Source organism: Cupressus sempervirens, chromosome 8 (assembly GCF_028749045.1).
Source record: "Cupressus sempervirens isolate cs-2001-9-10 chromosome 8, ASM2874904v1, whole genome shotgun sequence".
Lineage (NCBI taxonomy): Eukaryota > Viridiplantae > Streptophyta > Pinopsida > Cupressales > Cupressaceae > Cupressus > Cupressus sempervirens.
The window spans coordinates 132,857,066-133,001,244 of record NC_143125.1 but is presented as its reverse complement, the minus strand read 5'-3'; positions in this window follow the sequence as shown (position 1 = coordinate 133,001,244).

Sequence of the window (144,179 nt, the reverse complement as noted above, 5' to 3'; positions counted from 1 at the left end):
TATATTTTCATATAATTTTAATTTCTATCTCTTTAATCCTAACAAGTGGTATTAGAGCCTAGTTGTTTTAGTTATCCTCTATAGAAAGGTTTTACAGTTGAGTGGGAGGAATGAAAGATGATGCTAAGTTGAAGGTTGAGAATTTTAATTAGCAAAACTTTTAGTTATGGAAAATGTAAATGGAGGACTATCTTTATAATAAAGATTTATGATGACCCTTGCAAGGAAAAATTCAAGAAACTACCAGCTATGATAGATGAGGAATGAGGTTTTTTGGATAGAAATAAAGTTAGAATTATTCATTTATGCTTGGCACAATTGGTGGCATTTAATATTATGAAAGCTAAGGCAATGCAAGAGTTGATGCAAAACTTATCAAAATTGTATTAAAAGCGCTTCATTTCAAACAAGGTATTTATTATGAAGTGTTTATTTAATATGAAAATGATGGAACATGGATTTGATTGTTGATAATTTAAATGAGTTTAACACAATTATCAATAAATTATATTTTGTAAATGTTAATTTTGATGAAGAAATTAGGGATCTCCTAATTTTTTGTTCTTTTCTTGAAAGCTATCATTTCTTGGTAATGGCTATGAGTAGATCCATTTCTGGATCTAATAGCCTAAAATTTATTGATTTGATTGGTGTTATCTTGAGTGAGAAAATTCATATGAAAAGCTTAGGTGGATCTACATTAGGTTTTGTTTTGTACACACAAAGTAGAGGTAGAATGAATGATAGAGGAAATAATTATTGATAGAAGAAATAATTATAGATATAATGGGAAATCAAGAAAAAAAAGGGAAAGAGGTCTCAATCTAGAGGACCAAGAGATTATTAGTATTGTGGGAAACCAGGGTATAATAGAAAATATTGTTGGCCTCAAAAGAACAATGAAGGAGATAAACAAGAAGGGAACAAGGAGGAAAATTTGGTAAGTTAAAAATTCGAAGATGATACTTTTCTTCTTTCCTTAGAAAATGTTGATGATTCATGGGTTTTAGACTTAGGGGCTTCATTTCATGCTACTCTCCATAAAAGGTTATTTTATTGATTATGTCTAAGGGGATTTTGGGCTAGTTTATTTGGGAGATAGTGAACCTTGTTAGATATTTGGAAAGGGGAAAATTAAGATTAAACTACAAAATTGAACCATGGACTGTACTACAAGAGGTAAGATATGCTCCAAGGCTGAGTAGCAATTTAATTTCAGTAGTGCAATTGGGCTATGAGGGTTTCACAATTATTTTTAATGATTAAAATTAGTAGGTTTCAAAAGGTTCCTTTGTAGTAGAAAAATATGTGAAATTAGGCACCTTATATCTTTGTATAGGTCATAATGTTCCTTCTATTTTAATTATTTAAGAAAAAACAGAATGTTTAGGAATAGTTGATGTAATTTAGTGGGGAGAACAAATAGTTGATGTAGATTTTGAAATAACACTATGGAACAACAAACTTGGGCACATGGGTTAGAAAGGTATGAAATTACTTCATTAAAATAATTTTTTACTAGGTCTTAAATGTGTCAATATGAATTTCTGTAAAAGTTGTTTGTATTAAAAACAAAAGAGAGTTAGTTTTGTAAAAGTGAGAAGGAAAAGAAAAAAAAAAAAGTTAGATCTTGTGCATACAGACGTATGGGGACCAGCTTAGGTATCTTCCCTTAGTAGCTCTCATTATTATTTTATATTTATTAATGATGTAAGTAGAAAAGTATGGGTTTATTTCCTAAGATAGAAATTTGATCTATTTGTAACTTTTAAGAAATGGAAAATCTTGGTTGAAAATGAGCTTGTTAAAAGGATAAAATGTCTGAGATATGATAATGGTGGTCATGATGACAACAATCAATTTGAAGATTATTGTTCTACAAATGGTATTCATAAGCAAACCAATATACCAAGGACCCCACAAGAAAATGGAGTGGACGAATGCATAAACATGACAACAATGGTGCATGCAAGGAGCATAAGGTTACATGTTGGGCTACCCTTAAATATGTGGGTAGAGGCTATCAATACTATTGTATATTTTATCAATAGAGGTCCGTCTAGTCCTTTGGGTTGTGGTATTCTATAGGAAGAATGAACTAGTTAGAAGGCGAGTTATTCTTTTCTTAGAACCTTTAGTTGTGAAGGATTTGCACATATAGATTCTTAAAATAGAACCAAGATGGAAGTTAAGCCAAAGAAATGTATATTTTTTGGATATAGAATTAATGAATTTGGTTATAGGCTTTGGGATTTTGAAAATCATAAAATTGTAAGAAGCATGGATGTCATATTCAATGAGAAAGTGTTGCACAAAGATCTATTGCAACAACATGAGAAGAAAGAAAATGATTATGTAGTACTAGATGATACTCAAAAGGATGATGTTCTAACATCCTCTCATGCTCCACAAAAACAACAACAACAACAAATAAAAAACACCCAAGTAAATTTTAGAAGCCAACAAGGCTAATTAGACCTCCAAAAACACTTTCTCCATCTTTGTATTCTATTTTATTAATAGATGTTGGTGAACCTAAATGTTATGAAAAATCTATATAGGTAGATATAAAGCTTCAATGAGAGTCTATAAAATGGACTTCTTACTAAAAAATTAGACTTCATATTTATGTAAGTTGCCTACAAGTAAAAGGGCTCTATAGAATAAATAAGTTTATAGATTAAAAGAAGAGGATGGAGGTAAGAAAATATTTAAAGCTAGGTTAATTGTAAATGGAATTGAATAGAAAAAGGAATAGATTTTGATGAGATATTTTCTTCTGTTGTTAAAATGACTTTTATTCACACTATTTTAAGTATTGTGGCTACTAAAGATTAGCATTTTGAGTAGCTTGATGTTAATTTTTTTTGCAATTTGGACGAAGAAATATACATGGAACAACCATATGGATTTGAGGTCAAAGGTGAATGTAGTGTGTAGATTGAAGAAAAGTTTATATGGATTGAATTAAGAAGAAAAAATTATATGGATTGAATCAAGAATCTTGAGAATGGTATCTTAAATTTGACAATTTTATGCATGAGCATGGATATATTAGGTGTCATTCAAACCATTGTGTTTAGTTTAAGGGGTTAGGTGATGACATATACATTATTTTAAAAATATGTTTATATATGTTGATGATATACTTGTAGCTGGGTCTAAAATAGATCACATTAAGGGGTTAAACCAATAGTGAGCACATTCATTTTCTATGAAAGCGTTGGGGTAGAAAAACAAATCCTTGGTATAAAATTTTGCAGAGATAGAAAATATATGAAATTGACATTATCTTAGGCTGATTATATTGAGAAGGTGTTGCAATATTTATTTATGGAAAATGCAAAAGTTGTCAACCCATTTTTGCTTGGTCATTTGAAATTGACTAAGGACATGTGTCAAAATACATAAGAAGAGGAGGATAATATGTCCAAGGTACCTTATGCTTTAGCTATATGAAGTTTAATGTATGCTATGGTATGCTCTAGGCTAGATATTGCACATGCAATGAGAGTTTTTAGTAGGTATGTTAGTCATCCTAGAATTGAACATTGGGACACAATCAAATGGATCTCAAATCTATTTGAGAGGAACATCTAGTAAATATTTACATTTTGGGGGCTTTAATACTAATTTTCAAGGCTATGTTGACCTATATTTGGTAGGGGATCTAGATACTAGAAGGAGTACTATAGGATATGCATTTACTATTGGTAGGACAAAAATTAGTTAGATTTCTTAGTTATAGAAGGTGAATGCTTTATCCACTACAGAGACATAGTATGCTGCTTCTACAAAGGTAGCTAAGGAGATGATATGGCTTCAATTCTTTATAGAAGAGTTGGAGAATCTACAAATGGACAATTAATTATTTATAGATAGAAAAAATGCCATTCATCTTGCAAAAAAATTATCTTTAAATTCAAGGAAAAAGCACATACAGTTTAAGTACCATTTCATTCAGTCAGTTTTGTATGATGAACAATTGAAGCTGGAGAAGATATATGTAGTTGATAATCCAACATATATGTTTACAAAGGTAGTGACACAAGAGAAGCTAAACTTCTCTTAAATTTTGATTGGTCTTCTAGACTAAGAGAATACAAGAAAATAAAAGTCTAGGGTGATTTACATTCCATGGAGCTACATGTTTAGTGGTGCTAAGATCAGTCTTTAAGTGGGATATTGTAATTATGTGTAGCCTGATTAGACTTAAAGGTTACAATTTTTTGACTTTATTCAGTGTGGTTTCCCGATAGATTTAACTACCGGGGTTTAGGAGTAGTAATGCCTCTAAGAAAGGGTCAAGAGGTAGTGCCCTTTGTTGGTCAACCAACTTTATTATTGTAAAAGGCATCGATTGCTTTTTTTTTTTCTTTTCTTTGATGACTTATTCCAGCCCAAATTTTGTAAGTGGAAATAATATTGTATAAAATGGCTTAGGGTTAGGGATTTCATAATGTATTATGGGATTTTAACTTTTTATACCAATATTGAGTTGTACGAGATTAAAAATCATAATTAGGTTGTAATCACTGGATAATAAGAATATTGTACTTTCTATTGGTGGACCTAGCCTAGGGATTGGGAGAACCACATTAAATATTTTTGTCTTTTATTCTTTTATGTGTGGATTATTATTTTCTCATATTGTTTATATTTGCATGTAATTGTAATTTCTCTCTCTTTAATCTTAATAAAAAACTATATGAAAATAAAACATATATAACTAGTAGTGCATTAAAAAAAAAAAAAGGGTTTGAATTATATATATTTGATTGGTAAATGATAGAAACCTGGATTAATTATTATTATATATCAAGTGATGGTAGATTCAAACCCAAGACTCCCACATGTGAGGCTCACAAGTCACTATATTATTGTAGACTTTTTCCTTGTTTTGACTTATATATTTTCTTTTATAACAATTCAAATTCAAATTCACCTGAAATTGATAGTTTTCATCTCCCACCATATTTTTCACAACAAAATTACTCCAAAAAAAAAAAATTTATATGTTCTAGAAGATAACTCTCTCCTCTAGTGCACCATATGTTTTTCAATTTTTTTGATATAATTAACTTTTTTGTTTTTCTTGAAATTTATATCTTCTCATCTATTAAAATACATACTTGTAGTGTTTTTTAATTACAATATATAATGTATAAATTTGATGTAGGAACATCTTAGGCTTTCTTGCAACCTTTTTGTTGGAGGAGTTCTGGTTTGTGGTTGTAGACTTGGTCACCAAAGAAGTGCTCGATCACTCTTGGACATAGTTTATGCTCTGGGAGCTCAAAATTCTCTATAGAGGTTGACATGCTCTAGGAGCTTAGTGTGCACAGTGGTGCTTGGAAATGTCTTGGTGTTTAGCAAGGTCTTGAAGCTCAACATGGTCTATGGTGGTCAATTTGCACTATGATCTTAATAGTGCTTATGGTTTTACTAGTGTATCATCTTAAAATGGAATCACTTCCATGTTAAGAGTGTTTAGTCCTCTGAGTAAGTGGTCTGGGGTCATGTCAAGTGCCTTGAATGGTTCTTTGCATGGATCTATGGATCTACCTATTTTCCCCATGTTCTACTTCTCTCTCTCTCTCTCTCTCTCTCTCTCTCTCTCTCTCTCTCTCTCTCTCTCTCTCTCTCTCTCTCTCTCTCTCTCTCTCTCTCTCTCCCCATTTCTAGCCTATTTTTGATAACCTGCTTTGTGAAACTAAAGATTTTGACTTCTGGGTCAAGGATGACCGGGTGGGTCAAGGTCAACCTTAACCCCATCCAAGGTCAAGGATGACCTCAACCCTAACCTAGGATAGGGTCGACCTTGTCTCTGACCCCAAGTTCATTTTTCAATTTTTGGAAGTTTTGGGACATCGGGCTTTGGAAACTTTCTTTTCCCTCTTCTAGGTTGACTATTTTGGATTTCAAAATGGTAGACTCTTAAATTACATTTAAGTTTGGTCTATTCCTAGGGGTTAAGGTTAAATGAGATTTAATTCTCCCATGTCAGCCTTGTCTAGGAGTTAGTGCCCTAAATCTCTATATAAGGAAGCCTTCTTCCCTCATTTTGACATCCACTTATTATGAATTTTACACATACAAGAGATACTGAAAAAATGATTATTCCATGAAGTGAAGTTATACTATCATTCAAGCATTCAAGAATTCAAGTGTTCAAGCATCCAATTCATTAAGGAGATCCATTGTTAGCTATTGAAGGATTCAGTCTCTACGGAGCCCTTTTGTTGAAGATTTCTCCATCCACACTCAGTTAAGCCTCCTTCTATGCAAAGATAAATTCAAGATTGGTGTTGAAGATCTAATGCTATTGATTTGAGACATCCTATATACATTTCCACATTCATTTGGAGCATTTGTACTTGTAGATTAGAGGATTTGAATCCTCCACAAGGATTTCAATGTAAGCAAGGTGAATTATTTCATTTACTTTTTTAATTTATAAATAATTACAATTTCAATTCAATTTGAAGGATAATTCCAAATTGGGGTTTGACCAAGGAAAAACCTCCCATTGAACAAAAAAAACCAGTTTTCTTGCAAATACAAGTGTGGAATAGCGAATTGAAGAGAAAATTTGGATACCCTTTTTGTCAAACTTGCGAGATCTGTGAACAAAAATTTCACTAGGGTAGTGCAGGTCAAGGTCAACTTTTTAGGGTACAATTATGCCCTGAGGTTAGATTGTGCCCCACCATTAGGGTCAAGGTTAGTATTTTTTTAAAAATCTATTTCAAGATTTAAGCATATACTCCTCCATAATAAAAAGATTATATAACCCCCTCTCTTCCTAGTTTCCATCACATGATCCATTTCTCCATTGATCACTTTCTTGTACTAAATCGATATGGATCATCACATTGAAAATTAGGGTTAAGAGAGAAAACCCTATTTTCAACTAGTGCTCAACAGGGTTTTGCTAACACTCAGCTTGGTCTTGGTTCCTGTTGGTGCTGATTTGTTTGTGAGATGACTTTTGACATTAATTAATGTACATGTATTTAATTTGTGTTGTAGCTAACTTGTAGCTCAATATATATTTAATGTGAGGGATTTAATTTAGTTTTTAATGAACTAGACGAACTTGTGGCTTAGTTGGGCACAAGTAAGGGGTTTTGTAGAGTCTTTAGGTAGCTTAAGAGGAGGTGATCCATCTTGGAGAAGAGGATGCAAATTTTGAAGAGTTAGGGCTACAGCTAGAGAACTAGAGGATTTCTTGGTGGACTTGAGTTTACAAGTGTGGATTCTTCTTGGTGTTATTATCTAGTTGTGAATCTAGACTACCTGAGATTGAGATTAAGATTGTAAGTTGGATCTTGTGCAATTTTGTAGAACTGATATTGTAACAGTTGTTTGTATTTGGCCCTGACCAAGAAGGCCTTATAATTGAGTATATTGCATGTAATTAGTTGTTTTATGAATAAAGAAGTTGTGATTTGGTATCACATCTTGCATTATTGTTACTTGTTTTTATGTTTCCATTGTGTGGTTATTTGCTGGGGATTTTCCATCTCCTTTGGGGGTTCTCCTACCTTGCACTACATTAGGTGGTATCAAAGTAAAGGTTTTTCATGAGCATGCTAACAAATCACTAAAGTTGAGGCAGTTTGCACCAAGATCTTGGGTTGGAGAAGGTTGATCTTGTGGAGCAAATATATCTTCTAGATTGGTGAATCTTTTTCTTAGGGTTTGCAAATTTTTTAGAATATGCCTCCAAGAAGATTAGACTGTAGCAAAATTGATTATCTTAGTGATGTTGTGGAAGAACAGATCTCATAAATCATTAGAGTAGAATTCAAATATGAGATTGCATTGATGAAAAGTGACATGATTGCTGAAATTGTAAGTGATTTAGGTGGTGTACCTAGACATGTGGGTACTGAGTGTAGTTATGAGGAAGTTTTTGAAGACTTTGAAGTTACTAGATCTAGTGGTGAGGATAGAACTAATCATGTGGAGAAGGGCAAGTCAATTTTCTAGATCTAGATCTTAGTCAAAGTTGAAGCATAAGATGAAGGTTTCTAATTTCTCAGGTACTTTGACTCCCAAAGACTTGATTGATTGGACTGGAGAATTAGAAGACTACTTTAAGCTTGAGTATATTGAGGATACACTCATAGTGAGGCTAGCACAAACTAAGTTGAAAGGACATGCTTCTCTTTGGTGTAAATAATTGCAAAGAGACAAAGAAGAAGAAGGTGAAATGAAGATCTCTAGATGGAGACTGATGGTGACTAAACTAAAGGCTAAGTTTGTTCCTACTAATTATGAACTTGAGTTGTTTAAGAGATTGCAAAATTTTAAGTAGAAAGCTATGACTATGAAATATTATAACGAGGAGTTCTAAAAGTTGACTATTTGGTCAGGTCATAGAGAATTTTCAAAGGAAAAGGTAGCTCAATATATTAGTGGTTTGAGATTCAATATTTAGGATAGGTTGGTATGCTGAATATTTATTCAGTTGAGGATTCTTATTAGTATTCTCTAAAAGAAGAAGATAAGTTGAAAAGGAAAAGTCAAGGTAATGCTAGAGGGAAGGAGAATTAGGATAGCTCAGTACAAGCTAAACCAAGTGTAGAAGGTGAACCAAAACCTACTGATCAGAAAAGGAGGATAGGTAGAGGTGATTTTAGAGGTAATTGTTTCAAACATGGGAATGAAAGGCATACATCTTTTGAATGTCTACATGGTAGGACAACTATTGTTGTGAATGAGGTTTCAGTCTAGGATAGTCAACCTAAGAAAGGAGAGAGTTTGCTAGCTCAGTGAGTACTGGTTGGTTAGAGGACACTAGATTCTTGTCAAAGGATTAGTTTGTTAAGGATTTGTTGTAAGTTTGGTGGTAAAGTATATAAGGTGATTGTGGATGGTGGTAGTATTGATAACCTTGTTGCTACAGAGATGGTTTAGAAACTTGGTTTGAAGAGAGTGAGACATCCTTATCCTTATAGGATTGGTTAGTTACAAGGTGAGCATGATTTGGAAGAGAGGGAACAATGCCTTGTTGATTTCTAGATTGGATAAGTGTTGTGTGATAATGTGGACATGAATAGTTGTCATGTTTCTTGGTAGACCTTGGTAGTATGGTGATAGGTTTGTGCATGATTATGTCAAGAATGTGTTTAATGTTGAGCAAGGGAGTAGAAAATTTTCCCTAATTCCTTTGCAGAATGAAGATCTTGGTAGAAGAAACCTAAGTATTGGTAGAGAAGTTTAGATGGTAGATTCTAAGAAGGTTGGAGATCAACTTGGAAAGAAGACTTGTAGCACACAAAGGATGGATGTGAAGAAGAAGAAGAAGAAGAAGAAGGGAAAGAGTATACAAGTTGAAAAATTGGAGGATATGTATGTGAAGAACCAATTTGGGATTTATGTGTTGAATCCCAAAAGATTTTCTTTAACCTACTAGAACATCTTTTTGAACTTGGGGTGTCTAATGTAGGAGAATCTTAGGCTTTCTTGCAATCCCACATGTTGGAGGAGTTTTGGTTTGTGGTTGTGGACTTGGTCAACAAAGATGTGGTGCTCAGTCACTATGCTCTAGGAGCTCAACATGCTCTATGGAGCTCAGATGCATAGTGGTACTCAACAAGGTCTTGGTGTTCAACAAGGTCTTAGATCTTGGCATGGTCTATCATGCTTGGTTTCCACTAAGAGCTTGATAGTGCTTATGGTTTCACTAGTGCTTGACATGGTTTTGTTGACACTTGGATTGGTCTTGGTTCTTGTTGGTGCCAAGTTTTCTATGAGCCAACTCTTGGCATTTAATTTATGTATGGGCATTTAATTTGTGTTGTAGCTGACTTGTGGCTCAACATATATTTAATGTGATGGATTTAATTTAGTTTGAAGTAAATTGGGCAAACTTGTGGCTTATTTGGGTATAAGTAGGGGATCTTGTAGAGTCTTTAGGCAGATTAGGAGGTGATCCATCTTGGAGAAGAGGATGCAAATTTTGAAGAGCTAGGGTAGTGGCTAGAGAATTGGAGGATTGCTTGGTGGACCTAAGGGTACAATTGTGGATTCTTCTTGGAATTCTTATCTAGTTATGAATATGAACTAATTGAGATTGGGATTGAGATTGTAAGTTTGATCTTGCAAAACTAATATTGTAATTATTGTTTGTATTTGGTCCTAACCTGGAAGGCCTTACAGTTGAGTATATTGCATGTAATCAGTTGTTTTATGAATAGAGAAGTTGTGATTTGGTATTAATTCTTGCATTATTGTTGCTTGTTGTTGTGTTACTACTGTGTGGTTATTTGCTAGCAGTTTGGACATCTCCTTTGGAGATTCTCTTGCCTTGCACTGCATCAAAATTAAATACTATAAATTTTCTATATGATCATATTCTTGACTTTGAGCTCTAAAATATGGTATTTTTTATATTATTAAAAAAAATCACTAAAAGAGTAAATATTTATTGAAAGATAACCTTTCTAAAATAGTTTTTTTAATAAAGACATAAATTGTTATAAACCATGCTTTAAATAGACATTTTGAGTGGGAAAAGTTGGAAAACTTATATAACTTAAATATAAAATGAATCTATCTAGATCATATGTTCTACCAAAGTTTATATTTAGAAATACTCAAATTTAGTCATTTTGACAAGTCATCCTAAAAGGTGATGCAACTTTGTGCTTTTACCCATTTACGAGCCTTGCAATATGCTGTTTTGTTTTACACATATTCCATCTTAAAACCTTTGCTAGTTAATTGCATATAATGTATGAACCAACATTTAATTTTAAATCCGATCAACCCTATTAGAGTCATAACTTGCTATAAGCTAGCCTAACATAGCCAAGATTGAATGAATTTTATGTACTAGAATAAGTTGATAAAATATGCATGCCTTAGTACAAAGACATTGAAGAATTTTATGTCTTTGAGACTAAGAGACATACCTATCAATATTGTACAATTGAATTCTCTTTAAAGGTGCCAGGAATTGCTCTCAAAATTACATTTAAGAACCCATTAAAGGAGAATAGACTTACTCTTTAATAAAAAATTTGCAAGTACTGATGAGCCTATAAAAGGCCATTATTTTGAGAACCTTTTATCTTGTTTTTAGACAATTATCTTGTAGAGACATTTTATGACTCTATGGTTTAAGAAAAGGAACTTATGTTTTTATGAATATATTATCTATGTTAGAAATAGATAATATGGAGGGGTGGGGGGGGGTTGTGAATCAATATATTCATTCTTTTTTCTGACAACTAGATATTATTAATTACTTTACCACATGCATATGAAAGTAAACCAATAATGCTGAACAATATAAAAACCATACACAAAGAGATATCATAACACCACATTTTGTTAACTAGGGAAACCCTAGATAAGGGAAAACCCTGGTAGGGATGAAACCTACTAGATGATTCAATATATAATGAATTTGGTTAAAGATATTGACCCTATTAGGAGTCTATGAAGAATGTATAGTGTCTTAAGTCCCTGTTCGAAGACTAGACCTTGTTAGAAGCCTAAACCCTATTAGGAGTTGGTGGATAATATAAAAATGTGTGCAAGAAGACCCACTACCCTAACATGCAACTAGACAATAAGATCTTCAAGAAAATAAGTATACAATAAGATCTTCAAGAAAATAAGTATACATACAATACTGAGATACGTGTTGTGCTTTGCAAATCTTCTAACTGAAAATTCTTCATACAAGAGAAACTGGGAACATATCAATCCACATCATATCTCGCATAACAATGCTTCGCATCATATGACATAATATTGTATTCACTTGTTACTCTCATTTCACAAGATCATATCAAGCTCATGATCACTGAATATATCTTTCTCACTCTTCAATTCATTATAACTTTGCAATGAAGTTCTTTACTTATACCAAACACATTGGTAAGTTGTTTCTTAGTCAGCTCATGTAAAATTCTTAAAGTCATCTCATTAAAAGATAGTAATTCAAAATAATAAATCAAGACATTTAACACATTCTATTGTTATAATCTGTTCTGTATTATGTCATCACTGCATTACAAATTCCTTCATAACTTGGACTTGGTTGATTGTATAGACATAGTCACTGGTATACATCATTAATATAATATCATGCATCCCTGGTTAACTATGCAAGAGAATATTCCTCTATCATCAAATCTGTCATGCTGCTGTGATGCTATCTAATACTTAGACGATTTTCCTTCACCAATGAACATGATTAATCTGCAAAACAAATATGTTGCCATACATGACAACCATGTTACTTACCTTATTTGATTGATTGGACATATTGCCAATAATCTCCCCTTTGGCATTGATGGCAACATTTTGGGAAAATTGGCAAAGTCCCAAACATGCTATCATACCAAACAAAACAAATAACCATAACATAATAAAAACATTGTATTCATGATTTAAGAAGATTACATCCCTTATAACTCTAATTACAAATTATTTCTCCCTCTTACAAATTACAGTAAAAGCTTACTAATATATATATTTTTCCTTATTTTTCCTTTTACAATTAATTACAATTTTCCATATATCTCCCCCATTGACATCAATGACAAAGGTGTCACAAAAAAAAAGAGTCTGTCAAAATCTGGTAACTACATCAAAACTTGGAAAAATTGTCATTGAAGTTGGTCTACAATTGTGCAAGGTGTTTCTTCCAACTATCTTTCAGTGTATCAAATACATTGATTGGTGCACATAAGGCATATGTAGCTAACTCTTCTGCATTCAAATCTATTGCCACAAATTTTTCATCTAAGGACTTTTCTGCTAAGCATTCCTCCAACTAATTTTCTAGCAATGTTACCTATGGAGATAAATAATCTCTTAAAAGAGTAAATATTTTTAGAGCTTTCTCCTTTTCTACTTGTAAATCCCTGATGCTATCATTAATAGCTTGTGTTGTGTGCTCAATGTTTACTAACTTTTGATTCTATCTCAGAAAGTTGTTAGTGAGCATTTGAAGCTCAGTTACCTTCTCTTTGATTTTTTGATCAAAACTTTGAAGATTTATGTATGCTAAGTTGCACTTAGCATAAACTCATTTTCCTTCTTCAATACTCTATCTTAATGCCTTAATGTATTCATTCAAAGTTTCTATATCATTCCTTATATTTGTACACATGGTATTAAGGACTTTACCATCATTCTCTATTTATGCTTGAATTGTAGCCATATTAGTGAGTATTGTGAACTCATCATCAAAAGCTTTACACAAGATTGCTACACATTGTTGAATGTCTATAGGTGTTTCAACAAGGCTTACTATATTTTGCATTCTGTCTAGTACTAAAATCAAAGTCTTTTCAATGAACTTAACTAATTTCTTCTTCTCAAATAATTTTCTTAAAGAAAATATGAGATTTTGTGCTTCATCTTCTTCATCGAACTAAGTTCTTGTTGCTATGATGACTACTGCTTGAGTAGGTGGTGTAGATGGTCTTACTACTACTAGTGTCGAGGGTACATTTGAAGTAGATGCTTCATTGCTAGGTTCAACTTTCTTTAAAGAAGGTGCATCTTCTTCCTTTGGCCCCTGATCTTCTACTTCATTAGATGAGCTATTATAATCCACAATATTGCCAAAAATACTGGCACCGAAATCCTTAAATGGATCCTTAGTTTTGTCAATTGTCACATTGGTGTTATCTACTTGCATAGATTTATTACCAATGGTGATATGTGGCGAATGACTAGAAATAAGTGTTCTAGTTGGTTGATCAAAACTATGGGGTGGATTATCTATAGTAGGATTTCCTTCCTTTGTCTATGCACACTCCTTAGGTGTCTGGCTTGCCTTCTCTGACTACATAGTTTCCTTAGGTATCTAGCTTACCTTCTCTAGCTACATACCTTCCTTATAGCCTTTTGTGTTTCCTTATTAACTTTATAATTTCCTCCCATGAGGAGAATGGATCTCTTTTTATTCCTTAACAAAGGTGCTATACCTTTCAAAATAATTTTTATTTCTTCCTCATTATTTATACAACATAAATTTTGTACCATATTAATTCTTATTTTCTTATCTTCTTCTACAACTCTGCTCTTTCTATTTAGAAATCTATTGTACAAATCTTCAGGTATCTGACCTCTTATGCTGTTGAACATTTTATCTTTTAGGATCATATTCTTAACTACTACATTTTCTAGCTATCTCCTATCCATATTATTATACACATAATAGCACTAATTCAACTATACAAAATTATTGTCATTAATTATTTGTATGTTAAGATTCTCTACCTTTGGATTTCATGCTTTTTGCTCAACTAAGGTTTTCACTTCCTAATCTACTGGTTCAACTCGTATGTCACCAGTTTCTTCTTTAGAATTAGAAGAACTAATCTACAAGGTTCTTCTTTTCTTGTTTGGATCACTTGTAGTCGGCTTTACTCTCTTCTTAGGAGGAGTTTTGGTCCTTTTAGAATTTTTAGACTTCCTTGTAGCTGATGCTTCTTTAGTCTTCACTGAATTCCTTGGAGATTGCTACTACACAACTGCTACATAAGGCATAGTAGGTGTTTGTGCACTTTTCTGGGCAATTGTGACCTCTTCAGTAGGTCTTGCCACTGCAATGGGTGTAGGGGTCAAAAGTTTAGATTGACCACTAGCCTTCATTTCCATGGCTATCCCTTTCACCTCATCAAATTATTTTCTTGTCATTCTTGATTCTTTCAAAGTAGAATCAATCTCTTTTTCCACCTTTTTCTTGGAGTCTTGCGTTATTTGGCTGGTTTTGACTTCTCACATTTTCTCAGAATCTATTGCCCATCTAGGAAATTTAGAATCAACTTTAGAATGAAGGATTATCTATGCATACCCTTCAATTAATTCCTCACTTATCTCATATCCCACAGGTTCAATGAACTTTACTTGAGGAACTACAACTTCCATGCAAGTGAAATCTATTTCAACTATCAAACACAATTCATCATTTTATTTCTCTAATAGCACAAGAGGTATCCTATACCTTTTCTTCATTTTAGCTTGTAAATACTTCATTATTCTATCAATATCACTATCTCTAACTATTTTGGGTCTTGACCTCTATGCTCAAGTGATTAACTATATTGCACACTCCAATTTGTGATTCTAGGGAACTTCTTAGTAGCATAGAAAAATGTATGTGTCAATAAGGATTCAAACCTAAAGACTGTACTTGTTGATTTCTTGATTCTAGATATGTTATCCAACAACTGTGTTCAAATAATGTCACACATATTAACCTCTTCACCTCTTACTGCCAAGTAAGTTGCATGAAGAAATCTTGCAGGGATTGAATCTATCCTAGATCCATGATTGTACTTATATCCCAAAATCTTACAAATGAGTCTTTCTCCATCATCTTGAATGGTTTTGACTTTCATGTTTCTACCATCAAAATATGTATTGAGATTTGTCTAGACTAGCTTGTGCACATTCTTAATATTCACTAGATTGTATCCTTCATTACTCAAACTTGTGACCCTATGAATTAGGTCATTGTCAATACATATGATGGAATCTCCCAACCATAGAAAATAATCATGTACTCTACTCAAGATTATCCTTGTCCATTCATTATTGTCAAAATCTATATAGAACATATTCTTAACTAGGTTAAGTCATTCTAGGTATCTATGTTCAGGTTTCAATGACAAGTCATTGCTATACATTTTCTCCAATTCCTTATGAATCTTTGAATTACCTATGCTTTCAATCTTGCAATGAATATATCCTCGATGTGAAGAACATTTTCTAGAACTTGTGAAAATGCTCCAATAGGGTCACCGATAAAAGAAACAAATGGATGTTTCTTGAAATTGTATCTAGCTCTATTGCTTACATTAAAGACTTCTTGTCCTATCATTTCTAAAATATTATGTTCAACAAGTCAAAAAATACCTCAATTTTGTGTATTAGGGTTTTTGACAACTTTGTGTAATTGCAAGCCTCTTAAATTCTTCAAATTTTTCTTTAATCTTGCACTCATACTTCACAAAAAAAAATGATGTATGAAAATCGAATTGTGTCCTTTAAATCTTTTGCAATCTATACTTCACATTAAATGCATGTCTGCCACTAGTTCAGTGTATTGTCTCTGTACAATAGACATGCTATTCTTCTTACATATCCTTATCCTAATCTTATTGGGCAATGTGCACTTCATTGTAGACTTCTCTCAATGTCTACTGCATACTATCAACTAAAATACCTTTGATACTTACTCTAACATCAATTATCAATAACTGATACTCTGCTTCACTGAGAATGCTTAATTTGGTAAGAGGAGTCACAAATAATAAGTGACTTCATTGACTTGTCAGGTACATCTTCTATAACTGTATGAGAGCTTCCTGGTTACTTTTCCTTTATAAATGATTCCTTTAATTCATTTGTCTACTCCTTCATATCATTTCTTCTATTATTCCTTTTGTAATTCTAATTCCTATTTAGGTCTCTTTTGTCCATTCTACAAAACTTTGTCATGTGTCCAAAGTTATTGCACAACTAAAATATAGGTACATTTCTTTTCTATTCATTCAGCTAGTCATCAGGTGCTCTGTAATTCCTTGCAATGTGTCCAAGATTGTTGCATCTATAGCATACAATTTGTCTTCTTTCTCCACTTTCATTAATGTGAGATCTTCTTCTATTTCTTGCATGGTTAGTGTTCCTATATATCCTACTATTTGCATAACTACTATCAAATTTAGGTTTCTTAAAATCTATTGCATACTGACCATATGCATGATAATTATGGCAATAAAACTTTGAAATAGGTTTGAAGGACTTATCTTTTCAATTAACCTTAGTGTCTTCGGGTTCACCACACTAGGCATAAGATTCCTTTCTTTGGTTTTCCATATCATGATTAGATTCTTTATCCTTCTTAGAATGAGTGACATTTTCTTTGTCATTAGATGTATCATCTATCTTGCTTAGATATTTATTGACTTCAGGAGTATCAGAATCTTTTGTTTCAATAGATTTCTTGGTGGATTGACCAAGAAAGAATCCAAGTCTAGTCTTGCATTAATTGGATCTTTGTGTACATATTTTTTCTTCATTGTCATCTTTGCTGGTATATAATTTCCCAGGTTTTTTTTTGATTTATACCATCTCACCTTTCACAACAGTGGTATATTTTTCTAATTTTGCATACTCTATCTTAATAGATTCCAATTTAGATGTTACCTTGCTTAACTAAGATCTTAGATCTGCATTTTTAGCTTTAATTTAAGAGTCATTCTTTCCTCCATTTTTCTTAAGACTCAAGTTCAACTATCTTTAACTCACGTTTTAGGATCTCATTTTCTTTCTTCAGATCTTCAATATCATCATCACTAGTTTGTTTCCTAGATTCTTTTTTCTTCAGGTCATCTATTTTGTCCTTTAATTCACCAATGCAGGCTCTTTCATCCTTGTATCTATCTTTGAGACCATATCTTTCAATATCCATAGGGATCTTATTCAAGCTATTAAGCCTTTTCTAAATAACTAGGCTCTGATACCAATTTTTAGAAATAGATAATACTGAGGGGGGTGGGCTTGGTGAATAATTATTTTCAATCTTTTTGCCCACAACTAAAAATTATTAATTACTTTACCGCATGTATAAGAAAGTAAACCAATAGTGTTGAATAGTATTAAAAACCATACGTAAAGAGAGATCATAACACCATATTTTGTTAACTAGGGAAACCTTGGTGGGGATTAAATCCACTAGATGATTCATTATATAAAGAATCCAGTTAAGGATATTGACCCTAATAGGAGTCTATGAAGAATGTATAGTGTTTCTAGTCCCTATTAAGACGCTAGGCTTTGTTAGAAGCCTCAAGCCTATTAGTAGTTGCTTCAACCCTATTAGGAGTTGGTGGATCATAAACAAATGTGTGCAAGAAGAGAAACTACCCTAACATGCAACTATACAATAAGATCTTCAAGAAAATAAGTATACATACAATATTGAGATACTTGTTGTGCTTCACAAATATTTTGAGTAACAATTCTTCATACAAGAGCAACTATGCACATATCAATCTGCATCATATCTTGCATAAAAATGCTTCACATCATATGTCATAATATCGGATTCACTTGTTACTCTCATTTCATAAGATCATATCAAGTTCACAATCACTGATTATATCTTTCTCACTCTTCACATCATTCTAACTTCACAAATGAAATTCTTTACTTGTACCAAACATATTTGTAAGTTCTTCCTTAGTTAGATCACATAATATTCTTAGAGTTGGCTCATTAAGAAATGGTAATTCAAAATAAAAAACCAAGTCATTTAATACATTCTGCTAATATGCTTTGTTTTGCACTGTGTCATCACTGCATTACAAATTCCATCATAACTTGGACTCGGTTGATTGTATGGACACACACAATGGTATATGTCATCAGTATGATGCCATGCATCCCTAGTTAACTATACAAGAGAATATTCCAAGGGAATATTTTTCTATCATCAAATCTGTCATGCTGTTGTGATGCTATTTGATACTTAGACAATTTTCCTTCACCAATGAACATGATTAATTTGCAAATGAAATATGTTTCCATAAATGACAACCATGTTACTTACCTTATTTGATTGATTGGACATATTGCCAATAATCTATATGTTAGAACATAAGATTGAAGTATAGATAGTTTAGATATGCTATGTTTTCTTGAATCTATGGACTTCTATGGTATAATGAAGGAATATTACATGATGATAAATGTTTCTTCATTCATGTTATCTTTGGGTAGATTGTAGCCATAGGATTTGCAAAGAGTGATAGTTTGAACATTATACCTTTTCTAAAATTGGTGATGAAATAAATAAATAAATAAATAAATAAATAAATAAATAAATAAATAAATAAATAAATATATATATATATATATATATATATATATAGAAGTCATTGCATTCAATTTTTTGTAGTTACTTGCCATGCATATTCAAAGTAAACATTTCAATGCCAAGTCAAAGCCAACTAGATTGATGAATCAACACAATAAGAAAATTATTATGAGATTTCTATTATGGTAGCACATGAATATAGCTCCCTCAACCTACTATATTCTTGGAGGAGTTAAATCATAGTTAATGATATTTTTGTTGAAAACTTTATGAATCTATAATTGATCCTCATTGATGGAGTGATCATAGAACTAGGAAGTTGTTGTGTCTTTCCTTTAAATAATGCCCACTCTAGCTTTGAAAGAAGTTTTTCTGGAAAAAAGATAGAATAGATTTATTGTTCATAACAATAGTGTGTAATTTTGTTTTTAATTAGATGTAATCTCATACTATGAATGAATAGAATACAAAGTTCAAGTTTTCATCTTCTATCTTGATTGTCTTTTCTATTCACTCATCCAAGTGAGCCCACTTGGTGAGTGACCTACTTTGTTAGAATATATTTCATTTCCTTATTTGTTTCTTAGCAAAGTAGACTTCTACTATTCCTACAACCATTGATAACATAATCATTGAACTGTTCCTGTAGCATAGGTGCATAGATAGATTTACTATTTGCAACATTACTTTAAGCTTTAAGATAAGATGTTGTTTCAATTCCTAGCTTAGTTTCCTTCAACATTCCTTTTCCATTTTAGTTGTAATGACTTAAAGAGGAATTAGAGCATATACTTTGTAGCCACCCTCTCAAGCTTATGCTCCCAGGTTGACAAAATAAAATGAAGTCAATATGTTATTCTTAGGAAAACACATGATTCTTTCTAATCATGGAGTTAATGTGAAAGGATGTCCAGTCCTTTCTTACAGAGGTATTTAGATAACCAACCAAGTACCATGAATGATAGATGAATAAACCAATGATCATTGAAAATAATCCAATAAGGATGAGATGAAGGGTGTAATCCATGAAACCATGGATTTTTAGGATTCCATACAAATTTGAGGATCGTATCAATAATACAATTAAAGAAAGAAGAGATAAGCTAAGTTTGGAAAATATAAACCTAGTTAGCTCATGGTGGGAAATTGTGAAATGTCTTGTTTATCAAGTCAAGCTATGGGTGATCAAGCATAGAGTGTCCATGTAAATCCATGACCATTGTAGGTCTAGTGGAAAATGACACTTCTATGATCACTAGAGGTTAGGATAACTACTATTTGGATGGATTGACTAATAGTAAGGATTCGAAGATCTAGTTGGCTATGTGTTTGACACTCCAACAACATGATGTTTAGGTGATAGGACAAGATGGTGTTCTTTTACCTTATGTTAGAGTAATATGATATTGCTGTAGGCACCCAAAAATTGGCAAAGACTTGAATTACACAATTCCAATAAATCAATGCAAATTAAGGAGGAAAGCAGAAGAACACAATAGACTTTCAAATCAAAATCACATCTAGTCATTGATTATATATGAAATTGACAAGACCTAAATCAACTTTAAAAGAGGAGAAAAAAAATTCAAATTCATAAAATGAAATTTAGAAAGGGAGGAAGAAAAAGAAAAGTTTTGAAAATAAATAAACATTTATTCAATTGTCCTCACAAAAGAGAAATTCTCCCTTTTTCATTTAAAAGATTTAGATATATCCCCATTTATCCTCAAAACCAAGTCTGTTAGATTCTTCCTCCTAGTCTCTTATGAGATATTTTTAGTTTCACTTTCATCCACTAGTCAAAGGTGAAAATCTTGATTCTTACCCAACACCTTCCAAAATCCTATAAATAGGAGGAAAATCCAAGAGCTGAAGGACCCATGATTTAGGCATCTGCACTATAGGCACACTCTGAGTTATCATTTTAGCATTATCATTCTAGAAAATTCATAGCATTTTAGCATTGTTTTTATGTCATTTAGCATAATTTATTACATGTTAGCTCATTGTATGTACATTATCATAGCATTCTAAGAGTTGTTATCCTTATATAATCTATATTATAGTCATAGATCTTGCATGCATTCTTGTAGATCTGCATTCTAAGCATACTCCCATTTTAGAACTATCACTGAGATGCTGGTCTAAGAGCTTTCTTAGCAGTTGTAGTTAGGGAAACATGAGACATTAATAGAATTTAAATTTTGATAATGATTTCTTGGGTTTAGTCTAGTTCATTGTTAGTCTATCTGCATTCTACATTGAAGTTTCATGAATATGCAATTATAACATGTACAAATTGGTGCCCATTGTGGGGCTTGAGCTCAAAGCCTCTCTATTTTCAAATCTTTTAGTCTAATCTTTCATTTTTACTATAGATCTATATTTCTTGCTATATCCTTGTGCAAATTTGATCAATTACAGGTTTTCTAACATTTTAGAAACTTCATATTAGCGAGAGTAAAGTCCCAAAGTCTTCCTCAAACACACAAGGGCCAGATCTGAATCTTCTAATGCTTTTGAGCCCTTTTTTAATGCTTTTGAGAGATATTCTAACAATTTTGAACTCTGTTTTAACTCATTTAATCATTCTGAAGCACTTTTAAATAATTTTGTAATGCTTTTAAAACTTTCTGTAGCACTTCTAAAGAGTTCTATAATGCATCTAATCATTCCTAAAGTGTATATAAAGTATTTTACAATGCTTTTTCTTTCATTATAGTGCATTTGATAGATAAAATAATGCATAGAAAGCTTTTTGTAAGGCATATGATTATTCCTATAATGCATCTGGTAAAAATTATAAGTTCTCGAATCTAATTTCTAGATCCGAATACCAGTTTCTTATAGGTCCCTTTCGAGCCAATGAAAGCTCTTAGATTGTAGACAATGTTAACTTCATAATGGTTTTTGACACTTGAGTGCCAATACACTTAACTACTTTCTATATTGAAGTTGAGTACACCATGTATGCTGAGCCACAACAAACGCCGAGTCAGGAAAGACTTTAGGTGCTGAGTGATCTTCATGTGCCAAGTAGTTTTCTAATGTCGAGTGAAGATTAGGTGCCGAATGAAGAACAGATGCCGAGTGACTTTAAGAACCGAGCATAATAAAGGGCCAAGTGATATTCAAGTGCCGAGTCATAGATGATGCTGAGTATTACCGAAATGAAACAAGTGCCAAGTAAGCTAGTTTTGTTTAGATGCCGAGTAATCCAGGAAACAATATGTGCCAAGTATCAACAATGCTTCAGGAGCCAAGTAACTTAGAATATCAGCATAAGAGTTTGTAATTGCATAAACTATGATGCAAATAGTTTTTGTAGCCAACATAAGGTAAATCACAAAGGATTAAATGATAAGATCAAATATTTTATCTTTCCTATGCAATCTACATGCAACCAATAAGAAAAATGATGAAGGCATGCAACCAATGGAAGAAGTGCAAAATAATAAGCAAAAAATAGAGATTGAATATGGATCGTAGATCCATACCTAACCCTAAATCCTCAAATGTCTTTATAAGGAAGAAAAATTTTTATTGTAAAACATATGAGTGGATATACAAGGGTGTATGAGGAAATCTACTTTCAGAACAAGGGTTATCAGATCACAAAGGATCAAGATCAGAGAAAGCAAAACAAGTACTTGCATTCATCAATCAAGGATTATAATCTATTAGGTTCATTGTACCTAATAATTTCTAGCAATTGTATTAGAATGAAAATCCTATGGTGATAGGTTAGCTTAACAACCATTTATTAGATCCTTTAAATAGGTGATTAAATCCTTTAATAGGGTGACACTTCATGTAAAGTGTTTGCAAATCCTCTAACCAGGTCACTATTAATATAGTGTAAAGCCTTTAACAGGGCAGACCATCAGAAGTGGTTGAACAATATTGCTGCAGTAATTTTTGTGGGTATCATCCCCACCCAGTTTTACCTTCTTATTCCTGGAGGGTTTCTGGGTTACCAAATTCTAGTGTTATGTGTTGTTGATGCATGTCTTAATTTCATGTTTACTTGATGTATTTACATGCATGCAATTTACTTTCAATTAAAAGTTTTATTGGTTAAAGTGTGATACTTATGATTCACCCCCCCTCGTCTCATAAGTATTATTCCTATTTGAATATTCCAACAATTGGTATTAGAGCATGTAGGTTCTCACAAGGAAAAGTTTGACATCTTGGAGAAAAAGATCTAAAGATGGAAGTTTTCAAACTTGGAAAGATCATTGAAAACCAGGCGATTGATGTGCATCTCGCTCTACAAAAAGTAGAGGAAGCAAGAGTGGAATTAAGAAAATCCTTAAAGAGAAGAAAGGAGATAGCCATAGCTGAAAATGATATACACTACAAAGAGGTTGATACCACACAAGTGTTGGCCAATGGAGATACTAAAGAATTTGATGTAGCAATAGCAGAACTGATGGAGAAAAAAAAGTTCAAGCAGAGGAGGTAAGATCTCTCAAGATGGAACATGAATCACAGGCCATAATATTATGTGAAATCACTAAACAAAAGAAAAGAGCAGTTGAGGATAAAGTCATGATGGAAAATGACAAAAGAAATCTTGCAAATAGACTTGAAGAAAAATGTATTGAATTGACAAGGATCTCAAACATGTAGATGGATACACTTGCCCAAATGATGAACCTTCATCATGAACTCAATGTGAAAGATATTGAGATCTCTACTTTGAAGATGCAAAATGAACAAATGCAGAATGAATTGAATAGAGAAAAAGAGGTAGTAGAGAATCTCAACAAGTCAAGTGAAGCCATCAAGTATTTTGAACAATTGATGAAAATCTCAAGATCCACCCATGATACATCAGGACTTGGATACAACAACATTGAACTTGGAGAATCATCAAAGGGTGCTGAACAAAGAAGTGACAAAGGTAACAATTCAAAATCCACTTGTCATTACTATAATAAGAAGGGGCATACTACTAATGTTTGCAGAAGTAGAAGATTCATTCAATCAAACACACCCAAGAGTAAGAGTTTCTATCACAGGTGCAACATGCAAGGACATATGACACAAGATTGCAGATCCAATGTCTCAAGGACTCAGAGATTTGATGGACATTGCTACAATTGTAAAAAGTATGGACATAGAGCATTTGAATGTAGATCAAAGCCTATATGGACATCAAATCAACCAACAAAATTAAAAGGGAATGAAAGTCATTATCATTGGGAATACAACACCAGGCATAGATGTCACTATTGTTAAGAATATGGACATATACCCTAGAACTTCATAAGAACACATTTCAAAAGAAACTACAAGAGATGGTTGAACCAAACCACATGTTTTAGTTGTTTGAAAATTGGTCATACCAGCAGAAACTGTCCTACAAGGTTAAAGGCGCCCAAGACTGATGAAAATAAGGGCAAAGAAAAGATTGATGTCGAAAAGATAAGAGGGAAAATGAATAAAACTTGGAAAAAGAAAGATGAGTGCAACACATCAAGTGGAGGGATCACTTCACCCAATAGGTCAAGTGATCACACTTCATCAAATTAAACATGAGAAGTATACAGGACTAATATAAAAAGCTATATCACACATCAGTCTCAAGACAAAGAAGCTATGCAAAGTATAAATCTACATAAAACAAGATGTCAAGACAAAATCTGAATGATATTGCCAAGCTATCTTTGATACCAAGTAAAACTCCAACACATGCCGAGCTCCTAACAACGACCGAGCTGATAACTGATGCTGAGTTGGTCAACTCTAATGGAAGCCAAGTAAAATGGAGATGAGGTGCAAGCTGAGTTAGGTTAAAAATTTTTAGAAACTGAGTTGGCAGTTGAGCATTTAATGCGATGAAAATAGGGTATATTATCACGATTTCAATCAGTTTTCCTCATCGCGATTAAAGAGAAAAGAAGAGGAAAAAGAGAAGAGCGACTTCATAGCAAGAATCTAGTACTTCAAGCAGATTGTAACCTCACTCAAAATGTTTTTCATCAATCTTGAGGTATTTTCATTTGTGCTGAGCTACGCAGTTTTATATTTCATAAAATGAAAACCCTAGTTTGCATAAATGGTGTCAAGTTCCAAGAAAATTGAGGACAAAGAGTCATTTGAAATTTATTTAGTGTCAAATGAGGTCAAGTAACCCGACTTTCATCCCATACCTGAAGTTACATACAAAAATGACCCAGGTGGAGCTCTCTCCCAAATTCCCCCAAAAGTTGTAATGGTTCAAGACCTAAGGAAATGCTACAATTATAAGATAGGTGCCCTAGGAGATATGGAAATAAGGAAAGCCTATGAGAAATTGTGTGTAGATGGAGTCTTGAAAGATGAATTCAAAATTGTAGAAAGAAAGGGTTTGACCCGAGTTTTGAGCTTTCCCACCGTATTTAAGACAGAATAGGTTAGACTTGTGCTGAGCAGAATTTTGGTGGTAATCTGTGGTTAGAAGATATTCCCATCAAACTAACCAAAGAAATCATACATAGAGTAACAGGGTACCCAACCCTAGATTGGTTCAAAACCTTGAGAAGTGAATCGAAGGAGGTTATTGAAAAGAACACTGGTGCCCAGTGGAACAAAAGAGGAATGACAATTCACACCATATAGGATCCTCTTGTTGAATTTGCTATTAGAGTCATTGCCCATAAGTTCTACCAATCCAGTAGAATCAACAGTGTACCATGTATTGCAGTAGATGTAGGCTACAAATTGTTGAAAAAGGATCATACTTATGATCTTCCGGAACTACAACTACAATAGATTAATGAAAACCTAGCTGCCATAAGAAGGACAAAGGGTACTCAATGCAAATTTAGAGCAATTCTAGTTTGTGTATTCTTTTATGTTCAGAATGAGTTTCCCTCTTTTGGCAAAGTGACATGGAGGAATGATAGAACAATCATTGCCCAAATCAATGAATATATAGAACAAATGGGAGAAAATTTTGATACCCTGATGACAAGCTATTTTGAAGATTTCAAGAAATCCATGAAACAAAGGGTGAGAATACTAGTGTCTTTGGTAGAAGAACATGTTAATGATATATGTTTCTTGGTTGATATTGACTTTACATACATCCAAGAAGCAATTCCAAGAGTGAGATGGCTAAGGCCATTTGGATATGAAATTAATGTTGATGAGGCATCTGCAGCAATAACTGCATTATTGGCAGAAGAAACAGATAAAAGTGCTACACATTTTGGCACTTATGATGTAGTAAGGTCTAAAATAAACATGGAATTAAAGACTGCTTCCACATTAAAGAAGAAAGACAAATTGTTAAAGAAGATTAAGAAGAAATTTGGCAAAAAAATTGAGGCTGAAGTAGAAGAAGAAGAAGATGACAATGATGATGAAGATGAGCAAGAAAAATGCCCAATGGAATTAACTCAAGGCCTAGGTGAAGACAAGGAAGAAGGTGTAGAAGATAAAGAAGCCAAGGAAGCATCAACTAAAGCTAACTCAAAGAAAAGAAAGGCAATAGAACAACCTCTAGCTCAGAAGAAACCAAAGAAATCTACCATGCCATCACCTCAAAAGCCTACAACATGAGCTGCAACAAGGGCCTCCACTCGAAAGGCTAAAGAGGAAGTTACAAAGAAGAAACAAATCAAGGAAACATAGGAAGAGCCAAGGAAAAGAAGAAGATATGTGGATTAACTTGATACTAATGAAGAAGATCAATTTGAAAAGGTAAGCCATTCTTCAATTGATATTTTATGTAAAAATATTGGAAATGGTGATTTAAGTAACTTAAATAAAGTTGATTTTAATAAGTTTACCAAAGAAGAACAAAATAGGATAGAAGAAATAGTTTATGGAATGATGGCACAATTCAAGTACACTCCACTTGAACTAGATGGACAATTGCCAAAAGAATTGTCTAAAATTGTAGAAGATAGATGGCATTTTTGTTTGAAAATGGAAAAAGAGATGAGGGAATCAACCCTAGCAAGCGTATTACCGAATTTGACTAGGGAACAAGTAAAGAATGCAGTCAAAAGGCATAATAATAGGTTTACACCTAAATATAGGGCATTCGTCATACTCCAAAATAGGATGGAAGAAATTGTTCAAAGAATACTGAAATCATGGAAAAAATTGTACAAGAAGATTGAAGATTTTCTTGAAGAAGAATACAAGGAAGAAGCTACTGCTCTACCAGAAGAGAGGAGAAAAAGGAGAGAAGAGAAGATAGTAGTAAAGAAGGGAGAAGAAGAAAAGAAGGTAGAAGAAGAAAACAAGGTAGAAGAAGATAAGAAGGAAGAAGGAAATAAAGATGGAGAGGAGGAACAGACGCAAAAACAAGATATAACGACAACAGCTGAGCAAGAGCAGCAACTAGATCATAGTGTGCAAGACACACAAATGCCACCCTCTAGCCCTCCTCATGTATCCATCACACCTACAGAGACTGTAACTATTATTGATGTTCCTGACACTTCTGGTCAAAATATCAATCCATTAACTACAAAAGATCTCAAAAAAAATCCTTCACCAATCTACACAAAAAGCAATATTATGTGCAGATCCAGTATTGGTCAGTATGGATGAATTGCAAAAACTAGTAGCAAGCATAGTTAGAGATAAGATGAATCCACAAGAACCACTTTCCATCATCTCTATGGCTACTAGTGGTCAACTTCAGATGCCAATAGTTATTTCAATAGGCATAGTTGATACTACAATACAGAAGTCAAGTGCAACTGTAGAAAAACAAGCAGAACACATAGAACAAATAGGACAGACTATTACATCTGATCCTACAACACAAACACAAGGTGCACTTCCTAAGATTACCATAATTGATCAAGATAGAAGACAACAGGAGGAGGAAACAGTGGAAACCCCTAAAGAGCAAGAGGCAATACAAACATTAATAAATTTGCCTACCTCGGGAACTCCTTCACACTAGCCATTGCAAATATCTATACCAACATCTAGTACTACAAAGGTTGAAAGGGTACTTCACTATGGAGACCCTAAATTAGATGAGGAGATAGTCATACCAAGTTATGACTCAAAAACTATAACCATTGATCAAATAAATGAGGTGCAGGAAGCACTGAATATGAGAAAGAGATGAATAGGAGAAAGAGACAAGAGATACTCAAGAAGGAGTATAAACCAAAGCAAACACTACATGAGATTAAGGACATCTTTATGGATGCCTTCAATTTGCAATCCCCAGATGAGTCAAAGCATATCATGAAGTAATTGATAGATATTATTGACCAGGTGACAAATGAAGACCAAGAGACAAATGCAAAACTTATGGAATGGTGTGAAAGAAAATTTTAGGGAAAAGTAAATGAGAAAATATCAAGTCAAATTTCCCTTTCCCAGGTTGAATTGGCAAAGCTAATTGACAAAGTGAAAAAGGTTCTTGAGAATATATTCTCATTGTACAAAAAGTTGTGTTACTTTTCATACTTCACACAGGAGACAAGCCAAAAGACAATGAACTTGGAAAGAAATTTAAATATTTCTAGCATGTAGCTACCTAAAGATCTAGCTCAAAGTGAGAAGCATTTTACCCACATGCTTCACACTCAAAAGGAAATAGTTGTGTTAACAGCAGAAGAAGCCAATATCAAGGCAAAATTAATACAACTCTAGTCCTCCATTACCCCAAATTTAGAAATACTCCATAAAGAGCAAGTCTATGCTAAAGCTGTTCTCAAGAAAGACCCTAATCTTTCTACATCAAATGGACTTATTCATCTTGCTGTAGAGACTACCATCTAGCATAAGTCACTAGAAATTGCCTTAAACAATTGGGATGCAGCCCTCAAGATGATTATGGAGGTAAACAACACATTTTTGGCTAAATATGGTCTTAACCCTTAAACATTCTTTGACATAAGTGTCAAAAAAAAGGGGGAGAAGAAAAGAGACATAATAGGGGGAGATACAAATATTATGAGATGAATTAATGGGGGAGAAAAGATAAAAGGAGGAACATATACAGATAATGGCACATAATGGCACAATCAACTCAGGGGGAGTTACAATTTTTTTTTTGAGGTATATATTGTAAGTTACAAATTTTGATCAAGTTTTCTTTAAACTCTGTATATACCAAACAGATTAGTAAATGTACTCATAAGGTCAATTAAGTGTTTTTGTCACTCATGTCAAAGGGGGAGATTGTTAACTTCATAATAGGGGGAGATACAGATATTATGAGATGAATTAATGGGGGAGAAAAGATAAAAGGAGGAGCATATATAGATAATGGCATATAATGGCACAATCAACTCAGGGGGAGTTACAATTTTTTTTTTTTAAGGTATATATTGTAAGTTACAAATTTTGATCAAGTCTTCTTTAAACTCTATATATACCAAAAAAATTAGTAAATGTACTCATAAGGTCAATTAAGTGTTTTTGTCACTCATATCAAAGGGGGAGATTGTTAACTTCATAATGGTTTTTGACACTTGAGTGCCAATACACTTAACTACTTTCTATATTGAAGCTGAGTACACCATGTATGCTGAGCCACAACAAATGTCGAGTCAGGAAAGACTTCAGGTGCCGAGTGATCTTCATGTGTCAAGTAGTTTTTAGATGTCGAGTGAAGATTAGGTGCCGAGTGAAGAACAGATGCTGAGTGACTTTAAGTACCGAGCAGAATAAAGGGCCAAGTGATATTCAAGTGCCAAGTCATAGATGATGCTAAGTATTACAAAAATGAAACAAGTGTCAAGTAAGCCAATTTTGTTTAGATGCCGAGTTATCCAGGAAACAACATGTGCCGAGAGTCAACAATGCTTCAGGAGCCGAGTAACATAGAATATCAGCATAAGAGTTTGTAATTGCACAAACTATGATGCAAATAGTTTTTGTAGCTGACATAAGGTAAATCACGAAGGATTAAATGATAAGATCAAATCTTTTATCTTTCCTATGCAATCTACATGCAGCCAATAAGAAAAATGATGAAGGCATGCAACCAATGGAAGAAGTGCAAAACAATAAGCAGAAAATAGAGATTGAATATGGATCGTAGATCCATACCTAACCCTAAATACTCAAATGTCTTTATAAGGAAGAAATTTTTTTATTGTAAAACATATGAGTGGATATACAAGGATGTATGAGGAAATCTACTTTCAGAACAAGGGTTATCAGATCACAAAGGATCAAGATTAGAGAAAGCAAAACAAGTACCTACATTCATCAATCAAGGATTGTAATCTATCAGGTTAATTGTACCTAATACTTTCTAGCAATTGTATTAGAATGAAAATTGTATGGTGATAAGTTGGATTAATAGCTATTTCATAGATCCTTTAAATAGGTGATTAAATCCTTTAACAGGGTGACACTTCATGGAAAGTGTTTGCAAATCCTCTAACCAGGTCACTATTAATACAATGTAAAGCCTTTAACAAGGCAGGCCTTTAATAGGGCAGACCATCAGAAGTGGTTGAACAATATTGCTGTAGTAATTTTTGTGGGTATCATCCCCACCCCAGTTTTACCTTCTTATTCCTGGAGGGTTTCTGGGTTACCAAATTCTAGTGTTATGTGTTGTTGATGCATATCTTAATTTCATGTTTATCTGATGTATTTACATGCATGCAATTTACTTTTAGTTAAAATTTTTATTGGTTAAAGTGTGATACTTCTGATTCACCCCCCCTCTAATAAGTATTATTCCTATTTGAATATTCCAATAGACAATGCGTGACAGGAATGAAGACCCCCATAAATGCACCCAACCTTTGCTAGCTCCAAATGAAGCAAGTGGACCTCGATTCTTGTTAATTTATTGTATGACATTTCTAAGTTCTAAACATGGCTTAATAGAATTATTCAATCCTACTAATCTAAAATAGAAGTAGGCCTATGCTCGCAATTCCTTCAATTTGATTAGAAAGCCCGACCTTCTATAAAGATCAGTCACAATTGAATGAGGAAAAGAATCCATACATAGCTTAACTAGGATCTCCCCTGTCTGCAGTAGTATAAGGGCTAGTGATGAAAACATTGTGTCTATTGTGTTTGAGAAGTTGAAATAGTAGGGATATGCTCTCACTCTTCTTGAGTGATCAGATTCCTAAACCTATTTATGATTTCCATTTCCTACTTTCCACTAGGTAGGATTATCTAGCCATAGAAAGGCTACATCCTAAGTTGCCTTAGTAGGGCCAATGAGAGGGATTGCCTCCCAATCTTATATTCCCAATTGAATGCAAGCCACCTGTGTTTAGAATATAGCCTTCCTCCAGTAGTCCTATAAGGGATTGTGCCAAACCTCCTTAGCATTGGTGGGAAGCTCTCCATCACAAGAGAGGTAAATCCAGACATAATTGGTTAAACACTAAAACCCACTATTCACTAGCTTTAGATGACCTTGTTAGGAAGCTCTTTCCTTTCACTTTATAGGTTTGTGTGATTTTATGTTTTACTTTGATTTATATTACTATTATTCTTGGATGTGTCTTAAAAATTTAATAAGAAACACTAGTGCGGATCACTATCCTTCTGAAAGATGCAACTTCAAATTAACATTGAGAAACTAAGTCCAAAACAAGAAGATTTCTGAACAACCCTAAAGTAGCACATATATTGCATAAAACCATGCTTTTGAATATTCGTATGACACTTTTCATCTCTATTATAATGCATATTCCTATAAAAAAACACATCTAAGCCTTTAAATAGTGCATTTACCAAGCCAAATAGTGCATCCGAGCCTTTAAAGAATGCATTTGCCAAGCCAAAAAATGCATCTGAATCATTAAATAATGCACATGAAAATTAGAATAGTACATTTGAGCATTTAAAAAGTGCACATGACTTGTTAAGTAACACATTTGATCAATGTTATGATGCATCTAAGAAAATACATAAGACAAAGGCCATCTGCATGCATGATAATTGCACACAAATGACAAATTTGGATACCTTTTTCCTCACTAGTATTTTACAAGTCCGAGAAATTCCATAATTGACCAAAAACATCTTTTTGAAAAAAGTAGCGCTACAAATGTCATTATGAACCAAACAATTTTTATTGCTTCATTTTGCACATCAAGCTAGAAATGTTTAGAGACACATATCCATCCCCTACTTGACTTTGCTAAAATAAACTCATCTCATCAACATTGTGAAACACCTTGTCTGACTTAGCTTGTTACTCCAAACAAATTGTGATCAACAGAAACCCTCACATTTCAAAAATGCATAAGAACTAAAGGAATCTAACTCACATTTCATGCCACAACACAAAACCAATATAGCTACAAAACTAAGATTTTTTCCTATACGAGTGAGTTCTAGAATAGCCAACAGAACCATCAAATGCAATAAACCTCTAAATCTCCTTGAATCTACTACACTAACATATCATTCACCAAACATAGTTACTCACAAATCACCCTTGTTCAACCAAAATTTGGAATCCTTTGCCACATGGGATGACAAGAGTATTGAAACTAAAATTGAAGATTTTCAACAAAATCCTAATCTTGTCAACATCATGGACAAGATACTCAAGAAATACAAGGAGTGTTATATACTAATAGTAGCACAACAAGGTGTTAAATTCCCATCTGATTTTGATGTGACCAATTTGAGATGAGAAAAAGAAGAGTCACCCCTAGATGTAATCACAAAAAAATTACAAGACCTACAAATAGAAATGGAAAGGATGAAGTGAGGAAAGACACAATTCATAGAATTCAAACTTGAAAAGGTGTGTCCTCTCCCTTTCAGTAAGAACATTACCTTATGTCTTTCCCACAAAATGTACAGATACCAAAATATGGAAAATAGTTTGGCAAATTAGATCCATAAGATCACCTTAGACAATTCTATACCCTAAGTATGGAATTTTTCCATGACATGACATACCTGATGTGTCTGTTTCCTAGGAGCCTTATAGGGAAAGCCATGGAGTGGTTCTCTAAGCTATCCTCCAATATCAAAACCTTTGACCAATTAGCTTCCATGTTCATCTCCCAATATCCCTACAATATCGAAAGGGAAGTTACAATGATCGACTTATGCAACATGAAACAACTTCACGATGAGTCATTTAAGACCTTCCTATAATGGTGGAGATACACATTCACAAAGTATCATAGAGACATACCAGGCAAAGAGAGGACTGACATCTTCATTACTAGTCTCTCCAAATTGATGAATTACTGGCTCCAAATCCAAGGGCCTAAAGATTTCAAAACTTCCTTAGAAAATTCCACTAAGGTAGAAGAGACCTTACTATATAATGACATCATTAAACTATCAAAAGGTGGTAAGGGCTTTTCAAACAACTCCACATAGACTCATAATTCCTCTAATTGGGAAATTGATAAAAAAAAGTCATGGTGGAGAAACAACAACAAGAACACCATTAATGATGGGATGGTCAAAGCTAACCATGTAAAACCTCAAACTATATTAAGTTAGTCATATCCCATTGTCAACAATACCGACTCCAACACACCCCAACAAGAAAATGCCTGCCCATTCTATTGACATAATGCAGAAACTCCATCGATGTCCAATTAAAAAGTTGCTTATAATCAAGCTCCTCCTCCTCACAAATATCAATCTTTCGATATACCCAAGGAATATAATCCTATTACAATGTCTTACAAAAGTATCTTACAAACCCTCTTGGCTAATGAGCTCATTGTACTTCCCAAGGCCAAACCCTATGAACTTGAAGTCAAGCTAAAGTGGTGGAATGACAAGCACATTTGTGCCTACCATCAAAACAGGGGACACCTAACAAACAATTGTTTTTCCCTTAAGGGGGCAATAAAAAATTTAATCAATGATGGAACCATCGAAGTAAATAATCTTTCCAATAATGAAGACCATACGACCTTCGAGAACCCTTTCATGAGCCATGAAAAGGGGGAATCCTCCAAAGCTAATTAGACTAAGGTTTATTACACACATCATTATGAAAAAACCATTGTTATCATCATTAAGGACAAAAATATGAAATGGTCATCAAATGATATCACCCAAGGAAAGGCCTTTAAAGTTGTTCTACTAGGTTCTATGAAAAATCTTGATCATGCAACTATGAGTTTCTCATTCCTCAAGTACAACCTGGTCAACCGATTACTGAAGAATCCAACCCATATCTCCATTTTTGAACTATTATAGATCTCCTCAGATAATAAAGAAATACTCACCAAAGCCTTAGTGCCAAATGATCTAGATGTGAGTAGATTTTAGAACATGGTGAACAATCTAGTTACCCTCACTATGTATCTTTTTCAGTTGAAGATGACATGTTTGTCATCCAGCCAGAAAACTCTCCTTTGCATATTGAAGTCTTTATGCATAGAAACTGAGTTAAGAGAGCATTGGTTGATGGTGGGGCAAGCCTTAATATTTGCACGCTCAATTTAGTAAAAGCCCTAGGGTAGTTGGAGGATGCTATTGACCCAAGAAAGAAAATCACCATCAAAGCATATGGTGATGAGGAGAGATCCTCCAAAGGCATGGTTATTCTACCAATCAGAGTAGGACCAGTTGTGAAATAAAATGTTTGTTAGGTCTTAGATCTACAATTAACTCATAACATCCTATTGGGATGATTGTGGATTCATGACATGCAAGCCATTCCCTATACTTACCATCATTTTCTTAAATTTCCTTATATGGATCACGAGGTGACCATATCCAGAGATCAACATTTTGCCCAATATTGTAATTCCCTTATCCCTCATAACAGGGAAGAAACTAGCACATCGATAGTTGACATCAACCAATCCACATCTACAAACACTTCATTCTCTTCCAGTCAAAATGAAAACAACTTATGAAGGGTAAAGAGAAAGTTGGTTGTTCAAGCCCTTCCCATTTGTCACCATCATCATCCAAAGACACTAAACAGTCACACTATGAAGAAATGGATAGATTGATGAAAGAATTTGATAGAAAGTGTAAATTGCAATGGAAAGGAGTGGACAAATATCCAGTCTCCTTATTTGATCCTCCACTTTCTCTAAAATCTCATGGGAAACCATCATCCATCACTAAGCCTTATCATGCACATTTTATCAAAGTAAGTGGAGCACCTTCAAGTTTAGCAGAAGAAATTAGTCAAAGAAATGTTGACATCTCCCCCCACCTACATGGAAAAGGTTTTGATCTCATCAAAAGGATGAGATATATAGGAGATGGTCCCTTAGGGAAAGGGGCAAGCATCATCAAACCTCTTATAGCAGAATTTAGGTCCAATAGGTCCAAAATAGGGGTAGGGTATGGTGAACAAGACAAGACACAAACCTCTTTTGAAGATTTTCCTAAGCATGGTGATTCCTCCTCTTCCACCTTGGTATGGGTACCTAAACAAAGGGGTGGTAATAACCAGAAAACAAATGACTTCATAAATGTAAATCTATCCCTCTTAGGTTCATATCTCACAGAAGAACCACCCATAAATACCTCAAATAATGAAGATGATGATGATTCCACTAAATGAGAATTTGAATCATTATCTAAGGAGCCTCTTCACAAAAAGAATGTGATACTGTTCACATATCCACCTTTGATAGTTTGGCTACACAAGGAATGATCTCTTGTTTGGGGCCCACTTCACTAAGAGTCAGAACACAAGAGAGTATCTTAGAATGTGATGAACATTTTGAAGGGTTTTAGTTTCAAACCCTATTTCCTGACTTCTTTCCAATAGAAGTTGAAGATGACTACTACGATTATCTCGCAAGCTCTACTTTTCCTGATACTATAGAAGAAGCTCATGTGATAGATCTAATGGATATAAGGTATGAGCCATCTAATGAAATCATGTCTTTAAACCTCACTAAACCCTTTCCATAATATGAATCACTCTCCCTAATACATCCCAAACTCATAAACTGGGATACAACCAAGCCTCACCATATTCCTCATTTTGACACTAACCATCACATTTTCATCTACCTTAACGTGATTGAACCATCTTGTCAATGAAGAAAAAAAGAGACACATATAGTTGGGTCTAATATTATTCACCTCAGTCACATTAGAATAGGTCAAGCATTTCATAGCCTTAATGATCAGTACTAAGTTGTAGCTGATCTCAAGAAAAAAATAGAAACAAATAGAAGTGATGCATCTCAAGGTGAAAACCCAACTATGGCATCCATGGATGGGGTGATTAATACCTTACCTCAACACTCTGAGGAAAGATCTTCCATCTTGATTAAATCAATAGAACCAATCAACATCAACACTGAACAAGAACTGAGTGTCATTGATTTAGCATAGTCCTTAAGCATGGAGGAAAGAGATGCATTTATTTTCTTTTTTGAAGAAAGAAAGATAAAATTTACATGATCTTATGCAAACATTCCCAGATAGACCCAACATTAATACTCCATCATTTCAACATTTTTCTAGAGGTCAAGCCAGTAAAACAAAAGCTTAGAAAGATGCATCCCCATACAGCTCTACTAGTCAAAGAAGAGTTAGAGAAGTTAATCAACACCAATTTCATCTGGCCCTTGGCGTATGTGTCATGGATATCCAACATTGTTCCCATATCAAAGAAGAATGGTAGCATACAAATTTGCATTGGTTTCTGGGATTTAAACAAAGCATGTCTCAAAGATGATTTCCCTCTTCCCAACATTGACACCATTGTAGACTTGACAACATGCCATTCCATGTTTTCACTCATGCACATGTTTTCTGGGTATAATCAGATCAGGATAGCACCAAAAGAACAAGAGAAAACAATCTTTACTTGTTCCTGGGGCATGTTCTATTGGAATGTGATGCCCTTTGGGCTAAAGAATGCTATGGCCACCTATCAGAGGGCCATGCCCAATATCTTTCACGATATGATGCACATATTTATGGAAGATTATGTGGATGATGTCCTTGCCAAATCCCATACTCGAGAAGAACATCTCCCCATACCAACCAAGATATTCACTCACCTAGAAGTGTTCAAAGTTAGGCTCAATCCCAAGAAATGTTCATTTGGCATCAAATTAGGCAAGCTTCTAGGATACATTGTCTCAGCCAAAGGGATATAAGCTGACCCTGAAAAGGTCCAAGAAATAATCAACACACAACCTCCAAAAAATTTGAGTTAGTTATACTCTCTTCAAGGTAGGCTTCAATTAGTTCATTGGTTCATTTCTCAGTTGGCAAAAAAGTGTGTACCTAACACCCAATTACCACACAAAGACATAATTTTTTAGTGGAATGATTACTGTCAAAAAGATTTTGGCTTACTCAAAACCTAATTGATGAATCCACCCATGTTGGTACCTCCAATATCACATAAACCTTTATTACTGTATATTTCTCTAACAGATAAATCAAGTGGAGCCCTCCTAGCACAAGAAAATGACCAAGGAAAGGAATGGGCCATCTATTACATCAATCATACCTTGGTCGATCAATTATGAGCTCAATTAATATTTTATTGAAAAGGAAATCCTAGCCATAGTTTTTGCTTCCCAAAACCAATGTCATTATCTTCTAACACACAAAGTCAAGCTCATCTCCAAAATTGACCCCCTCAAATATCTTCTTAGCAAAACAACATTAACAGGTAGATTGACCAAATGGGTGATGATCCTAAGTGAATTTGACATTGAGTACATTGATAGGAAAGATATAAAAGCATAGGCCATTTCCAATCAATTGATAGATGTACCTATAGAGAGTTCAAATCCTATCCTAGCTGATTTTCTAGACATGCACATTCTTCAGACAGAGCTAGTAACATGGAAATTATATTTTGATGGTTCCTACACACATGATGGATTAGGCACCAGTATTTTTTTCATTACACCACCAGGTGTTACCATCCCTAAGTCTTACAAACTACTTTTCCCTTGCACCAACAACATGGAAGAATATGAAGCTTTGGTCTTGGGTCTCAAACTAGATTTAGATGCTCCCAATTCCCTTATCATTTTCCACTTAGATGATCCCAATTCCCTTTGGTATAAACCCATCATCATTTACCTCCATGATAACACCATTCCTTCTAACCTCTCATGTAACCAAAAACAAAACTTTATACGACAAACCTCATGCTACACTTTGGTGGCTGATACGTTGTATAGGAAGGGTCTTGATGATACTTTGTTTAGATGTCTTGAAAAGGATGACTATAGAGTCACTCTATAGGTAGTCCATGCAAGGATTTGAAAGTCACACTCTAGTAGGTTTACACTAGCAAAGAAGATTCTTAGGATGGGTTATTTTTGGCCAACCATGGAAAAGGATTCTATCGACTATGTTAAAACTTGCAAAAAATGCCAAATCCATGGTAACCTTGTTCATGCACCATCATAAGAGCTCAACCCTTTGGCCACACCATGGCCCTTTTATCAATGGGGCTTTGATTTGATTGGAGCCATCCACCCACCTTCCTCTAGTAGGCATAAATGGATTATCACTACCACAGAATACTTTACCAAGTGGGTAGAAGTGGCGCCACTTGCTAACTCTACAAGACAACAAATATCTTCCTTCATTCTAAACCATATCATTTGTCAGTTTGGCATACCCCATGCCATTCTCATGAAAAATGCCTTGTACTTTAAAAATCAAATAATTTATTAGCTATGTGAAAAATTTCACATTATACATTACTCCTTGTCAATTTATTATCCCCAAGGCAATGACTAAGAAAAGGCAAACAAAAAAACTATTATCAACATCCTCAAAAGAACAATCAATGATATTGGTAGAAATTGGCATTTATAGTTGAACCACACCCTCTAGGCCTATAGGACAAGTGTTAGGACACCTATAGGAATGACTACCTTCTCCTTGGTTTATGGCTATAAAGCCATTCTTCCTTTAGAAGTTGAGATCCCATCCTTGAGAGTTACTCTTCGGGACATCCTATCAAATGAGGATTACAATGTGACGCATCTAGAGTAGCCAGAGTTGTTAGAAGAATGTCAACATGCAAAACATGAACATCTCAAAGTGTATTGGAATAGGTTATCAAGACATTACAACAAAAAGGTCAAACCCCATGCTTTTCAGATTGGTGAGCTAGTGCTTTGAGAAAACCCTATGAACCAAGCGGTTAGAGAAAAGAAAAGAAAGTTGGAAGCCAATTGGATGGTGCTTACATTATCATAGAGTCCTTTGGGACTGGTACTTACAAACTTTCAGATTGTGATGGCACAAACTTAGCATAACCCATCAATAACATCCATCTCAAAAGATTTTATGTCTAAAGCCTTGAGAAACACATCAAAAATACCAAAAAGTAAATAAAAACCACCAGAAAATGCCAATTTAAAATAAAAATAAAAATTGGTACAATAGAAGTGAGAAGCCACCCTTTGGTTTGAAAAGGAGTGACTTCCCTAAAGAACACAAGTCCTTCAATGCTGAAAAACATCAAGAGAGTACTTGACCAACTGTCTCTGTAACAAATCTTGCTTGTTTGAGGCCTATGTAGCACAATTGAGTTAATTTCACACCTACCCAATTGAGAAACACTTTTGAGTTACAATTCAGTGGTTCTTTGGCCTCAAACGTAGTTCACCATAACAGAGATAGCTAGTTTAACAACACCAATGGGAAGAACAATAGATTAGGAGAAACATTGGAGTTAGACTATGTATTGAGATACCATAGACATGAATTGTAGGAAAATCAATGCACATCTTAGCTACCCACCTTGATCAACAATCCCCAATATTTATTTTAGCCCTCAGTCAACCCACTTAATGTCCTAAACTTCTTTCATTGCCTCCCACATCCCAAATATAGCTATCCATGCCCACTTTTCACCTTTTTGCCTGCTCTTGGTCTCCTTGCCTCTTTAGGTACCTCACATGGTCCTGGTTACCATCGTATTCCAACAAATCTCACTCACATCCTCATTCCACTCCAAAAAATTCAAAAATTATCCAAAATTATCAAAAGAATTCAAAAATCATCACAATTATCAAAAAAATTAAAAAATTGTCCAAAATTATCAAAAAAATTCAAAAATCATCAAAAAAATTCAAAAATATCAAAAATATTCAAAAATAGTCCAAAATTATCAAAAAAATTCAAAAATCATCAAAAAAAATTAAAAATTTCAAAAATTAAAAATCATCAAAAATTGTCCCAAATTACCAAAAAATTCAAAATTCATCAAAATTATCAAAAAAATTCAAAAATTGTCCAAAATTATCAAAAAAATCAAAAATCATAAAAAATTATCAAAAAAATTGAAAAATAATCCAAAATTATCAAAATAATTAAAAAATCATCGATTATTTTAAAAAAAACTTGTCCAAAATTATCAAAAAAATTCAAAAATCATAAAAAATTATCAAAAAAATTCAAAAATCATTAAAAATAATTTTAAAAATTTAAAAATCATAAAAAAATCTCATTTTTTTTTCCAAAATTGTCAAAAATTACCGAAAACATTTAAAAGGGGTCAATAATTGCCAAACATAGTCACGAAAGCTCAAAAAATAAACAACACCTCAAAATTCCTATCAAACATAGCTCACTTTTGCTCAAATAGGCTATACAACAAGACATAAAATATTTTAATACAAAATGCCTCACTGGTATTAAGAAGAAGCGTAGTAATGTCCTGAAACATTTTGCTAGACTTTGGAAAATATGACACAACATGAATAGCGCAAGAGGTGTACACTTTTCCTTCCTCTTGTCAACAATAGCAATTCCCAATGGATCATTAGTTTTATTTATGTTGCAGTGGTCACGATTGGTCTTGCCCCCTTCAACAAATATATCAATGCTATCTCGGAAGTCTAGATATCCATTTGACTCTTTCATCCTCACCTAACCGAGGGCACATAATAAGTAAGCGTAAGCATGTGAACTTGCCAACCCCCCCCTCTACACCTTTTTCAGGTCCCCTCAAGCACCTTTTTCAGCCCCCTCAAGTGCCTTTTTAAGCCCATATGCCTTTTTTAGGCCCCTCAAGTTGTCTTTTAGGCCCAAGCACCTTTTTCAAGCCCACTCAAGAGCCTTTTTAGGCCCAAGCAACTTTTTCATGCCCCTCAAGTGCCTTTTCAGGCCCAAATGCCTTTTTTGGGCCCCCAAATGCCTTTTTCACATCCATCAAGCACCTTTTTTAGGCCCCCAAATGCCTTTTCATGAGCCTTGAGAGTATTTGTCTTAGCACACACCTAGGAAAACATCCCAATGTTGGCCTTGTAATTGTCTGTAAAGGCTATTAATATATGTAGAATTATGCCTTACATATTAGGACTCTCCAAATGTTATGCAAATTTGTACTTATCTTTCATTACGAGCCCACATGGACATTCAATTCCCTGCATATAAGTAAAGGTTTTCCTTCCTCTACATACCCACACTACATCCATGGCAGTTGGAAACCTCCCACTAGGTAATTGTGCATTTTACATATGTGTGAATTCCCTATCCATGAACTACATCTCTCATCGGTCCTCATTTATGAACACCTAATGATAATGTCCCATATAATAAGTGACTTCTTGGTGTACCTTTCCTATCTAGTGCATTTCCATGAACACATTCTCCACCAGCTTGTTTACTCCTGGTGCAGTGATCACTTGTTGAGCCACATCCCGCTCCTACTGCATTTGATCAGTCACCATTTGCCAGCACTGCACATTTTCTTTTGCCTCACCCAAATGCTACTGCAACTATCTAACCTTTCCCTCACTTAATGCTAACCACTCCTACAACTTCAATGATAGGGAGTTTGCTTTTGCAATCACCTCCCTAAATGACACAGACTATGATTGCAACAACACTAGCTCATTTTGAGCACTTTCTAAACCCACTTGTGCCATCTTTGGAGATTCCTACAATCTCTAAGCTCGTGATCACTCTACCCACATTCCCATGTCATTTCCCTCCACTTGCAACTGCTCCAAATGTAGTTCCACTTCTAGTGATTGCACCTATGCCTTCTCTACATCCACCACTACCTGTAGTCATCTTGCCTCCATTTTTGCTCCATCTTCCCATGCCTTCTCCATCAATTCTAGTAAAAAGATGACTTCTTGTTCTGCATTCTCTACTCAAACTCTTTCTACGGCTAACATTCTCCATAATTCTTCCACATCACTTGATGCTTGATCTCCACCCCCCATTTCTAGCTAGGGCTCTTCCACATTTACACTACCCGCTTTCCCTTTCATGACCCTTGTCCCAGAATCCTGAGGCTAAGAAACCAATGGAATCCACTACTAACCCCATCAATGCCTCCTACATCCTTTAGAGCTTCTCCCATGGAATTTTCAAGAGATTTAATCTCCCCCATCTCCTCCTCTGCCCTTGACATACTCTTTGTCATCCCCAACAAACTATTTTCCACCTGCATCATTGGGTCACCATCCAATACCACCTGTAATGCCTATTGCACTTTTGTCCTTGACAATATCATTAATGCCAACAAGGGCATTTCTTCTACCCTTCTCCCCACCTTTTTAGGTTGTGCTAACCCTTTTCTTGCATGACTTGCTTCACTTGGCTCTGGAATTAACACTTGTAGTTCTAACTGATACATCAGTTCCTCAGAAGTTCACCAAACACACTTTGCTCTTCACCCTTGCCTCATCCACATTCTCTGTCTAGCTTTACCCTCTTGATGTGACTGATTTGATCAGCCCAACATACATCCACTTGAATGCTTCTTGCAATTTCTCAATATATCCACTAACAATGTTCTACTCTCCAACTCGCCTTGTTCCATTCCCATGATATTTGCTTACTTATAGCCATTACTCACTTGAGACTTGTTCTTTATTAGTCTTACCACATATCTTCTCTCTACATCCTACCACACTAGTACTCATTACACTTGACCCTTGGCTCTAGCACTTAGATACCTTGATTCCCATTGATGCACATCGCTAGATAGAATCTACTACTAAGTTACCAGTGACACATCCCATGCTTTCTTATCCGACTAGTACAACAATTACTCCCAAGCATAACTAAAAAAACTTGACACTATTACAAACAACTGGTAGCCCTCCTGGTCTGCAAATAATGGTTTTTTTTCACTATTATATACTTCTAGTGCCTTGATGATGTGCTTTACTAGAGGTGTTGGGATGAAGTCATTATATTTTATTGGCTTTTCATTTGAAATGTGACTATTTGTGTGCCTATTTTTATTCTTTTGTGGATATAACTTTATTTTCTAATAATTGTCATATTTTTCATGTACATTGTTCATGTTTGCTAGTACTCCTCAACATGACATAGTATTCATATCATCATAGCTAAGCTAGTGGTGATTGTACTTAGTCACTTTTTATTAAATGCTCTATGATGACAATTAATTTTGCATCTCTTTACAAAGTGACAATTAGTTGCATTCATTTAGTTTTCATTTTCATCTTGAGTTCTTTAAAAAATGGTTGGCACATAAATTAGGATTACACAACGAAGCCTTCATGACATCATTCATGTAAGGCCCACACTAGTACACTATTATAGATCTTGATGAAATAAACATAATTAAGAGTTAGTTAGGATATGACCAACATTTTCATTATTAACAATGATTTATGAGATCCTATTATAGACTGATGTAGATTTTGATTATTATAAGGTTGATACCATATCTAACAACATTAGGTTGATAAGATAAGACCTCATGAAAAAAAGACTTTATATGTTCAAGCTGAGAACTTGGTCATGAGATTCAAGGTGAGATCTATGAGGCAATTAGGAAAGATAAATTAACATTCACTCTAGTGAGAACAACAATGAATGTAGTACAACAAGACATACAATTACATTCAAAAACTAGTTTTAAATTATTATGACATAATTTTGGGAACATTCTAATAGTCTAAGGAATTAACCCTAGAAACTCACACACAAACCCCTCGTAATGTGATAAAGGGATACTACTAGGAATGTTGCTATGTTTAACTTGATTGAAAGGTACTAGTTAACTAGTCTGTACATTAGTGATTTTCACTTACGATATATATGTAAGATCCATTTTATATGTTTACATAATTTACCGAAGAGGACTGTAGAGTTTCATTGTTATTTTAGAAAGAGTTGTGATAATATTCAAAATGATGATGAGTTATGTCAAGAAAGATAACTGTTGATACACATATTTGATATTTCAATGTTTTGAATATTTTATGAGAATGATTAGATGAAAGTTAATTGTATATGTTATGTGAATTATGTGATATTGGATTATTTTGCACTTATATGTATGCATTTTTATATTATTTCATTGGGCTATTGATGTTTAAGTTGAGTGTGCAGGAAAAATTGAACCATGGAAATTATTTGGGGAAACAAGGTTCAAACCTATGTGAACACGGTAAAAGCCAAGGTGAATCTTTGGAAGATTCAAAGCCTCATTGTAATGTGTTTATTTCATAATGTGATTGTGCATGGGTGTTATAAGTTTAAAGACCATGGTTAATTAGCAACATGTCATCGTGATGTGTAAGTATTTAATGTGTGTGTGTCATTTTACACTTGTGTTGTTTCTATGAAAATGAAATGTCATGTAGGATTTTGGACATGAAGTCACTTAACCTAAATCTAATCCCCATTATGAGATTAAGTTAACCCACTTGGGAGAGTGTTAGGATGAGTCACCTTCATGATGGAATTCAAATTATAAGTTGATAGGAACTTTAGAGAGCCTAAAATTGATTCCCAAGGGTTAGTTGTGTCAAAATAAGTCACCCACATGGTAATAGTATGGGTTGGGGGTCTAAATATAATCATAAGTTGGTCTAGAGGACCTAGGAGACCCTCAAAACTAGTCATTTTCAAACCAATTCGAAAATTAGAGTGTCACATGACTTCTTTCCTCATTCCACCACTTGGTTAAGTTCCTATTGGTAGAAAGGTACAAGGGTGTAAGAGGGGTAGGTGGGGATGGAAGTGGAGGTCTCTTTAGTGAGCTTATGCCAAACTTAGGGGTTGTTCACCCACTCTCTAATTGTAGAGACAGATAGGGTTTTTGAAGGAAAAGCTTGGAAGCCAAGGAAGGAAAGATCTTCATCACCATTTCATAACCATAGCTTGAAAGGAGGTTAGTGCTTCATGCCATGTCTCTTTCTTTTCATGAAAGTTGAAGATGGAAGTTGTAAGAGTGTCTCTTGTAGGATCTATGTGTTTGCATATGGTGCATGTTGTAAATGTTTGTGTACGTGAGTGAGCATGTTGAATCTATTTGCATTTGACTTTGTTTTCTTGGATTGTGGTTGTGGATTGAATGTTGTGTTGGGTATGGAGGCTTCACTCACCCTTGGGAGGGAAGAGAAGCCTTAGGGTAAAGGGGTTAGTTGGGCTCAACATTGAAGTTGAGAAATCCTTCTCTTGGAGAGGGGATAGTTTTCATGGAGTATGGGCTCCATTGAAGCCATACACATTTCTATTGTTCTATGGGAGGTATAAGTGAGGATATGTGAAGAGGAGTAAGTGTTGATAGCCTTTTTGAAGCATGTGTTCTTGATATCCTTGTGGTGGTAGGCTTCTTGGAAGCCCTTGAAATATTGCAATTGCAAGATTTGTTGATTCACAAGGATATGACATTCTCCTCCTTGAAGAGCCCACCTTCACCCAATGTTTACGATTCCATTTGTGAATCATTGTGCAAGCTTTGGTTGGGGGATTGTAAATTTATTGTTAAATAGTGGTATTCATGTTGGTTCTTGTTATTGTGATGTTGTTTGAATGTATCCCAGTTGAGCCTTGTTTCCCCTAGCGCAGGGGTGGCCTCTTTGAGGCCTAGGTTGGGAGGTGAGCCTCCATGGTTCATCACTTTTAGTTCTCATTTGTAGGTCCTAATTGAATGATTTTGAAAACTTGGAGCTCTTTTGTCTTCCCATGTGCATAGGAGATGAAGACATACTTTGTTGTATTTGAGCTAAGGTTGTCAACAAACTCCATTTTGTTGTGGGCATTTAAATGTATTGCAATAGTAGTGTTATTGCTTCTCATTGAAAAGGAGAATTGGTGGAACATCTATGTTTAGTGAATATTATTTTCATTTTGTTGTCATACTATCAATATTTCACCACCTTTTGTGTATTATAAGAATTATTGGAAGAAGAATGTATTGTGTGTAGGTAGATAAGTTATCTTGGTTCTTGAAGTTATTGAGCTCCTATGCTTCTATGTGGTTTGCAAGATTGAACTTAATTATCATGGAAGAATAGCCATATTAGGAGAATTAGTTTCATGGAATGATACCAAAATTTTAACTCTCTTGAATAATATGTGTATATGCATCATTGAATGGATCCTTGCATGCGAATACAATGTTACATCTTAAGCAAATGGTTTACCAAATTTCATTATTCACAAGATAAGAATAATCATTTTGTTCATATAAGACTTCTGTTATGTTTTCTATATGTGCTTTTGTATGGAGGTATTATCCAAATGAATCAATAAGTTCATTAATATAGATTATCATAACATATCTAGTAACCCCTATTCTATCATTGTAATAACTTATTATGAGTACCCTAGACTATAGAAAAAGAAAAAGAAAAAGATGGTATTGGATGTATAAGATGTAAAATATAACTGAATGTAGGTGCACATTTTATTCTCTGGAATTTGTATGAGAACAAAAATTTAGAACTCTTCATATTACATACCAATATAATAATAAGAGAATATACTAAGATAGCTTCAAAAGATAAAATAAAAATAAAAATAGAAATAAAAATCTATAATTATTTGTATATCCAGCTAACAAGGATGTCATAACATAATTGAATAGCCAAAGAAAATCTCCCTCAGTACAAATCACCATCATATCAAATTAGTAGTCAGAAAGTAATTAAGAGGCAATACCCAAATAAGGGTCTACAAATAAGTTGGATGAGACACATAACAATAAAATAATAAACCAAAAAAAACAATAAAACCATCATGTTGCTGCACTTTTTGAAGCTAGGCACCTATACTTGTTGGAGAACAAAAAAATTTACATGGGGAAGAGAGAGGGGAAGTGCCCCACCTTCCCATCTCCCCCATTCACGGCTCCAAAGATCATAAGCGCTTAATTTTTTTAAAAAAGCTGCCCACCCTAGGAGAAAATCTTGGTCACCTGGAGGGAAGTACGTATCTTGGGCACATATTTAAGGTGAGAAAAGTGTTATTTTTTTTTGGTTGTTTTAAAAATGAAGTCATGTCAAGGGTTGTGCAGGTTGCTAGTTGCTAAGGGAAAGATGGGAGTAGGAGTCTAGGGGTAGTTAAGAAATGATGGGTGTTTATTTAATTTTTTTTTTTGATGAATAGTCCTTTTCAATTAATAAAATTTACTAAGATTACAATTCACAAAAAAGGGGTTGGGGGATACAGGATCACCCCACGAATGAGTTCAAACGGCCAAAGCCAGAATAAATAACATGGCCTCAGCCAGAAACTATAAACTATTCATAAAAAAAAAACACTTTTAACAACCTCAGGCTACCAAGGTAGTACTAGCAGAGGGAGGAGGATCATCTTTATCAGGAAATCCCCACACATCAGTGGGATTGTGAGGCAGACAGGGAACAATCTAGTCGTCAGCAGCATCAGCAAGGTCTGGGGTAGTCGCAGTCTCCGCATCCTTCTTGTCTGGCTGTGGAGGAGAAATTGCCAAGGCCAGCTGAGGAAACTTGCCAAAGTGCGCCTGTCCAGGGGGAGGAGCTAGAGACCAGCCAAAAGCCCACCCAGCGGGGAGCCAGGGACCACCCAGAACCACCACGTGGTAGGGAAGTGGAGCGGTGCCTCCAACTACCATGACCACCACTAGGAGAGCGGTGGCAGGGACCCTGGGAGCGTGGTGTGTGTGAATGGTGGTCAGAGGATTGGCGTCAAGAATGGCGATTGTGAGACAAGGAGGCATCAACCGAGGCATCCGAAGGCACTCTGGAAATGGTGCGAGGAGCATTGCCCCAATGATTTAACAATTCCTGTAAGTGTGCAACCTCCAAGGCAACTTTATTAGCTTGCACCTGTATCTACATAATGACATTGTTACAAATGTATGCCTTAGTGTACATTGCAGTGTTAACATCCAAAAAACTATGAGTGAATAAAATTGCATTGCTATCTTTCCATAGAGAAAACAAAATTTCCATCCTGAAAGTATGCCAAATCTGGGAGAACTTCTGAGGAAATATGGGGGAATCACCCAGTAGGATCATGTGCCATGAAAAAGGATCGAGCCTAAAAGGCTTGAAAAAATCATGAATCCACTGCCAATGATTATGAGCACACTTGCAAAACCAAAAAAATGCAAAAAGGACTCAGGTTGGCCACAGAAGGGGCATCTGGGATCAAGAACCTCAATGTGCTTGAGCCAAGGCCCCAGGGGAAGACCTTGGAAGGCAGGGCACCAAGAAAAGTGTGCAATCTTAGGTTTTGTAATGTTACTCCAAATGGTTTCGAACCGTTTTCTCCATTGAGAAAGTGAAGAATGCAAATGCCACCGTTGATTAAGCGTGTCCACCATCGGAAGGTGGGGCGAAAGCCATTTTTATCCCATATTGGGCTTATAATTGGTAAATGGAGTGGTAGGAAACCACTTCCAATCATACCACCACGGACGAATAGACTGAATCCCCACTTTATGAAGTAAGTGCATAGGGATGGAAGACAATAGAAGGTCATAAGTCTGGCGATCAACACGAACAAGGCAGTATTGAACTTGCATATCCTCCCATGACCTGAAGTTCATGGTGACTCTTGAAAAAATGTCCTTGGTAGTGTGGATGCCATGTTTTAAGAATTGCAAAGCACTGGCACCTTGAGTCTTGGAAAGAGGAGTACCCTGGAAGGCAAACATGGGAGACCACCAAATGTTTTGTTGATTTAAGGACAGCCCATTGCGAAACTCATCACTCACCCAACAAAGCCAAGGTTTAATAGCTTCCCAGGCTTTCCAGATGCTCTTAATAAAAAAAGAGCCCTGTATGACCACTAGTTCACACATAGTGAGAAGGGTCTGAAAATTGATCCCCTTCCACGCCGGTCAGTTAAGAGGAAAGCCTGAAGAGATGCAATGCCTAGCATTAATTTGTTTTTTAGTAAGAGGAGTTTTGGGAAGTTAATAACAAACCTGAGTTAGTAATAATGAAAATAAAATAAAATAATTTAGGTTTTAAATTAAGCTAAATATAAATTGTTGTTTTCATGTTACCACTTGAAATTGATATGGGTGAAGAAAATTAAGTACAGGTTAGAGATTGACTAGGTGTTATTAGAAACATAGTTGGCATTGGCATAATAAATGTATTTGAATATTACGATATAAGATTTGTATTTAATTGTTTCACCTTGTAAATTTTTCTATTAAACCCAACTTTAGGTATGGTTGATGATTTAACAATTTGGGGAGATATTTTGTGGTTATTTGGGATAGATAGTAGGTTATCATTATTATTTTTTATCTTCACATAGAAAAATAAATAAATAATTAAAATATAAATAGATGTATATATATAATAACTTAATAATTAAGGTATGTTGTTAAGATCTTAACATTTTATGTCTTAGGATTCATCTCATTAAATGTGTAAAGATCGATATTGATTAGTTGTGTGGAAATTTGGTACATCATAGTTACATCGACTTTAGAACATATGTTATAACGAATTGATTCAAACAATTGGTATAGGATGACTTTGCTCATTATAATTTTGTGGGTTGGTTAGAATATTACATTTGGGTTGGAAAGAGTGGTTAGGGACAGTAGTATTATGACTTAGAATTTATAATTTTAATCACATTTAAGTAACAAATTATGTTAAGAAATTGATTTGTATTTGAGTTTGAAATATTTATTTATGATATTAGTTCATGCAATTAAGAATTAGCAAGTGATAAGGGAGAATTTAATTGTAGATATAGTAATTTTAATATGTTAATAAATAATCATAATGTCAAACGATTAAAATAAAAGATGTAAATTAAGAATGGTAGGTATAAGTAATTTTAAGTAATAATATTAACAATCATAAATAATAATAATATAACAAATATTATGTTAAGATGAGACATGTGGAAGATTCATTCAATATGTATATTACTTGATGGAAATTAAGCATGTGTTAAATAAAATATTAGGGTTATCAGAGAGTAACATAATAAAAATTGAGGCATAAGTAATTATTAGTAAATTGACAAGCTAAGTCAAAAATAAAAAGAAAAAACTTGAACTGGTTATAGTTGTAAAGTTTAATCCTAATAATAATGATAATAATAATAATATATTAAATAAAAAAAAAAAAATTAGTGTGTCTTGCCTTGGTAAAATTAGGGCATGACAATTCAACAAATTCATGATTGGTTATCCAATAACAAACAACAACATCAACATCAAGGTAAGCTTTTAGCACTCAACTATCATGAACTTTGTCTCCTCACAATATTACCACCATGCTATCACATTTCACCACATCATCTACTTCATTATGTGGCTTCCGAATAAAAAACAATTATAGTCACTATCACATTTCACCACATCATCTACTGCATTATGTGGCTTTTAAATCTCAAACAATTTCATTTCGTCACATCACATTTCATTTCCTTTTCATTTATCATAATTCACTACATCACACATCATTCCCCTCATTTAATTTCCTTACATATCATAGTTTATTTCATTTTTTTATATTTCACTTTCCCTATTTTTCTACATTTGTGACTTGATTTCATGTTCTTTATCAAATTACCTTTAGTTCATGCATTTCATCTATTTCATTTTGTGGATTTTTAATCTCAAAAGTTGACATCCCATCCCATAGCTTTCAAATCTCAAACCATTCCATTTTTCACTTTCTTTCACATTCCATTTGTCACATTACGTTTGATCACATTTTATTTCATTATTTTCACATTACATTTGTTCACATTTTTATTTATCATTTCCTATCATTACAATCCTACCTTCACATTTTTATTCTCATTTTACCATGTTCCCTTCCATGAAACTTTGTCACACATTCATTCATCTACATTTTTTATATTTTATTTTCATTTACACATTCATTTCATTTCATTTCACATCACATCACATCACAACAAACTTCATTTCATTACATATCATTGCATTAAATTACGTTGCATTACATTAAATTTCATACCATTACATTCATCGTACCACATATCACTCTTCCTCTCATCACATCATATTAATTCCTTCCACATTTTCATTCCATTTCATCACATTTCTAATTCACTTACAAATTTCATTTCATTTCATTACATCTTATCACGTCATAAATTTCATTTCATTACATCTTATCACATTAAAAATTTCATTTCATTTCCATCATACCTTGCATTTCATTTCATTACATGTCATTTTATCTATTTTCATTCCATTATATTACATTATCACAGAATTTGTTCCATTTATCACAATCCTTTTTTCACGGTTCATTTCCTTACATCACATCACATTAAAATTCATTTTACTACACCACATTAGATCTCATATAATTACACCCATTCTTATTTCATTACATTTCATTTATCACATTACATTACATCCAATTTCATATTTACCACATTTCATTACGTTAACACCATCACATCACATTTTCTTCCATTATATTATTATTGCCATTTCATTTATTTTCATTATCCATATGTCATGCTACACTAATCATCCACACACACAAATATAAATATATATATATATATATATATATATATCTACTATCATATTCATCAAATCAAATCATCACATGCATCCATGAGTCCATGATATATCAAATACACATGTTAGAAAATTAACCAACTCGGATATCCCATAAAGCAAAAGATTGAACAATACATCCACATGACAAAATCTAGATGAATATAAGATAGACTGCATCAAAAAGAATATCCACATGATCAAATAACATGTACATCAATAAATCACAATGGCTATCCACATGAACATCCAAAGATCAACCAAGTACATCAGCATGAATATAAAATAAACATTAAATGAATAATCATCCATAATGAGTAATGTCATAACACATAATGTACACTCATCCTTGTGTAGGTGGCTACCCCAAAGGTCCTTGCTCACTGGGGGTACTCGTATCATCCCATGGTGCTTGCTTTGTCACATCTATTGTTGGTGCAACCTATCTGGCTATTGTCATCTAACTAGTCAACACCTCATCTATCCTTGGTGGTAGTAGTGACAGTGGTGGTCCTTGTGTCATCACAACTATAAATGCCTATAGGATACTCATCAACTTACCCACCTGAGCCTCTACAACATTCATCTAAGCCTCTAAATTAGTAGATCCCCCTAGCCTCTCTGGTGGTGGCTATGCATCTAGTGACACCTACTGCTGTACCTATGGTTGTGCCTCTAATAACACCTAATATGGATCCTATGGTTGTACATCTTATGGATATTTGATAGGACCCTGTACCCATGGCCTCTATCACTAGACAAACTAAACATCCTTAGGCAACCTGGTCCTCACCTACTCTGCCCTACCCTACTCAATACCTCTATCCTATTGCCCAACTCCCACATTGCCAACTATCCCTCCTCTCACTCTCACACAACCATAGCCTTAGATTCCTCCATCCCTCCCTACACCTATTGGTCCCTACATTGGACCTCATGCCATACCCCTTTGCAGTAGCACCACGACTACTTGGTCTCTCCTCCCTCGTGCTCTAACCACACCTCTCACCTTGACTCTAGCTTATTGTCTCCCTCTACCTCTCCTCAAACCACCTTCATCATCTTCATCCTCCCCCCTACTTGATGGCTCATCAATCCTAGGAATAGCCTCTGCTAGATCCATATTTCTTGGAAAGGGATGCTCCCAAAACCATCGTGCATAGTTCCCCTCCATCTCTACATCTACCACCCCATCCCACAATGCCCATGGCTATGGTGTGTCTATCATTTTTAGAAAAGCCTCTAGGAAAGACTCATACTCTAACGTCATCCCCCACATTGCTCTCTCTGACTGCACTTAAGCATAATGTGCTAATCCATGTAGCATGTCCTACCACTGACCAAATTGTCTCACCAACTACCTAAAACAAAACCTCTCTATCACTGCAAGTACTTGACCAAAAAAATACCTCTAACTAAAGAAATATACCATCTCATCATCATCCTTAGCCCATGGCTCTATAAACTTGTAAGGTCTCCACACAACCTCATTGATGTCATCCAATATGTGTTGTCAATACTTTGTCTTGCCCAAATGGGGTTGCATGATCACACTAGAATACATACACATGTAAGGAATACCTTGCAACTGCTATCCACACACACTAGATGAATAATGGACAAATGCTCACATGTCCATAGTTGTAACAAAATTTCCCTAGCTGATAGTGATGAGGCTCTAGAATACACAACCTCATGTAAGTCATGATATAAGTGGGCCAAAATGTAGTTGCCCAATGCAAATCTCTATGGTTGATCAATCATATCCTATATCAACTAGCCCCATCTAGCTGGACACCCTTGCCCGTGGCTATTTGACAACAAAAATCCTCCTATCAGTCCAACCAAAACTGCTAGTAATGCCTCATACTATAGCATCTAAAACCATAATACACTATCATCCCCAATGCTTTCATCCCTGAACAAATCTTGGAAAGAAGTACCATCAGCAGTCTGATCATAGTACACCAAATCCCTTACTGTTGAGATCTAAAATATCTAATATACATCATTAGGAGTCATTGTCATCTCCCCCATCGGCAAATGAAAGGTGTTGTGGTCTAAGTGCTACTTATCAACCATAACTATCAATAGCCCCCATTCACTCAAAATCAGGGCATCTGTAGAAAATAAGTAAACTCACATCTATCAATCACCTACTGCTCCTCCTCTGATAATCTGCCTACTACCTCTACGGTCCATGGGTATAACCCTTGTACCATGAGCTTTTACCCATGTTCCTATTTTTCATCAAACAAACAAACAACAACATTAGCCTTCATCACAAGTGATCATCATACATCAGTATACTATCTATATCTAGCTACTCAGCTACTGATTCTATCTTACACTTGTTACTCATCCTTCTCTATCCTAATTTAGAGCTACTTGTTTTCTCTACTTTGTGTCCTAAGCTAGGGACTCATTCTTTACCTACCTGTCACTATACTGATCCGAGATCATCACTTTTTGACTTCCTGACTCCTATTGTTTACACATTATGATGGATCCTTGATTGACAAACCTAGAATCTAGCCTCTTGCATTATTTTCCACTCAATTCAGGCTTTATAATCTATTTTCTTCCTTCAAAGTTCATTTACACTATTTCCTAAGACACACACACTATAAGATCATTCAAATGTACTAAAATAGACCTATGTGCTATTATAGCTTTTATAAGCACTATTTCATACCACGAATGCGCTATAACATGGCTAAGTGCTATTAAAATGATCATATGCACTATTCATCTTTGCAAGAACAGTATTCCAAATAGAAGCATTAAAACCCTATATCTATACACTATAAAAATAATCATATGTGCTAAAGTGTGAAAATGCACTAGCAAAGCACCTATATGAACTACATTTCACAATATGTGCTAATCTGCCAAAAACCTAGGGTTTTATATGTGCTAATTCTCCCTACGTATATGCTAAAACATTATTCATATGCACTATAAGAAATCAAAAGCACTAAAAGAAAGTTAAATTCACTAAAACACCTAAAAAGCTAATTTTCCATGAAAACTCATGTGAAATTCACCAAAATTTAGGTATAAATGCAAAAAATCTTAAAATAGAGGATCTTGATGACCTACTAGGGTACTATAGTCCACTGGACACTCATACCTACTACCCCTCTTAAATTTGTGCTCTCATAAAGGGACCACCATCCTTGCTAGCTCAAAGCTCCAAAATGCCAAATGTCAAATGAGAGAGTGAAAAATGACAAGGGTAAAGGGCCTTTTAGCTCTTTAACCCTCCTTAGGGGCATTTATATCATTTTTCACCTTGTTTACCCCACAATAGATTTTTTTTGTTCACTTTGGTGAATTGGGTATTGCACTAAATCAACTTGACCATCTTTATTCATCAATTATCCATCATGTCAAAATAAAATTGGAACCTCCTTAATTTTTGCACATTCATTTCCAATTTCATTTCTGAGGGGGTAGTACATCCATATCAAACTAGGGCATCAAAATTTCCTAAAAAAATCAAAAACATTTTTCCCTAGCCAAAATTTTAAACATCAAATTAACCAAAACTAGGATATATAAGTAAAAACATCACAACATCAATCAACAAAATCAACGAAAATCAATACATAAAATCATCAAAGATTAGACATCAAACCATCAACTACCAAAAACCATGACAACTACAAAATGTCAAGACATCATTCAATCATCAAAATTCAACCTAAAATAAAAAAAGCAAGACAATATTTGAACTAATATGATTCACATATTAGCTCAAAGAGGGGCATTTGTAGACACCCAAAAATTGAAAAATACTTGAATTATGCAACTCTCACCAATAAATGCAAATTAATGAGGAAATCATAAGAACACAACACACTTTCAAATCAAAATTACATTAGGTCATTAATTATCTATCAAATCAACAAGACCTAAATCAACTTTAAAAGAGGAGAAAAAAATTCAAATTCATAAAATGAAATTCAAAAAGGGAGGAAGAAAAAGATAAAGTGTTGAAAATAAACAAACATTTGTTAAATCAATTATCCTCACAAAACAAAAAATATCCCTTTTTCATTAAAAAGAATTAGAAATATCCCCATTTATTCTCAACACCAAGTCTATTGGATTCTTCCTCCTAGTCTCTTATGAGATATTTTCAGTTTCACTTTCATCCACCTATCAAAGGTGAAAATCTTGATTCTTACACCAACCCTCAAAATCCTATAAATAGGAGGGAAATATAAGAGCCAAAGGACCCATGATTTAGGCATCTACGCTATAGGCACACTCTGAGTTATCATTTTAGCATTATCATTCTAGCAAATTCATAACATTTTAGCATAGTTTTTACATCATTTATAATCATTTATTACATGTTAGCTCATTGTATGCCCATTTTCATAGCATTATAAGAGTTGTTATCCTAATATAATTTGTATTATAGTCATAGATCTTGCATGCATTCTTTTAGATCTACATTCTAAGCATACTCCTATTCTAGAGCTATCACTAAGATGCTGGTTTGAGAGATTTCTTAGCAATTATAGTTAGGGAAACTTTAGACATTCATAGAATTTACATTTTGATAATGATTTCTTGGGTTCAGTCTAGTTCATTTTCAATATATCTACATTCTACATTAAAGTTTCATTAACACATGATTATACCATTTATAAATTGGCATCCACCGTGGGGATTGAGCACAAAGCCTCTCTATTTTCAAATGTTCTAGTCTAATTTTTCATTTTTATTATAGATCTATGTTTCTTGCTATTTCCTTGTGTAGATCTAATCAATTACAGGTTCTACAGCATTCTGGAGGCTTTGTATTAGCAAGAGTAAAGTCCCAAAGTCCTCCTCGAACACACAAGGGCCAGGCTTGAATCTTCTAATGCTTCTGAGCTCTATCTTGATACTTTTGAGAGATATTATGACACTTTTGAACTCTATTTTAATGCATTTATTTTTTTTGAAGTTCTTTTAAATAGTTCTGTAATGCTTTTAAAACTTTTTAAAACTTTCTGTGGCACTTATAAAGAGTTTCTTAACACATCTAATCATTCCTGAAGTGCATATAAAGTATTTTGTAGTCCTTTTTCTTTCATTATAGCACATTTTCTAGATAAACTAGCACATACAAAGCTCTTTGACATGCATATGAGTATTCTTGTAACGCATCTGGTAAAAATTATAGTTTCCTAAATCTATCTTCTAGATCTGAATATTGTTTGCTTATAGGTCCTTTGAAGTCAATGAAAGCTCTCAGATTGTAGACAACACATAATAAGAATGAAGACCTTCATAAATGTGCCTAGCCTTTGCTAGTTCCAAATCAGGTGAGTGGACCTTGGTTCTTGTTAATTTAAAGTGTGGCATTTTCAATTTCCAAACATAGCTTAATAGAAGTGTTCAATCCCACTAATCTAAAACAGAAGAAGGCTCTTTGATTTTTGATGCTATTTGGTGGTCTATTTTGGCTGTCAAAGTTAGAAGTTATATTTTCTACTCTAAGAGACATATTTTGAGATATTTGATTTTCTAGATTCTACTCTAGGCACATCCCATTCAACTTTTTTCTTTTCTGCATTCTGATGGATATCTTGGTTATTTAAGGTCTGGGGATCAATTTTGTTGTTTCAAATAATTTTTCATTTTTTATACTATCTATTGTATCAGCCTTATGTCTCTTATGATCTTTATTGACATCCCTTTTTAGTATTTTTGCAAACACACTGAGATAAAAAGCCACTCTATTGCATTTTAGGATCTTTGACATTTTTGTCTTTTGTTGTACTCACACTACATTATAAAGTGCCTTGGGGGGTTTTATGTTGGCCATATTCAACATCTTCCTTTTTCAAGTGAGTGTTCCTTCCATGATATTAGCCTCATGATGTGTCAATGACACGTGCCACTATAGGTGTTTGTACTTCTTTTGCACTCTCAATGTTCCCAATTCTTCTTTCTGCATGAGGTATTGCAGTAAGTTTCAGTATTCATGTCTTACCTCTAAGCATTAGAGGGGGGTTATGTTGGTTCTATTTCTTTCTTGTTTTGGTGGAGTGAGCTATGTATTTAGTATTTTATCCTATGTACTAGGCAATTGCAGTTGTTGGATACCTATGCATTTCAGTGAGATGGATCATTTACCATATAGACATTCCTTTGTTCTTGTTTTTGGAGGCCATTAAGATTCCTTCCATCTTCAATTGATTAGCTCTTTAGAATTAGTCTTATCTTCTTGGTCATGTTCTATATAGTGGAGGTTCTTTAGATCAACAGATTGGGAGTGTTTGCAACTTCATGCTTTGGTGGTATTTTTAATGATCATCTTTTATTCCTATCTTTTGGAACATTCTTTCCATCTCTCTTTGGAGTAGGGTCTTTTCCATTAGGTTTTTTGTATTTCTCCTCTTTATAGAGATTTGGTTGCGCTTGGGTACCTCATCAAGCTTTGTTGCCAGGACCCAAATTTGCTTTCAACAGCAGTTTATAAGTTTTTAGCTACTCTCTAAGTTTATCTTAAGGGGGTTGTTAGAGTAATAAGATATTTCCTTATTAATTAAATCATTTTGATTTAATTATTAAGTCATTTATTATCTCTAGTCTACTTAAGCTAAATTTGAGGCATATAATAATTAATTCTTTTATTAATTATTATCATGCAACTTGGGTTTTACCTTGTTAGCATTTTGATCTACTTTAATAAGGATTGATCTCTTTGTAATTCCATTCATTCACTTTTGATAATAGTAATCTCTTTTTTTTCTCATCAAGAATGTCTCATCTATGGATCTAGGATTTCCAACCTCCATATCTTTTTTCTTCTCTCTTCTATAATAGGTGTTTGCACATAGGTGATTCTTGGAAGTTGTGGAGTTGATCTTTCATCAACTTCATTACTTATCCTATGTAGGGTAGGACCATTCTTAGTTTAGAGTGAAAGGGTATACACTAGGTCTTTGGTTAGGTGTTTAAGCCTCTATCAATGCTTCTCCTCTCCACCAATGCCAAGACTTGCAAGGAATAGATCAATACTACATTCTTAGATTAATATGTTTAGAAGGCACTTGTACTTTCTTTCATGTTTCATTTCTAGTTCATCTATATAGATGTAATCATTTATATTTTAAGTTTCATCTATTCTTCCTACTATACAAAGTGATATATAAATGTATCTGTTAGTTAATGATCTTCCTCTCTTCTGATTTTTTTAATCTTTATTGTAACTCATTAAAGGAAATAAATCTCCATTAGTTAGTTAAGACATTACATTAGAGTATGTTAATATGTTATAACTGTTAGTTCCATACATGTAAATATGTAGATAACTTCTTTTGATTGTTAAAATATATGGAAAGCCAAGGATTAGGAAGTTAGATGTTACATTCATGCCTCTTTCTACCTATGTCATTAACAAAATTTATATAATCACTAACAATAGTTAGTATTCTTTACGCTTCTTTTAGTGCTTTATTTAATTATTGACTCCAATAGTCAATGTATCTTTTTCCATCACTATAATCTTATGTGATAAAGTATGAGATCTCTTCTTCTCATATTCCCTTTCCACGCTTTGAATTGCAAACTCTTTTAGATTTTTGATTTGTTCACCTCTTGCATACACCAATCAACCCAATTATTTAATTTGTATTTCCTTTTCATCATATTTTACATTGTATACTAGGTTTTAAAGTATATCTATGGATGATTCAATTATATGCTTCTCCTTTTGGTCTCTCTTGGCTTTGGAATTAGTTTTCATCTACCATTTTTATCATTTGACCTATTTTTTTATTGGTAACATTATTATTTATTGAACCATTGGGATCACATCTAGGGGACCCCATCCCCTTAGTATAACATTACATTTATATTATCCATTGTGAAGATAAGCCTATTTTTCTCTCTAAACCACTCCAAACCCAATCCAAGACCATCATCAAAAAAGAAAAATATCTTCTTTTACCTCCCAAATAACTCCCTTATCTCTGTAATCTCCCTTTATCTCTCAACATTATCCTTATCACTTCAAACTCCTTATATATCCCTTGCATCCCATCATTGATGGCTAAGAGTGGTAGGATCAGTGGAATAGAGAAACAAGTGGCAACACCTCCATAAATAAATATCATGGGTGGATAGGCAGGTGGGTCCACCATTTGACAACATTGAGAAGGCATGTGGAACCTACACACCAAACACATTACCAGTAGAGGAAAACACGTGCATCAACACCCTTACATAACACATGAGACGAGAAAGCCACCAAGAATTGAAACTAAGACCTTGTACTACCAAGGCTTGTGACATAATCATCATGCTATGGGGTCATCCCATTTGATAGTTGGTAGGTTATCATCACTAGTACTAATTTTCATAGTTGACAAGACTTTTACACCTTCTTGGTATTCTCCTAACTCAATAGTAGCCTTCTCCACCTCAATTTCTTCCCATTTATCGTTCTCTCCTTTAATTTGAACTTCCTCATCTTGAGATGGCTTTTTTAGCCTATCATTTTTTCCTATTTCATCACTAATAGCCTCTCGATTTGTATCTTGTGCTTGGTTACTAATAATAATATTGTCCATAGCATCAAGTTCCTTCACAATCTATTCTATTCCTACCATATCAAGAACTTCCATTGGTTCTTTTGATGTAGATTGTATATCAATATCATCAATAATCACTTATAAACCACCAATATCCCATCCAAAATCAACATATGTGACTTTTGGAGGTTTGGGATTGAATAAGTCTAGTTCATCTTCAATTATAAGATGCTATTCTTCCTTCTCTAGTTCCACCTCCACAACTTGTATTACTTCTTCTTCTTCTAGCTTCGAATGTTTCTTTTGTATCTTCTCAATTCCCTCTTCAATTGATTTGGTATCACCATAGAGTAGTCTAGTCTATCTTTTCTTTGCTTTAACAATGGTATGGTTTTCCCAAGTATTTATTTGATTTCTTTAGGGTGTAACTCTATTTGGAGTTTCACCAATACAAACTCTATTAATTATTTTTCTTTCTCAATTACTCCATTTCATCCAGCTTCTAACTTATCTTATAAATAATCTATAATTTGACCTTTTAGTTCAATCAATGCTTTACTTAACTTATTCATATTAAACAAAATGATATATTCCAACTTGTTTTGTTCATATCCTTTAATATTTGATTGTATACCCAACCTTTCAACTTTATTAACAATATTTTCTATAAGATCATACTTACTCATTCTAGCTTGAATTATCTCCATAGATAGTGCTCTAACTACTTTTGATTTATCTCCATTGACTTTGATTTCTTGTTGATTTTCTTTTGATTTAGTCCCTTCTTCCTTATATGATTCAAATTTTTTTCTTTTTGAGCTTTAACTTCCTTCCTTCTTGTTGTAGTCTTTGGTGGATCTTCTCTTCCAAATTTATAACTCCATAATGTAAATTGAATATGGCATCCATTGGATCGATGTCTATTGGATACAATTGATTAGTTGTGTATTGTCTTTGATGTTATACAAATGGTATATCATTATCAGTTAGTATATGCAGAGCTCATTTAGGCATTAAAGAGAGTTTTCTATGGCTACTAAGCAATGTAGAGTTTTCCTAGTTCAGAAGGTAGTATTTACCGAATTCACTTGGGCACCAAAAGGAAGTCAATAGATGATGAGTGTTCAATCAAGCTCACTCAGTTAATGAATAAAGGTTTGGATGGAACCAGTGCTAACTGAGCTTACTTTGTTACCAAAGGAATTTGCTAGTATGCAGTATTGACCGAGCTTCACTTGGTTACCAAAGGAATTTGCTAGTATGCAGTGTTGACCGAGCTTCACTTGGTTAACATAGGAAAATCACTTCTGAGTTAGTGTCTACCGAGCTTGGTTGGATATCAAATGATTTTCTTATTTTGGCATATCAAGTTGAATTAAATAATTTATTGGTTCTAGAAAAATTATAAAATGAATATTAGTTACTCTAAGTTATATTCTAGCTGACTTGACAATGTGAATGATATAAGTAGAAGGTCAAGTTGTGGATAGAATGTGTGAAGTGTAATGTAAATTCATTGAAGATTTGATAAATGGTAAGAGGAAGTAAATCAGAAGATAAGAAGAATGCTTTTGTGAAGATGAAAGGATTCATTCAATCAAGAAGGATCAATTACAAGCCAGAATAGATATCTGTAATAAGCATTTTTGTTGCATCAAAATCAAGTCATTTCATTGTTACTCTCTAACCATTGTAGTAGTGATCTAAGTCTCTTAACAAAGTTGATTTAACAACCATTTGTAAATCCTCTAACAAAGTGGCAGTTCTATTGAATTGTCTAAAGACCTCAAAAAAGGCCACTCCTAATAGGGTGATTAGATCCTCTAACGGGGCCACACCTAACAATGTGTTTTGTAACCTTTAACAGGGTTGTCTCATAACAGGGCTTACTTCAAAAGAGTGAAAACAATAACTAGTTGCAATTGGTGGTTTTTCAAAAATTATATTTCCATGTTAAATCTTGGTGTCAAATGTGTTCATGCTATTTCTTTTCTATTTTTGCAACTAAGTTAAAGTAATGATAATCATAGATAGCATCTTAAGATCTGCATGTTAATTAATTACTGAGTATTCTTAGTGCTTATCGAGTTACAACATTTCTTTACCAAGCATCAACAAAGTTAAATTTATTTTTACTGACATCTAAGGGATCTAAGAAATAATTTTTGTAGTAGTTAATTCATCCCTCCTATCTAAGTTAATCGTCTTATATTTCCAAAAATTGGTATAAGAGCTTTTGGTGCTTGCAGAGAAGGTTTCAAGGACTTAAGCTAAAGATCAAGATGTCTGATAAAAGAGAGATTCCCAAGTTGAATAGAGACAATTTTGCAACATGGCACTTATGAGGTTACATCTAGCTACTATCAATGATGTAGGTTATAAATATCTTGATATTGAATACAAAACTCTCACTGAAACATTATCAATTAAAGATATTATTGAAAAGAAGAATCATAACATCACGATGATTGATATTGCATCTACTCTCAGTTATGCTGAATTTGATGAGGTAAAAGACTGTAAAACTGCTCATGAAATGTGGAAAAAATAAAAGAAATCTATGGAGGAGATGACAATGTAAGAAGGGCCAATGTAAAAAGTCTAAGAGGACAATTTGATCAAATGAAAATGAGAGAAAATAAAAACATTGCAAAATATGTGGAAAGAATCAAGGCTAGTGTAAGTGTAATCAAACCATCTAGAGGAGACATTAATGACACAACTGTTGTAAGCAAGGTACTTAATAATCTTCTTCCTAATTATGCAATTAGAGTGTATGCTATTAAATAAATGAGATGTGATCCAAATAAAATAATAACCTTGGATGCTCTAGTTGGAAGATTGAAAATTTTTGAATTAGAGAATTATGATAACTATTTTCCTAATTCCAAAAATATTGAGTCTACTTTTGAAGCCAAACTCTTACTGAAGGAAAGAGAAAGAAATCAAAGACCAATCAATCAAGAAGTGAAGAAGAAATTGAAGAAAGTTCTGATAGTGATCTTGAAATTGTTGAAGCCCTACTTGCAAATAAATACTCTAAAGGTAGAGGAAAGTACAAAGGTAAAATTCCTCTAATCTAGTTTTCTTGTGAAGAAAATGGTCATATTGTTGCTAGGTGTCTAAATAGAGAAAGAAAGGATGTAAATAAAATTCATAAGTACAAAGGCATGAAGGACTACAAGGACAAAGGTAACAAATCTTGTTTTATGGCTAAAGATTCTAATAACAGTGAAGATGAAATGGTGTATATTGCTGTAAAAGATGAATCTAATGATGAAGGAGATAAGATGACACTTATCTCTCATGTTAGGAAAAATGATACATGGATTATTGATAGTGGATGTTCACATTATATGACTAGAGATAAATTTTTTTTGAACATTTGGAACATTATGATGGAGGTAGTGTAAGATTTGGAAATAATGAAGCTTGTTGTGTAAAAGGAAAGGGTTGTATCTCATTAACCAATGAGCTTATGTGTGATAATGCTTATTGGGTTGAAGGAATAAAACATAATCTAATGAGTGTGGCACAATTGAAAAACATTGGATTCAAGGTAGAATTCATGGATGGAAAGGCAAAATTGCTAGATAAAAAAGGAAATCTAGTTGGATCCGACAAATAAAAAAAGGTAACCTATTTTATCTTGATCTTAGTGAAATTTTATGTTTGATTGCTCATATAGAAGAAAGATGGCTATGGAACAAAAGATTATGTCATGTAAACTTTGATAATTTGGTTAAGATAAGCAAAAACAAAAAGGTAAGAGATATTCCTAGTTTGAAGAGACCTAATATGGGTCTATGCAAAAATTGCCAAATTGGTAAGATAAGAAAAACTACTTTCAAAAGAAAAATTATCATTCTGAAGAAGTCTTAGAGCTTTCTCATACAGACTTATGTGGACCTATTGGAATACAAAGTTATAGTGGAAAAAAGTATTTCATTTTTTTTTTTGATGATTATTCTAGAATGATGACTGTAATGTATCTAACAAAAAAATCTAAAGCTTTTCAAAATTTAAAGTGGTACTTGGCAAGAATAGAGAAAGAAACTAGAAATAAGTTGAAATGTTTAAGATTAGATAGAGATGGTGAATTCATATCAAATGAATTCAATGAATATTGCATTGAAAGATGAATTAAAAGACAAGTATCAGCCCTTGGTACACCAAATTAGAATGGTATAGCTGGAAGAAGAAATAGATTCATCATGGATTGTGCAAGAACATTAATGATAGAAAAGAATGTTGCAATCAAATACTGGAAGGAAGCTATCAACACTGTAGTTCATACTTTGAATAGAGTACAACTAAAGAAAGACTCCAATAAAACTCCTTATGAATTATGGTATGGCTACAAACCTAATGTAAGTTACTTAAAAGTATTTGGTAGCAAATTTTATATCTTGAAAGAATCTAGAAAAGACAAATTTGATGTCAAAGGTGATTAAGGCATATTTTTAGGATACTCCTGTAGAATTGATGCATACAAATGTTTGAACTTGTCTACCTATAAAATCATAGAAATTGCACATGTGAGAATTGATGAGTTTGTAGAAAAGAGTGAAGAAGAAAGAAACAAAGAGCCAAATGATTACATAAGATTTGCTTACTATGAACTTGATACCCTACCAAATCTATTTGAAAGAAAGGAGGCTTCACCTCTTGAGTCCCTAAAATCTCCAATAGTTACTGAGTTGGAGATAGTGCAACCCAAGTCACAGTCTGAAGGACCCAAGTCAGAGGCTACCAAGCTACCTCAAGAGAAAGCCAAGTCTGATGGACTAGAGTCACAAACAATGGGACCCAAGTTGATGAAATTAGTGAATTTTTTTTCCAAATCCAAAGAACCTATGTTAGCAAGATATGTCAGAAGACATCATGCACCTCATCAAATATTGGAGACAAATCTGATGGAAGAATGACAAGAAGCAAATTGAAAAGTACATGTTTACTTGATGAATTTGAACCTAGAAATATTAAAGATGCATTGGATAATGAAATTTGGGTTGAAGAAATGAATGAAGAAATAAAACAAATAGAGAAGATCAAAACCTGGACTCTAGTTTCTAGACCAAAGGATAAAAATATAATTGACACAAAATGGGTGTTTAGAAACAAGCTAAATAAAGATGGAAAAGTATTTAGAAATAAAGAAAGGTTTGTATGTAAAGGTTATTCTCAAGAAGAAGGTATTGATTATGGTGAAACTTTTTCCCCTACTACAATATTAGAAGGTGCTAGAACTTTACTTGCATATGCAACTCAAAAAGGATTTAAAGTTTATCAAATGTATGTTAAATCTGGATTCTTGAACAAAATTCTTGATGAGGAATTCTACATTGAATAGCCAAAAGGTTTTGTAGATCCTACCAAAAGAGAGATGGTCTGTAAATTACACAAGGCATTATATGGTCTCAAGAAATCTCCTAGAGCTTGCTATGAAATACTTCATAATTACTTGATACAAATTGGTTTTCAAAAAATAAATGATAATGATAGTTTGTATATCAAAGAAGGACCAGAAAAGAAGATTGTATTGTCTAAGATATTTGTTGATGACACATTATTCAAAGAAAATGATGACTTGTGCAAGGCATTTTCAAAAGGAATGAGCAAAGAATTTGAGATGTTTATGTTTGGAGAGATAAAATTCTTTGTTGGATGATAGATTTAGCAAAAGAAAGATGGTATCTACATTACCTAATCCAAATACATCAAGGAGATGCTAAAGAAATTTGGGATGGAAGACTCAAGACCAGTTGGAACCCCCTTGTCTACTAGACATAAGCTTTCCAAAAATGATGATTCCAAAGTGGTAGATTGGACCATATATAGATCAATGATAGGAAAATTTTAGTATTTAGTACATACAAGGCCTTATATTACATTAGAAGTTAGTATGGTGGCAAGATTCTTAGCAAATCCCAAAGAAAATCACATGGTGGCAATCAAAAGAATCATGAGATATCTAAAAAGTATTGAGAATATGGCTTATGGTACATAAAGGAGGTTATTTGGACTTAAAAAGCATTTAATAATGCTAATTATGCAAGAAGTATTGATGATAGGAAGAGCACTAGTAGTGGAGTATTCTTTCTTGGTAAAAGACTAGTGTCTTGGACAAGCAAGAAAAAAAATTGCATCTCTCAATCCATAATAGAGGTAGAATATGTGGTAGTAGTAGTCAATTGTTCGAACATCATTTGGTAGATCAAACATTATACTGTAAACCTGTAGGAACTCCAATGTGTACTGGATTGAAACTTACCAAAGATGATGAATCCAAAGAGGTAGATCAAGCATTATATAGATCTATGATTGGAAAATTGCAATACGTAGTTCATACCAGGCCAGATATTGCCCTTGCAGTTGGTATTGTTGCAAGATTTTCAGCAAAGCCAAGAGAAACTCACTTGGTGGCAATCAAAAGAATAATGAGATATTTGAAAGGAACTGAAGATTATGGCTTATGGTAAAAATTTGGAGGTAATTTGGATTTGAAAGTGTTTACTGATGCTGATTGGGCAGAAAACCTTGATGACAGAAAAAGCACAAGTGGAGGAGTATTCTTTCTTGGAAAAAGATTGGTTTCCTGGACAAGCAAAAAGAAGAATTGTACATCCCAATCTACAGCAGAGGCAGAGTATGTTGCTGTAGCAGTAAACTATTCAAATATTGTTTGGTTTAAGCAGTTATTACAAGGAATGAAGATGGAAATCAAAGAATCAATTGTCATGTTCTGTGACAATACTAGTGCAATCAACATATCTAAGAATCCAGTGATGCATTCCAAGACCAAGCATATTGCAATAAAATATCATTTTGTCAGAGAGTTGGTACAAGACAAGGAGATTAGATTGGAATATGTCCATACAAAAGAACAAATTGCTAACATATTCACAAAGCCTTTACCTAAGGATGCATTTTTGTATCTCAGAGGTAAGTTAGGGGTCATTCCCCTATCTAAAATCCACTAGAAATAAGTTTCTAGTAATGCATCAATGCATACAGGATTGAAGATCTATCTGTTGATGCAGCTTCATCAAGAATCATTGCATATGAATCAGTACTAAAGGTACATTATAAATCACTTAATTTCTATTTTCTTTGGCATATGTTGTCAAAGAGGGAAAGATTTTACTGTCATATCCTTCTGAAATTTGTGAAATTTTGAAAAGTTTGCCATGAAGTCCCTTAACAGAGAAAGACTATTGAAAGAGGGAGAAGTCTGTTATCTTGTTGAACTTTTTTTAAAAATTTCATTTCTGTTATGACATGTTGTGTTGCCATCAATGCCAAAGAGGGAGATTGTTGGATAATGTTGTCCTTGATGTCACACAAATGTCATATTAGTCATTAGTCTCAAGTTCACCAAGCTCAGACAATCTGCAATGCAATTTATAGTACTATCAAGCTCACTTGGTCATCAAAGGAAATGTGGAAGATAGTGTTAACCAAGATAACTCGGTCAACAAAGGAAATTTGAAAAGCCAGTATTAACTGAGATTCACTCAGTCTCCAAAGGGTAGTTTCCACCAAGCTCACTTGGTCATCAAATGAATTATGGAAAAGTCAGTGTTAACCAAGCTTCACTCAGTCTCCAAAGGTTAGTTTCCACTAAGCTCACTCGGTCATCAAATAAATTATCAAAAAGTGAGTGTTAATCAAGCTTCACTGAGCTCACTCGGTTATCTCAGGAAACTCAATAATTACCGAATTCTCCAGGCGATTGATGGTTTGTCACAAAGTTTTCTGTATCAAACCAAGCTCAGTCAGTTAACATAAGAATTAATTTCTGAACAAAGTTCACCGTGCAGGGTCAACCAGTATAGGGATTTACTAATTAATTACTTCTAGCTGACTATTGTAATTGTTTGCTTTAGTCAGTAATTTGAACCGACTAAGATAATCTGAAAGGTATATATGGTCATTCAATTTATGAATTAAAGTGTGTGATTATGAAAAAGTTATGAATGCAAATTATAGTATGAAGAGGTGAATGTTGAGAAAAGTATGATGGAGGATCAGATGTGTTAAAGGAGCTGCAAAGTTGTATTTGATCAGTAAGGATTCAATCAAGCATAACATAGATCTGCAATCAGCAAAGATAAGTTGCAAATTATATCAGGTCATTTAATTGTTGCTTTCTAACTATTGTAACAGTGTATTCAAAATCTCTTAATAGAGTTGGTTTAACAACCATTCAATAAATCCTCTAACAAGGTGACAGTTCAGTTGAATTGTTCTAAAGCCCTCTAGAAAGGCCACTCCTAACAGGGTGATTAAATCCTTTAACAGGGTCACACCTAACAGTGTGTTTTGTAACCTTTAACAGGGTTGGCTCCTAACAAGGCTCACTTCAAAAGAGTGAAAAACTTAAATTGGTGTTTTTTCCCATATTGGGTTTCCACGTTATAATTTGGTGTCTTCTGTGTTATTAATTGCTAAATTACTTTATGCATGATATCATATCAGTTCTTAATATTTATCATTTGTTGCATTATCAAATTTCAACATTTTATTAATCAGATCAAAGGTATATTGAGACATCTTAGGGACTATGGAAAGTTTTTTTAGTAACTGATTCACCCCCTCCCCCTCTCAGTTACTCTATTCTCATTTTCCAACAATTGGTATCAGAGCTTTTGGTGCTTGCAAGAAAATATTTCAAGGATCTAAGCCTAAGATCAAGATGTCTTACAAAAGAGAAATTCCAAAACTCAACAGAGATAACTTCTCTGCATGGAAAGGATTGATGAGACTTCATCTGGCTACTGTTGGTGATACTGGACTAAAATACCTTGAAGAAAAATATGAAGAACCTCCTGGCACATTTTCTGTCAATGACATTGCTGAAAAGAAGACTCACAACAATATGGTGATAGACATAGCATCCACTCTCAGTTATGAAGAATTTGATGACATTAAGGACTGCACAACTACCTTTGAGATGTGGAACAAGCTAAAAGAAATCTATTGAGGAGATGATAATGTAAGAGGATCAAAAGCAAAAAGTCTAAGAGGACAATTTGATCAAATGAGGATGAAAGAGGATGAAAACATTGCAAAATATGTTGAAAGAGTTAAAGCATGTGTGAGTGCAATCAGAGCATCTGGAGGTGATATCAAAGGAGAAACAGTTATAAGAAAAGTTCTCAGAACTTTGCTTCCTGTCAATGCAATTAGAGTTTTTGCAATTCAAGAAAGAAGGTGTGAAGCAAATCATTAGATAAATCTTGAGGACATAGTTGGAAGACTAACTGCATTTGAACTAGATAACTTTGACAACTATGTTCCAGCCTCCAAAAAGATTGAATCAACATTTCAAGCCAATCTCTCACTCAAAGGGAAAAACAAAAAGGAGAAGGAATCTCAGTCAGAAAGTGAAGATGAATCAAGCCAAATTTTAGACAGCGATCTCGAAGTGATTGAAGCTCTACTAGCATGAAAATACTCTAGAAGTAGAGGAAAATACAAAGGTAAAGTACCTCTAATCTATTTTTCTTGTGAAGAAATTGGTCATATTGCAGAAAGGTGTTCAAACAAGCAAAACAATGATGAAAAGAAAGATTACAAATGGAATGGCAAGAAAGACTTCAAAACATCCAAGAACAAAGGTAAGAAATCATGCTTCATGGCTGAAAATTCTCAAGATTCTGATAATAGTGAGGATGGAATTGTTTATATTGCCATTAAAGATGATTCTGACAGTGATGAGGAAGATAAAATGGCACTTGTCTCTCATGTAAGCAAGAATGATACATGGATTATAGACAATGGTTGCTCACATCATATGACTGGTGATAAAACTAAGTTTGATCAGTTTGAAGACTATGATGGTGGCAGTGTAAGGTTTGGTAATAATGAAACTTGTTTCATAAAAGGACGAGGAAGAATTCTTCTAACCAAAGAACTTGTATGTAATAATGCCTATTGGGTTGAAGGTCTTAAACATAATTTGCTAAGTGTGGCACAGTTACTCAATACTGGATTCAAGGTGGAATTCATGCATGGAAAAGAAAGACTGTTGAATGAGCAAGGAAAGCTAATAGGATCTGGCACCCAAACTAAAGGTAACTTGTTCTATCTAGAACTTGGTGAATGCTCATGTTTTATTGCTCAAATTGAAGAAAGTTGGTTATGGTATAAAAGGTTGTGTCATGTCAATTTTGATAACCTGGTAAAAATAAGAAAATTCAAAAAGGTAAGAGGCATTTCTAACATTAAGAAACCCGAGGTTAGACTATGCAATAATTGTCAGATTGGTAAAGTGGGAAAGACTAGTTTTAAAAGTAAGAACTATCAGTCTAAAGATATATTGGAAATTGTGCATACTAATTTATGTGGACCCATTGGAATAGAAAGCTATACTAGATAAATTTTTTTCATTCTTTTTATTGATGACTACCATGTATCTAAGGAACAAATTAGAAGCATTTGAGAAATTCAAATGGTATTTAGCAAGAGTAGAAAAAGAAACAGGAAAAATACTAAAATGCTTAAGGTCAGATAGAGGTGGTGAATTCATCTCACATGAATTCAACAACTTCTGCATTGAAAAAGGTATTAAAAGACAGGTCTCAGCACCAAGAACTCCTGAACAAAATGGAATAGCTGAAAGAAGAAATAGATCTATCATGGATTGTGCAAGAACCTTGATGATAGAAAAGAAGGTTGCTATCAAATATTGGAAGGAAGCCATTAGCACTGCAGTTCATACCTTAAACTGAGTACAGTTGAAGAAGGACTCATTCAAAACTCCCTATGAATTATGGTATGGCTACAAACCCAATATAAGTTATCTAAAAGTATTTGGAAGCAAATGTTATATTTAGAATGAATCAAGAAAAGGAAAATTTGATGTAAAAGGTGATGAAAGAATATTTTTAGGATATTCTTGCAAAAGAAAAGCATATAGATGTTTAAATCTATCCACTCAAAAAGTTATAGAAAGTGCACATGTGAAAGTTGATGAGTTTGCAGACAAATCTAAAAAAGAAAACAAAAGGATACCTGAAGATTATAGAAGATTTGTTTACATTGAACTAGATACTATACCAAGCATATCGTTCACTCAAGAATCCTCAACTCTCGAGTCATCAGTAACTGAGCTGCAAAAAGTTCAAACCGAACCACAACAACATTTAGACATTATCGAGCAAGTATCTACCAAGTCTGAAGCACTTGAGCCAATTCTTACCGAACCAAAACAGCCTGAACATGAAATTGAAGAACAAGGAGATAGCAATGAAACTCATTTAAGAGGAAAAGAATCTATATTAGCTAAATATGTCAAAAGACATCATGCACCAGATCAGATCATTGGAGACAAGTCTGAAGGAACTTTGACAAGAAGCAAACTAAAAAATACTTGTTTACTTGCTGATTTTGAACCTAGAAGCATTAAAGATGCATTAACAAATGATAGTTGGATTGAGGCAATGAATGAGGAAATAGAACAGGTAGAGAAGAATAAGACATGGACTCTAGTACCCAGACCTAAAAATAGGAATGTAATTGGAACCAAGTGGGTATTCAGAAACAAGTTGACTGAAGATGGTAAAGTATCCAGAAACAAAGCTAGATTGGTATGCAAAGGATACTCTCAAGAAGAAGGCATAGATTATGGAGAAACCTTTTCTCCTGTTGCAATATTGGAAGGAGTCAGAACCTTACTTGCATATGCTGCTCACAAAGGATTTAGAGTTTATCAAATGGATGTCAAGTCAGCATTCCTCAATGGAATATTGGATGAAGAGGTTTACATTGAACAACCTGAAGGCTTTGTTGATCCAAATAAAAGAGACATGGTATGCAAATTACACAAGGCACTATATGGTCTGAAACAAGCCCCTAGAGCATGGTATGAAAGATTACATAACTATCTTGTTCAGATTGGATTTCAAAGAACTAATGATAATAGTAACTTGTATATAAAAGAAGGTCTAGATAATAAGATTGTCTTGGTAGAAATATTTGTTGATGATACAGTTTTCACAGGGCATGATGATCTTTGCAAAGAATTTTTAGAACAAATGAACAAGGAATTTGAAATGTTTATGTTTGGTGAAATAAAATTCTTTGTTGGTCTTCAAATTCAAAAAAATAAGAATGGCATCTACATCACTCAATCAAAATACATCAAGGAGATATTGAAAAAGTTTGGTATGGAGGACTGTAAACTTGTTGGAACTCCAATGTGTACTAGATTGAAACTTACCAAAGAGGATGAATCCAAAGAGGTAGATCAAAAATTATATAGATCTATGATTGGAAAATTGCAATACGTAGTTCATACCAGGCCAGATATTGCCCTTGCAGTTGGTATTGTTACAAGACTTTCAGCAAAGCAATGAGAAACTCACTTGATGGAAATCAAAAGAATAATGAGATATTTGAAAGGAACTGAAGATTATGGCTTATGGTACAAATTTGGAGGTAATTTGGATTTGAAAGTGTTTACTGATGCTGATTGGGCAGGAAAGCTTGATGACAAAAAAAGCACAAGTGGAGGAGCATTCTTTCTTGGAAAAAGATTGGTTTCCTAGACAAGCAAAAAGCATAATTGTACATCCCAATCTATAGCAGAGGCAGAGTATGTTGCTGCAATAGTAAACTATTCAAATATTGTTTGGTTTAAGAAATTATTACAAGGAATGAAGATGGAAATCAAAGAACCAATTGTCATGTTCTGTGAAAATACTAGTGCAATCAACATATCTAAGAATCCACTGATGCATTCCAAGACCAAGCATATTGCAATAAAATATCATTTTGTTAGAGAGTTGGTACAAGACAAGGAGATCAGATTGGAATATGTCCATACAAAAGAACAAATTGCTGACATATTCACAAAGCCTTTACCTAAGGATACATTTTTGTATCTCAGAGGTAAGTTAGGGGTCATTCCCCTATCTAAAATCCACTAGAAATAAGTTTCTAGTAATGCATCAGCGCATACAGGATTGAAGATCTATCTATTTATGCAGCTTCATCAGAAATCATTGCATATGAATCACTACTAAAGGTACATTATAAATCACTTAACTTCTATTGTCTTTGGCATATGTTGTCAAAGAGGGAGAGATTTTACTGTCATATCCTTCTGAAATTTGTGAAGTTTTGAAAAGTTTGCCATGAAGTCCCTTAACCGAGGAAGACTATTGAAAGAGGGAGAAGTTTGTTATCTTGTTGAGCTTATTTTCAAAATTTCATTTTTGTTATGACATGTTGTGTTGCCATCAATGCCAAAGAGGGAGATTGTTGGATAATGTTGTCCTTGATGTCACACAAATGTCATATCAGTCATTAGTCTCAAGTTCACCAACCTCAGACAATCTGCAATGCAATTTACATTACCAACCGAGCTCACTTGGTCATCAAAGGAAATGTGAAAGACAGTGTTAACCAAGATAACTCGGTCAATGAAGGAAATGTGAAAAGCTAGTATTAACCAAGATTCACTCAGTCTCCAAAGGGTAGTTTCCACCTAGCTCACTCAGTCATCAAATGAATTATGGAAAAGTCAGTGTTAACCAAGCTTCACTTGGTCTCCAAAGGTTAGTTTCCACTAAGCTCACTCGGTCATCAAATGAATTATGGAAAAGTCAGTGGTAACTGAGCTTCACTCAGTTTTGAAAGGTTAGTTTCCCTCGAGCTCACTTGGTTAGCTCAGGAAACTTAGTAATTACTGAATTCTCCTAGCAATTGATGGTTTGTCACAAAGTTTGCTATATCAAACCAAGCTCAGTCGATTAACACAAGAATTTATTTCTGAACAAAGTTCACCGTGCAGGGTTGGCCAGTATAGGGATTTTCTAATTAATTACTTCTAGCTGACTATTGTATTTGTTTGCTTTAGTCAGTAATTTGAGCCAACTAAGATAATCTGAAAGGTATATATGGTCATTCAAGTTATGAATTAAAGCGTGTGATTATGAAAAAGTTATGAATGTGAATTATAGTATGAAGAGGCGAATGTGGAGAAGAGTCTGATGGAGGATCAAATGTGTTAAAGGAGCTGCAAAGTTGTATTTGATCAGTAAGGATTCAGTCAAGCATAATAGAGATCTGCAATCAGCAAAGATAAGTTGCACATTATATTAGGTCATTTCATTGTTTCTTTCTAACCATTGTAACAGTGTATTCAAAATCTCTTAACAGAGTTGGTTTAACAGCCATTCAATAAATCCTCTAACAAGGTGACAGTTTAGTTGAATTGTTCTAAAGCCCTCTAGCAAGGACACTCCTAATAGGGTGATTAAATCCTTTAACAGGGTCACACATAATAGTGTGTTTTGTAACCTTTAATAGGGTTGGCTCCTAACAGGGCTCACTTCAAAAGAGTGAAAAAGTTACATTGGTGGTTTTTCCCATATTGGATTTCCACGTTAAAATCTAGTGTCTTCTGTGTTATTAATTGCTAAATTACTTTATGCATGATATCATATCAGTTCTTAATATTTATCATTTGCTGCATTATAAAATTTCAACATTTTATTAATCAGATCAAAGGTATATTGAGACATCTTAGGGACTATGGAAAGTTTTTGTAGTAACTGATTCACCCCCTCCCCCTCTCAGTTACTCTATTCTCATTTTCCAACACACTAAGCATTTTCTTTGACATGAGATGTCAAAGAGGGAGAAGTATACTGTCATATCTCATAAAATTTTGTTGAAAAGAAGGAGAAGTTTTTTGTTATAGAAAGCTTGATAAAGAGATGATGAAAAGAATTGTCAAAGAGGGAGAATGAACTTGATAAAAGTTTTAGTAGATAGAGGGAGAAAACTAAGGGCATAGTTCACACTAATAGAGGAAGTTCTCATGAATAAGAATTTTAATGAAAATAAGGATATGTTCCTTACTTTATTCTTGCTCCAAAATTTTGTTGTGTTATGACATGTTGTGTTGCCATCAATGCCAAAGAGGGAGATTGTTGGATACGATTGATTAATTGTATATTTTCTTTGATGTTACACAAATGCCATATCATTACTAGTTAGTATATGCTTAGATCATTCAAGCATTGAAGATAGTTTTCTATGGCTATTGAGCAATCTAGAGTTTGTCTAGTTTAGAAGGTAGTATTTACCAAATTCACTCGAGCACCAAAAGGAAGTCGGTAGATGATGAGTGTTAACTAAGTAAGGTTGGATGGAACTAGTGTTAACTAATCTCACTTAGTTACTAAAGGAATTTTCTAGTATGTAGTGTTGACTGAGCTTTACTTGGTTAACATAAGAAAATTGCTTCTATCTTAGTGTCTATTGAGCTGAATCAACTATTAAAGGATTTTCTTATTTTTGCATATCAAGTTGAATTAATTTATCTATTGCTTCTAGCTAAATCAAAAAATGAATATTATATTCTAGCCAACTTGACAATGTGAATGATATAAGTAGAAGGTCAAATTATGGATAAAATCTATGAAGTGCAATGTGAATTCATTGAAGATTTGATAAATACTAAGAGGAAGCAAATCAAAAGATAAGAAGAATGTTTTTGTGAAGCTAAAAGGCTACATTTGATCAGGAAGGATCAAATACAAGCCAGAATAGAGATCTATAATTGGCAATTCAGTTGCATCAAAATTAGGTCATTTCATTGTTACTCTCTAACCATTGTAGTAGTGATCTAAATCTCTTAACATAGTTGGTTTAACAATCATTTGTAAATCCTCTAACAAGGTGGCAGTTCTATTGAATTTTTTAAAGAACTCTAAGAAGGCCACTCCTAATAGGGTGATTAAATACTCTAATAATGTCACACATAATAGTGTGTTTTATTACCTTTAATAGGGTTGGCTCCTAATAGGGCTCACTTTAGAAGAGTGAAAATAGTAACTAGTTGCAATTGGTAGTTTTTCCCAACTTGGGTTTCCACATTAAATCTTGGTGTCAATTGTGTTCATGCTATTTCTTTTCTATGTTTGCAACTAAATTAAAGTAATGATAATCATAGATAACATCTTAAGATCTGCATGTTAATTAATTATAAAGTATTCTCAGTGCTTATCGAGTTACAACATTTCTTTATTGCATCAGTAGAGTTAAGTTTATTTTTATTGACATCTAAGGGATCTAAGAAATAATTTTTGTAGTAACTAATTCACCCCTCCCCTCTCAATTTCTCTACTTATATTTCCAATAATTTCTTATATATAAGTCAGGGTCTTTTAGTAATATCAATCAAAATTGGAGTTTCCATGATCTTTAGTAGCAAATTTATGATTTAAATTTTGAAACACTTGTTAACTTTGCAAAACTATTGTTCCTTCATGTTGGTTAGTAGATTGTCTTCCTTATAAATTTCCTTGTGTTTCACTCTAATGCCCAATTTATAGACAAATAAGTTCTCCCAATACTTGGAAAGCCTTAACTTTGGGACATTGTAACTTCCCTCTGAATTGTAAGGTACAAATCCCTTATGTATATGATTTGAAATGATTTTATTTTGATTCATACCTAATAGGTTGTTCTCTTGACCTAATAGCAGAAGAGACAATAATCAAATCTTCATATCCATAAAAGGCTTAGGCATAAAATTGGTCTAAAATTGAATTAAATCCCACCCACAATAGTGAATGAGTTAAATATTTATATTCCCCTTTCTAAATTTTAAGTGTGATTACTATTCTTCTATAGACATGATTCACCTAATAATATTGATTGATTCCTAACTATGGAATAGAGTGATGATAGAAACAATAACTAAATTGCAACAACACTTATATCACTTCTTAGTTTCTAGATTTAAAAAAAGATTCTACTTTATCCAAAATGCGATACTATTCAATTCAATTAGCATCTCATTCATCACATGTAAAGAAAAATGATAACTAAACTAGTGAATAAAAAATTATGATAAAAACTCTCAAGACTCACTCATCTATCTCAACAACAATGAGATAATTCACACCAAAAATGTTCTGATCCTTTGGATTAGATTTCAAAATGATACATTTAGGCCCTTTAACTTCCAAGTATAAAAAAATTACAATCTTGGAGAAGAAAATAGGGGAAGAAGAAGAGACACTTATTATTCCCGATAGGGAAATGATTAGAAAAGTTTGGACGCTGAACCACCATCATTTCCTTCACCATATCCTTTGGCTTTTCTTTGTTTTTTTGATGTTCCTTAATAAACATTAAATATAGCTACCAAATTGTCTGCATCTAGGATGAGCACATTGTTGGAGTGAATCATCCAGTATTCATGGTCTTATGCCAACTTTGAAAGTGTATCAAACTATGCTTGCATCTTCTTTAAAGCCCTAACTAGCTAGTATCACATCCAAATTAGTTGGCTTGTGGAGTTAAAAATATCATAAGTTGGAGGAAGGTACTAGCTCCTTAATGTAGTCTTGATATGAGGTATATGACTTTGCATGTACAAATCACTACAATATCCATACACTATTTCTTTCTCTTTCTTCACTATTTCATACACCTTGTTCAAATGCTTCTCAATCTTGGGTAGGTTCTCCTTCTTGAACTTGAGAGGTTGCATCCAATGTGTCAAGAGCTCCTGGCCTATCTTCAAAATCTTGAGTTTGTTTGCATTCTCAACCTTTAGACTTAAGATCTCCTACAATAATATTTTGCATTCCTTATACTTATAAAGGTCAATCTTCATGGCCTTATGGTTTATGAATATTTATTTCCCTAGTTTTAGGACCTATTTGTAGAGATTTACAAGTTTTTCAATTATAGGAAAACCTATGACTTTCATGTCTTCCACACAACTTCACCCTATCTGTCTAAAATGCCTCTCCTCTTATAGCATGGTAACTAAAGCTTTGTTCTCCTTTGATAATTATAAAATGACTTGGAACTAGAGGATTCTCTCAGGAGGATTACAAGAGGAGCGAAAAAATTCCTGATGTACTCTAAGGAATCTTTGTTGGAGGTCTTTAGAAGGGCTTTAGATATCTTTAATTCTTCAAGCTCCTCTTCCATGTGTTGATTGATGAACTTCTACATCTCCACCATGGTATCATTCAAAGGAGGGCCCATATCATGTGTTTAGATGCTAAAATTTGAGGGGGAGAGGGATGTCATGTCTCCTCCTTGGGCTTGGGATATTTCCATGATAACACAACTAGTAGTGGTATCCCTTTCCAAAGAAACCAAAATGCATTGATTCTTTGTCTTCTAGATAGGAGGAGGTAGATTGGCTTCCTGAGTGATCAGGTCCTTTGAGGGAGCACTCTCCTCTACTCTCCTTCTTTTCTTCTCTAGTGTTTTTTCCAACCATGATTCTTCTTCTAGGACATTAAGTGAATATAATAGAGAGTTTACATTGAAGATATTCCTTGTGACTAGGGGAGTATGCTTTTGTTTGGAAGAGAAAGAAAAGAAAAAGTTTAGTAGAGTCACAGAGAAAAAAAGATTTACCTTGATCACCATGGCTCTATAATGCTTCTTATTATTTCTCTTATGAACTCTATCATATGGTTGGTTTCCAATGGACCCATATAGATCAATCACTTATATGGTTGGATATTTCTCTAGCTCCTATTCATTCCCTTTATCCCCTTCCTTTTCCTTCTCCATTTCCTTTATTGTTCCAACATTTGGGGTAAGACCACCTCCATAGGTTGCCTAGACAATGATGTTATTTTATGAAGGCTAGTCTCCTTTGGCAATAGTTTATTCAAGACCCAATGTAAGAGATGTTGTAGTCACATAGTTAGTAGTGACACAGGTAAGGGAGGCTATGTGCGATTGGAGGCTAAAATTGAAGCACCCATTCTCTTCCATTTGGCCTTGGTGCATTCTACCCATTTATCTATTCTTCTGATAATGTCATCCATTAGATAATCCAAGGTTTGAGCTATATGCCCCAAAGGTAGGGAAAATTCAGTAAGAATTCCCCATATATCTTTCATATACATGGAAAAATGAATATACTTCCTATCATAATCAATCCCATAAACATCAATGTTAAACACCATACAACTTTATTTGCTAGATCGTCAATTTTGAGTAGAACCTCTTGTTGGAAATATGAGATAGGCTAAGTTACTAAGAGGGGAGGGGTGAATTAGTAACCAATAAAAATTAATCTTAATTTACCAATTAATCCTTCATGTGTATTCAGATCTAATTGCATATAAAAAAACTTGAAAGCATTTAAACATTCATAACACTTTGACACATAATATGGTAACCTAGAAACTTTCCAAATAGAAAGTCAAAGTGGGGTGGGGATGATAGCCACAAGCTTTAGTATTGTAGTATAAAGTTGGCCTATTAAGGCTTACAATGATCACTTCTAATGATCTACCCTATTGGGAGCAATAAGGATTGCTAGGTCAAACTTGCAAAAGGATTTATAAAAATACAATGAAGTATACACTCAATAAAGAGATTTAAAAAAAGACTATTACGTCTACCTTGTGAAAGGATTTAACTATTCTACCTATTAGAATGAACTGGTGGCTACTCTCTAATCTACAACCTTGATTTGCTAAATGGAACTCCTTTGAGTGTAATGATCACCTTGCTATGATGGATACTGCTTTGTTACTCCTTATAATACTTGTAGCCTTTTTTCTTCACACTTCTGCCTTTGTACATATCTTCCATACACATTTTTCTTATGTTTGGATGTGATACAATATACTACATATATAATAATCTAATTTACAATTTATCAAAGTTAGCTATAATACAAGTTTCACCAAAATACAAAAATATGGCCCAACTATTGGTACTTAGGTTCTAAAGACAAACTTAGTGAGGTTTTAACACTTGGCAACCATTATCAACACTCAACATCATCATGCATTTAGTAGATGTAGAAGTTCAATTCATAATGATCACTTCTAAGTAGTCTAAACTCGGTCTACACTAGTGACTTGGTGAATACTATGAAACTTAACATATCAACTGGATCACTTGGTTGACACTGTAAAGCTTGATCAACACTATCACTACAAGCTTGGTATAAAGTAAATCACTTGGTTGACACTGTATAGCTTGATCAACACTAGATTCACATTGCTAAAACTATAAACTCAATGACCATTGGAGAACTTAGTTTTCACTAAGAAACTTATTAAACACTATGAAGCTTGGTTTACAATGATAATCACAAACTTGGTAGATACTACTTGATGTGAACTGAATATTGTTCCTAGACCTTAGTAGCAACTATAGAAGTCAGTAGATCTTGAAGTACTTGGTTAATACTATTAACTATAAAATAAGCTTGGTATCTACTAATTAATCTAAATAAGTGTGTGTGTCACTAATAAAGAAACTTGACTATAATGTCAAAACCTCTCTCTACTTACCAATTCATCTATACAATTTTCCTAGCAGTCCCCTAGCATGGGAACATGTCTGAAACTTGATCCAAATGCAAGTTATCTCTAATATAGTTCACTTGATCAAAATTGACTTTCAACACCTTGTAGGACTCCAACTTGAACTTCTAGTCGAAGGCATTTAACATATATATTTTTTCTGTTGGAACGAGATGCACAAGAATAAGCCCCTACCTTGATTAGGAATGGAATTCCTATCTTTCATGTATCCACATAGATAGTGTTCACATGTAGTATTTGTTGGAGTTGATGAAATCCAACTCCGAAGATGCCCAAGATCACCTGCATGTGAAAATCTATCAAAGAGAAGCCAAGGAAGGAAGAGCGTGGAGCAAGGGAATAAAACCCTAAATAGACATGAGAGAGAATATGCAAACACAAGAAAATATGTATTTACAATATGCAAGAATGTGATAATGTGTTTTGAAAATACAAAGAGGGAGAGACTGCTTATAAAGGCCTCAAGGAATTTCCTAGAACAAGCTAGAAGACACTAGGAGATAAGTGTGACAACTAAGCATACATCCACATGAGGTGGAAAGTCCTCGAACAAGGTGAGAGGATAAGAATGACTTAGGAGAGAACAAACTTCCGCATTGTCAGCAACTTATAACACACTCCTAGACTAAAACTAATAAATAAAATACATTTACCTAAGTAAGAGAATAAATAAATAATTATTAATTATTTACTCTAACACCCCCCCTTAAGTGCAACTTAGGGAAGTGCCTTAAGCTCACAAAACTAAGAAATGCAAAATGGGTCCCAACAACAAGGCCATGTTAGGTACCCATGTACAAATGCAGAAGATGCAACCTCTGAAAGTGAGGAAAGAGAGAAAACCACATGCAAAAAACCCTCCCCTAAAAAGAGGTAAGAACCTAGTGAAGAATAGAAGAAGCCTCCAACTAGGGAAATGTCCCCTAAAACACGAACAAGGAGTGATCATGAAGAGCATCACTAAAGCATGAAGAAGCCATAAATCTACCAAAAAAAAGAAAACTACTGATCTAAAGAACCTCCAAGGAAGAAGAAGGCATGAATTGAGCATGTCTATATGGTAGATGATCCATCTCACCGAAATGCATAGGTAGCCAACCAATGCAATCGCTTTGTATCTAGGATCAACCACTGAATACACAGTTCACACTATCTAACCATCAAACCAAGGACGCATTAGAAAAATAGCATAACCCCCCCTTAATGTAGATGGGGTGAGATGACAAGCAACTAAGAAGGTGGGCAAAAATCTCATGCAGATAAACCAAGAATGGCGAGAGAGCAAGAGGTACAAACACTTATAAAGACACGGTCACACTAACACTACATGGGGCTAATGTCATGGAAGAGACACTCACTTGACAAAGGGAGATGGGCTAAAATAGAAAACACCTATCCCCCCCATGGTGCTTTATAAAAATAGTGCATGTACAACTAACTCAAAAACAACATTCATGACCCCCAAAATGCAAGAGTGGCACTTTATCTCAGTGCGATACATAAAAGTGCTTCAAAATGATAGCTACAATGATCAAAACCAAAAAGAAACTGCAAAAAAATAAAGTACAACCCAAAAAAAAGGATCCCATACCAAGAAAATGATCCTTAGACCTGTTAGAATCTGAAAAGATTAATAACCTAGAAACTAGTGCAAAGAGTAAATATCTAAACTATGAATGAAAATGATACAAAATCAAAATAGCATCATAGAGTTAATTTCCAAGAGAGTAATGCAAATGCTGGAAGCAAAATAGCATTAAGAGGATGCAAAAACAAGAGATGCAAATACAAGCCAGGTAGCATGCTTATATAGGCTAGGAAGAGGGAGGAGGTGGCAACACCAACCAATGAGGAGCAACCATCTATCAGACTAAAGATAGCAAAGTATCTTCCCAAGATAGCTAATGGATGCTCACATGTAGGAAGATGACACCTCACAACCATTCACCTAATAAGACATGCTTTATTAACTTAAGTGAGATTATTAAAAGTGTAGGAAAAACCTAGCAAAATAGAAAAAATAAAAAACTACACTAACACCCCCCCATAAGCGAAGCTTAGGTGGATGTAGAAATGGGTCCCGACAAGTCAAGCCTGATGAGGTACCCATGTACATAAAATTCCCCCAAAAGAGAGAGAAAAGAGACTCCCCAAAGAAAATTAGGACTCCAAGTGAGAGGAAGAGGCCCCCCCAAAAGATGTAGCATCCTGCACCTCCAGCAAAGCTTGCAAATTTTGTCCGGTAGATCCACTTACATCGAACAATTTTTCTTCCCTTAGAAAAATGGACAAGATCCCAAGTGTGGTTCCTCATTAAGGAACTATACTCTTCCTGCATAGCTGTATCCCACTCAAAAATACCAGAAGCCTCATGAAAGGACTGTGGATTTGAGGCAGTAGCAATGAAAATATGTAGAGCATCCTAGAATTGTGAACGAGTCTGCTTGGTGTCTGATGGATCCCCAACCCAATCACCTGCAAACTGCAAGGTCTGTCTAGCCCAAAGTGGACCAAAAGATGGAGAATCTAGAGGAGAATCATCAACCTGTGAATGATGACTAGGAGAGGAAGGAGGTGAGTCCTCTGAATCACTCTCTGCATCAAAAGTGGAGGTAGAAGACTGCTCAAGTGAATCTGACCCATCAGAAGATCTATCATGTATTCCAAGTGACTCCAATGTCAAAGTAGAAGGCAACCCTGTGACCATGCTCTGCTGGTTAAGCTGATGCAAGTAGTGGAAGTTAAGATGGCCAAACTGCTCATGCCATAATTTGCTCACATCATTAGAGTGAGTGAGAAAAACAGTCAAAGGAGGATCAGGAACAAGGTGAGAAAACATATAGAGTCTTGACTGATGATCTGCTCTCCCAACTGCAATTGTAGAATCATTATGCAACTCACGTATCTCCACTGAATCAGGAGTGAACTCAACCCTCTTGCCTAAACCTGTGTGAGTGATCTGGTGTACCGATAGGAGATTAGTTGACAATGAGGGTACATAAGGAACATCATGGAATGTGCCATCCCCCACATCAACAGACCCTCTCCCACACACCTCAATAGGAGTGTTGTCACCCATCAACATAGAAGGCATAGTACATTGCTCCAAGGATGCAATTTCTTCTTTAGATGAAGCCATGTGGTGTGAAGCACCCGAATCAAGAACCCAAGTGGATGGTGAGGAAGCAACTGCAAAAAGGGCCTTGCCCTTTCCTTTCCCCTTGGTGTTTTCTTTTTCTTTGTTAGACCCTTCATTAGAACTTTGTTTGATAGACTCAGGAACACTGATATTTTCTTCTCAAGAATGTATGTCAAGTGATCAAGTTGTTTCTACAAACATTTATGTTCATCATGACCAGGTCTTTTACAATAAGCACATTTGACCTTTTCTTTCTTAGGTTTATCGCCCTTGGAAGATGGTGTATCAATAGTTGCTTTTGAAGAAACTGGCATCTGATCCTTCTTCTCCTCGCTATTCTTTTGTTTCTTGTCCTTACTATTGTTGTTACTACTTTGTCCTTGTTGTTCTTTTATGCCTTGGTTGGCAGCCAAGGCATGTGACTTAGAGGACTTAAGAATGCCCATCTGGATTAGCTTGTCCTGTTCTCGAGTGAGATTGATAGAAAAATCATCTAAAGATGGCATGGTGAATTGAGTACCAAGTGCACCCTTAGTAGCATAGAAGGTAGAGACAAACACAGAATATTCTGAACTTAGCTTAGAGAGAATACTAAGAATCAGTTGTTCATCTTTTTTTTCAATTCCACATTGTTTTAACTGCAGCCTTAGTGATTTCAATTTGGTGAAGAAATCTTGGATTGTGTTGAAATTGCCTGGACTCAAACTAATTAATTCATTTTCTAACATATGACCCCTCATTGAATCTTGTGTGCCAAATAGTGTTTCTAGCTTTGTCCATACTTCATTTGGTGTATCCAAAGACTCAATGTGAAATAGCAAGTCAGGAGAAACAGACAAACACAATGTTCCAAATGCCTCATCACATTTGTTAAACCACTTAGGTTTATCTTCATCTTTAGCAGGTTCAGTTTCAAGTCCCATAGTTATCCTATTTAATCCAGCTTTCCTTAAGTGAATTGTCATGTGTGATTTCCACTCAAAGTAATTGTATGGAGTTAGGATGGGCATATTTGTTTGATCCATGATGAAGAAATGCAGAGAAGAAATGCTAGAAAGAAGAGAACCCAACCACGACAATGCCCCCTCCTCTTTACTCAATCAAAGAACCTCCCCTCAAAGAAATATGATTTGGCACTTTATTTTAGTGCATTTACAACTACCACTAGAAAGAATTACTTAGTGGTCTTGATTTAAATGCATTACAAACCCTCATGAAGAGCATATGCTAAAAGTGAAACTTGGGCACAATAATCAAGGAAACAAACAGCACCACTGTGATCTACTCAAAAAATCATGCACTTTCAAAAAAAGAATCTCCTCGATACGAGGTCGTATGAGAAAGTTATGATCCTCCGAAGTTTCCAAAATGAGAACTGTGCACAGTCACGGCTGAGAATTTGCAATTTCTGAAGAATTCATGCATGAAAATCAAAAAATAACTCCACTAGTGGATAGAGCACAAAAAAATATCCAAGTTCATAAAAAGAATCATCAAAATCAAAGTCCGTATGAGCAAGAACGAGACATTTGAAAACTGCATTCAAATCTGCGGCTGCCAACGGAGAGGGGTATGACTGTAGCTTTGCATGCTCGATCCTGAAAAATATACAGCTTGCATGCAAAATCTAAAAGATACCCAGAAAGCGTTTTTCTTGCTGATGAACAGAAGATGTTGCTGTAGTGTAAATCAGACGCCTTTAACAGTAAAAAACGGCTCCAAAAATCAGAAAACGACCCCAGCAACCAAAATTTGACATGCAAATGCTGGATCAGCTTCTTAAGTCCATCAATTACATGCTGGAACCTGCAAAACTGATTAAAAACTCCAAATATGCAAGTTGGTTGTCAGATTTGAGATTAAAACCCCAGAAAAAAACTGTTTTTGTCAAAACTTTTCTGATTCTCAGGATCATCCAAAGATGCAAGAGAAGAGCATACTTCGTTTTTCAAAAAACTACAATAAAGTTTATTTGCCCCCCCCAAATCTCTCAAATAAGGAAACTAAAATCTACTCTTGCACATAGAAAAGCTCTGATACCATGTTAGAATCTGAAAAGATTAATAACCCAGAAAACTAGTGCAAAGAGTAAATATCTAAACTATGAATGCAAATGATACAAAATCAAAATAGCATCATAGAGTTAATTTCCAAGAGAGTAATGCAAATGCTGGAAGCAAAATAGCATTAAGAGGATGCAAAAACAAGAGATGCAAATACAAGCCAGGTAGCATGCTTATATAGGCTAGGAAGAGGGAGGAGGTGGCAACACCAACCAATGAGGAGCAACCATCTATCAGACTAAAGATAGCAAAGTATCTTCCCAAGATAGCTAATGGATGCTCACATGTAGGAAGATGACACCTCACAACCATTCACCTCACAACCATTCACCTAATAAGACATGCTTTATTAACTTAAGCGAGATTATTAAAAGTGTAGGAAAAACCTAGCAAAATAGAAAAAATAAAAAACTACACTAACAAGACCTAGAACACCCAAGATATCCACCATGGACCAAAAATTCTAAAATAATAATAAAAAGAGCATGGGATAGAATCTGAAGGAAATGACAACATTTTTGAAAAGTAGACAAAACTAGCTTTCCAAAAATATAATGTTTTAAAAAAATGGTCATGGGACGCAAAATAAATGCTTGCTAGAGTCAAAAATAGAACTTTGGACTTCAACTGAAAAATGGGCAAGAAAAATACATAAAAACCTAAAAATACCTACACCAATTCCTTTGTCTTTAAACTAGCTTTTTGCCACTTTTTTTGGATCGGAAAAATACCTTTGTATGCTCAAGTTATGGCCAAAAAATTGCAAGTAGGTCTAAAACTGACCCTAGAGATTTGCAAGCAAGGTATGCTGATGTAGTGTTGATGTCATGGTGACATCAACATTTCACTGGCTTAAATTTGATAGCTTGCAGCCCATCATAGAAACAAAAGAGGGCCATGTGGCATGCCATGTAGCAATGATGACGTGGTAGGGGTGACATGGCAGATCCACATGGCAAGGTGCCACATGACACCCAGGCCATGTATCACCCCCACACTAATTGATACTATAGAAATGCTGACTATGCACGAACTGCTGATGGGGCAGGGGCCTCTAACTAGACACTAAGTTGTTAGTGCACAAAGTCCTGGCTGCAAAAAAAGGAAGTCCACGTGAGCAAGGAGGACATGTCACTACACACGAGCAGAGGATAATGAGAATGATAGAGCATAGACTAGAGAATCTAGTGGAGGCAGTAGAAATCATGGCAGAGCGAGCAGAACACTTGTAGGAGTAGAGGGTTTTGGAGGTAGAACAGGTGGAGAGGTAAGAAGTAGCTTCGCCACCGATGGAGCATGGGCAGAAGCTAGGCCACAATGTTGGAAGGGTAGTAGGTTGGCTGAGCATGGGTGGCCCTATGGTGGCTACTGGGCGGTGCCACAGTGGCACAACCCAAAAACAAATTTTAATTTAAAAAAAAAAATGCTCTATGTCTGTACGATCCATATGGAAAAGCCTTGGAACAATTTTTTTGCCTCCCGGAGCCCTGTCTCCAAAAATGAAAAGTTTTATATAGATCCTAACTATAAATAGCCTTTTGGATCTAATGACAGCATCCGTTTGGGCTGAAAGTGCTCCAAAAAATCTTTGTTCCCATGATTTGAAGAAAAAATGCACAAATAAACTAGGGTTTGTGACTCCAAATTACGGCTTCAAAAAACCTTCAATGAAGCAGTAGTAGGAAGGCTCTAATACCATGTTGGAGTTGATGAAATCCAACTCTGAAGATGCTCAAGATCACCTACATGTGAAAACCTATCAAAGGGAAGCCAAGGAAGGAAGAGCATGGAGTAAGGGAATAAAACCCTAAATGGACATGAGAGAGAAAATATGCAAACACAAGAAAATATGTATTTACAATATGCAAGAATGTGATAATGTGTTCTGAAAATACAAAGAGGGAGAGACCATTATAATGGCCTCAAGGAATCTCCTAGAACAAGCTATAAGATGCTAGGTGATAAGTGTGACAACTAAGCATACATCCACATGAGGTGGAAAGTCCTCAAACAAGGTGAGAGGATAAGTATGACTTAGGAGAGAATAAACTCTCGTATTGTCAACAACTTATAACAAACTCCTAGACTACAACTAATAAATTAAATGCATTTACCTAAGTAATCTTAAGTAAATAGAATAAATAAATAATTATTAATTATTTACTCTAATAGTATTTGGTGGCATAACACAATCAAGATTATCTTGTCATCTGGGTACCTTCACAACTTCTACATGAACTTGTTGAACCCAACAATCCTGATTTAGGTAAAAGAGAGAAATAAACAAAGAAGCTTTCAAACTAGGTAGTGACACAGATGGCCTAAGGGGATATCCTTCTATTCATGTACCCTTGTAGTTCTTGACACTGCCTCATTTTTATGAATTCCTCATAGCTATTTTGAAGTTGGAGGCATGGCAAAAGTTGTAGACTTGAATGTCTTCATTAAAATATTCTATGTGTTGTAGCCCAATCCATGGCTAAATTATGACTAGTGCATAGATTAGAAATAATGGCAAGGAAAATTTTCTCTAGATGTTGGTATTCTACAACCATGAGGTTAATTAATATCTCATGATTTGATTCCAATCTACATACTCACCTTTTTCACAAAACACTTGTACTAGGTAGTAGTACTGTTGTGGTTTTCACAATGCACACCCCATTTTGCCTAGAAATGGGGACCCCCTACTGTTTTTTAAAAAGCTTTCTAGATCTGCTTTTTCAAGATCTGTATTTTAAGGTTTTATGTAGTATTTTTAACCCAATCTGGGTCTTGGCTCAAAAATTAGGTTCTAAAAATCATCTGAGAGGACTAAGTTGTTTTTTGAAAAGAAACATAGGCATACTAATGCACCTCAATAGGTGCACTAGTGCGCTAAACTCAAATAAGGAAGGCACCACCCTTAGTGATGTGTAGCAGCGCAACTATGTAGCACCAACGGGTGCTTAGGATATTAGGTCTATATAACCTAGGGATCCCCCTCACTCCCTCACTTTATTTTTCCTTCATCCACTTCTTGAGCCATAGCATCATACCTCTTGAGGTGCACCTTCCTACCTCCTCCACCTACACATTAAGAAAAAACAAGTTAGACACTCCAAAAATTACGCAGTTGCACACTTATATAGTTGTGCAACTGCATACCTTTTCAAATGTAAAACATTAAAGACCTTAAACACTAAAAATAATAGCAAATCTCCAAACTAAGGTGCATAGTAGCACATCTAATTAGGTGCGCTACTGCTCACCCTTAAATGAGAACATTTTTTTATGCTAAGTTCATATAGGGTGTGCATCAACACACCCCATGAGGTGCATTGCTATGCAACCTATATGGTAAAATGATAAAAGGCACACCAAAAGAAACTATCAGGTGTGCCCATTTTTACAAAAAGGGTTTAAAATTAGAGTTTTAAGAGGGTTTTGAGTAATTAGGGTTTTTTTTTGTTTTCTCATGTGTATATAAGGGTTTGATTTAATCATTTTATATTCAACTCTGAACTAATGAACATCATTTTTATGTAGATTCAATGGCTTCTTCATTATCTATCCTTGTAGCAAAGATGGTCCCAAAGCCCATAGTATTCAAGTTTCAAGGTGTTCCAACCAAGTCACACTTTCAAGATGACTATTCATAAATTCGGGACACTACTAGGAAAATATGCTCTTGAAGAAAGGGTCATAAAGAGCATAGCAGAGAAAACTCCTTTGTTGTTGAAAGGAAAATCTCCAATGGAGCATATCCCAAGGTGACTAAGGAAAGTTGATAAGAAAATGGAAGTAGCAATTCACTACAAAGGAAGAGGATAGGATGGAATTAATTGAAGTTCGAAGGAAACCTAAATCATCACCGCAGGATGCACGAGCATTAGCCTTTATTATGAGTGATCAGAACCATGACTTATTTTCTCACGTGGCTATCCCTCCTCTGCATTAAATTTGAAGAATTGACTCCAAGGGATTATCAAATTAGGGAGGCCATGTTTGGAAAACATACCTTGGATACTGCTAAGCTAATGGTTATAACAAGAATAAAAGAAGTATCTAGAATCTTAGAACAAGATGGGGTGGAATTGATAACACTTTGGAGATAAAATGAAATCCTAAAAGGATATCTAAGTGAAATTTTTGGTCCCTTAGATCCTACAAATCTTGAGGAAACCTTGAATGCAACAATGGAGAGAAGGGATAAAGGTGCAGTATAGTTAGACCCATTTTTAAAAGTTTGTAAAAAATGGCAAGAAAGTTTTAAGGAAAAGGGTGTACATATTATACAAGGAAATTTGAAGATACTACACCATATGCAAGATAATGCGAATAGGCTAGTCACCATTTTGAATCAAGATTTTTATGTAATGGAAGAAGTTAATAGCTAGGGAAAATATTTGCAAGCATTACAATCTATCAAAGGATAAAGGTATCAGATGTTGATGGAAGTATACATAGCTGAGGAGTTAGATAAAATTGATGATTGGATAGAGAAATTTTCAGATGGTAATAAAGTAATGGAGACATTACATATGAAGATTCTCAAGCTCATGTATTAAACCCGAAAGCAAATTTTGGAGGCAGAGAGCCATTATAGTGATGCATGTTTACACATTTTTGAGGATGATTCCAGGGAGAAGTTAAAACTAGTAGAGGTAGTAGTTGAGAAATTTTAGAAAACTTTTCAGGAAGTTGCTAATGATGATGACATTAAGCAAGTACTCAGAATAGAAGAGGCATTATTAGAATTGGATGTAAAACTTGGAGATTTTGTGGAGACTTGTATCGAGGTGGGAAACTACAGTCAGAAAGTAAAAGATAAATATGAAGCCTTAGATTTGCTAGATGTGGCTCAAGTCACTAAGATCATGAAGAAATTTAAGGGAAAATACCTAGACATAGCTCTGGTATAAAAGGAAAGAAAACCCAAAAGCCAAAATTTTAATTTTGACACTTAGTGAGATTTTCTAATTTTTGGAACTTGCTTCCAAGGTGCGCTAAGTGTGCAGCTGCACTTTTTTAATGGTGTTCTGGAAGATTTTGAAGAATTCAGAGGTGTGCCAATAGTTAACTACTAGATCTAAATTTAGAGCTTTCCATGCATTGGAAACACATTTTGACAATAGTTTAACTCCTATAGATGCCTAGTGAAGATGGAGCTTCCATTTTTGGCACTTCTAGATACTCCTACATTAACTAATGGCTCTTTCTTTCATATTTTCTCATGCTATCATTTTTTTGTGATATGTAAAGGCTTATGCATCCAATTAATGATATAAATATGGATGGAATCCTACTAAGAACAGTTAGAGAGTTAATTTGTACATAAATAGATATGTTTTATTAATTTAGAAGCATATGATTGCATAAAGATATCTCTCACTCTGAACACCAATTGAGGAGAAGATTTCTTATAAATTCAGGAATGTAATATGTATTCTGACCACCATTATTGTGATCCAATAATATATTCTATTGGTACTCACATTAGAGTGTAGTGATTCTTTCCTAAGTGTGTTATATTTTGTGGATGTATGTTCATAGAGTGTAATTGAGCCAATTGTTGTGTTGTGTTGTTTTGGTTGTGCGATCTTTTAATTCTAGTGTTTTGCTACGAGTCTAGAAATTTTTCTGACATACATAGTTCAAGAGAAGATCATCATCTTGTTCCTAAATATCTTTTCATCTCACATGAGCACACTTTCTATGGACTTGCAATTTGATGAAAAGTGAAACATCTCATGGTTTCTGAATTCCCATCAGTGATTGCATCAATGGAATTAAGGAAGCACTACTCCTATTTTCATTGGTTACCTACCAATCTTTTTGAAAGATTAACTCATAAACACATTGTTTCTATTGCTTATGTCCATTAGGATTTTACTTATATGTTATTTTCTTAAACTTCTTGTTATGCTATCTATGTTATTTGCTTTACTAACCCCTTGGTTGAATTAGTGTTGGTGTAAATAAGTATTTACTTATTACACTTACTTAAGTTTACTTAGGTTAATGCATTATTTTGCATTATTTTATTATTTATTTTGGTGAGACACTTAGGAGTTTGTGTACTCTCATGAGTTATGCAACTCTAATTATGCACATGGTGTCTACAACATAGGAATTTGCATCATTCACTGAGTTGTCATGTTGACAACATAGTTATTCACACTCCTCATTTAGCACATATTTTCTACACCACTAATTTTCCTTCTACACCATTGTAGACTTATCCTCACATCATCACACTTAATTTTGTGCTTAATGAAGGATAATGCATATTTGGTGGATATGTGCCTGGTTGTATGACTTATCATGATGCTAACTTCTATGCATTCTAGAAGCTCTCCTAAGGCCTTTATATGTAGGCACTCCTAGTGTACTCTCAAGTTGGCATATTGAATTAATATCATCATTTTGATCATACTCTCTATTTTGGTCTAGTGTTGTGCTTGTGTCTGAGTTCCTTGGTCTTGGGTGAATTCTAGCCTAACCCAAACTCTTACATGGTATCAGAGCTGAGGGAGATTCTCTACACATAGCTATTCGAGACTATTCATGCTTCAACACCTTGAACCAAATTTGGAGCATCTACAAAAATTGGGAGCATCTAGAGCTAGATTTGACCTCATCGTTGCATCCAGAGCGTCAATTTGATGAAGATAAAATATAAATTTTGTTATGCTAGGTGAAAGTTGATCGTGAGGGAAATTTTTTTTGCAAATTAGAACCTGGAGGTCCCGATTTACAATTCAAGTATGATCTAATTTGATTTGATTAATTGCATTTTTGGATCTATTAATTCTCTGTATTTTTTGGATTTATTATTTGTATAAGCAGAGAAATTTTTTCAGTCGAATTGGGCAGTGACACCCTGGCTCGGCTCTATAATTTTGGTGGAATATTCTATAATTATTTGCATGGTATATTTCAATTTTTATTCTGTAGGCATCCACATTTAAATTAGGCTTCGCAAATTTTTTTTGTGGTAGCACCTAATCCACTGGTCTGGCCATGCATCTAGGTGAACTCTCAACCCGACGACCCTTGTTTATTAATACACTAGGCAGTGTTGTTTTTATAAAGCATACTACACACTTTCTCGACAAATAAGGGACTAAAGCTTTGAGTCTAGCACCACAAAACAGTAGTCCTAGTGACTACATTTACAAATTTTGTAGCATCTTTGCAAATATTTTGAGAAGAATATATTCGTAAGGTATAGTCTAGTGACAAATAATCTCACCGATGCTTGTAAAGAATATACCGACGTAGTCTAAGAAACCCTATGACCTATGATTGTAATTTGCCAATGCTTGCTGACATGTGGCAAGGCCAATTGTAGACACATGTTGAGTATTCAATCCTCCCGCACAGTCAACAGTGACTGGACTGTATAGTCAACATCCTTATTAGTGCCTACATCAGCATATAGTTAGTGATTCATATGGTAGACCATATGTCGAGATGGTAGACACATTAATTTTTGCCTTCCCTTTTTGTACATTCCATACTGTATAGATGTATAGATCTGTACAAGTGACATTATCATCCATACATGTTGATGTCATCTGAGGGCCCAAGTACACTGATGTCATCTTTTGATGGGCCTAAATTTGACTGCCATCTGACTGTCATTTCTGGCCAAATTAGAACTATTGCGATGGCCATATGACTATCAAATTTAACCCTATCATTCACTGATGCAACCCCTCCCTAGATTATTTTTTGATTTTGTAGTTTGACTTTGGGAGACGATAACTCAGACATCTAGACTCAAAATTAGGTGCAATTTTTTTGAATTTGGGTAGAATTTCCTAAAAATTTAAGTGGTGTAGCTCTTTTCTAGTTTTGGTGCACAGATTGTTGAAAAATTGTATTTTTTGGTGACTATACCTGCATAATCCTATATTTTGCAACTTCAAATGGTCTGTACAGGCACATCTGTAGTAAAAAAATAGATTCTATTTTTTTGAAAGTACATTATTTTTTGTCTACTATCTAGATCTACCATTAGATTATAGGGTTGTGTGGAAAAAAATGTCACTTTTATAAATAGGGATTTTCTTTGCTTTGTATTGCTTCACGATTGTAGCACATTGTAAAGTTCCAGATTTGTACTCCATTAAGAGGTTGTAACAAGCAAAATCATAAGTTCGCAAAAGCCAAAATTAGTAAGTAGCCCATTGTAATTGAACTACTAATAAAGTTCCCAAAGAATCTATTTTGGGGGGGGGTTTCTTGATTTAGTGAAAAGGGGGGGTGTTCTTGGTGTTGTGCTCTCTCTTTTCTGCACTTTTCACTCATTTTCTGCATTATGGGCAACTTTAAATTTCCTAAATTAACTACTCATAACTATGCTACATGGTCCATAAAAATTTAGTATCATTTAATGCATAATGGAGTTTCACAATATGTAGATGGTACTCTTCCTAAACTAGTAGGTGATAATGTATCAACAAGTGATATTTTAGGTTGGGTAGCAATGGATAGGAAAGCCCTAGGTGATATATTTTTGGGGGTTTATGATAAGATCATGTATCAAATCAAGAAGTGTTCTACATCCAAGGAAGCTTGGGATACCCTTGAAAAACTTTATGGTAAAGTGTCTAAAAAGGATGTTTTCAAAATTGAAGATGAGCTTGTCTCCTTAGATCTTAAGTCATATGATTCAATACAAGATTTCATCATCAAGGTAAATGAACTAAGGATGAAGCTTATTGATTGTGGGAGTTCTATCAAAGATGAAAAAATGATCTATCACATACATAACAAGCTACCATTGGAGTATTCCACATTTGTATCTTCTTTTAACACCTCAAAGACTACCTTAGGGTTTGCCTACAAGAAAGTCACTTTTGATGAATATGCTAAACTACTGGATGACAAAGAAAAGAAGTTGAAGTCAATAAGGATTCTCAAATTACCTCTGTCTAAAGCATTGGTGGTCAATGAGGGTTCTCAAAATTTAGCCAAATAGTCTTTAAATAAAGGAAAGGGTAAGAAGTGGAAGACCAAATCTGAGGATGTAGAAAAGACAACACCATCATCCAATCAACAAGGCAAGTCCTCAAATTCCAACAAGAAGGGGGACATCAATAAGGAGAAGAAGTGCACTTATTGCAAGAAATTGGGTCATGAAGAACATGAGTCTTATCTTAAAAAGATTTCTGAGTCAACCAACATCATGAGGAAAAATAATGTTCCGTTGCCTAATGATTACAATGAGAAAGGGTCTTCTTAAGATTCAAAGGGCAAAGGGCAAGCACTCATGGCTAATTCAAATTCTTTAAAGGAATGGATATTTGACTTAGGTGCCTCATATCACATGGGTTCTTCAAAGGAGGATTTTTCTTTATTGAATCACTCAAAGGTACCACACATCTTCATGGGGAATGATAGAAAAATGGAAGTTGAAGGAAAATGAAATGTGGAAATGGAAAATGGAGAGTTTCAAAATTCTCTCTATCTTCCAGACATAAGTTCAAATCTTCTATCAATCTACCAAATCACTCACCTTGGAGATGGAGATAGAATTGAGTTCCTTCTAGACTCAGTAGAGGTTGCAGTGGGAAAAGTGAATCATAACAAAAGGTTGTACTATTTCTCTCATTTTGTGCCCAAGCATCCTTCAAAGGCCTTTTTATCTCAATCAAATTCAAACATGCAAGTATGGCATCAACGATATGGTCATCTTGACTTCCGCTACCTTCAACAACTTTGCACAAATAGAATGGTCAAAGGTCTACCTCAAATAAACTTTTCTAACCTAGTGAATGTTCAATAGATTAAGTGGATATGCATATAGAGGGGAAGTTATAGAGAGGGAAGTCTTCAAGAGCACCAAGTGTTCTACAGATGGTTCACATGGTATTAGCGGGTCCTTTTGCATTCAGCTAGGTTTGCTACATACTTACCTTTGTTGATGAATTTTCAAGATATACTTGGGTCTATTTTCTTCTCAAAAAGAATGAGGTGTTGGAAATAATTCTAGCCTTCAAGACTCATGTAGCACGAAAATCTAGAAAGGCCATCAAAGTACTCTGAATAGTCAATGGAAGTATGTATGTGAATAGAAGACTTATGGACTTTTGCAGACTTGAGGGAATTGATCTTCAAACTCTTCCAGCATTTAGTTCACATAAGATAGATGTTTCAGCATTGAGCATCTAAACTCTTAAGTCTATGGAAAGTTGCATGATAAAAGCCAAGTCTCTAGATACATCATTAGAAGTTGAAGAAATCTCAAGTGCTACTCACATTCTTAATAGGTCTCCTCATCTAGGCTTACATGGAAAAACTCCTTTTGAGGCATGGTGTGGCAAAAAAACAATTATGATACACTTTAGAGTCTTTGGTTGTCCTGCATGGGCAAAGGTATCTTCCAAGGGATGAAAGGAACATCCATTTTGAGCTTGTACTTTCATTGGTTATGAAGAGGATGTGAAGGAATACAGACTCTTGGATCCTGAGACACATCAGATATTTGTGGAGAAGGATGTACATTTTGAGGAAAGTTCACCAAGCTTGTCCTCTAATCCTCTCTATGCATCATATCATGTGGAAACTAATAGTGACACTAGCAATAGTGCTTCAACAGATTCAGACATGTGGGGTTCTATTGACAGTTGCAATGAGAGGTCACTCCATTAGTTCAGTCCACATGCATACATCACCACAGTGATAGGTCTAGAATAGTAGGGTACATTCAATCTTCTAGGTATAGGTTTAGTGATATATTTTAGGGATAGCATTGATGATTTTCCTTTTCTTCTTGATGCATAAGTAGCTTCTTTAGTTGTCATGAGGGCTCCATCTAACTCTCTTGTTCATTCTCTAAATGATTGATCCTTACAGGTTGAAATGATTGTGGATACTTATGATCAATAGTTGTAGTAGGGTTCTTCATTAGTTGTAGAGATAGTCAATTCTTTGAGATAGGTTCTTCAGCCAGTTAAGTAGGTTTCAGAGACATCACTTATCCATAGGATTCTTTCTATGCACAAAAAAAGCATCTCATTTCTACCCTTGGCATTGTTTCTTCCTAAGGGGAGGAACACCATTATTTAGTCTTGGATCAGCCTCTTCATTGGAGTAGTCACTGTTCAACATTCTTCTTTGGGGTGGGGGTGGGGGTGGGGGGGGGGGGGGGGGCTATCCTATCTCTCTTCCTCTTCTCATCATTCTCTTATGTATATATTGGATGTATGTCATAATGGGGGTGTCTTGATAATTCCATCCATCCATGCATCCCTATTCATCTCTTTTTTTGGGGGAGGGTTTTTCCTATGAGGTTTTCGCTCTTTCTCTACTTTATGGGAGATTTTATATCATTATGTACATGGTTACCTAACATGGCCTAGTAGCCGGGACCCATCTTGCATTGCATCCTAGATTTTGTAAGCTTAAGGGCATTCCCCTAAGTTGCACTTAAGGGGGGGTGTTGGTGTAAATAAGTATTTACTTATTACACTTACTTAAGTTTACTTAGGTTAATGAATTATTTTGTATTATTTTATTATTTATTTAAGTGAGACACGTAGGAGTTTGTGTATGCTAATGAGTTACACAACTATAATTATGCACATGTTGTCTACAACATAGGAGTTCGCATTGTTTACTAAGTTGTCATGTTGACAACATAGTTATTCGCACTCCTCATTTAGCAAATTTTGTCTACACCACTAATTTGAATGCTACACCATTGTAGGCTTATCCTCACATAATCACACTTAATTCCATTTTTAATGGAGGATAACCCATATCTAGTGGACATGTACCTAGTTGTATGACTTATCATGATGTTGACTTCTATGCATTCTAGAAGCTCTCCTAAGGCCTTTATATATAGGCACTCCTAATGTACTTTCAAGCTGGCATATTGAATGAATATTGTCATTTTGATCATACTCTCTATTTTGGTCTACTATTGTGCTTGTGTCTTAGTTCCTTGGTCTTAGGTGAATTTTAGCCTAAGCCAAATTTTTATAATTAGGAATACATATAGTTGCATTGTTAAATATCATTCATTAAAAAATAGAAAAATACAAAATATAATTTCTTTTGTGTGTTTTATTCTTTTGAAATAGCAAGCAAATTCTACATCTTATCTGATTCATTTGATGAACCAAAAAAGGGCCTCCTCATGAACACTCACATTTATCTTCAACTGAACAAATTCTAGTAGGTCACAAGATCACTTGAAAACTTGGAGTTGATACCAGATTAGCTTTTCAAGAGACGAGTTTGAAAGGATTCCTACTGTTAAGAATCATACAAAATGACAACTCAACAGAAGTGGTGCTAGAAGGAGGGCCCCTTAACATTTAGAATAGAAGATTTTTTTTTCAAAAACTTCAAAAATTTTCATTTTTTCACAAGTTCATAAATTTTTTTGAACTTTTGAACTTTCGAGGTTCACCAGGTGTGCAAGTGCACTATCTTCCAAGGTGTGCCTTATTTTGTGAAAAAGTGTTCTTTTGTAGAGGTGCTCTTTTTCAAGAATTGATGCAAGCTAGAAGATCCTGATCTATAATCCTGATTTCAGCGAGCTTTAAGATCTTCACCAAGTGCACATAAGTTTCTTGAGCTTATTCATTTTTACAAACCCCATAGTGACAAAGGAATACCTCAAATTCTACCATTTCCATTCAACATTTCACCATCTTCTTCAGTTTCACCTCCACAACAACCACCTGTTATTCCACCTAACCCTCCAATGGCATTTTTCACAAATGTTGTAGAATCACCAATTAACTTGATAGGTGTACTCAATGATCTTCCTAAGAATCTTGAGAATTTTTGCCCAAGGTTCATCTATGAAGAGACAAAAATTGTTGAAGATCACATCAAGGTATTCAAAGAAATTTGCAACTAAAAGTAGATTTCTAACAAAAATGTGGTTCTTCACTTATTCTCCTACTCTTTGGGGGAAGTTGCCTTTAATTGGTACATTAATTTTCCACCTAGATGTATTCGAGACTAGTATACTTTCAAAAAAAAATTCTTGGAATAATTCAAGACCTTCATCAACCCAGTTGTGATACATCAATAGTTCATATCAATAAAAAGGGACCCAACTAAGATAGTTTCACACTACAACCATTACTTTCACATGGCATACCGCAAGCTGGAAATGCCATACACAATACCAATTAAAGCTACTATTTAGATTTATCTGAATGCTATGGACCATCTTACTACTATTTTTCTAAGATGATTTCCTACAATAAATATTGACAAATTGGATCGAGTCTTTGCAGAAGAAATTACCTTTACTAAGAAAGCCAATCCTAATGGAGGAGGATTGATGCTTCTAGTTCAAGCTATTACAACAATGCTAACATATCTTGTTGGAGAACTTATGATGCCTAGCCAATTCATACCTATGAATCCAGTCCCATTAAAAACCACATGTTAACATATCTAGGGTACAAACCTCCAAAAGTTACTTTCTTTGAGCAAAAGGCAATAGCTTCCACTGAGGCAAATACAAGTTTTGCCTTTGAGTTTGGTCAAATGAAAAAGACTATGTCACAAATGAACAATGAGCTGAATTGCTTGAGGTTGTCACATGGAAAGAATAACAATTTATAAAGAAATAATACTGGTCCTTACAACAACAATTATGGTCAGAACTATAATAGGAATTTCATTGGAAACAACAATGCAGAAAACAATAATGGAGGAAACAATTTCAATTCTCCTAATTGTAACAATGGCTTCCAAAGATAGAACCAACAATAAAACACTCATCCAAACAATGGAAGAATTCTTGTAGATAACAATAACAGTAATGTTTAGTATGCAGATGTTAATCAGCATGACAATGGTCAAAATGCATCTAACAATGATGGTTCATATTACAATGGAAACCAAGAGATGAATCAGAATTCACAAGTGAATGACAATGTCCCCCTAGTGTAAATTAGAGCTATGCTACTAGAATCTTATGATTCTACACAAAAAATATAGGTGGAAAAATTATCCAGTGAAGAATTTTCTTTTTCATTTAGTTAGGAACTAGACATTCAACCTGAAGAGATAATTGCTTTTCACAATGACAATCAAAATACTTAAAATTTGCCAAGTAGAAAATAACCTATGATAGATAGAATTCCTCTAGCACTATAACAAACTCCTCCTAATCTAAGAGTGAGTAATAATCTAGTACCAATTAGGCCACTATATGGAGGACCAAAAATCAAAATCAAGGAAATGTGCCAACAATATTGAAGAATCCTACTTGGTCTACTAAAAAGTATAGGGTAATAGAAGATTTGAAATGAACAAAGGCCAACATGTCCATAATATGAATGCTTTCCCTCAAAAGATAGTATCTCAACAAGTCAATGCTTTAGAGGCAATGCTAACTATGTTTAAAGAGAAGGTTGAGGTGCCCTCGTTTCTACTTAGCATCAAGATATATGAGAAGAATCTTCATAATTGCATAATTGATTTAGGAGCCTCTTGTAGTGTTATGCCACTATCAATAGAACAAATGCTAGGAGTCACTTCTTAACCCTCTAATTGGATAGTGATATAGTTGGATAAAACATAGGTGAAAGTCATTGGGGTGTTGAAAGACATTCAGATACAACTGACAGTTAACCCCCAAATTCAAGATGTCATCAATATACATGTGGGTCATATTTTAGAAACATAAAAATTACTTCTAAGTAGATAATTAATGAAATGCTAAAAGGATGGTTTTTAATAGATTTTACTTAGTTATGGTTACCATGGAAAGGATTTAACAACCAAATCAAGATAGATGAAGAGCCAAAGTTAAAAGCAATAATTATAGAATACAATGCCCCAAATGAAGTAGTGTTCTTACAATCAGATTTGTGCTCTTGCAAAGTGATGGGTTTTGATACAACTTCAAATAAAATAATAGATGATCAAAATGAAAGGTCCAAGATTTCAATCCCAAAGGATGAGATTGTAACACAATTCATAGACAACATGGTGGCTAACTTACAATATTTAGGAGTAGAAGCTAACCCCAATATCCTACTTCTTCTAGGATTTTTCCGACCACATAAAGTGAGCCATTTAGAGTTCAAATGCTCATTATGCCAAGAAGCAGTCGCTAAGGTATTAACATAGATGATGGAAGTGAAGAGTGGTAACATTCCAAACTATGAGCCTACAGAAAATTGAAGTCTTATAAACATATCCGAATCTGTGGAAAGGGTTGAAGAGAAAATTGAAGATCTAAATGTATCATATAGTGATGTACCTCTTGAGATGGTAGAGGTTTGTTTTCTCTTCCACCAATAATGATCAAAGTTCAAAGAAGAAGACATTATGTGAAAGGTCAAGGATGGACTTTAGTAGTCATCCATCCTAAACTCAAAATGGATGAAATTATATAATTGATAGGGGAAATTTAGGATAAGCAAGAAAAATATACAATTCTAGTGTCAAGAAGTAACAATGGAAAATCATCAAGTCCACCTGATCAAAAGATTACAATGGATTCCCAAGGAATAATCCATTGAAGCCCAAGTGAAAGAAATGATAAGGAAAAATAAGCATAAGGTTAGAAATCCCAAAGAAGATCCAATCTAGACACTTCACTTTGATCTCTCCAAATGCAAATTAGGAGTTGACGTAGGTATTGAGTTGATCAACCCAAAAGGTAAGTCTTTCTATGCAACATATTGATTATAGTTTAGGTGTACTAATAATGTTGTAGATTACAAAGCATTGATCCAAGGACTTCTTTTTGTATTGGAGAAAGGAATCACAACTCTCATAGTTGAGGGAGATTCTCTGTTGGTTATACAACAAGTGAAATTAATATGGTCCTACAATGATAAGAGGCTTCTTGCTTACAAGAAAAGAGTGTGGGATCTAATGGATGATTTTGAAGATGTGAACATAAAGTCCATTCCAAGAAGGAAAAACATGGTAGCATATACTCTCACTATTTTAGTTAGTGCATTACAACTAGTTGAAAGAACAAAATTGAAAATATTTTCAGTTGAATTGGTTGCTTCCCTATCTATCCTAGAAAATATCACAAACTTCCAAGTCTTTTAGGATGATTAACATATACTCAAATTTATCATGTGCAATAGCCACTTTAAATGGTAAGAGATTGATGACACTCTAGATGATAAACCTGAGGATGATGAACTTGAAGATGAAGATGGGATCTTGAACTTAAAAACCAACACCATTCCTAAGGGAATGGTTGAGTTGGAACATATTTTTGATTATGATGAATCAACACTTAACAGAAGAATGGTACAAGAAAAGGGGATCAAAGAATGTGATTCGTACAATCTAGGTACTAATTAAGATCCTAGAATGGTAAGGATTAGAAAGACATGCAATGCACAGGAAAGGGAAGACATGCTCAAATTACTTGCAAAATATAAGAATATCATTGCTTGGAGCTATGAAGAGCTAACAACTTATGATCATGAGATTATTATGCATGACATTCCATTGAAACTAGACATGAAGCCTTTCTACCAAAAGCAAAGACCTATTAATCCTATTATTGAACTACTAATAATGAAATAATTTAAAAAATTTTTTATGCCAAGATCATCTTTCCCATTTTCCACTCTATGTGGATGGCTAATTTGGTTCCTGTACAAAAAAAGATTCGAGAGATTTTTCTTTGCATGGATTTTCATAACTTGATCCTTGCATCTCAAAAGGACAACTACCCTTTACCTTCACCAGATGAGGTTTTAAAAATTGTGAATGGTTTGATGATGTCCTTCTTGGATGGATACTTGGGGTATAATCAAGTAATGGTTAATGAAGAAGATAGGCTAAAGACAGCCTTCATGACTAAATGAAGAAAATTTTCTTCAAGAAGAATGCATTTTGGGTTGGTTAATGTAGGGGCTACATTTCAACAAGCCATGGATGAAGCTTTCAAGGGATTGATAAATAAGTGTATAGTCATCTACATGGATGAATTAACTATCTTTTCAAAGGATTGAAGCACTCATATTTCTGATTTAAGACAAGTATTCAATAGATGTTGTAAATATGGCATATCACTCAATCCGAAGAAATGTTGGTTTGGGGTTACTAAAGAAAAGCTCCTAGGTCATATCATCTTTGAAGCCAAAGTGTCCATTAATTCTAATAGAATAAAATCTATTCTAAAGTTATCACCTCCTCATAGTAAAAACAAACTTAAGTCTTTCTTTGGGAAGATAATTTTTTCTATGAAAATTCATAAGCAGATTCACAAAGATATTTCATCCCCTTAATGACTTACTCAAAAAGGGAGCTAAAATAGAATGGGTTCTAGAGATTAAGAAATAATTTGAGGATATCAAAGTGGCTATTTCTATGGCCCCAATATTGGTGAGTCTAGACTATGGACTACCTTTCAAAATATATTCTTTTGCTTCAGAAAATTCATGTGCTAGGATTCTTATGTAGAAGAAGGAAAAAGAAGATGAAAGATCCTTTGCCTTTATGAGTTGCCCTCTAAAAATGATGAGTTAAATTATTCCAACCTCAATTAATAGTCTTTTGCTTTAATCAAAGTAGTAAAAATGTTCCTCCATTATATACTAAGGAGTAAGGTATATGCAATTGTTCTTGATCTAGTGGTTAAGACATTGTTGATGCAAAATGAACTTGGTGAAAGATGAGGGAAATGGATGGTAATCATTCAAGAGTTTGATTTAGAGATTCGACCCATGAAGTTAGTAAGAGGCCAAGGATTATAAAAAATGATAGTAGATAACTAGATTGAGGACAAATAAAATTTCAGATTTGATGGTGAAATAGATATGGAAAGTCAAAAGAAGATTGTAGTATCTCGAGTTGATATTGATCAAGGAATAATAACAGATGTCTGGTACTAGGATACTGTCTACTATCTTTTACAAAATCAATACCCTAGTTGGATAAATAGTTCACAACGTAGGGGACTCAAAATGAAGTGTGAATCCTACATGTTGCATGATAAGAAATTACACAAAAGGAACTATGAAGGAATTTACCTAAAATGTTTGGGACACGAGGAAGTAGAAGAAGTTTTAGAACAATTTCATGATAAGTATGGTACAAGGCATGGCTCAATAGAAGTGATTGCTCATATGATTTTAAAATTATGTTATTTCTAGCCTATTATATTCAAAGATATTTTTGAACATGTGCATAGTTGCCATATTTGTTAGACTAGTGCTAATAGAGAAAGACATCCTGCGATGCCATTACAACTGGTATTTTAGATATGCCCCTTCACAAAGTGGGGGATAGATTTTATTGGTATAGTCAATCCACCATGATCAAATAGGCATACTTTTATCCTCACAACTAATTATTACTATACATAATGGATCAAAGTAGGGACATTTAGAAATTACAAGGCTAAGGTAGTTACAAATTTCTTTGAAGAACATATTGTTACTAGATTTGGGATGCCCTTCTCCCTAGTGTGTGATAATGGATCAACTTTCACATCAGTATTACTAAATCAATAGTAACTAGAAAGCCATGTTATTATCAAGTTCTCTTCAAATTATTATCCACAAGGAAATAGTGTGGCTAAATCTATGAATAAGAACTTGATCATGATAATCAGACATTTTTTGAAGGAGAATCTTAAATATTGACATACACAACTCAAATATGCTCTATGGATAGACCAAGTCAGGGTCAAGAATGCTTTGGGGACATTTCCATATTTTTTTGTCTATGGACAAGAACCTATATTCTCACTTAACCTTAGGATTCTTGTTTTGAAATTCATGAGTGGGTATGCTAAAGATGGTGATAGAGTACAAATTAGATTGATGAATCTTTTAGAGATGGATGAAAAATAGATAGCTACTTTGGAGCATATGGAAAAACATCAAGCTATTTTCAAGAGGTGGTTCAACAAGAGGGCCATGATAAAGTCTTTTAGAATATTTGACCTTGTTCTACTTTGGGAAAAGATGAAAGAAAAGCCAGGCAACCACACTAAGTTTCAACACTTGTGGATTGGTCCTTATCAGTTTGTAGAAATTCTGGGAGAAAACACTTTTAGGATGAGTTCCTTATAGGGGGAATTAGTTCTATTGCTAGTCAATGGGAAATTCCTAAAGTATTAATTTGAAGCCTAAAATGCACACACAAAAAGAAAAAAAACTTTATTTTCTACAAGTGTGTTTATTGTTGCAAGAGTATTTCATTTCATTTGTGTGTTTACTTTCAGTCGTGTATTTGTTTTCAATGTTGCATCAGTCTAGGGGGTAGGAGAACTCTAGATTTTATCTTGATGTGTCTTATTAACCATTCTTTTGGTATCAATTTTTGGGAAGAGGTATTTCTTTGTCAATATATTTTTATGATTTTGGTAATGGATATTACTTGTAGTAATAGGGAACTTTCAATCTTGAATTCAAAATTACAGATTAATAAATTCTCAACAATTTGCAAATTTAAAGATCGATTATCTTAGTTGTTTTGAACCAAGGTTGAAGGAAGCATGGGATAGTCCAAATCCTATTAGTTCAAATAGAAGGATCTTCTTAAAGAAATTTCTAAGATCATTTTTTGGTGTGAGAGTTTCTAAAAGTTCTTAAAAGAGGAACACAAGGGATGTTCACAAAAGATTGAATCTGAAAAATTACACCAATGTCTTGGCCACACAATCTAAGCATGGTCAAGATAAAAAAAAAGAAGAAGAAAGAAATGTGTTAAGAATGAAGGATTAGATACAAAGTCAGAGAAAGGTAATCTGACTATAGGAATATGCACTCTAAATAAGCTATCCAATATCAAAACCATTACTTCATTGAAGAATAAAATGGTGACATGTGAGCTACATGAATCAAGTATTCATAAGTTTACTTAGGACTTCAAATGAAAAAGTGATAACCCAATAAGAGACCTCAAAACTAATTCTCTCATATGGCTAAATAAAGGATTGATAAACAACTTTCATGAAGATTCCTGAAAAATGTATCAGACAGGGTGGAAGATAGTTTCCAAGTTGTCAGAAATTTATGATAGACTACATTCTAAGATGTAAAAGGAAATGGATACACTAAACACACACTAAACTTGGAGATTTTTTATTCTAAGGTTTTGACTATAAAGTGACTTGAACTATGCTTGGAATGTTTGGGATTTAGTTGATGTTTGATACATATGAGAAGAATGTTTGCTGATGAAGAAATGCCTTTGTCATTTCTTCCTTTTGTTGGTGCTATTTGTTGTGGTTTTCACAATGCACACCCCATTTCATCTAGAAATGGGGACCCCCTACTTTTTTTAAAAAGCTTTCTAGATCTACTTCTTCCAAGGTTCGAGTCTTTTAGTGTTTTATCTAGTGTTTTTAACCCAATCTGAGTCCATGCTCTTAAATTAGACTCCAAAAATCATTTGAGAGGACTAAGTTAGTTTTTGAAAAGAAAAAGAGGCATACCAATGCACCTCAAATAAGGAAGGCACCACCTTTGTGATGCACAACTGTGCAATGCCAAGGGGTGCTTAGGACCCCAGGGCTATATAACTTGGGGACCCCCCTCACTCCCTTACTTTCTTTTTCCTTAATCCACTTCCTAATCCACAATACCACACCTCTTGAGGTGCACCTTCCTACCTCCTCCACCTACACATTAAGTAAAAACAATTTAGGCACTCAAAAAGGTGCACAACTACACAAATTTTCAAATGTAAAATATTACGAACGTTAAACACTAGAAAAAAGAGAAAATCTCCAAATTAAGATGCATAGTACCACACCCTTAAATGTGAATTTTTTTTTGCACTAAGTTCATATAGGGTGCGCATTGGCACACACCATGAGGTGCACTGCTATGCACCCCATATGGTAAAATGATAAAAGTTGCACCAGGTGTATCTATTAGGTGCACCCCTTTTTGAAAAAAAGGGTTAAAATTAGGGTTTTAAGAGGTTTTTGAGTAATTAGGGTTTTTATTATTTTCCTATGTCTATATTAGGGTTTGATTTAATCATTTTTTCTTCAACTCCAAACTAATGGACATCATTTTTATGTAGATTCAATGGCTTCTTCATCATCCTCCCTTGCAGAAAAGATGATCCCAAAGCTTGTAATATTCACGTTTCAAGGTGTTCCAACCAAGTCATGCTTTCAAGATGACAATTCAAAAATCTAGAACACTGAACTAGGTCACATAGATTTTGGTGCATTCCTAGCATTGTGCAATAAACCAAAGAAAGGTCTCCAATGCTATTTGTCTTGATCTACTCAGGACCTTTTTTAACATGACATCAAATCTAGTTTTAGTGTAGTCCTCATAATTGATCATGACACTAGCAAAAAAATATGTTCTCAAAGAAAGGGTCATGAAGAGCATAGCTGAGAAGACTCCTTCATACTTGAAAGACAAATCTCCAATAGAGCATATCCCAAAGTGACTAAGGAAATAAGTGATAGGAAATAAGAAACAACAATTCACTATAGAGGAAGAGGATAGAATGGAATTAATTGAATTGCTAAGGAAACTTGAATCACCATTAAAGGATGCAAGAGCATTAGCCTTTATCATGAGTGATCAGAATGAGAACTTATTTTTTCATGTGGCTATCCATCCTCTACATACAAATGTTGAAGAATTGACTCGAAGGGATTATCAGATCAGGGAGGTTATGCTTGGGAAACCTGCCTTAGACACTACTAAGCTAATTGTTACAACAAGAATTAAAGAAGTATTTAGGAGCTTAGAATAGGATGGGGTAGAATTGATAAAACTTCAAAGACCAAATGAAATCCTATAAGGACATCTAAGAAAAGTTGTTGGTCCCTTAGATCCTATAAATTTTGAGGAAACCTTGAATGCAATAATGGAGAGAAGGGATAAAGGTGCAGTATAGTTAAACCCATTTTTGAAAGCTTGTCAGCAATGGTGAGAAAGTTTTGAGCAAAAGGGTGTATATATTATACAAGGATATCTAAAGCTAATACACCATATCCAAGATAATGCGGATAGGCTAGTCACCAATTTTAATCAAGAGTTTAGTTTGATGGAAGAATTTCATACTTGGGGCAAATATTTGTAGCCATTATAGTCTATTAAAGGACAAATATATTAGATGTTGATGGAAGTATATAAAACTAAAGAGTTAGATAAAATCAATGATTGGATAGAGAAAATTGTGGATGATAATAAAGTAATGGAGACATTACACGTGTAGATTCTTAAGCTAAAGGATCAAACCTGAGAGAAAATTTTGGGGGTAGAGAGGCATTATAGTGATGTGTGTTAGACATTTTTGAGGATGATTCCAGGGAGAAGTTAATACTAGAAGAGGTAGTAGTTAAGTAGTTTCAATTTTTTTTTTGAGGAAGCTGCTAATGATGATGGCATTAAGCAAGTATTTGGAACAGAGGAGGCATTATTAGAATTGTATGTAACACTTGGAGATTTTGTGGAGACTTGTATTAAGGTGGGGAACTATAGGTAGAAAGTAAAAGAAAAATATGAAGCCTTAGATTTTTTAGATGTGGCTCAAGTCACTAAGATCATCAAGAAATTCAAGGGAAAATACCCAGACATAGCTCTAGTATAAAGGGAAACAAAACATAGAAGCAAAAATTTCAATTTTGACACTTAGTGAAATTTTGCAATATTTGGAACCTACTCTCTAGGTACATTGGTGCACTAGGTACACTAGGTATGTTGGTGCACTAGGTGCGTAGGTACACTAGGTGATAGGTGTGCTTTTTTATGGTGTTTTGGAAGATTTTAAAGAATTTAGAGGTGCACCAATAGTTAACTGTTAGCTCTAAATTTAGAGCTTTCCATGCATTGAAAACCTAGTTTGACAACATTTTAACTCCTATATATGCCTAGTGAAGATGGAGCTTCTATTTTTGGCACTTCTAGACACTCCTACATCAACTAATGGCTCTCTCTTTCTTATTTGCTCATGCTTTGTTGTTTTATGACATGCAAAGGCTTATGCATCCAATTAATGATATAAATATGGATCTAGAACTACTAAGCACCACTTAGAGAGTTAGTTTATACATAAATAGATTTGTTTAATTAATTTAAAAGCATATGATTGCATAAATATATCTCTCACTCTCAACACAAATTGAGGAGAAGATGTCTTATAAATTTAAGAATGTAATATGTATTTCAGGCTTCCATTATTTTGATGTAATAATATATGTTATTGGTGCTTACATTTGGAGTGTAGTGATTCTTGCTTCAATGTGCTATATTTTGTGGATGTTTATTCATAAAGTGTAATTGAACCAATCATTTTATTGCATTATTTTGGTTGTGTGATATTCTAATTTTTGTGTTTGCTACAAGTGATGGGTTCAAGCCCAAGAACAGAATGGACACAACAGGAAAGGGAAACTTTATTAACTATGAAAATATGCTAATACACTCAGTATAGAGAAAAAAAGAGACTCCAAAACATGCCCTTTAGGCTTACAATAGTATAGATCTAGAGATAATGTCTCCTTCTAGTACCTCCTCTCAAACTCCACTCCAAACTGCCTATTACAATGCTAGAAATGTTCTTAAATAGACCCCAAAGGGTTAATGATTAGGAATACATTCTAGAAAGTGCCAGTTGGCATCCACTACCAAAATAGAAGGCTCCAAAAGTTGCATTAGAAGTTGATGTAATATTAGAAGAATCCAAAAACAGTAGCCGAACTTCCGAGAGGCATAACTTTTGAACTATAGCTCTGATTGACAAACCATTTACATTTTTGAAAAGCTCTTAGAGTGCTCTATAGCCCTATGGACCAGCTTTGCTCATACTCCATTTTCAGACCTATACAAGGTAATTTAATGCCTTTGACTTAATTTTGAAGCATTCTTAGGAGGTCTCCAAAAATTGAAAAATTGCAATAACTTTCAAACCATGGGGCCTTTTGACTTGATTCTTTTTCTGGAATGTTCTAAATTACAATTATAATCATCCCTCCAATTTACACCTTCTAACTCACCATAATTATGGCTCAATTACATAGTCCTATTTTTTGGATTTACACGTATCCCAATGTGCTTAAAAACTCTAACCTAGAACACCAATAGTGGAACTGTGAGAGTTGGAACCTTTATTTGACAAAAATGGGTATCCAAAAATGAAAACACATGAAATAGAAATGATGTCTAGGTACATTTTTTTTGGGTGACACAGGATTACCCTTATACCTCTAGATGCTCCTGCATCAAACACCCAGGGTAGATTGAAAAGTGACCCTGTCACTTGATAGATGGTAGAGGAAATCCCAAATTGGAAACCTCAGCTGCTAATATCCAACTTGAGTCCTCTATCAGCCATCCTTTTTACTAAACTAGGTACTCTTCATACTTCCTATTTCTGGTACTCCTGCCCACATGACTATCCAGAATCTCTTCTATCTCCTCCTTCTTAGAAGTAGGAATTGGACATGGCTCTAGCGTCAACCCCTCATCTGCACCATCATCATGATACTCTATTAAGTCTACAATGTTGAAGATAGGAGAAATGCGAATTCCATCTAGCAACTCCACCTCATATGCATTTCTTGAGTCATGTTTCTTCAGAATTTTGTAGGGGCCAAATTTCTTCATCTTTAGCTTGTTGTAAGTACCTACTAGAAATCTTTCTTTTCTTAGGTGTACCATGACTAGATCCCCTACTTGGAACTCCTTATGTCTTCTCCTTTGATCAGCCCTAGCTTTATACTGTTGGTTCATCTTGGTAATGTGTGCCTGAACCTCCTAATGTAGGCGCTTAATATGTTCAACAAATTCTTCTACTTCAGCACTTGTTCTCTCCCCTTGCTCCATCTTCCTCAATTCTGGTGCAGTCCTTGGGCTACTTCCATATAAAATTTGGAATGGTGATCTACCATTAATCCTATTTATAGAGTTATTGTAAGAAAATTCCACTTGTGGTAGCATCAAATCCCTTTCCTTGGACTTATCCCCATCTAAACGTCTGAGCAAATTGCCCAAACTTCTATTTACCACTTTAGTCTGGCCGTCAGTCTGCGGGTGATCTGTAGAACTAAACTTCAAGTCTGTTCTCAAATTCTTCCACAATTTTCTCTAGAAATACCCCACAAATTTAGTATCTCTGTCAGAAACTATACTCCTTGGGAGACCATGTAGTCTTACCACCTCTTTGAAAAACAAGTTTGCAATATGGACAACATCATGAGTTTTGTGGCATGTGATGAATTGTACCATTTTGAAGAACCTATCAACCACCACAAATATTGAGTCATTACACCTCTATATCCTCAACAATCCAAGAATAAAATCCATACTTATGTCCTCCAATGGCTTTGATGGAACAGGCAATAGTTGATATAGTCCAGTATTGTGACTAAATCCCTTGGCCACTTGACAAACGTGAAAACTTTGTACAAACTTCTTTACATCCTATGACCTTTGAGACCAAAAATAATGTTCTCTAAGAATGGAAATGGTCTTATCTCAACCAGAATGTCCTGCCATCCCTTCACTATGTTTCTCCTTAATCAGATTTTCCCCCCATGGAAATCCTTGGAATGCACAATTGACTACCCTTGAACAACATACCATCTTGAGTCAAATAATCTAGCCACTTGGTTCTATCTACAACAACAGGTTCTTTACAAGCTTTCCACGCTTCAACAAAATCAAGATCCTTAGGGTACAGATTGTTGAGTTCATCAAACCCAATTACTTTAATCTGCATTACTGTAAGAAACAACTTCCTCCTACTCAATGCATCTACAACCCTATTAGACTTTCCACTTCTATGGTTCAACACAAATGTATAGCTCTACAAGAGCTCTACCCACTTCATATGCCTCTAGTTTAATTTACCTTGGTTATTTAGGTACTGTAATGCCTGGTGATCAGTATACAAAAAAAATTCCTTTGGCAATAAATAATGCCTCCATTTCTTAAGGGCCTAAACTATTGCATACAACTCTTGATCATAAATAGAATACTTCCTCTTCACATCATTCAATTTTTCACTAAAATATGCAATAGGCTTACCTTCTTGGTTCAATACAACCCCAATAGCAATACTACTAGCATCATAATCCAACTGGAACACCTTACTAAAATTAGGAAGTACCAACTCAGGTTGTTTTATCACTTTTTTCTTTAGCATTTCAAAACTTCTCGTAGCTGCCACAGTCCATTTGAACTCTTTTATATCCCCTCTTATTGTGTCAGTCAGGGGTGCACATATGCCATTGAAATTCTTAATAAACTTCCTGTAAAAGCTAACCAGACCATGAAATTATCTTACCTTAGTAGAAAACCTTGGATTAGGCCATTCCAAAATGGCTTTTACCTTTTCTGGATCCATTTTGAGACCTTTAGGTGATACGACAAACCCCAAGTAGACTAACTCTTTTTCAGCAAAGCTACACTTCTCCAAATTAATTAATAGTTTCTCTTCCCTCAAACTTTCAAGGACACAACAAATATGTAATAAATGTTCTTCCAAAGTCTTGCTAAAAATTAAAATATCATCTAAATAAAAAATATCAAATTTTTTGAAGAACTTCTTAAGTACCTCATTCATAAGCTACATGAAGGTGCTTGGGGTGTTCATCAATTCAAAGGGCATGAATAGCCACTGATAAAGACCCTCCTTGGTCTTGAAGGTAGTTTTCCACTCATCTCCTTCTCATATCTATATATGGTGATAGTCACTCTTGAGATCTATCTTTGTGAAGTACTGAGCTCCACTCAAGTAGTCCATACGATCATCCATTCTTGGCAAAGAAAACCAATACTTGATGGTTATCCTATTTATAATTCAAGGTTCTGTACAATTTCTCCACTCTCCATCCTTCTTTGGTGCTAGTACTGTAGGTACTACACATGGACTCAGGATCTCTTGAATCAAACCCTTCCTCAATAGCTCTTGAACCTATCTGTTTAGGTCCTCAGCTTCAGTAGGAGTCATCCTGTGAGCAGCCTTGTTAGGAAAACTAGCTCTAGGGATTAAATATATCTAATGACTAATTTGCCTTACTCGTGGAAATCCTTCTAGAAAATTATCAGAGATGATATCTCCAAACTCACTTAATAAATCTAAAACTTCAAGTGGTATTTCACTACTACCTTCCTTATATTTTCTAGGAATCAAAGCATAACACATATGGTGATGTTTCATGCCATCTAAAAACTTTCTTCCATCAACAAGACAGATCCTAGCACTATTGCATACCTTTTTTCCTTCATTTATCATCGGCTTCAGTTTGTGGTGAACTCCATCCTTTGTCAAAGAGTATGTGTTTGCATGACCATCATGTGCTGCATAACTATCATGATCCTCCCAACAATAGATGGCAGACATCCATTGGAATAATATCATAGAGAATTTCATCATGGTAACTCCCAGTTTTGAACTTTACTAAACATTGTTCACTTACTAGGACCTTATGATCATCCTTCACCCAAGCAATCCGATAGGGCTGGGGCTATTTCTCCCTCTTGAGATTTAGCTTAGAGACCATCTCCACTAACACCAAGTTGTCAGTGCTACCACCATCAATGAACACATCACAACATTTATCCTCACACTTGCACTTGGTATGAAATAGACTCCTCCTTTGTCTTGGTTCAATGTCACCATTTAGTAGGACCCTTTCATTTACTAAAGTCTCTCCTCTTTCTACATCCTCTAAATGTGATGACTATGCATCCTCATACACATGAGCAACCCTAGCTTGAGCCTCAGCTCTCCTATCTGTCCTTCCTTGTCATTGAGGGCATTCAAAGGCATGATGACCTTCTTCATTACAATGGAAATAGGTTCCATAGAAACCTCCTCTTCCTTGTCCATGTCCTCTACCTCTTCCTCTCTAATCCCCAAAGTTTTGATCATGGGAGCAGTTGAAATCCTCGTTCTTCTGGTTCCTGCTAGTACCCACATCTTCATTTTTATTTTGGGTTTCATTTTGGCCTCCAAATGACCTACCACTACTCCTTCCTCCTTAAATATGCCCTCTTTGTCTCCCTTCAAACCTTTTATTTAGCTTCTCTTCAACTCGTAGGGAAAACTAGTATGCATCCTCAACACTAGTCATTCTTACTAGACTTAATTCCTCTTGGATCCTAGGTCGCAACCCATTGATATAATGAGCAACCTTCTCCTTATTTGCTTCTACATGCCTTGCTCTACTTAATCCTTCTTCTCTAATATACTTATCAATAACAACAACATATTTGAAATCTTTCTCTATTAGCTTTGGATTCACTTACACTCATGTGTGTTTGATCAACCTTGCTCTATATGCCTCTCTTTACATACAAGCTTTGCACATACACATATTTGCACTCATCCCCTAGCACTGATTGTTCAACTCTATATCTCTTTAATTAGACAATTTGTTCTTTACCATTTTCTACATCGATCATAGATCTTAGGGTTTACGATCAAATTCAACTTGATTCACTGTATATGCCACCTTCTTGATCTTCTTCTAGAAACTTCTCTAGAATTCATCTATTAGGTATTTACCTAATCCTTGTCTTGAATCTAATGATCCAACTCATCAATCTTATCTTCAACATGGTTTACATCTTCCAATAAATCAACTAAATCAACTTGATCTCACAATTTCCTTGTATTCATTATTATACTACCACTCGACAATCTCTAAATTCTGGCACTTGATCATCACTAAAATAATCAATTGTTGTAAAGTTTACTAGCTCAGCATCAACTTTATTTCTTAGTCAATGTTGATGCTCAGTCAACACTAGATTTTCTAGGCACTAACTATAGCTCGGTTGACACTATTGTCACTCAGCTCCAACTATATTTTATACTTCTGCTCAGATTTGCTTAGCTTTCTTGATATAAACAATCACTTTTCTTTATCAAAGTCTATCCAATCAAATGTCCACTATATTTTCCTTTTCATAACTCAACCTTTCCTTTTGGTGCTATTGTTATGAGCAACTTCTCAAATTCTCTTCATCAATCAAATTGATATGACACTTAGATTAGGTAGCAATATGTCTCATCAATTGATTTGACATGAATGATAAAACAACAATTTTTCCAATTGTAAATTTCCAATAGTTTTGATGGTCTAATGATAAATTTAATCACCCTCAAGGGAAGGTTCACTTGGCTATATTCTCACATTTTCTTTATTTTAATTAATTTATATTGTATTAATTTTAATTTTTCTCTTTTAATTTTGCATTCATATCTTAATCAATGTCAAAACTAAAAAGTAATGGGGTTCTCTCCTACATTAAGGGATTATTCAATACCTTGACAATATGCATACTGTAGTGACTATTCAAGGTATCCCTAGTAGTAATCTAATAGAGGATATTGATTAGATCCTAAGAATACTCTTGTCTAGACACTTATACATATTTCCCCACATGGTTGGTTAACTAGCATTAAACCCCATGGGTAAAAGCACAAACCCGTGTCACTCCTTTGTAAAGAAAAAGGATAAAAAAAGTATAATTGTTCACCTTCAATAACATAAAATTATTATTACTATTTTGAATTTAAAAATAAAGTAAAGTAATGAAATATGTAGAAATGGATGAAGTTTAGGATTGTAATTTTTAATAATTATTTGGAATAAGAATTGATATATTTTCCTAATTTTTATAGATAAATTTTTAGCTCTTGAAAAACACTGAAAATTAGGGTTCTAGTTCCCACCACAAAAATAGATGGAAATAAACTTATTTCCGTTTGAACTCAGACTATGTTATAGATAACATATATAGCAAGAACATTCAAAAATAAAAATCACCTTTAGACCTATATTTTCTCTTTTGTAATCATTCAAATTTTAAGTCACCTAAAATTGATAGTTTTCATCTCCCACGACATTTTTCAAAACAAATCTATTTTAACCAGGAGAAAAATTATACATTCTAAAAGAGGACTCTCTCTTCTAGAACATCATATTATTTTTAATTATTTTTGATATAATTTTTTTTTTCTTTTTCAAAATTGACATCTTTTCAAGTGTTAAAATATGTTCTTGTAGAATTTTATTATTTTTTATTTTTTTGATCAGTAAATGGCCAAATCCTTTGATTATATTAATTAAATGAAAAAATACAAAGTAGCATCTGTATTCAAATTGGCACTGGTAGGAAATAATGAAGAATAAAACCTCCAGTCTTACCCAAGATCTAATTCCTTTATTATTATAAAATAAAATAGGTGAACCCTAGTTTAAAAGTCAAAATTTATTACAAAATAGGCAACATTAGTCATGTTCCACCTATGATCTATTGTAATTAAACCACTTCTAATGAATTCATGATCCAAAAGAACCTCTCTAGCCATAGTATTAGATCGATGGGCATCACTGCTTTCTTGAATTATTTATATCACACATGCCTTATTTATTTTCTTAATCAAAAGATTACTAAGAACATATAGCTAGTATGCTTACCAAGGAAACTAAAGAAAAAAATTGACCTCCTTGGTAGATAATACAGAGCTTTACAACCCAATAAAACTAAGAAATCATTCATGCTAGATTAAAACTTGACAAAATTTAGAAAACATTAGTCCTATCATTGATAAGTTTGAGAAAGACTGAAACTTTCTGAGGAAAAGTTTAATTTAACTATGAAGATCACAAAGCAGATAAAGTAGGGCATTGTCAAGTAGAATGTCTTGGTCGAAGCCCAATGAACACAGATCTTATTGGGAAAGATTTAAAACTCCCTAAAGAAAGAAATATAGAACTAGTCTTAACCTAGGAAGAACTTATCCAAAAAATTAATAAATTAGTATAATCATTATCCTAACTGCAACCTCAAACAACACTTTCCCATCTAGCAGTGTTATAGCCTTCTTTAATGGTAGGAGAGAAATAGATAGAACCAATACTCCATCTATAATACTAAGATCAGTTATACTTAAATTAAAAACAAATAATGAAACTTTAGAGATTTTGAAGCATTTAGTAATTACTTGAAGCTAATCACATTACCACCATTATACTAAAAGAAACAAACATCTTAGCTTTTTTAATATAGAAGGAAACAATAGAGCTTCACCATCAATAGAGGTTGAGAGATAATAAAATTGAGAAACCATGATCTTGAATTTTTTCACTAATATTGCCTATCTCTAATAACCAAGTAATTATTACCATTAGCCCCCTCGTTCGCCAATACGTTAGCCTTCTTTTTTCTTTCCTGAAAGATGTGTTGAATCTTAGAGTCTTCAAAACTATCTAGAATATTAAGAACCTCTTCTATTTTTGAGTTCAAAACTCAGTTGGGCATAGCTCTCCTTCTTAGGAAATTTAATATGATCTAGGAGTCTCCTTTAATAATAATATTAGATAGTTTATTTTCTTGGCAGAGTTGGAGCCCTTCTTGTAGAGCTTCCCAATCAACTAAATTATTTGTAGTAGGATTAATAGATTTGGCCCTTTTAGCTATGCAATCCCTTGAATCATTAGTAATAATGAAGCTGATAACTATTTAACCTAGGTTACCTCTAGATGCACCATCAAAATTTAATTTGGACCATCCATTTGGAGAGGGAGTCCATCTGTACTTTTCCCTAGCTTCCTTGTTCTTCTTTTTATAAATGATTGTGAGGTTAATTAGATTAGACCAATTCTTCTTAATGAGGCCATACGAGCATGAGAATGATCCTTCTTCTATCTAGAAGTTTTTGAGATATGAATTTAGTGTCTCTACTATAATTGCTTCTATCTTCTTAACAATCTCTTTTGGTTACATTACTTGGTCCCTAAAAAATCTTCTATTTCTCTCTTTCCATACCTCCCACATGAGGATAGATGGTAAAATGTTCCAAATGTTACTGTAAACACCACTACAGATATTAGTAGGCCATCCTTTAAGAAGATCCACTAGAAAATTTGGCAAAGGGGCATACCATCCCAACATATTTCTAAGCCAATCCCACAATGTTTGGTGTAAGGGCAACTAAATAACATATGGTTTGTATCTTCACTCTTTTTTCTACATAACACACACTTAGAAGGGCCTTCATACCCAAGTTTACATAATCTATCTACCATGAGGATCCTATTTTGATATCCTAACCATAAGAAGAACCCAACCTTTGGTAGACAAGATGGGTCCCAACACAGATTGAGTGGGAGATCTAGTTCATCCCACTTTTGGGAGCTAATTAAAGCTTTATATCCATTTTTCACACTATAATTTCCATCTTTGGATGCTGCCCAGACTAGTTTATCATTCCTCTCTACTTGTTTGATTTTTCTACTTTTCATGATCTTCTCATATTTCTCTTTTACTGAGGCTTCCAGACCTATATTATCTAAAGATTTCCACACCTATCTAGAAGTACCATTTCTTTAGATCTTGGCTTTATAATTACTGACCTTGCAAACCCATAAGGAGGTAGGCTTCTCTTTGAGCTCTATAGGAATCTCCAAGCTATCTATGGGAGGAAGTCCATCCCATGAATCCTCCCAGAAAAAGGCTCTGTCCCCTTTACCAGCATCCCACATGAGATATTTACTAATGAGAGGTCTAAATTCTAGCTCTCTGATCCTTTAGGGAGAGATTTCATCCTAAAAATAGACAAGGGGTTCATCACATTAAGATACTTATAGTATATAATTTTAGCCCATTTTCTATTACTTTCTATGAAGAGACGCCATATTAGTTTGGCCCCAAATGTTTCATTCTACCAAAGTAGGTTTTTGATACCTAGACCTCCAAATTATGGGCTATAACTCTCAAGTAGCAAATTTTTGAGTAGACCAAGAGTGGGAAATAAGAATGCTCATCAAGATATCCAAGTCTCCAATGAAGAATCATCTAAGAACAATATGCTCTCAAGTCTACATTAGGTGACTACCCCTCAAACTTCCTGCTGAAACCATCAACTATCCCAACAAATACTTCTCTAATCCAAGATAAATCAGCATCACCATAGTCTCTATGTATCCATGAGCACCTATAACCAATAAATCCATGCCAACTCCAAATGCAACATAGCAATATCATGAAGTATCTAGCTTATGATCAATGTACTCAATACCAAGAAACTAAACCAAGATCAACATCAAAGTTCCAACCATTTCCTTGAAAACATAAACAAGACAAAATGATCTAACCATCTCAACCAAATAGATAACTTTCTCTATATGAACATACTATAACATCTCAAAAATCTAAACATGTATCAAGAGTATACCATTACATAAAAATGAAACCATCCTGACACCATGGATAACATATCAAATGAAAGCATAAACAACACCTTTACCAAGAACCCTGTGAGTCCTCAAAATACAACCATCTCCACACACCATGAAGATAACCATGAACCCCATGAGTTTTCAAGATCTAACCATCTTCACACACCATCAAGATAACCAAGTGCACCATGCAAATGTCAAAGATGCTTCTGCAGCAACAGGATCTCAATAAATATATTAATGACAAAAAAATCCCACTCAACTATGGTACCAAGTCACCCTTGACATCATAAAACCCATTTGCTACATGCAGATCCTCTAAGTCTACACTCACACAACCAAATTGTCAATACCAAGTGAAACAAAGATCTCCAAACCCAAGAAGATACAAACCAAACTAGGAATTAATCCTAAACTATCACCTCATCACTGTCACAAGCTCCCACTAAATAGTGTATCTAGGCTATCCATGAAATCATAATGAAAAACCATCATCTAACCATCAAAGAACACAAAGTGCACATCATGAGCTCCTCAAGAGAAATCAAATAACCATGATACTGAATCAAAAAGATATACCACCATAACTAAATTAGGAATCCAAACCAATGAACATCAAAGATGTACCAGTATACCCAATCATGTATAGAACACTACAACTTGTAGACCCAACAAGTCATCATACATATCCAAAGCAAAAATTCATAACCATAGCATCATGAGACCAATCTAAAATATGAACTAAATATACAATGACATCAAATCCAAATCTCCAAAATATATAATGTCATAAACTCACAATGTTACCATAGTCAATATGTATCATACATTGTTCATATCAATATATCACCAAATAAACCATGCCAAACCTACACCAAATTTGAACCAATGTGTAGAGCTCTCCAAGAGCTATTTGTTGACTAGTCAAAGTTGAAAATATGACTTTGTATAATCAAGTTATGCCCTAATTTGTGCTCAAAATAAACAACATCTAACTTTTGGGTTCTTAAAACCTAACAAAATATCAAAATCATAGAACCAAACTTACAACAAGCTGTAGTCCTCTGAATTATCTTTCCAACATCTATAAGATGTCTGAAATCCAATATCATTTTACTAAGATAGCATTTTTACCATTTTTGCTACGACTTTTGTGTGATGAAAACTTTCAACATTATTAAATTTGATAGCCATCATGGATTGAAACTAAAAAAATCTTCATGTTCTCTGAACATGGCCAAATTAGGGCATATTATATATCATAAATTATGGAAATGTCAACCTCGGTCTAATGAAACATCCAAAAAATCCTTTTGTCCAACAATTTCCCATGCCCAAAATCTACCAACATCGCATCATAATAGCAAACTCAAAACCCTCAAATCTGTAATAAACAATTCATATATCTTCCCTTTTCTTTTATCCTCTCATGCATTTCCATCGATTCAATCTAGGGTTACAATAATAAAACCATATCTTTGATACCATTTCTTAGGAAAATTGCAATAATAATATAACCATTTCCATATAACCCATAATAGATCTGATATAAATATGTAATTGAAGTCCACATGCAAGAGAATAGAAAACATACCCATAATAAAATGTGACACAAGATATACTATGGGAAACCCTCATTAAGGGAAAAACCCAGCCTCCAAAAGCATCCATCATCATGTATTATTTAGCAAAAATACCATTGCAATACAACCATGGAAGCCTTCAAAGCCATAGCCACCACTGAGAAATCTATGTGAAAACACATGAATCGACACATCTCATGCCCTGCTTACAACCTTCACAAATGCTCTCTTGGCTAACCTATCAAGCCTTATCCTACTTGAGTCTTTCCCTTTTTTCCCTTCTTCTTTTTCCCTCACACACCAACAACTACCCTTGTGGTTTCTTATATAGTAGCAAGTCCCACAAAACCACTAAATGGTATTGCATAAACCATGTGCTACCTAACCCACTAACCCCACATTTAATATTGGAAATTTAATTCTTTTCACCAATATTAAATAATTACATGAAATATTATAACAATGTTAGAATACAACTCATCAATTATACCCCATGGGAGTCTTTCCATGTTGCACATCCATCTAGGTGCAACATTACTTAATAAAATAAAATAATAAAATATAACAATATTATGCAATCTGTGTAACACCTATTATCTTGACAAATTGAAATTATGTGGGGAGTGGAAGAGGATTTTGTGCTAAAGTTGGATAACTAAGAAATTGAGGAATCGTCAGATATACAATATCAAATATTGTAGTCCATTAGGGGGTGACAAATGTGAGATAATTTGTCCTCTAGAAATTCCAAAAGTTGTGTATAATTAGTTGAATAAAAAAATACTTCATTTTATTTCATTCAACAAGAAAATTATGGAGAACACTACCCACTCTTTCACCAATATATAGGTCAACCTAGGCGAGCAAAGGGAGAATCAAAAGAAAAGGGAGAAAATATTATCGATGAGTATCATAGAAAATGGAGGTACATCTTCTAATGTGGTAGTGTATACTCCTAAGAGTACTCCTTTTCTAGATGTATAAAGTAGCTTAAGCAAAACTGGGAAGTGGTTAGTTTTCCCTTATTTAAGTTCTCATTTCTTGAGATCTATTAGATTTCCACAATCCATGCTAATGTGCTGTCAAATTTCTGGATTTGATTGTGTATAATTTTTTTACATCAACGTTTCGGATCATACTACATGATCCATCATCAGGATGCTAGAGAGAAAAGAGAACATGAAAAAAAAAATAGAATGCAGATCCAACCAGCTGAAGAAATAGAAGGGAGGGGGAAGGGGAGGAGAGAGAGTTAGTTGATGAGACATGACACCTAACTCATAAGGAGAAAAAAGAATTAAAAATAAAAATAATCACAGGGGGGGAAAAAAAAGGGGGGAAAGAAAGACCACAATCAGAGGAAGCCATCAAGCACAAAAAATAGCTAAGAAGAGAAAACCAAAGGAAAGGATCGAAGAGAGAACAATACATGCACCGACGAGCTAAATGTGTAACAACTTGAATAAAACCAAGCGAGATAAAAACAGAGAAGCTCAAGAATTGTAAAATTACAGAAAAGTCAAAAAATTGAAAGGGACTAAGCCACAAAAGAAGAAAGAAATATGAAAATCCACTAAGCACGACAAAGAATAAAGGGGGAGAACTAAGAACCCAAACACTCGAACATCTAAAGAACAACACTAAAAAACAAAAAAGGAAAAAATAAAAGAATAAAAAATTAAAACCGGATAATATAGAAAAATGTATATATACATGTCTATACGTGTATGTAAGTGTATATACATGTATACATTTATATATGTATAATAATGTGTATATACATATATATCTGTATATACATATAAATATACATATATACCTGCGAAGACCTATATATCTAAATACATATATATATGTAAAAACATATATATGTATATAACTATATAAGCGCATTTATAAACATATACTTCATGTATATATATATACATATATATGTGAATATATATATATATATATATATATGAAATGGTTACTACTATATGTGCGAATAATATAGACTTATATATATGGCACTATTGTTACAAGAGTATCTAAATCTATATCACAATATTATATATATAAATAAATATATATATATATATATATATATATATATATATATGTATATATATGTATGTATGTATATGTATAAATATATCTGTGCGTCTAAAAACCTAAACAAGAAACAACGAAGAGGAAAAGAATTTAATTTTTTATAATAGATATGGTATATATTTGTAAAAATATGTAGCCATAATGTCGCAAATTTATATAAATCTCTATCACGAACAAAAAATAAATAAATAAAAAACTAACAAATGTATAAGAATAAATATAAGCCGGTAAACTAAAACACTGAATTACGAAGAAGAAAAATAAATATATAAAAAAAAAAAAAAAAAAAAAAAAAAAAAAAAAGAAGAAAGAGAGAAAAGAAAAAATAATTTTAAGCGAAAAAGAACAAGGAGGTAGGGGCGCCACGAAATAAGCGAAACCACCCAACGAAGAGCAAGGGAAATAATAATGAGACAGAACAAGAGACCATTGAGTGTGGCTAAAGCAAATGAAAAAAGCAACAAACCAAAGAATAGAAACCGAGAGGACGACCACAAGGTTATAAAAGGGGGGAAATAAAAAAGAAGGAAAGAGCACGCATAAGCACAAGAGAAAACAGAGGAAAGAAAATTAAACACTAACTGAAGAAAGGAAACATAACAAAAACAAGAAAACGATGTGTTCACCCCGACGAAGGGCCAGGACATGGGAGAAAGGGTGGGGGGGGGGGGGGGGGGGGGGGGAGAGGAGAGAAGGGAGAAGGAGGAGCCAGCGGGGAAGGAAGGGACAACGAGAAGCTTGACGAGGGGGGAGACGCGACTAGAAAGAGAGCTAAGAGCGCGGCGAATTGCGAAGTGAGGATAACAAAGGATGCCAAGAACTGCTTTAGGTCCATCCGTCATCACGATTGAGGTTAGAAATTGTGTTCAGGGAAGACAACTTTGCTAAAAGAAAGCTCAAGGAAGCCATTGTCATCAATGATAACCCTTCTAACCTCAATCGTGATGACGGATGGACCTTAAGCAGTTCTTGGCATCCTTTGTTATCCTCACTTCGCAATTCGCCGCGCTCTTAGCTCTCTTTCTAGTCACGTCTCCCCCCTCGTCAAGCTTCCCGTTGTCCCTTCCTTCCCCGCTGGCTCCTCCTTCTCCCTTCTCTCCTCTCTCCCCCCCCCCCCCCCCCCCCCCACCCTTTCTCCCATGTCCTGGCCCTTCGTCAGGGTGAACACATCGTTTTCTTGTTTTTGTTATGTTTCCTTTCTTCAGTTAGTGTTTAATTTTCTTTCCTCTGTTTTCTCTTGTGCTTATGCGTGCTCTTTCCTTCTTTTTTATTCCCCCCTTTTATAACCTTGTGGTCGTCCTCTCGATTTCTATTCTTTGGTTTGTTGCTTTTTTTTTTCATTTTCTTTAGCCACACTCAATGGTCTCTTGTTCTATCTCATTATTATTTCCCTTGCTCTTCGTTGGGTGGTTTCGCTTATTTCGTGGCGCCCCTACCTCCTTGTTCTTTTTCGCTTAAAATTATTTTTTCTTTTCTCTCTTTCTTCTTTTTTTTTTTTTTTTTTTTTTTCTTATATATTTATTTTTCTTCTTCGTAATTCAGTGTTTTAGTTTACCGGCTTATATTTATTCTTATACATTTGTTAGTTTTTTATTTATTTATTTTTTGTTCGTGATAGAGATTTATATAAATTTGCGACATTATGGCTACATATTTTTACAAATATATACCATATCTATTATAAAAAATTAAATTCTTTTCCTCTTCGTTGTTTCTTGTTTAGGTTTTTAGACGCACAGATATATTTATACATATACATACATACATACATATATATATATATATATATATATATATATATATAATATTGTGATATAGATTTAGATACTCTTGTAACAATAGTGCCATATATATAAGTCTATATTATTCGCACATATAGTAGTAACCATTTCATATATATATATATATATATATTCACATATATATGTATATATATATACATGAAGTATATGTTTATAAATGCGCTTATATAGTTATATACATATATATGTTTTTACATATATATATGTATTTAGATATATAGGTCTCCGCAGGTATATATGTATATTTATATGTATATACAGATATATATGTATATACACATTATTATACATATATAAATGTATACATGTATATACACTTACATACACGTATAGACATGTATATATACATTTTTCTATATTATCCGGTTTTAATTTTTTATTCTTTTATTTTTTCCTTTTTTGTTTTTTAGTGTTGTTCTTTAGATGTTCGAGTGTTTGGGTTCTTAGTTCTCCCCCTTTATTCTTTGTCGTGCTTAGTGGATTTTCATATTTCTTTCTTCTTTTGTGGCTTAGTCCCCTTCAATTTTTTGACTTTTCTGTAATTTTACAATTCTTGTGCTTCTCTGTTTTTATCTTGCTTGGTTTTATTCAAGTTGTTACACATTTAGCTCGTCGGTGCATGTATTGTTCTCTCTTCGATCCTTTCCTTTGGTTTTCTCTTCTTAGCTATTTTTTGTGCTTGATGGCTTCCTCTGATTGTGGTCTTTCTTTCCCCCTTTTTTCCCCCCCTGTGATTATTTTTATTTTTAATTCTTTTTTCTCCTTATGAGTTAGGTGTCATGTCTCATCAACTAACTCTCTCTCCTCCCCTTCCCCCTCCCTTCTATTTCTTCAGCTGGTTGGATCTGCATTCTATTTTTTTTTCATGTTCTCTTTTCTCTCTAGCATCCTGATGATGGATCATGTAGTATGATCCGAAACATTGATGTAAAAAATTATACACAATCAAATCCAGAAATTTGACAGCACATTCTCATTTCTTTTCCTATTTCACGTTGTTGTTGTTTAGATAGAAATTTTGCTAGTGATTTTTAATTTTTTAGATTTTTCAACTCCCTTTTTTTGACTTCCCTTCAATCTATTTGTTAGACTTGATTTTTTGTAATTTTTGGATATAGCCCTTATCCTTATTGTCTTGTGTCATTGGACTAGTAGACATTTTTCATTAATATGAGGCTATTACAAATAATCCTTCATGACTTTTTACTATTGAAATTTAGCTTTATTGGTAAATAGATTTGTCACTTAGACAATACGTGATTTATCCCAATGAAGTGTATGAAAAAATAATTTCTCCACCAGTTGGTTAGGCCTTGATATTTTATTTTCCCCTACATTTAGAGGGGAAACTCCCTCATAAGATAAAATTTTAATTTTTAAATAAAGAAAATTACAATTTAGAATATATAAAGGAAACTATTGATGATGAATGCACCGCACGACTTCAATGTTTCCATAAAATTGATGTAAATTGGTAATGAGGACAAACAAGAACTACACTTGAGAGCTATCATTGACACAATGCTAATTCAATAATTCATGAATACTGGCATGATACCATGAAAATATTCATTACATAGAATCAACACTTTTACAATCTACAAGAATGGAAAAGAACCAAAATGCATGCTCTTTTATTTCCTTGCACTAAGAACATAAACAAGAATTTTGATTACAAAGACAACCTCTATACACACTTTCCAAAAATTATCTTATCAACAAAACTCTAACATAAGTGTTCCCTTATTCAAAAATCCAAAAAGTCCCATATTATAGTAAGACATGAATTTATAGCTATTCTAGAATAACCAACCTTTCAGGTTTATAACTACTCACAAAGTTAGAGTTTGGACTACTTTGAAGACAATTCATAACCAATTTTAACTTTCAATTCTTAACTATAGTTAGAAAAAGTTAAGACATAATTGATTTTAAAGTTGAACTCCTTACAAAATATATAAACAAAAATATGAGACAACTTTAGACATATCCACTTCTAACTTTCAACTAGCACATTGATATTTTTTGTGCTTGCTCTTTGATCTGTAGGTGCTGTGAGTAGCTGAGTCAAGTTTTCCTTGTATGATCTAAATAATTTGATGACCTATGCTAAAGCCTTATTTTTTATGATGATTAAACTCTACATTTTCAGCTTGCATAGATCATGTCTCTTTCTAACTTCATCCAACTCTAGGACATAACCTGGTAAGTTTTGAATATAGGAGTCTAATGCCACTAAGAAACTACCCAATCTTGTCATAATGTTAACATCTAAGCTTTGTTTACCACTAAGTTAAGTGTTGATATTTATCTCTATGCATCCCAAAATGGAAGATATGTCTAGATCTTAAGTGTGTTTGCTAATAGGAATACCTTTTATGATCATTGGTATATTCCCCAAGGCCTTCCTTTTTAGTAGCTTGCAAGAGTTTAAGAATTGTTTTCCTTCATCCAATTTTTGATTTATGCTATCATTCATCAATCTGATGTGTGTCAATTTTCTCTTCTTCTCCATTGGTGACTAAATTCAATGATTTGACTATATCACTATTGATTCCTTTAATCTTTACTAAATTAGCATCAATTTATCTATAGAATGTTTGTTATTGCCTAAGAGTTGTTAACTCTTTTTTAATGTCTCATTGTATGTGATATGCCTTAGCATATGTAACCTTAACTTCTTGAAATAAGCTTCATGCTCATTATTTCATGCATTTTATCCATGCTTTCACTATCTTACCATAAGTTTGACATTCTCCTATGTCTTGAATGGTTTCTTCATCAAACATCTTCTTGGGATCTAGGGTTCAAAAAGGAATCACCGACCATCAATTGAATGCATGAAGAAAGGTCTAAACTTGATGCTTGAGTTGATTCTTAGCTTTTTTTATCTCTTCTTGATTTTTCCATTAGGAAACAATTGACACTTGAAAAATGTGCTCTCTTCCTTTGCGAGTGGTCTAACCTAGATCCACTTTAGTTATGCTAAAATCAACTTTTTATGCCTCATTTATGTCCTTCTCTATGATTGGTTGTGAAATTTTGACAAATAGGTGTCTTGAGGTAGGATTTACTACTAGTCTAGAATCTATTCTAGTCTTCTTTACCTCCATACCTTTATGCACTAAATCAGCTATGACATCCAGATTCGGTGCTTCCAATTGGGTCATTCTTTTCTTCATTCTCTCCAAACATTGTTGTAACCAAGATGTTGAGATATGGGTAGATGATTCAATTACTGAAGGGACTTGTAGGACTAGAGATGATAAATCCAAGTTATGCACATTCTCTACAACTAGCAACTCTTGAGTTGCTTCCATACTTTTAGGAGACAATGAACATACAAGGGATGCTATGGATTGAATAATTTGATCTACATGTGATGATGGTAAAGTGTTCATCTTAGGAGCTTCATCTATTATTTTTTTAATTGGTTTTAAATTTGTCTCCTTGGGTTTTGATCTCCTCTTCCTAGTGACTACATTGAGCTCACATGTTGAAGCTAGATCAACTCCTTTATCCAGATCTTCAACATCATCTCCACCTTGTATGCTATGTAAAGAACCAAAAGAAGTAGGGATAAAATATGGAATGGCTAAAACTGATGTACCTTCCTAGGGATTATTACTTTTCTTTACACTACCTCTACTTGTTGATCTAGTAGTTGTATCTTCTTTGACTTTATTCTTTAACCAATTCTTTGACTTGTTGATCAAAAAGAAGGTTCTTTTCTTGAGGTCTTTCAATTCTAGCAAAGACCAATTAATATAGGGCAATTCTAATAGCTATATTCACTCAAAGAAGAAAGGATCAATTAAGTCAGATCCATCCTCTTTTATGTCTATCACATCCCATCCCATTTTTCAATCAATTATTTTTTGTACCATGAATATCATTCAATCCCTTCTTATCACTTCAAAGTTATTTTCACAATTCACCCAATAATCTTCCCTCACAGGGAAATGAAGATAGCCAAGTCCTAGTGCCAATTTTTTCTTAACATACCTACTTCCATCAAATGGGAAACAAATGCAGAAAGAGTATAAATTCATTTTCACCATGGATCTCTTGATATTTTGAGTATCTAAAGAAGAAAGACAACTGTAGTGCCCAATATTGATTGGGAAATGAATTGATCCTTTGTTCTTGCACTTTTTGTTTACCTGACCAATTTGCCTATAAATTTGTGAAAGAACCAACTGGTCATCTATGAAGATAGGAAACATAAGAAGACAATCTTGAAAAACTCCAATGCAGATGTAAGTGAATAGAGGGTACTATATGAAAAAGCTACCGTAAGTATTGATGAGACTGGCTTCTTAAGGAGAAATTTAGAGTCTTCTATCTCCATATAGTTCTCTAGCTGTGAGCATAGAAAAAGCATCATTCACCCTATGAAAGTGTGTGTTGGTTTGTTTTAGTTACAATTGGGGGTAATAATTACAAATTTGTGTGGTTAAGGTATACTCCCCTTAAGGATTAAGACCAAGTGATAACTTCATACTAGAAATTAAGTACATTAGGAATGAGGATATGTAAAACCATTGATTCACATTATATTTGGTTAACTGATGATGAAGGACATCACTAATCATTTCTCCCCAATCTATAATTTTTTTTCTAGTGGTGATGGCACTAATGTTCAAAACCATCCAATTCTAAAAGTCTTCAGTAGTCTAATTTCCCACTATCCTATTGAGGAGAATTATCATATCATAAATGTCTTCATTAAAGATATTTCTATGCAGCACCTTCTTTAGAGATTTATGTGAATTCTTCTCTTACTGGCAAGCTGAATGTGATGGAGATAGACACAAGATCTAGCCTCGCCACGATATTACCTCCTAAAGTCTTTATGTCCTTGAAATTTTGATCATACACCTTGACATATTCCAAAACTATTTCCACACACTAAACTACAAGTAGATTTCCTCTTGCATGGCCTAGACCACTTTCCAATGTTCATTGTGCTAGAGGTGATCTACCTTCTTTGCTCATCATCTTCCAAAAGTCCACAATTTTCATATGTCTTGTCTATATATCTAATATCTTAGGAAGCATTCTTGTTAATATAATAGGAGGCTCCTTGCCTTGGAATTTGTACCTCATAGTATTGCTTACCAAATTCCTTAATCAATGCTCATTTGACTTAGTATTTTCAGACTATTGGTTTCAAAGCACACAAATTCACCTGAACTATCATGTCAAAAATTTCCTTCATGCTTTTCAATGTTCTTATCTCAATGCACACTTTTAAGTCAACATAACTCAGGTTGAGGCTTTGAGAATGTGGAAGGAATTACATCAAACAATTCATGTGCTTTTCTATGTTTGACAAAACAATTATCACTTGAACCCTACACCTTCTATTTTCTTTTGTTGCTCACACTTGATGACCTAGGTCTTACATCTACCAATTGCATTTGCCTTTGTTAAAATATCATGTCAAATAGTTTAAACAAGTCCCATACCTCATTTAGTTTAGAACTATCATTTCTCTCCATGCCCTCAGGCTAGAGATAAGACATGAATTTGATTATATCCTTCTAAGACTTTGAACCCTTTCAATGGATGTCTTGTCTTTATGAATCTTTCACTGACTTGATGCACTATGTCTTACCCCAATATTTTAAATATATGGTCCAAGATCAATATTTTCTTATTAACATGGGTGGTAGGGGCATTGAATGCATCCAACTATGATTTATAACATGCATGCATGATCCATAAAGGTCCATGGACTATATTTTGCTGATCAGCATTGGCAATGATTTTACATTGGTTGCAACACCTCCTTTTGATATGATTCCCAACTCATAATGACAAATATGTAACTCTCAAGAATATCAAAAGCTAAAGCTATGTTGGGTGTATATCCTCGAGGAAGCTCACACATCCTTCTATCATGCATATCCTATGCAGCTATAGTTGTCTTACTTAATAAAAGCACTTTTTAAGAGCACCTCATGTCCAACATCTAATGACTCGAACATGCATAGGGTATGTGAATGGTGGTAGACTGGCATATGGTCAAACATATTAGGGTCTTCTTAGATATTTCCAAATTTTTTATGTTTATCAAATTAAGAATTCTAACTAAGGGAAGAATTTGGGAATATGAAGCTACACATTACTCGACAACTTCCATAATCTTAGATGCCATAGATCATGAGAATGAAGGTTCTTATTCAAACAATTCATGTGCCTAGTCTACGCCTTATGAAATTCATGGATATGTGAGTAGGACCTTTGATCAAATAGTTCACATGGGTTGCCTTATACCTGTGACTACATTGGGTTGAGAACGTAATAGAAAATAGTTCACATGTTGGTCAAGGCATTCGACTAAACAATCCACAAAGCCTTGTCATTCAAGATTCCTCCCAATACATATTGACAATTGAAGCAATCGCTTCGTTATGACTTTAGATTTCATAAATACAAAAATGCATCTTCATTGTCAAAAATCAAAAGAGGCTCTTGACTAGTGGAAGTAGGCCATAGGCTTTGGTTTGGAATCCTTAGTAAAACACTTGCAACTCTCTCAGTGCCATACTCTTCTACACCTCACACATGATTATCATTGCATGGGAAATATGTCAAATAGTTCATGTGCTTCGTTTATACTTTCATCTGTGGCTTTCTTGGGATCAAGACATTCAACCAAAAAAAATGTTCCTCCACTTGGTTCTTGTTCAAACAATGCCACAAGCATAAGGAGGGCTATGATGTTTTATCAAACACATAGATTCTTTGATATTTATGCCCTATATATCTTTCCTAGAAATCCTTTCTAAAGTTAATAACTATCTTCAACATGCATGCTTCAAGAAAAGCCACAACTCAAACCCAAACCTCTTCCTAGAAGTTTTAGTACATAGAGAGAGGATTTTTAGTATTTGGAGAGAGGTAGTATGTGGAGAGAGGGGACTTTGAGTAAGTCGAGAGAGAAAATTATGGGGAGAGAGGAGATTTTGTAAGGAAGGAAAGGTGCATAGAATCACTTCCTACACCAATCTTTGAGGGGATGATTATGCAAATTCAACTAACTATTGTAGAGATCTCAAGAAATGCATAATAACATAATAAAAATAACAATGAGTACATAACACAATGATTATTGTGGGGAAACCCTTCCACAAGAAAAACCCCACCCTCCAAAAATTGCACAATGTATTCTCAAATCTGGAAGATTACAATACACTTACAATGCAAGTTCTTATAGGAGCACATCACCACAACTTTAACTTGGACTCGAACTTAGAGACTCCTTCTGGAACAAGTCTTGCAAACTAAACTTCATGATTCAAACACCTCCCTAAGCCCTCCTTTTATAGTGATTTACAACTTGCAAACCATTTGTGGTCTTACAAAACCATGGGCTAAAATCATGGGCAAAACAACCATGCTACATGTTACCCACTTCTAATTTGTAACTCCAAGAATACCATTTTCTTCAATAATTTTGACCTCTAGTTTAGACTGCCATAAAATTCATACAATGAGTTGTTTACACTCTAAAAATAGCCCTTCTACATTGTTCAATAGACTAGACAGATTTATAACAAATCATACACATTTTTCCAACTCATAAACATGTGGGAAACTACCACAAATAAATTCTAGAATTTTCTAAATTTTCTTAGAGTCTTACAGCTAAAATTTTCTAGAGTTTTCGGGAAAAAGCTTGCAAGGTTGAGACATAATTCTCAACATTCTCCCACTTATTGAACACCTTGCAAGAGTCAGGTGATCCATAGTGTCATAGACTTAATTGCTAGGGGCTGAGAGGCCCATAGACTCCAAACAACATATGAACTTCTCTATTCTCCCGAGCTTAGTTAATACATCAAAAAAATTCACCAAAGTCTCCACCTTTTCCAACTTCACCTTTTCGTACCCAACCATATCTCTCAAAAAATGATATTGTACATCAAATTTCTTGGTCCTAGCATAAAATGTTGGGTTCTTCGCTAGGTAGATTGCACTCTGACTGTCACTATAAATTGTCACTGCACCCTATTTGAACTCTATATCTGAACACAATCTCTTAAGCCAAATGGCTTCCTTGTAGGCATGACTAACTACCATATACTTTGTCTCTGTAGTGGACAAAGCAACCATATCTTGTCACTTTATCATCAAAATGATTGCACCATCAAATAATGTAAATGCATATGCACTGGTTGATCTTCTTCTATCAACATAGCTAGCCCAATTTGAATCCACATAGCCTTGAATATCCAAGGAATGATCATATACTATTCCATGAAAACATATCGAGTACTCTAAGGCACCCCACAAGTATCTAAAAACTCTTTTTATTGCATCCAAATGTGCTCTTCCTGGATTAGACTTATAATGGGAAAGTAATCCCACTACTTGGGAAATGTCTAGTCTTGTACAAACCATAGCATACATAAAACTTACAACACCACTCTAATATTATACTCAACTCATCTCTTCCATCTCCAATGGGGATGGAGGACACTGTGAGCTAGAAAGATTTCTTCCCATAATAACAGGAACACTCAACATTCTAGAATCTTGCATATTGAATCTTCTTAGAATATTCCCAAAATACTTACTCTAGCCTAGCTAAAGCTTTCTATTTTTTCTATCTCTTATAATCTCCATTCCTAGAATTTTCCTTGCTGCACCAAGATCTTTCATTTTAAACTTTGTCAAGAGTCAAGATTTTAATTTTGCAATTAAACATTTTCCTTTGCCAATAAAAAACATGTCATCAACATATAAGCAATAACTAGGAAATAATCACCATCAGACTTGTAGTATATGTAGTGAACATATCTTGATCACACAAATCCCAAAGTCAATACATATGTATCAAACTTATAGTACTTTATCCTAGGACTTTTTTTTTAACCATACAAGGATTTTGTCAATTTATACACCAAATGACTTTTACCTTTCACCACTGAGTGCTCTAGCTGCACATGTCATATAAATTTCTTCCTCCAAATTTCCATGAAGGAAAGTTGTCTTCATATCCATCTACTCAACTTCTAGATCATAAGCTATTGCAACAAAAAGTAAAAATTTCATGTAATTTTTTCTACAGGAGAATTTTTTTTACCATAATCTACAACTTAGGATTAACCTTTTGCAACCAATCATGCTTTATATTTTTAATGCTTCCATCTAAACCCATCTTCCTTTTGAACACCCATTTACAACCAATAGGTTTTTTTCCTTCAGGCAATGATACAAGGTCCCATGTGTCATTCCTCTTAAAATTTTCCATCTCTTCTTCCATGGCTATCTTCTAGGACTCTGAATCATTCATACCAAGAGCCTTTTCTATAGATTTTGATTCATAGCCTTCAAAGAAAATATACACCTCCAAGTATTAGTAGAATATCCATAGCGTTCTAGTGCTTTCTTTTTTCTACAAGATCTACTTTAGGTTTAGGTTCAGGTTCATGATCAGGTTCCCCCTCTTTCTCTAATGATTCAAAAATCATAGAGCTCTCTTCAAAGACTTCTATTTCTAAGAGCCTCAATTCAACTTTCTTAGGTTTAGTAGAAAGCTAAATCACATCTTTCTTTTCCTTTTGTCTATTCTAGTTGCATTGTAACAAAAGAAGGATGAATTTCTCTAAACATAACACTTCTAGAGTAAAATACCTTTTGTGTAATAGGATCCCAAATATTGTATCCTTTCACACCATAACTGTATCTAATGAAGATACATTTGATAGCTTTGTTGTCCAATTTTTCCTGCTTCTCCTTTGGCACATGAGCATATGACTTACAACCAAAGACTCTCAAATGTCTAAGTGAAGGTCTGTGGCCCAACCATGATTCCATTGATGTCTTATCAATAAGAGCTGATGTAGGAGACCTATTTATCAAGTAGCAAGTAGTGGCTAGAGCTCCAGCCCAAAAAAATTGTTCTAGTCTAGCTTCACTTAGCATACTCCTAGCCTTCTCCATCAAGGTCATGTTCATTCTTATTGCAACTCTATTCTACTATAGAGAATACAGAGTTTTCTTCTCTCTTTTAATACCACAATCTTTACAAAATGTGTCAAAATTATTGGAGCAATATTCATCACCATTTTCAGTTCTCAAACACTTTATCTTCTTTCTAGTTTGCAACTCAACCATTGCTTTAAATTCTTTGAAATGACTGAAAACTTTAGCTTTAATTCTTAGAAAATAAACCCATGTTCTTCTACTGAAATCATCAATGAAAGAAACATAATAAACTAATCTAGTGATAGAAGGAACATCAATTGGACAAAATACATCCGAATGGACTAGATCCAAAATATTTGAGGGCTTATGAAAACTTGAGTAAAACTGAATGTAGTTTTGTTTACAGGTAAAGGTATAAAGCTATGTCACCTTTCTGGCTGACTTATCAAAACAACTAAATTTGAGTATTTCTATCTAAAATTCTATTTTTTTTAAACATATGATCTAGATAAATTCATTCTAGCTATGTTATACATGGTCGCACACTTTTCCAATTGGAAATGACTATTAAATGCATGTTTTATACTAGTTTGTATCTAATTACTAAAGAAATAAAATTATTTTACAAAAGTGGCATTTCAATAACTCTTACTATTTATTTTGATATTTTTTTAATAATATATAAACACCATTTAATAGAGCTTGGAGTCAAGAATATTATCATATAGAGTTTATAGTGTTTTAATTAGATATAGTATATTGTAATTAAAAATTTCTATAACCACATATTTTGACACTCGAAAAGATTTTGATTTTGAGAAAGAAAAAAATATTAGATCATATCAAAAAATTCTAAAAATTATATGTTGTTCTAGAGGAGGAAGTCCTTTTCTAGAATGTATAATTTTTCTCCTAGTTAGAATAGATTTGTTTTTAAAAATGTGGTGGGAGATGAAAACTATTGATTTCAAGTGAGTTGAGATTTCAATCCATATAAAAGAGAAAATATAGGTCTAAAGCCGATTAAATTATTTTTGATTGTTCCAGATATATATGTTACCTATAACATAGTCTAAGATTAAAGGAAAATAAGTTTATTTTCATATAGTTTTGTGGTGGGAACTAGAGCCCTAATTTTTAGCATTTTTCAGCACCTAAAAATTTATCTACAAAAACTAGGAAAATATATATTATTTCAAATAATTATTAAAAATTATAATCCTTAACTTCATCCATTTCTACACATTTCATTAGTTTACTCCATTTTAAAATTCAAAAAAATAATACTAATTTTATGTCATTCAAGGTGAATAGATATACCTTTGTTAGTCTTTTCCTTTCCAAAAGGGTGACACAAGTTTTTTCTTTTACCCTTACCATAGATACAATGCTCGCAAAAAGCAAACACAATATTGCAATCATTTAACCCATCAACAAGATTTTTATTCTTTAAGGTTCATAGACCTTTCTCACGTATGTGGCTGAGTCTCTGGTACCATAACATAGTCTTCTCTACAAGTAACTTTGATTCAATAGATAGAGCACCCTTGGGTACCCAAAAACCATGACCATTTGTTGAAAGAGAAACCCTCTCCTTCTTCAATAAAGTAGTCCTCTTCACAATCTTATCAAAAGTATTATTGTACTCAACCATGCATGCATCAAGCTAGAACAATGTATCCAATCTACTTCCTCTTGCTATTACCATAGCACCTCTCACCATTTTCACACCTGTTTCATAAAACTATACATGCACACCTACATCTATTAGTTTACTAATAGATAACAAATTCCTCACTAGTCTTGGGATATGTAAGACACCATCAAATCTTTTAATTCTATGATTAGAAAATTTCACACAGATACTTTCATGACAAACAATATCAAGAACTAAGTTATCACCCAAATACACCTTACCACCATCAAAATCATTATATTTACTAAACCAATTTCTATTAGGAGTCATGTGATAAGATGCACCTGAGCCTATCAACCATACATTATCACCTACATGAGTGGCCAAGGATGCGATGATAGCATCTCCATATTCATTCTCAAACTCAAAACTAGAATCTTGCTTCTTCTTCTTTTTGTTCATGTCCTCTTTGCAGTTGTTTCAAAAGTATCCAGGTTTGCCACAATTCTAGTAAATCACCTTAGACTTACTAGAAGATCTTGATCTCCCTTTTATCAAATTTAGAATGGCCATGCTACTTTTCATTCTTCCCTCTTTCTTTTGGTCTTCCTCAAACACTCAAAGCCTCTTTGGCATTCAAAGAGACTTTTCTTCTCAGCTCTTTAGAAAGTAGACAACCAAAAATGTCTTCCATCTTCAAGACAACTAAAGTTCTCCCTATGGCCATTACAAGGTTTTCCCAATGAGTCTAACAATAGACATAGCAATATTTGGCACCTTTCTTCTTCATCCATCCACACCCCAACTGAGGTCAACTGAGTCACCGACATATTAAAACTTTCAAGATGCTTAGAAATTTGTCCACCTTCTTCTATTCTTAAGGAATACAACTTCTTCATCAAAAATGTATTGTTCTCAAGTGATTTCACTTGATAGACTCACATAGCTTCTTCCAAAGCTTCTTTGTGGTAGGTTTTTCATGGACATTAATCAATATAGAGTCTGCAAGACACAATCTGATGAAATGTTTAGCTTTTCTATCTCTTACATCATACTCTATGGCTAAAGTTGGATCTATGGGCCTCAACTTCTTTTATTCAACTACATCCCATAAATCCCAATAGATCTTCCATCTTTAGCTTCTACATTTCAAAGTTTGTGCCAAAATAATTCTCTAAATCAATCCTCCCTAATGTGCTAGGCTTTGATACCACTTGTAAGGAAGAAAAGGTGCATGGCATCTCTTCCTACACAAATCTTTGAGGGGATGATTATGCAAATTCAACTAACTATTACGAAGATCTGAAGAAATGCAAAATAAAATTATAAAAAATAATAATGAATGCATAACACAATGATTACCATGGGAAAAATCTTTCAGGAGAAAAACCCCACCCTCCAAAACTTGTACAATGTATTCTTAAATCTGGAAGATTACAATACACTTGTAATGCAAGTTATTATAGGAGTGCATCACCACAACTCAAACTTGGACTCAAACTCAAAGAGACTCCTTCTAGCACCAATCTTGCAAACTAAACTCAATGATTCAAACACCTCCCCAAGCCCTCCTTTTATAGTTATTTACAACTTGGAAACCATTTGTGGTCTTACAAAGCCATGGACCAAAACCATGGGCAAAACAACCATGCCACATGTTTCCCACTTGATATTTGTAATTCCAAGAATACCATTTTCATCCATAATTTGGTCTCTAGTTTAGACCCCCATAAAAGTCATATAATGAGTTGTTTAAACTTTAAAATTAACACTTCTAAATTGTTCTAGAGACTAGACACATTTTTAACAACTCATACACCTTTTTCAACTCATAAGCATGTGGAAAACTACTATAAACAAATTCTAGAATTTTCTAAATTTTCTTAGAGTTTTTTGGCTAAAATTTTCTAGAATTTTCCAAAAAAATCTAGTAAGGTTGAGACACAATTATCAACAAATTTTTAGTACATAGAGAGAGGTAGTACATGGAGAGAGAGGATTTTTAGTATAAGTGGGAATTAACCTCTCTCTCTCTCTCTAGAATTAATTTAATTAACTCTCCCACTAAAATATCTAGGTAACAAGCTTCCATCATGCATAAACTTTATCTATCAAACTTCTATATCATCTCTCTTTGTCACTCTAAGAATATCCCATGTGCAAATTTGTTCACTAAGCCTCTTTATTTGTAGAAAGACCTTGTCATATAAGTATATGATTTGTATCTAACCTCTTTTATTAGGAATTTACATCTTACCATGTTGAATTGCAAGTCACTACTCCAATTATCTTGTGGTAAAATACATCTAGATGATGAGGCTATGAGGTTACACTAATAGACCAAGACGATTATGAATAATACATGTAATTACAATGAATATATCACAAAGGCGTGATACACAACCTCTACTAGCCACTTTTAGTAAATAAAAATATATATCTATAATTGTTTTATGTTTTTTTGTAAATTTTATTACAAGTAATAATATAGAACATAAATCAAGTTATTTCAACCCTTATAAATTAATGAACCTGGTATATCATAAATGTTGGAATTAATAATGGGAAAGTAAGTTCTAAGAAGGGGGAGTGAAATGACACTTAAAACTTTTACCACTAAAATATTTCACCATACATCCATCTCATAACTTAACATATAAACTAAAATATGTAACCTTTCATCACATCCAAAGCATGAAATAAATCAACACATAACACATGTAAGATTTTGTTTATCCAAAAACCCTCCAAGGAGAAGGTAAAATTGGGGTGGGGATGACACTCAAAAATCTTCATTGTTGTAGCTATAATGTGTGGCCTATTATGGCTACAATATTTTGATCATAAACTATGATCTACCTTGTGAGAAGTATGCCTTGTTAAAGGCTTACAAAGATTGTTAGGTCTCACCTCGCTAAAGGATTTAAACTCACAATTAAGAAAGAACTAAGTTAACATATTTACAAAAGCCTATTAGGACTACTCTATTAAGAGATTTATTTAGTATCACTTGTTAGAATGATCCAGCACCTACTCCTTTGTTTAGCACCTTACTACTTGGTGTAAGATCTCCTCTTTACTAGTTATCTCTTGATCCTCTTGATTAGATCTATCCTCTCTAACCTTTCATTGCTTGCTTTTTCCTTCTCAAACTAATTCCTCATTGCAAAACTCTATCTTACCCATCTTCTCCATGCTTTGTTCACACCAAATACTCTCCTTATTATCCTCCTTCACAACATTTTTTACCCTTAGGGTTTCCTTCTTTTAAAAAAATCATTGAGATGCAACTAGGTTAGAATCAATGGTTGTGGTTGACCCATATTGTTGCCTAATGCTTCCCTCAATCTGATTGGTTGCATGCATAGCATAGGGATGTGTAATATGACTCCCTCCTTATTTCTTATAATTGAAAATTCAGGTTCATGTCAGCCAAAAAATGGCTAACATAGAAGTTTGTGCCATCACAAACATCTCTGGCATAAATTATTCACTTGACATCAATAGGCTCTGGTGCTCAACCTTATCTGTGCTCTATATACAAATACTCAACTTTTGAATAGCTTGGCACACTATGTTTTCTTGGCACCTAAATCACTCAACATACACTATCTGCTTGACACATACTAATGTTGGGCACTAACTATCATAAATTAATCAACATGTATTATCTAGAGACTTATGCTCGATATGCTTTGTTTACTCAGCTCACACTAATCACTCATCTCACTCTATTCACTTGACATACACTATGCATTCAACTTGCACTATTCTTTACTGAATAATGACTAAGTGTTTTGTCATTGCCTTGTCAAAACCGCAATGAGAAATTAGCAATCCCCACCTTTTACATGAGTGAAAAAAACACTTTTTCATGGCATATACATTCCTTCATGCATAATTCAAACAATTTATCTTCTATGCTCAGCTTGTATGTGAAAATTCAAAAATTTCAAAAGTTGCAAAATTTTTGAAGTTACCTTACTAATTATACTCTCCTAAGTAAATGCTTCACTTTTGTTCTATGAGTCCTCCTGAGTAGAAATCTACCTTGACAAAATCTTCAAAATTTCTAAAATTGATATAATCCCCTTTTCGACACTTATGTCATTTGGATGGTACACTTATAGTTTTTTTATCCAAAAATGACTTGTACACTTGCATGATGATTCCCAATTCGAAATCCCAATTATCTCTTACTACATCTAGTGTTTGAATCTAGATTTCTAGTCTAGCATCCATATCAACTAAGCCTTCATTAGTAGAAAGATTGGGATCTTTCTAAATCAATGCTTCTTCTTGTGGTTGTTCCTTCTATAAAACTACCATATGTGGAGTCAACATGGATTGTATGTTGATCATAGTGGATCTAATATTTGCATCTTTTTCTTGTAGCTTGGCAAGCATACTATGTGTTAGCATCAATATCTAAAAATGTAATTGGCTAGTTACAAGAGATACCTGTAATGAATTTCTAGTTGATTTCAACTCTCCTTGCAACTTTCAATTTACTATTGAGTCTATTGGGGAAAGAGATCAACATCACATAGTTTTGTATACAGAGAATAAATGTGACCTGAAATTGTCTTCACACCATCTATTAGTTGTTAAATCAACTTGACTAAGTACAATGGCACTTGATATCTTATCCATATCTTTTGTGTGAATTTTTTTTCTCAAACCATTTCAATAACTTAACATTGGTCTCTATGTCTTCATATTTTATCTTGTCAACCATATGGACAAGTTTCTCTATAATAGGTGTGTTAGATAATGAAACTTAGAGACTAAAAGAATCAATGAATGTCTTTGATTTTAAACAAAACTTTCTTTTGCCTGTGATCTCTCCTTAAATTTTTTTTCCTTTTCTTCTTTTGTAGATCCTCTTGAAGAAAATTCATTTCACCAAGTGTGATTGTTGTCAAATAAAATGTTTGTAATACAATCACCTCATCCAAACTTACATCCTTAAACGAAGTAGCATCAACACTCTATGGTTTCCTTGAACTTGGCCTTGAAATTTACAATGGAGTAGCTTGTGTACTCAGCCTTTGAAGGGTTTGGCTACTAGTAGGATGCGTAGTGACTGGTAAGGTAACCAATGTCAGAATTGCTACTTGTTCCTCAATCTCAACAATCATCTTATCCTCTTTTGTCTTCTCATCTTCTTGTTGTTCTTCACCCTATTTGTCTTCACTAATTTTTAGTGGGGCAACTATTGGATTTCCTCCCTTGTCATTTCTCTTTTCATTTCCCTTTGCATCAACTTCCACAATAGTTGGTAGTGTTGAACTTAATAGATTTGGAAATGATGTAGCTTGGGTATCTACCTCCATCTCTTTCATCTCAATAACAATTTTTTCATTAAAGATTGTGCTTGATTTAGCTCTTCTTTCTATTCAAGAGTTACACTATGATCTATGGTATTTTCTTTTGACTCAATCACTTTCACTACAGCAACACTTGATGGCACTGATGATATATATTTTTAATTTGCATTCTCAGTGGATTCAACCTCAAGCTATTGAGATACATCAATCCTTAACAACATAGGATTTATGCAAGGTAGAACAGTATTGGTGGATTCCTATTACATTGAATTTTTGTCCTCCTCACTCAGTGAATTAACATTCTATTAAGAGTTATTAGATATGTCTTCAATAGTTATAGACTCTTCCTTTACATGTTGGGGACTGGTGCTCAACACTTGAGCATCATGTGCATTCTCCTTAGAGGTGTCATCATTTTCTTCTATTGTAGCTATGTTTTCCTTTTCTCCTGTTGTTGTTGTGTCCTCCTTTTCTTGGTCTCCCTTCTCTTCCATAGCTTTGGTGGCTAACCCATATATAACTTTCCATAGTAACTTGCTCTAGGTTACAAGGTCTTCTACTTTATTTCTCAAAATGTTAAAAGCTCAGTACTTGGGAGAAAATATCCCTTTTTTTTAGTATAGCCTTTGTAGTCATTCTTTTGTCAAGATTAGGCATGACTATGGCTAAAGTAGCCTCTCTTATTATTTTTTATGTCTCTAAATAGAACTTTGACTTTTTCTCAATTCTCTCATATAGACTTTTAGAAATAGAGTTAGTAATCTGTAATGGAGTGGTCTTAAATGGAGTGTTCTCAATTCTCTTCTAGATTATGCTTATCCTCACTCCCTAACTTATCAAAATCAATATACAAAAAACTAGATAAATATACATTGATTTTTACATTTTCACATGAATTGTCAATATCATATGAGAGATTGTGGCTTTTTGAATTGACTTAAGTCATCTGATTTTGTCTTCTGATCATCTGAGTCACTGCTATGACACTTCCACTTTTTCCTTTTCTCATTATCACTTTGGCTTTTGCACTCACAACCCTTGTGCTAGACCTTGTCAAAGGTGTAGTTGGCTTCTTTACAGTTTTTTTTGTTTTTTTTTGTGGTTTCTACACTACCTTCTATTGTTCTTTTCTCTTCTTTCTAGTTTCTTCAATTTTCTATTCAACATCCTCTTCATCATCATCTTTATCCTCACCTAATCATTGACTCAGTTCCAGTGGTGGTTGGCCTTCTTCTTCTTCTCCTCCTCCTCCTCCTCCTCCACCAAATTTTTCTTTTAATTTCTTTACCATCTTTTTTTTTCTTTTTCTTATGACTATGGTATTTTTCAAGTCTATGGTGATCCTTGACTTGGCTTCATCATAATTCCTAAATTGTCTAGCATCCTTATCAACTTCTTCTACCAATAATGGATTAATAGTTGTTGAAGTTTTATCAAAATTAATTTTATATGGTAAAGGTCTTAACCATCTTACTCTTGGAGTTTTTGCATGTACATATGTGTAGTTGACAAATTAACTAAAAAACATACATTCCTAGATCGTTCTCCTTTCTTAGTAGTAGAATAGCCCAAACCAGCAGTGTCATTGTTTGACCTTGGTGCTTCCACCAATTTTTCAAAATATTTTATGGCTTTACTAGACTAGTTAAAATTTTCTTTCTCAGTCTGAAGTTTTTTTATATTCAATCTCTAAATGCCTCAAATTTTGACATCAATTGACAAGAAATTTCAAAAATAGTGAAAACACTTCCACTTTTTGTCCAAAAGTGAGACCCAACTTCTTGTACTTACCCAATACTAACTGAATTTCTTGTTCCCTTTTTATATTTTTGACTTCTTCATTTAGGGAATTGTTATTTTCCATTAGATCTACAATAGCTACATCAGATTTATTTGATTTTTCTTCCTCAAATAATCTAGTAGTGTCTTCTTCTTGATAATGAGTGTCATTTTGTTGAATGGCCAATTCATTTCTTCTTTTGAATGAATGTTGCAATTCATCTATTGCACTCCTTGAGTTGATGTAGGGAAAGCTATATTTCAATCTTTTGGTTCTCCATTGTCTTTCCCAATTTGTTGATGGGGACACAACCCAACCACAGAATGACAACAATAGGAAAAGGGAAATTGTATTAACTGTGAAAATAAGCTAGTACATTTAGTACAGAGAAAATAGAATCAAAAACATGCCCTAAGGGCTTACAATAGCACAAAACTGGAGATAATTTCTCCCTTTGGTATCTCCTCTCAAACTCCACTCTGAACTACCTTTTACAATGCCAGAAATGTCCTTAAATAGACCTTTGAGGGTTAAGGACTAGAAATACATTCTAGAAAGTGCTAGTAGGCATCCACCGACCAAATAGAAGGCTCCAGAAGCTGCGTTAGAAGTGGACGCAAATCTAGAAGAATCTAGAAATGGCAACCAAACTTTCGGGAGGCATATCTTTTGAACCGTAGCTCTGATTGATGAACCGTTTACATTTCTGGAAAGCTCTTGAAGCGCTCTATAGCCATATGGACTAGCTTCACTCATCCCCCATTTCTCAACCCTTTTTGAGGTCATTTAATTTCCCTAACCTGAATTTCAAGCATTCTTAGGAGGTCTCCAAAACCTGAAAAACTGTGATAACTTTCAAACCGTGGGGCCTTTTGACCTGATTCTTTTTCTGGAATGCTCTAAATTACAATTGCATTCATCTGGCCAATTTACACCTCCTAGTTCACCAAAATGATGGCTCAATTACATACTCCTATTTTTTTGGCATTTACATGTATCCCAAGGTGTTCAAATACTCTATCCTAGAACACTGATAGTGGAACTGTGAGAGTTGGAACCTTTAATTGACCCAAATGGGTATCCAGAAATGAAAACACATGAAACAAAAATTAAGTCTAAGTACATTTTTTTGCATGACACAGGATTGCCCTTATACCTCTAGATGCTCCTGCATCATTTGTAGACTTCCATCTTCAAGATTGTACCTCTAAAGCTATCAAACTTTATTTTCTAGAGAACAAAACTCTAATACCAATTGTTGGAATTAATAATAGGAAAGTAAGTTCTGAGAGGCGGAGGCATGAATC